General features: G+C 43.8%; 40 protein-coding genes and 4 non-coding genes across 44 annotated transcripts; 19 read left to right on the top strand and 25 right to left on the bottom strand.

Moving 5' to 3' along the window:
• Positions 1-11: 11 nt before the first annotated feature.
• Positions 12-418, bottom strand: BO94DRAFT_548022 (uncharacterized protein; the record flags this gene model as incomplete). The annotated part of the gene is made up of 2 exons (XM_025613370.1): positions 12-292; positions 346-418. 2 exons carry the CDS (start codon positions 416-418, stop codon positions 12-14), a joined length of 354 nt encoding a protein of 117 aa, XP_025465827.1.
• Positions 419-40,808: 40,390 nt separating this feature from the next.
• On the bottom strand, positions 40,809-42,694 carry BO94DRAFT_520591 (FAD-dependent oxidoreductase; the record flags this gene model as incomplete). Its single annotated transcript, XM_025610117.1, has 8 exons — positions 40,809-41,080; positions 41,139-41,267; positions 41,319-41,455; positions 41,569-41,701; positions 41,751-42,020; positions 42,075-42,280; positions 42,331-42,374; positions 42,426-42,694. The coding sequence occupies 8 exons, from the start codon at positions 42,692-42,694 to the stop codon at positions 40,979-40,981; spliced, it is 1,290 nt and encodes a 429-aa protein (XP_025465826.1). The 3' UTR covers positions 40,809-40,978.
• A 2,026-nt stretch (positions 42,695-44,720) lies between these two features.
• On the top strand, positions 44,721-45,932 carry BO94DRAFT_443330 (purine and uridine phosphorylase; the record flags this gene model as incomplete). Its single annotated transcript, XM_025607515.1, has 1 exon — positions 44,721-45,932. A coding segment is annotated over one exon (1,212 nt), but the record flags the coding sequence as incomplete, so codon positions are not given.
• Positions 45,933-46,116: 184 nt separating this feature from the next.
• Positions 46,117-47,409, bottom strand: BO94DRAFT_148759 (Ldh family oxidoreductase). Its single transcript, XM_025605789.1, has one exon. The coding sequence runs from the start codon at positions 47,216-47,218 to the stop codon at positions 46,151-46,153; it is 1,068 nt and encodes a 355-aa protein (XP_025465824.1). The 5' UTR covers positions 47,219-47,409; the 3' UTR covers positions 46,117-46,150.
• A 191-nt stretch (positions 47,410-47,600) lies between these two features.
• Positions 47,601-51,003, bottom strand: BO94DRAFT_520577 (uncharacterized protein; the record flags this gene model as incomplete). Its single annotated transcript, XM_025610116.1, has 8 exons — positions 50,885-51,003; positions 50,603-50,831; positions 50,441-50,542; positions 50,055-50,181; positions 49,925-49,975; positions 48,637-49,773; positions 47,924-48,590; positions 47,601-47,818 (listed from the first exon to the last, which is right to left on the bottom strand). Exons 1-8 carry the CDS (start codon positions 50,901-50,903, stop codon positions 47,601-47,603), a joined length of 2,550 nt encoding a protein of 849 aa, XP_025465823.1. The 5' UTR covers positions 50,904-51,003.
• A 220-nt stretch (positions 51,004-51,223) lies between these two features.
• BO94DRAFT_601843 (SMP-30/gluconolactonase/LRE family protein) lies at positions 51,224-52,235 on the top strand (the record flags this gene model as incomplete). Its single annotated transcript, XM_025616401.1, has 1 exon — positions 51,224-52,235. The coding sequence occupies exon 1, from the start codon at positions 51,297-51,299 to the stop codon at positions 52,233-52,235; it is 939 nt and encodes a 312-aa protein (XP_025465822.1). The 5' UTR covers positions 51,224-51,296.
• Positions 52,236-52,412: 177 nt separating this feature from the next.
• On the bottom strand, positions 52,413-53,954 carry BO94DRAFT_548015 (sugar porter family MFS transporter; the record flags this gene model as incomplete). Its single annotated transcript, XM_025613369.1, has 1 exon — positions 52,413-53,954. One exon carries the CDS (start codon positions 53,952-53,954, stop codon positions 52,413-52,415), a length of 1,542 nt encoding a protein of 513 aa, XP_025465821.1.
• Positions 53,955-54,689: 735 nt separating this feature from the next.
• BO94DRAFT_567349 (SDR family NAD(P)-dependent oxidoreductase) lies at positions 54,690-55,530 on the bottom strand (the record flags this gene model as incomplete). The annotated part of the gene is made up of 1 exon (XM_025614624.1): positions 54,690-55,530. The coding sequence occupies exon 1, from the start codon at positions 55,497-55,499 to the stop codon at positions 54,690-54,692; it is 810 nt and encodes a 269-aa protein (XP_025465820.1). The 5' UTR covers positions 55,500-55,530.
• An 80-nt stretch (positions 55,531-55,610) lies between these two features.
• On the top strand, positions 55,611-57,818 carry BO94DRAFT_558151 (dihydroxy-acid and 6-phosphogluconate dehydratase; the record flags this gene model as incomplete). Its single annotated transcript, XM_025613985.1, has 4 exons — positions 55,611-55,773; positions 55,838-56,269; positions 56,343-56,554; positions 56,619-57,818. 4 exons carry the CDS (start codon positions 55,611-55,613, stop codon positions 57,816-57,818), a joined length of 2,007 nt encoding a protein of 668 aa, XP_025465819.1.
• Positions 57,819-57,851: 33 nt separating this feature from the next.
• Positions 57,852-58,929, bottom strand: BO94DRAFT_469887 (dehydrogenase; the record flags this gene model as incomplete). The annotated part of the gene is made up of 3 exons (XM_025608306.1): positions 57,852-57,975; positions 58,022-58,479; positions 58,531-58,929. The coding sequence occupies 3 exons, from the start codon at positions 58,927-58,929 to the stop codon at positions 57,852-57,854; spliced, it is 981 nt and encodes a 326-aa protein (XP_025465818.1).
• A 1,637-nt stretch (positions 58,930-60,566) lies between these two features.
• Positions 60,567-61,103, top strand: BO94DRAFT_148728 (nuclear transport factor 2 family protein). The gene has a single exon (XM_025605788.1). The coding sequence runs from the start codon at positions 60,607-60,609 to the stop codon at positions 61,078-61,080; it is 474 nt and encodes a 157-aa protein (XP_025465817.1). The 5' UTR covers positions 60,567-60,606; the 3' UTR covers positions 61,081-61,103.
• Positions 61,104-61,209: 106 nt separating this feature from the next.
• BO94DRAFT_601833 (NAD dependent epimerase/dehydratase) lies at positions 61,210-62,823 on the bottom strand (the record flags this gene model as incomplete). Its single annotated transcript, XM_025616400.1, has 5 exons — positions 61,210-61,842; positions 61,920-62,192; positions 62,245-62,392; positions 62,444-62,688; positions 62,737-62,823. The coding sequence occupies 5 exons, from the start codon at positions 62,821-62,823 to the stop codon at positions 61,513-61,515; spliced, it is 1,083 nt and encodes a 360-aa protein (XP_025465816.1). The 3' UTR covers positions 61,210-61,512.
• A 1,671-nt stretch (positions 62,824-64,494) lies between these two features.
• Positions 64,495-65,622, top strand: BO94DRAFT_428685 (branched-chain amino acid aminotransferase II; the record flags this gene model as incomplete). The annotated part of the gene is made up of 1 exon (XM_025607467.1): positions 64,495-65,622. A coding segment is annotated over one exon (1,128 nt), but the record flags the coding sequence as incomplete, so codon positions are not given.
• Positions 65,623-65,780: 158 nt separating this feature from the next.
• On the bottom strand, positions 65,781-68,482 carry BO94DRAFT_536947 (uncharacterized protein). The gene is made up of 11 exons (XM_025612156.1): positions 67,869-68,482; positions 67,752-67,816; positions 67,673-67,696; positions 67,583-67,617; positions 67,474-67,535; positions 67,263-67,427; positions 67,085-67,208; positions 66,834-67,034; positions 66,666-66,784; positions 66,430-66,615; positions 65,781-66,370 (listed from the first exon to the last, which is right to left on the bottom strand). Exons 1-11 carry the CDS (start codon positions 68,392-68,394, stop codon positions 65,979-65,981), a joined length of 1,899 nt encoding a protein of 632 aa, XP_025465814.1. The 5' UTR covers positions 68,395-68,482; the 3' UTR covers positions 65,781-65,978.
• Positions 68,483-70,534: 2,052 nt separating this feature from the next.
• On the top strand, positions 70,535-71,140 carry BO94DRAFT_470252 (GNAT family N-acetyltransferase; the record flags this gene model as incomplete). The annotated part of the gene is made up of 1 exon (XM_025608322.1): positions 70,535-71,140. One exon carries the CDS (start codon positions 70,535-70,537, stop codon positions 71,138-71,140), a length of 606 nt encoding a protein of 201 aa, XP_025465813.1.
• A 792-nt stretch (positions 71,141-71,932) lies between these two features.
• On the top strand, positions 71,933-74,215 carry BO94DRAFT_148628 (fungal specific transcription factor domain-containing protein). The gene has a single exon (XM_025605787.1). The coding sequence runs from the start codon at positions 72,099-72,101 to the stop codon at positions 74,058-74,060; it is 1,962 nt and encodes a 653-aa protein (XP_025465812.1). The 5' UTR covers positions 71,933-72,098; the 3' UTR covers positions 74,061-74,215.
• Positions 74,216-74,254: 39 nt separating this feature from the next.
• On the bottom strand, positions 74,255-75,582 carry BO94DRAFT_567344 (NAD(P)-dependent alcohol dehydrogenase; the record flags this gene model as incomplete). The annotated part of the gene is made up of 3 exons (XM_025614623.1): positions 74,255-75,324; positions 75,375-75,503; positions 75,559-75,582. The coding sequence occupies 3 exons, from the start codon at positions 75,580-75,582 to the stop codon at positions 74,371-74,373; spliced, it is 1,107 nt and encodes a 368-aa protein (XP_025465811.1). The 3' UTR covers positions 74,255-74,370.
• Positions 75,583-76,234: 652 nt separating this feature from the next.
• Positions 76,235-78,513, top strand: BO94DRAFT_148607 (putative transporter). Its single transcript, XM_025605786.1, has 2 exons — positions 76,235-76,663; positions 76,732-78,513. The coding sequence occupies exons 1-2, from the start codon at positions 76,552-76,554 to the stop codon at positions 78,213-78,215; spliced, it is 1,596 nt and encodes a 531-aa protein (XP_025465810.1). The 5' UTR covers positions 76,235-76,551; the 3' UTR covers positions 78,216-78,513.
• A 297-nt stretch (positions 78,514-78,810) lies between these two features.
• On the top strand, positions 78,811-80,889 carry BO94DRAFT_470188 (uncharacterized protein; the record flags this gene model as incomplete). The annotated part of the gene is made up of 2 exons (XM_025608320.1): positions 78,811-79,305; positions 79,366-80,889. 2 exons carry the CDS (start codon positions 78,811-78,813, stop codon positions 80,887-80,889), a joined length of 2,019 nt encoding a protein of 672 aa, XP_025465809.1.
• A 1,495-nt stretch (positions 80,890-82,384) lies between these two features.
• BO94DRAFT_601809 (uncharacterized protein) lies at positions 82,385-84,013 on the bottom strand (the record flags this gene model as incomplete). The annotated part of the gene is made up of 1 exon (XM_025616399.1): positions 82,385-84,013. The coding sequence occupies one exon, from the start codon at positions 84,011-84,013 to the stop codon at positions 82,385-82,387; it is 1,629 nt and encodes a 542-aa protein (XP_025465808.1).
• Positions 84,014-85,622: 1,609 nt separating this feature from the next.
• BO94DRAFT_425393 (uncharacterized protein) lies at positions 85,623-87,089 on the top strand (the record flags this gene model as incomplete). Its single annotated transcript, XM_025607438.1, has 1 exon — positions 85,623-87,089. A coding segment is annotated over one exon (1,467 nt), but the record flags the coding sequence as incomplete, so codon positions are not given.
• A 218-nt stretch (positions 87,090-87,307) lies between these two features.
• On the bottom strand, positions 87,308-89,381 carry BO94DRAFT_148532 (MFS general substrate transporter). Its single transcript, XM_025605785.1, has one exon. The coding sequence runs from the start codon at positions 89,020-89,022 to the stop codon at positions 87,391-87,393; it is 1,632 nt and encodes a 543-aa protein (XP_025465806.1). The 5' UTR covers positions 89,023-89,381; the 3' UTR covers positions 87,308-87,390.
• A 377-nt stretch (positions 89,382-89,758) lies between these two features.
• Positions 89,759-91,947, bottom strand: BO94DRAFT_496126 (fungal specific transcription factor domain-containing protein; the record flags this gene model as incomplete). Its single annotated transcript, XM_025609281.1, has 5 exons — positions 89,759-90,764; positions 90,812-91,285; positions 91,339-91,487; positions 91,540-91,821; positions 91,882-91,947. Coding segments are annotated over 5 exons (1,977 nt in total), but the record flags the coding sequence as incomplete, so codon positions are not given.
• Positions 91,948-92,367: 420 nt separating this feature from the next.
• BO94DRAFT_567338 (GABA permease) lies at positions 92,368-94,160 on the bottom strand (the record flags this gene model as incomplete). The annotated part of the gene is made up of 5 exons (XM_025614622.1): positions 92,368-93,158; positions 93,205-93,665; positions 93,714-93,827; positions 93,877-93,947; positions 93,996-94,160. 5 exons carry the CDS (start codon positions 94,158-94,160, stop codon positions 92,368-92,370), a joined length of 1,602 nt encoding a protein of 533 aa, XP_025465804.1.
• A 954-nt stretch (positions 94,161-95,114) lies between these two features.
• Positions 95,115-96,412, top strand: BO94DRAFT_520536 (uncharacterized protein; the record flags this gene model as incomplete). The annotated part of the gene is made up of 5 exons (XM_025610115.1): positions 95,115-95,322; positions 95,386-95,477; positions 95,530-95,748; positions 95,800-95,942; positions 95,998-96,412. 5 exons carry the CDS (start codon positions 95,115-95,117, stop codon positions 96,410-96,412), a joined length of 1,077 nt encoding a protein of 358 aa, XP_025465803.1.
• Positions 96,413-96,775: 363 nt separating this feature from the next.
• On the top strand, positions 96,776-97,747 carry BO94DRAFT_576657 (uncharacterized protein; the record flags this gene model as incomplete). The annotated part of the gene is made up of 3 exons (XM_025615150.1): positions 96,776-96,875; positions 96,932-97,545; positions 97,736-97,747. The coding sequence occupies 3 exons, from the start codon at positions 96,776-96,778 to the stop codon at positions 97,745-97,747; spliced, it is 726 nt and encodes a 241-aa protein (XP_025465802.1).
• Positions 97,748-98,398: 651 nt separating this feature from the next.
• Positions 98,399-99,073, top strand: BO94DRAFT_576656 (uncharacterized protein; the record flags this gene model as incomplete). The annotated part of the gene is made up of 1 exon (XM_025615149.1): positions 98,399-99,073. The coding sequence occupies one exon, from the start codon at positions 98,399-98,401 to the stop codon at positions 99,071-99,073; it is 675 nt and encodes a 224-aa protein (XP_025465801.1).
• A 484-nt stretch (positions 99,074-99,557) lies between these two features.
• BO94DRAFT_t205 lies at positions 99,558-99,665 on the bottom strand. Its single transcript has one exon. It is a non-coding gene; the product is annotated as a tRNA-Met (tRNA).
• A 552-nt stretch (positions 99,666-100,217) lies between these two features.
• Positions 100,218-101,445, top strand: BO94DRAFT_536941 (YbhB/YbcL family Raf kinase inhibitor-like protein). Its single transcript, XM_025612155.1, has one exon. It carries the CDS (start codon positions 100,584-100,586, stop codon positions 101,202-101,204), a length of 621 nt encoding a protein of 206 aa, XP_025465800.1. The 5' UTR covers positions 100,218-100,583; the 3' UTR covers positions 101,205-101,445.
• Positions 101,446-102,184: 739 nt separating this feature from the next.
• BO94DRAFT_567334 (major facilitator superfamily protein) lies at positions 102,185-103,874 on the top strand (the record flags this gene model as incomplete). The annotated part of the gene is made up of 4 exons (XM_025614621.1): positions 102,185-102,283; positions 102,341-103,122; positions 103,181-103,705; positions 103,766-103,874. 4 exons carry the CDS (start codon positions 102,185-102,187, stop codon positions 103,872-103,874), a joined length of 1,515 nt encoding a protein of 504 aa, XP_025465799.1.
• Positions 103,875-104,690: 816 nt separating this feature from the next.
• BO94DRAFT_587433 (uncharacterized protein) lies at positions 104,691-105,410 on the top strand (the record flags this gene model as incomplete). The annotated part of the gene is made up of 2 exons (XM_025615827.1): positions 104,691-105,105; positions 105,196-105,410. 2 exons carry the CDS (start codon positions 104,691-104,693, stop codon positions 105,408-105,410), a joined length of 630 nt encoding a protein of 209 aa, XP_025465798.1.
• Positions 105,411-106,063: 653 nt separating this feature from the next.
• Positions 106,064-110,119, bottom strand: BO94DRAFT_148466 (uncharacterized protein). The gene is made up of 7 exons (XM_025605784.1): positions 109,040-110,119; positions 108,931-108,993; positions 108,702-108,878; positions 108,630-108,654; positions 107,978-108,580; positions 106,368-107,930; positions 106,064-106,311 (listed from the first exon to the last, which is right to left on the bottom strand). Exons 1-7 carry the CDS (start codon positions 109,968-109,970, stop codon positions 106,263-106,265), a joined length of 3,411 nt encoding a protein of 1,136 aa, XP_025465797.1. The 5' UTR covers positions 109,971-110,119; the 3' UTR covers positions 106,064-106,262.
• A 66-nt stretch (positions 110,120-110,185) lies between these two features.
• Positions 110,186-110,703, bottom strand: BO94DRAFT_536939 (structural toxin protein RtxA). Its single transcript, XM_025612154.1, has 2 exons — positions 110,385-110,703; positions 110,186-110,333 (listed from the first exon to the last, which is right to left on the bottom strand). The coding sequence occupies exons 1-2, from the start codon at positions 110,660-110,662 to the stop codon at positions 110,279-110,281; spliced, it is 333 nt and encodes a 110-aa protein (XP_025465796.1). The 5' UTR covers positions 110,663-110,703; the 3' UTR covers positions 110,186-110,278.
• A 67-nt stretch (positions 110,704-110,770) lies between these two features.
• On the bottom strand, positions 110,771-112,489 carry BO94DRAFT_148420 (alpha/beta hydrolase). Its single transcript, XM_025605783.1, has 2 exons — positions 112,358-112,489; positions 110,771-112,305 (listed from the first exon to the last, which is right to left on the bottom strand). The coding sequence occupies exon 2, from the start codon at positions 112,220-112,222 to the stop codon at positions 110,879-110,881; it is 1,344 nt and encodes a 447-aa protein (XP_025465795.1). The 5' UTR covers positions 112,223-112,305; positions 112,358-112,489; the 3' UTR covers positions 110,771-110,878.
• A 216-nt stretch (positions 112,490-112,705) lies between these two features.
• BO94DRAFT_587429 (pleiotropic drug resistance family ABC transporter) lies at positions 112,706-117,249 on the bottom strand (the record flags this gene model as incomplete). The annotated part of the gene is made up of 2 exons (XM_025615826.1): positions 112,706-116,508; positions 116,562-117,249. The coding sequence occupies 2 exons, from the start codon at positions 117,247-117,249 to the stop codon at positions 112,706-112,708; spliced, it is 4,491 nt and encodes a 1,496-aa protein (XP_025465794.1).
• A 1,202-nt stretch (positions 117,250-118,451) lies between these two features.
• On the top strand, positions 118,452-121,455 carry BO94DRAFT_536936 (uncharacterized protein). The gene is made up of 7 exons (XM_025612153.1): positions 118,452-118,781; positions 118,833-118,957; positions 119,014-119,360; positions 119,408-119,886; positions 119,933-120,108; positions 120,157-120,729; positions 120,776-121,455. Exons 1-7 carry the CDS (start codon positions 118,653-118,655, stop codon positions 120,996-120,998), a joined length of 2,052 nt encoding a protein of 683 aa, XP_025465793.1. The 5' UTR covers positions 118,452-118,652; the 3' UTR covers positions 120,999-121,455.
• A 106-nt stretch (positions 121,456-121,561) lies between these two features.
• Positions 121,562-121,782, bottom strand: BO94DRAFT_148340 (uncharacterized protein). Its single transcript, XM_025605782.1, has one exon. It carries the CDS (start codon positions 121,747-121,749, stop codon positions 121,594-121,596), a length of 156 nt encoding a protein of 51 aa, XP_025465792.1. The 5' UTR covers positions 121,750-121,782; the 3' UTR covers positions 121,562-121,593.
• Positions 121,783-121,894: 112 nt separating this feature from the next.
• BO94DRAFT_t204 lies at positions 121,895-122,006 on the bottom strand. Its single transcript has one exon. It is a non-coding gene; the product is annotated as a tRNA-Leu (tRNA).
• Positions 122,007-123,357: 1,351 nt separating this feature from the next.
• On the top strand, positions 123,358-124,320 carry BO94DRAFT_536935 (uncharacterized protein). The gene is made up of 3 exons (XM_025612152.1): positions 123,358-123,646; positions 123,707-123,781; positions 123,836-124,320. The coding sequence occupies exons 1-3, from the start codon at positions 123,482-123,484 to the stop codon at positions 124,106-124,108; spliced, it is 513 nt and encodes a 170-aa protein (XP_025465791.1). The 5' UTR covers positions 123,358-123,481; the 3' UTR covers positions 124,109-124,320.
• A 64-nt stretch (positions 124,321-124,384) lies between these two features.
• Positions 124,385-124,456, bottom strand: BO94DRAFT_t203. The gene has a single exon. It is a non-coding gene; the product is annotated as a tRNA-Arg (tRNA).
• Positions 124,457-125,383: 927 nt separating this feature from the next.
• On the bottom strand, positions 125,384-126,346 carry BO94DRAFT_567326 (alpha/beta hydrolase; the record flags this gene model as incomplete). The annotated part of the gene is made up of 2 exons (XM_025614620.1): positions 125,384-125,804; positions 125,858-126,346. 2 exons carry the CDS (start codon positions 126,344-126,346, stop codon positions 125,442-125,444), a joined length of 852 nt encoding a protein of 283 aa, XP_025465790.1. The 3' UTR covers positions 125,384-125,441.
• Positions 126,347-126,996: 650 nt separating this feature from the next.
• On the bottom strand, positions 126,997-129,438 carry BO94DRAFT_601757 (uncharacterized protein; the record flags this gene model as incomplete). The annotated part of the gene is made up of 4 exons (XM_025616398.1): positions 126,997-128,049; positions 128,106-128,945; positions 128,997-129,088; positions 129,141-129,438. The coding sequence occupies 4 exons, from the start codon at positions 129,436-129,438 to the stop codon at positions 126,997-126,999; spliced, it is 2,283 nt and encodes a 760-aa protein (XP_025465789.1).
• A 986-nt stretch (positions 129,439-130,424) lies between these two features.
• Positions 130,425-131,620, top strand: BO94DRAFT_601755 (uncharacterized protein; the record flags this gene model as incomplete). Its single annotated transcript, XM_025616397.1, has 3 exons — positions 130,425-130,476; positions 130,576-131,042; positions 131,093-131,620. The coding sequence occupies 3 exons, from the start codon at positions 130,425-130,427 to the stop codon at positions 131,618-131,620; spliced, it is 1,047 nt and encodes a 348-aa protein (XP_025465788.1).
• Positions 131,621-133,811: 2,191 nt separating this feature from the next.
• On the bottom strand, positions 133,812-133,883 carry BO94DRAFT_t202. The gene has a single exon. It is a non-coding gene; the product is annotated as a tRNA-Ala (tRNA).
• Positions 133,884-135,308: the final 1,425 nt, after the last annotated feature.

The following is a 135,308-nucleotide window of genomic DNA, read 5'->3' as shown; positions in this document are numbered from 1 at the left end:
ATCGTGACGCTCTACTTCACATTGATCGATGAAGAAGCACCGACAGCAATATCATAGTTCCTATCACCTCCATCACTAGTAGTTGGAACAGCACCAACAGAACTATCCTGGGCCTGATTAGTCCCATCATTAAGGACCGGAGCAGCACCAATGGAGACGTCTTGACTTCTATCAACCCCGCCGCCGATGGATGCGTCAGCTCCGACAGAACCGAGAGCTCCTGATTGGCGCTTGTTCCATTGGTCGATTTCAACATGATTCGGGATGTCGTCTCCTCGATTGCCAACAGCACCTAGGGACGTATTAGGCAAGGATTATTGAATGTATGGTTAGGGCGAGGCATACCAGAGCCAGTGGGTGCAGCGAGAGACAGTCCTGCCATGAGGCCCAGCAAGAGGAGACCGTTAACCGCCTTCATCGTGATCGTTGGGAGTTTTGATGGGAAGGGATATCGGTGCGGGTGGATAGAAAACAAGAGCTGTTCGAACTTTGCTTCGTCTGTTGGGAATGACGGTTATGTATCCTTGGATAAAAGGCTGAGGCACTCAGTCCGGATTTGTTCCCTATCCTCAAGTTTGTTGTCGGGGTTTCCCTACATTCACTCCGCGATCGGCAACAGTGTGTGGTCATTCCTGAAGGTCAAAGGTTGCACGGAAATTCCAATTGGATAAGTATATTGGATTTCTTTGCATCTATTGCATTTACAGCTGAACCGAATAAATAATCTGCATTGCATATTGAAACGCTATCTACGCTGTTACATGCCCTACACAATTATAATAATTAATACACTGTATTGAGTGACCCACGGAGATTTTTCAGTCATGTAAGATGTGTCACAGAGATGAGTCGATGCACACTCGACTCCACAAGAATGCAGGGCATCGCCATCAGACCACACCGCATCGTGGACCCCGCATCTATTCCTATTGACATCGTCGGCGGAAAGGCAGATGCCCACGACTGATCGCTCTCGCAGCGGGATGATCGACATTCCTTGGCTTCAGCTGCATGCCCACGGATTCATCCAGCGCGGCATGTCTGCTTTAGTGCTTTCATTTTTCGGGATTTCCGAATCAGGAAATGTCATCGGGCTACTCGGCGTCACGGGATGATAATAGAAGGCGGGCTGCACGAAGTAGTGAATTTGATCCATGGATATCGAACTGTCATTATGGATGTGTGTTCCGAAGTTGATCTAGCGGACGATTGCTAGATGTCTGAACGTGGATTTAGACTTGACCTACAGCTGCCGGTGGCGTTCACGAGAAATATATTGTGTCTGTGGGCAGGAGAAGAAGTGTATCTAAATGGCTTCCTAGGTTGCTGTTGATAGGCAAACTTTTTTACATATCAAATATGTTGTCGACAGGTGAAGCCACAAGTCAAGTCAAGTCAAGTCATATTCTATTAGCCTAATGGAGCCCGCTATATGTGATGCTAGCTATATAGATACTTCTTGTTGAAGTAAGAATATGAAGCCAGAATGCCTGTTAAATCCTATAAATCCTAAATCTTACAATGAAATAACATCAAAACTATATATATAAAAAAAGTCAATGAAACAGTAAAATATAATTAAATAAGTACTTTTAATATGTAACTGATAACTAGTTACCTGTAAGTCTATTCTTTCTTTATTCTCTACTTCTTATTTCTAGTTTTAACCTGTATATTCCTATACTAATATACATATATATTCTAATAGTTTAATTAGAGCATATTTAAAGCCTCTACCCAGCATCTTTAATATTTATTTTTAATATCTGTAAACCTGTATATTTATAATACTAGTCAAAATCCTCCAAGAAGTCAGGATCAGAATCTATTTCCATCTAACTAAACTATTTAAGTAAATTTATTTATAGTATAAATTCAGTAACATAGCAGATTATCTACAGATTTAATATTAGTATATTATAATTAATTATTTTATGTTCTAGATCTGTATATATAATAATCTTATTTTATATAATCTTATATAGATATATATACTGGGAATACTATATTAAGATATATATTAAGATCTATAAATCTTCTCTGCAGCCATATTTATTACCATTATTTTAATCTTATGTAAGAAGTATATTAGTTTCATTTATTTAATATATATTTATTAGTATAATTGTATATTTTTTCCCTGTTACTAAATTTATTAAATCTTAAACTTACTATAAACAGTTCTCTTGATAAAGTAAATTATTTATTATTTTAGTCTTATTCTATATTCTATAACCTGTTTTACTTTAGAATCTGCAATCTTATTTTTCTATATTCTAATATAAGTTAAGATTTAGTAAAGTACTATACAGGCTTACAGTACTTTAAATCTTATATAAATAATTAAAAACAGTAACTGTTTGTATTATTATTTAGCTATTAAAAAATATATAGATTAATTAACTATTTTTAATGATTTAAAAAATTATTTTAATCTCTGTTAACTTCTTTATATATATTATAAAATTAACTCTAATATTTAAGAATTTATTATGTCTTATCAGCCTGAAGACTAACTATTAAGATTTTTATTTTTTCTTAAAAGTTACGGCTGTCTGTATAAATAATAATATTAATTAATTTAATATAATAAATCTCTTTATATTTAATTAGTATAGTTTTATAGACTTGAATATCACACTTGATTTACTATTTTTAAAAAGCTAAAATAAATATATTTTTAGACTTCTATATCTCTACCTATTTTAGAATTAAATAAAATACTATATTTTTTTTCTATCTAGAACTTCAAGTAAACTTATATTCTTTAATTTTATAATTATAGACTTTTTATATATTTATAATCTTTTTGGCTAGATAATCTTAAATTCTATATAGATTTTAATAATTATTTTCTTCATAATTTAAAATATAAGTCACTTTATAAACAGTAAATAAAGTTTAATATTAAATATAATTATTATTATACTCTCAAAAATTTTATTGATTAAGATTATTACTTATTTTAGATCTTAATAAACTCTATCTTTATACAGGCCTACTGCACTGTAAAGGTCTTTTTACTAATTGAATTATATTATATCATAATATTAAATAATATCTGCAGAATAATTACTATATAATATATGTTGGAGTGGCTACTAAGGCGATTCAACCGTGTAGAATTAGATGGATGATGATCTAGCTAGGGGCCTCGTAGGCCATCTATATGGACTAACTAGCGGTGTAGGGAGGAGTGTCACGTGACCCTACGTTGCCTACCGGCGTGGGAGCCCATCAGGGATCCCAACAATATATTTTATACATAAATCAGATTAATACTTTTTATATAAAGTCTATAATACTTTGAAGAGTTTTAAGACTCTTGCTTATCTTGCTTATTATCTTAATTTTATAGATATTAGATAAAAAAATCTTATTAAACTAGATTTCTAGATAGCAGACAAATTTAGACAATTTAATTATTATTATCAACTAGTTACTTCTGAGGACGATTAATATTTTTATTAATAATTAGTTATAGTTTTCTTATTTATTAAGTTCTCTTTATATGTCTGCTGGGGCGGGGGTATTTTATTTAAAATATTAATATTTAAAAAAGATATTTAAGAATTTCTAAAATAAAGTTATTTAAATTTATTTAATATAAATTTAGATACATGCCTCTGAGACTATTTATTAACCTTCTTTAATATATTTCTAAATAATATTTTATTTCTGGTATAATTTCATGAGATAATAATAATATATATATTATTAATTTAATTAAAGATCTTTATTAAATTATAACTGTCCTGCTGTTTGTAAATATGTAATAAGAAAGTATTAAAAAGTAGAAAGAAGATTAATATAATAAGTAAGTGTCAAACCCTAGGATCGCTTCTCCCTGTTCCTGTTAGCTTAGCTCCCGTTCCAATGCGTACCTTGTGAACTGAATCAAAGGTAGTCAGGCTGTTGACTATCTAAAGATGACTTGATCTGAACAAGAGAAGAGAAGTAAGGCCAGATAGTGCCGCGCAGCTATCCGTAAGTAAGTGCGGACGAGTGTTGTCGCTAAGCTCTACCAAAACGTAGGTTACTTAAAGATAATTTGAATTGAGCATGAAGAACAGAACTAGCTAAGTACATGAAAGAGTGTCCTTATATCCTATTCTTTGTATACTATTTCGTATACCATTCAGGGTAGATTAAGGGTCGATCTAATCGCGTTTCTGGATTCTGTATACTATATCATATACTCTCGATAGTAGATCTGATGGTAGATGGTCATATAATACAGCATTGCCTCGGGTGTTACCCCAACCGGGATCTTACTTAATAAGAGTTGCTGGTTGCCCGAGTCCTTCCTGGTCGTTTACCCTTCTGCCTGATGAGTCCGCTTCTGCTAGTAACCTGGCTAGCAGGGGTCTGTAACATCACTCCCCCTCCTTCAAGGTTTCTTATCCTCAAGAAACATAAAGATGCGTGTCCCTCCTGTGTCGGTTGAGTTTTCTCAATTTCTCTTTTTCCTATGATGGTCCATCATGTCTCGTCGTTGCGCTAATCGCGATCGCATCCGTCAGTCCAACAAGATTCGTGATAACGGTTTCGTTACTGAAAATTCCTGCGAACATTGTTTCCTGAGAGGCATTCCTTATATCATGGATTTGAAGAGCCGAAATTGTGCTGCCTGCACTTATCATGGCCGAAAATGTGAAAAATGATTTTACAGTGATAGAAAGTAGAATGATTTAAAACATAATTAATCAGATATGCAAAACAAACTTGCTGAGATCCTTACTAAACAGGCCTGTATTGTTACCAAAGTGGCTCGCTTGTTTAAACAACAGTAGTTTCTAAAAGATCATGGCGAGCGGATGTTGGATCACGACTTGACTATGTTGGAGCAGCTGGATGAGGAGGATCCCCCAAGTGCTGAGGATCTCCGAGAGCTAGAGCGTCTGGCTGATGAACATGACACTGCTCAACTTGCTGCTGCGTCAGACACTCCTAGTCTGACTCAGTTGGTTGGTTCTCCTTCTTTCTGGGCAAACTTCGACCTGTCTGTTGGTGGTACTGCTCCACAAGCTGGTAACAGCCTGTCAAATTCTTGATAGGTTTTCACGTGTTTTCTGAGATATCATATTCTACCTATTTTATTAAGTACTTTGATCTGTTACTAATCTTCTTGTGGTCTAGGATCTTTTTAACTTTATATTCTTTCTCTATATTATTATTAATCTCCATGTTTTCTGTAATTCTAGTGTTCTTTGGTGCAGGTTTTAACAATAAGATATAAAATACTGGATAAATTTTGTTCATCGATTTTGGCAATCTTAACTTGTAGTTAACTAGTCTCTTCTTATTTTCAATGATAAATAGTCCTAGCTTATGATAGTTAAGCTTCTAACTTGATCATTTTATCTTAATATTTCTGTAAAGTAAGAACATTTTCTTTCTTCTTTTAAGATCAGGTTCTTTTTTATGTTTGTGATTATAGTACATCTTATTGTATAAGTTCATGAACTTAATATCTTAAGATAACTATAAATACATGTTTTCTATGAATATAATAATATTCTCAGTTATATTAGTAACTTGTTATCTTTTTAATAGCATTTCCAGAAATCTCGGGTGATATCTGTAATTAGTATAGAACAGTGATACTCTAATAATTGAATAATTAATATTATTATATAAGAATTATACCATCAGTAACAGATTTATTTAATCATTCTACTAATAATTTATATAGTGTTTCAGGTATTGTTTTATTATCTAATTAACTCTTTCTATTTATCCATTTGTCTGTGGGTGGTAAGTCATTATTATTTATTCTTTAATTTTTATAAGATCTATAAATAATCTCTAGAACTTTAAGATAAATAACTTGTCTTAATCTGATATGATATACTTTAATATCTTATAGTATATAGCAATGTTTTCTAAAAACAGTTCTACCATCTGTATTACTATTATTATTATCTTGCTTAGTACAAGATGGATGTATTTAGTGAGGTGATTAGTGATGATTATGATAATGTTAAATCCTTCTGATTCTGGTAGTAAACTAATAAAGTTAATTATTATTTATTTTTATAACTGTTATGGCGCCTCCTGTACTTGTATTTATTTGTAGGGTTAATATCTTGTAGGCTTGTTTTTAATATAAGTCTTATATTATCTAACATAATCATATATTTTCTGTCTAAGGTTTGGAATGTAATAATTCCTTATGATTAATTCAGTTATTTTTTCTACTTCTAAGTGACTTTTAAGTGGTCTATTATAGTATCTAGCCATAATCTTTATCCTTATCGCGGTTAATATAAAGATTAACCCGTAAAAGTATGTTAGTCTATTTTTATTAATAATAATCTTATCTAGTAAGCCCTTGCTTATTTTTTAAAGTATTTTATCATTTTTTATATCTTTAATTAATCACTTAATTAAGTCGCTACTTATTTTTAACATTGTTGCTAGGTTGGCCTTATTATAGCTAATCAACCTATCCATATTTTGCTTCAGAATAGCTGGTTTGATAGCCTTTTCTTCTAGTTTATAGTCTAGTCTGTGGCTCAGCATATCTACATATTTATTCTCTACTTTCTTACAGTATATGATTCTAAAGTCATATTATAACAGAATCTTAGCTTATCATGCCTGTCTTCTAGTCAACTCTTTGATTATTGTGAAGTAAGTCAAGTTCTTATGGTCTATCTTTATAATAATAGTATGCTTTGCTTCTTTAAGATAGACTCTTTACTGCTTGAATATTATTACTATAGCTAGCAATTTCTTGTTATGAATGTTGTAGTTGAGTTCTACTTAAACCAACTTTCTTGAGTAAAATGTAATTAGTCTCAGCTTTCTGTCTTCTCTGGGTTGTATTATACGCATATTAACAGTATAATCTGATATGTTGGTTTCAATGGTTATTTCTTTCTCTAGATTGTGCTGTATTAGTATTAATAATATGATAAGTTGCTGCTTGATATTTTTAAACGTGCTCTGCTATGGTTTTTTCTACTGGTACTTCTTTAACTTCTTTATAAGCTTGAAGAATGGTATTATATAGATAGTATATCTGTCTATAAATTATTGATAATAATTAATTAATCTAATAAACTACTGTAGTTCTTTCAGATTTCTAGATTAAGACTAGTCCTGTATAGCTTGTATCTTAGCTTACTCAGTATAGATTTTCTTTATAAATAGCCAGTATCCCAGGAACTCTGTCTTCTGTATATAGAATTCACACTTCTTTAACTTATATTATAACTAATATAAATATAATTTGTATAGAACTAGTCTTATATATTTTACATATTCTTTCTTAGTCTTCAAGAAGATTAATATATTATTTAAATAAATAATCATAAATTTATCAAGATATTTTCTAAGAATCTTATTAATATATTACTAAAATGATGCTGATGCGTTAGTAAGTCTAAATAACATAATTAAATACTTAAAGTATCTGTACTTTATTCTAAATATAGTCTTCTATTCTTCACCTTCCGTGATGTATATATGATAATATATATCTATAATATCAAGTTTAATAAACTACTTTATTCCTTATATTTTGTCTTGGATTTCTGAAATCAAAGATAACAGGTATTAATTCTTAATCAGGATAGTATTTAATGATTGATAATCTATATATAACTGTAAACTACTGTCCTTTTTCAGTATAAATAAGACTTTATATTCTGCTGGTGACTTCAAAGGCCTGATATTATCTTTAATTAGCTGGTTATTAATATATTCTTATAGTGTCTGTGATTTCTTTTTAAATATTAAGTAAATCTTTCTATATATTAGTAACTTTCCTTCTTCTATAAGAATAGTATAATCATACTTTCTATACTAAGATAATTCAGATTACTTTAACTGTTTAAACAAGTTCTCAAATCTTTCATACTGTGATGGAATCTGTATATTACTCTTAACCACAGCTAGAAGTTCCCATAAATCTTCTAGTCTCTAGACAGTCATCTCAACCTCTGTATTAGAGCTGTTAATGCTATACTTGTAGTATTCTTCTATTATTATCAGTATCTATCCTGATAATTTTATAAGCTAATCTTTCTATAATAGCTTGATTACTGCTATTACTTGTATAACTATACTTAAGATATTATTTTCCTTTAAGTTATCTCTGATATCTAGCATATTAAGCTTTTATAGCGATCTTAACCTTTCTTTACTAAATTACTTAGTCCTTGTTTCAGCTCCATGCTGAGTAGCAGGCCATACAGATCTAGACTCCATATCTAGTCCTTGCTGGTATTATCTTGGATAATCATAATTTATAAATTAGAGATTCTTAGTCTTTTAATCAATCTGCAGATTATGATTCCTGAGTCATGGAATCTCTAACACAATATCATACTATTTTAAAAATATCATGTTAAAGTCTATATACTCATAATAGTTCTTTATAATTATAGATATAGTTCCTAACTTAACTATTAATATAAGAGTTTCCAAATTCTCTCTGTTCAGTCCTGTAATCAATTTAGATTTTTCTTTCTATTATCTAAGTATCCCAAGCTGTTGCATGAATCATGGGTTTATAAAGTTTCCAGTCATTCCAGAGTCTACCAGTACTTGGACTGATTAATCTAATATAACTACTTAAATCTTCAGATATGGCTCTGACTCTGTGGTTATTAATTACTATTCTAGCTAATTAGGTTTTAACTGCTGTAGATATCTTCTTAGAAATCTTGAGCCTTTTATTTTTACCGCGTAGTATATTATATACTAATTATTAAAACATGTTAATTAATATATTAATTTATAGTAAGAATATTTCTAGTACCCTTTACACACGCAACTAAAAATATTATATAGATAATAGCTTGCCTTAGTCCTAACTATTTTTAGTATCTTAAGTCAGTAGTTAATAATATATTTCTAATTATGATATATTAAGCATATGTTCATATAATATATAAGTTAAGAAAGTTTATCATATTTTTAATAATCTTTACTTTCTTTGAAATGAATGTATAGACATGGTTTATTATATTAAGACTCTGTTTCAGTAATATTTATTTTTTAACTAATCTCTAATAATTAATAATAATAATCCGTGTTATCTCGTCCATATGTTAAACAAACTTTCAGGTAATAAGGGCATCTTTATAAATATTATTTCCAAGTCTTATTTTATGATTTCTAATATTTTAAATCTTAATATAAACAATACTGTATAATTATCTTGAGCTCTGGATAGAATCATGTTAGATTCTTTAAGATCTTCTTCAAGATACAGTCTAATTAATAAATAATATTCTCTTAATTATTTTTCTGATTCTCTTTATTCTCATCTTACTATAATAAACAGAGTTTATTAATTTTTAATAGAGGTTTTTCAGGAGTATCAAATATCTTGCTGAGTCTTTTCTTACTAGATTTAAAATCTTTAAACAATGTACTGTACTCTTTATTTAATGGTTTATCTTTATCTTAAACTATACTGGGATAGTCATTTCTTGAAACTGGCTTATAACTATTATTATTGACTTCTGTAGTCCAAGTTAATAATATAGATAATCATTAATTCTTTTATTAACTAGATAATACTGTTGACTTATCTGGAATGATCTGTTATCTTAACTAATTATAATATATCCTGTTCTCTAACAGCTAATTATACTGAATAATATATAATTTCTTATTATCTAGTATCCGCGTTGCAGATTCCATCTAAACCTTGTGCTAAATAGTAGTAATATTATAGGCTTCTCTGCCTTGATCTTGATATATAGTCCTTAATTACTTTTGAGGCTGTTGCTATTTCTGACTGCAGTTTTTTAACTAGTGACCTGCTTTGCCGCAGCTAAAGCATAAGCAGTCTTGTTTATACTGTTTAAGTTCCTTCTTAAATACTTAAGTCTTTTGAGTCTGATACTGTACAGCATCTAGCTCCATGAGCTTTGATCTGTAAGGATCTTCATATCTCAAGCTTCTAGATTATACTGATCTTTCATTATTAGCTCAGTAATCTGGCTAGTTATTATATTAAGATATAGATCTGCTGGTCCACCAACCTTCTTATTATTTTATATTAAAATCATACAGCTTGTTATCAATCTTTACTATTACTTTAATCATCTTAACCAAGATATCCGGTCATTCTTGCTAAATAATCTTTTCTTAGATCTCTATCTTGAATTCTTCTTTAAATTATAAGATATAAGTATTATTATTCTAGTCTAGATAACTAATAACTTGCTGAAACTCCAAAGCATATATAAATATTAATCCTGTCTATTTAAATCATTATAACTTTTATTTAATATTTTATGCCGTATTAATATCTCTAAATATCTGTTTAAAATACTGTTTAAATCTGGTATAACTAGCAAAAAATCATTTTATATCATTATTCTGATTACTTACTAACTTTTCTTATTATTTATAAATATATAGTTCAAACTAATTGAATATTACTCCGGTAAGATAAGTAAATATGAAAAAAATCTTGTTCTCTTTATTTTTAAGCTTTTTCTTATTTATGTTGAGATACAAGTCTAACTGGGTCAAGAAAGCCCTGAGCTTCGCTCGTTTGCTGTTAAATAGCTCGGGTAGTCAGACCTTAACAGATTTAACTAACAAGCAACCTTCAAGTAACTGATTCTTTTATTCTAAGGCTGTGATGTTTTTTTATAGCTGACCAACTATGTCCATCAGTTTCTTAATCATTAGGCCCTGCTGCTAAGGCGCTTGTGATGTATTTAATATAGTCAACATAATGACTAGTTATTACTAGATAATACTTGTACTAACTGGTACTCAATGTATCAAATCCTAGGATCGCTTCTCCCTGTTCCTGTTAGCTTAGCTCCCGTTCTAATACGTACCTTGTGAACTGAATCAAAGATAATCAGGCTGTTAACTATCTAAAGATGACTTGATCTGAATAAGAGAAGAGAAGTAAGGCCAGATAGTGCCGCGCAGCTATCCATAAGTAAGTACGGACGAGTGTTGTCACTAAGCTCTACCAAAACGTAGGTTACTTAAAGATAATTTGAATTGAGCACGAAGAACAGAACTAGCTAAATACATAAAAGAATGTCCTTATATCCTATCTTTCATATACCATTTCGTATATCATTCAGGGTAGATCGAGGGTCGATCTAATTGCGTTCCTGGATTCCGTATACCATATCGTATATCCTCAATGGTAGATCTGATGGTAGATGGTCACGTGACACAGCGTTGCCTCGGGTGTTACCCCAACCGGGATCTTACTCAATAAGAGTTGCTGGCTGCCCGAGTCCTTCCTGGTCGTTTACCCTTCTGCCTGACGAGTCCGCTTCTGCTAGTAACCTGGCTAGCAGGGGTCTGTAACAGTAAGCTTTATAAAATACTGTTTAATATTAGAATAAAGAGACTTATATAATTCTATATCTAAATTTAAAAATTTCTTCCAGTTAAAAAGACTGTAATCCAAAAAGTAAAATAGTCTAAACAAGATTTCTTAATATTATAAATAAACCAGATATAAAATATATTATTATAAGTACTTCTTATATTTAGTAATATTATATTAACCATTATATCTCTTCTCTATTTTTAATGAATATAATTAAAGATTATCTGAATTATATAATTTACTAAGATCCTTTTCTAACTATCTAAATATAAATAAGATAGAAATTAAAACTTCTTCATTGTCTATATTAATTAGCTAGCTATAATAGACTCTAACAGCTTTCTGAAGATATTAAGCAGAATAATTAATCTAAAAATCTTTAATAAATAATAATTTCTAGAATCTTTCTTATAAAGAATCACTGTAATTAATCTTTAAAAATATTTACTTGCTGGCCGGGGCGCACTAAATCCTGTTTAATATAATATTAAATCTAGAGACTTTATTAGCTAGACCTTAATGAATAATTTTATAGATTTTTCAGATTGTGATCTTGAGAAAGAAAATCAGATTAAGATAATAAGTTTTATTATTAATATTAAAAAGATCAGCTGGGAATAGTTCCAGGAAAAATATAAATTAAAATATCTTAATTTTCTTTTTTATAATCTTTATTAAATCCTTATAACTATATAAGATTAAGATAATCTTGTTGCTTCTACTCTAATTTCTTATCTAATCAACCAGCTTTTAAAGATTTTATTTTTTTATTATATACTAGATAGTATCCTAATAAGTCTTATAAATAATCTTTTCATAGATCTTTTTCTTATAGTTCTTTATTTTAGTATAATCTTTGAAATTAATTTATATTTTTTATATTTTTTATATTTGTTAAGCACGCCGGAATATCTTAATTATCTTTTAATATTTTAAAATAAAGTATAGATTAGTTTATATACTTAACTTAGCTTATAAGATTAAATTAGTAATAGTCTGTTATACAGTCTTAATAAAATCATTTATAATATTTTTCATAATTTTAGGTATTATTTTACTAAGACCTTTTTATAGGTTTTATTCTAGATTTACAGATATGAATACTTATAACTTTTTAGTATCTATAGTTTTCTAATTTCTTCTAAAGGTCAGGATTAATAATAATAATTAAAAGATAATTAGAATTTATATAAATTCCAGAAAGAACTTTATATATAATTATTCTACTTATTAATTCTCGAATATTAAAAATTAAATTAATAATATTCTTTAAATTTATCTATACTTATATGTTCTCACTCTTCTCAAGTTACAGATCTATATTTATATTATTAATAACTTTTAATATTTAAATTTCTTTTAATAACTTAATTTCTTTAGTATAAAAATATTTTTTACTTTATTATATAAAGCTGGAGCCTTTCAGAATAACTCTAAACAAGAATAATATTAATTAAATAACTTTCTAATTAATAATAATTTAATAACTTATTTAATTACTTTTTTTACTACTTTGTAAGCGCTCCGGATATATTTACTTAATATTAATATTAGATAATAATTACTATTTATTATTTTATTATATATTTACTTCTTATTAGCTCCGGCTCTAATACTTAATAATTAATTATTAATATATTACTTAGTAATAAGATTAATATTGTAATAAATAAGTTAGAAATTTCAGTTTGTTTAACTTACTCTGACTATTCTGCTTACTAAACTCTCTTAGTATTGGTATTATAATAATCTTTCTAATATTTAACTTAGATCTTACTAGATAAAAGATTAATAATTTTAGATATAACTATATTATTTAATATTATAATATTAACTTTAATAATTTTTTTATACACTGCATGCGCGCAGACATATCTAATTAAGCTTTTTTAAATATAAAATAAAATTTTATAATTATTAAATAATTAATTTATTTTTAAAAGAATATATTCTATATTATCTGTAAGGATACATATCCCTACAATACTCATGATAGAGCCATATCGCGAGAGATACCCATACCAATATCAGCCCTGTCACAAGTCTTAATTAATAAGATATATAAATCACATGTTTTACAGTTTACTTACAGATATAAATATCTGTAAAGAATAAAAGCTAGATACCTAGTAATAATATCTCAAAACAATATATTTATATATTTAGTATATTATAATATAGATATCTTCTTTATATTATCTTAACTTTTTATTTTTTATAATCTTGTTACTCAAATCCTGTAAGATAATCTATTAACTTATATTTATATAAAATACCAGAAATCAGACTCGCGAGAAATCTGAAAATCTTACTAATATTTCTTATAAAGTCTTTATTAAAGAGACTGTTAAAGAGACTAAAAAAGTATAAATCCTATTAAATAATTTTTATAAATAGTTTACTATACTTAAACAGATTACAAATCTCAAGTTAAGACTAAAAATCATTATAAAGATATAAAAGACCTGTAATCGTCTAAATAACCCTAAAAGGCTTTCTGTAAATTTTAAATAAATTAATATTTATATATAATTTCTATAAAACAGTAAATAATACAGTATTTATAATTATATAATCTTTTAATTATTTATTATTTAATAAAAATTTACCGCGGAAATAGATAAGTAAAATAAAGATTAGTAAATTTAAGTTACAGTTATGTATTTAAACTATACACTCAGAAATCTGTAGAAAAGAAAGACTGTAATAAAATATCATAAGTATAACTAGACAAATCTTTATAAATTTCTGAAAATATAATTAGAAAATCTAGATAATTAAAGATAAGAAATCTGATTACAGATTTTAAAAGTAATCTTTTATAAAGAAGAAAAAACACTTTATATATTTATAATAATAAAAAAAATAAAGATAGAATTTGTTAGAGGTACATAGGGAGACGTGGAACAATGCGAGAATATAAGACTTAGCCTTAGGGATCAGGCTAAGTCTTATATTACAAGTCTATAAAATATAAACAATATATATGTATACAGATATAGAACTAATTATAAGCCTTCCAGAGTTCCCAGTAACCAGTATAATAGATATTTTATTAAACCACCTAACTATACAGATTACTTAATTAAATAATTTATCTTCTTAAGTGTTTTATAACTCTAGCGTGCCGGAAGGGTATACTATCTATTATAAGATTATTCAAGATATTTAACTTTCTCTTCCTTCTTATACAGATATTTGTCAAACCCTAGGATCGCTTCCCTGTTCCTGTTAGCTTAGCTTCACTGGTATACGTACCTTCGAACTGGGTCGAGATAGTGTCAGACTGATGACTATCTAAGGGCAACTGGTCTTGAACAAAGGAAGAGAAGTAAGGCCAGATAGTGCCATACAGCTATCCATAATTTATAGATATTTTAAATATTTGATTATATTATTTAGGCTTATTAATATACCAGTATTATTTCAGTAATATATTAACAAGGTTCTAGAAGAATATCTTGATAGATTTATAATTATTTATTTAAATAATATATTAATCTTTTCAAAAACTGAGAAAGAATATATTAAATATATAAGACTAGTTCTGTATAAACTATATTTATATTAGTTATAATATAAGCTGAAGAAGTATAAATTTTATATATAAAAGACAGAGTTCCTGAGATACTGGATATTTATAGAGAAAGTCTATACTGAGTAAGCTAAAGTATAAGCTATATAAGACTAGCCTTAATCTAAGAGTCTGAAAGAATTACAGCAGTTTATTAGATTAGTTAATTATTATTAATGATTTATAGACGGATATATTATCTATATAATATCATTTTTCAAGCTTATAAAGAAGTTAAAAAAGTATAAGTAAGAAAAGCCACAGTAAAGCGCGTTTAAAGATATTAAGTAATAATTTATTATATTATTAATACTTATACAGCATGACCTAGAGAAAGAAATTACTATAGAAATTAATATATTAAACTATACTGTTAATATATGTATAACATAATCCAGAGAAGATGGAAAGCTGAGACTGACTGTATTTTATTTAAGAAAGTTAGTTTAAGTAGAACTCAATTATAACATCCATAATAAAGAATTACTAGCTATAATAATAATATTTAAGTAATAGAGAGTCTATCTTAAAAAAGTAAAATATACTATTATTATGAAGATAGACCATAAAAACTTAACTTATTTTATAATAATTAAAGAATTGACCAGAAGGCAGGTAAGATAGACTAAGATTCTGTTATAATATAACTTCAGGATTATATATTATAAAGAAATAGAAAATAAATATATAGATATACTGAGTTACAGGCTAGATTATGAATTAAGTAAGAAAGTTATTAAACCAGCTATCTTAAAATAAAATATAGATAGATTAATCAGCTATAACAAAGCCAATCTAGCAGTAATATTAGAAATAGGCAGTAACTTAACCAGATAATTAGCTGAAGCTATCAAGAATAATAAGATATTTTGAGAAATAAGTAAAGATAAACTAATATACTTTTACAGACTAATCTTTATACTAACTACTATAAGAATAGAGATTATGGCTAGACACTATGATAAACTATTTAAGGGTTACTTAAAAATTAAAAAGACTATAAAACTAATTATAAGAAATTACTATATTCTAAATCTCAGATAAAAAGTATATGATTATATTAAATAATATAAGACTTATATCAGAGATAAATCTATAAGATATTAATTCTATAGATAAATATAAATACAGAAGGCGCTATAATAACTATAAAAATAGATAGTAATTAACTTTATTAATCTATTACCAGAATCAGAAGGATTTAATGCTATCACGGTCATTACTGATTACTTTATTAAATATATTTATCTTATATTAAATAAGATAAAAATAACAGTAATATAGATAGCAGAACTGTTTCTTAAAAATATTATTACTAATTATAGAATATTAAAGTATATTATATTAGATAAAGATAAGCTGTTTATCTTAAAGTTCTAGAGATTACTTGCAGATCTTATAAGAATTAAAGAATAAATAATAATAGCTTATTATCTATAAATAAATAGATAAATGGAAAGAGTTAATTAAATAATTAAGTAATATTTGAGATACTATATAAACTATTAATAAAATGATTAAATAAATCTATTATTAATAGTATAGTTCTCATATAATAACACCAGTTATTTAATTATTAGTCTTACTATTCTATACTAATCATAATTATTATTTAAGATTTCTGGAAATGCTATTACAGAAGTAACTAGTTATTAATATAGTTAAGAATATTATTATATTTATAAAAAATATATATATCTAGTTATCTTAAGATATTAAGTTTATGAACTTGCATAGCAAGATATACTATAATTATAGATATAAAAAGAAACCTAATCTAAAAAGAGAGGAGAAAGTGTTTTTACTTTACAGAAATATTAAGATAAAATAGCTAAGTCAGAAGCTTGACTATTACAAGCTAGGATTATTTATCATTGAAACAAGAAGAGACCGGTTAACTACAAGTTAAGATTATTAAAATTAATGAGTAACGTTTATCCAGTATTTTATATCTTATTATTAAAACCTGTATTAAAGAATACTAGAATTACAGAGAATATAGAGATTAATAATAATATAAAATAAAAATATAAAGTTAAAAAGATTCTAGATTATAGAAAGATTAGCGGTAAATTATAATACTTAGTAAAATAAGAAGAATATAATATCTCAAAGAACATATAGAAATTTATTAAGAATTTAATAAGCTATTATTAACTTATAGAGTAATATTATTAATAAACAGGTTAAAGTTTGTCCAGAAGGAAGAAGAACCAACTAACTAAGTTAGGCTAGAATTATCTAATACAGTGGTAAGTTGAGTAATATTATACTTATCAGTTAGATACTCCAGCTTCTGGAGATTTTCAGTACTTGAAGAATCCTCTTTATCTAACTGCTCCAATATATTCAAGTTATGATCTAATATCTGTTTATCATGATCTGTTAGGAACTGTTATTGCTTAAATAAATAAGCCATCTTAGCAGCAATACAGACCTATTTAATAAGAACTTTAATAAGTTTATTTTATATATTTAATTAATTTTATTTTAACTTATTTCACTCTCTATTACTGTAAAATTACTTTTTATATTTTTAACTGCGGTGAGTGCAGGCAGTATAATTTCAACTCTTTAAATCTGTTACGGACCCCTGCTAGCTAAAGGGACTAGTGAGGCGGTTACGTCAGGCAGAAGGGCTGTACTCGGAAAGATGCAACTCTTATCAGGAGAGACCCGAACTGAGCCGCTACGTGTCACGAGTCACGTGACTGCGGGTATACGAGAGGGTATATGATCAGGTATATGGTATATGCCAATGATATACGGGACGGTATATAGAATGGTATACAAGGGACGGATATATAAGGACGCTCTTTCATGTACTTAGTTAGTTCTGTTCTTCATGCTCAATCAATATTATCTTTAAGTAACCTATGTTTTGGTAGAGTTTAGTAACAATACTCGTCCGTACTTACTTACAGATAGCTGCACAGCACTATCTAGCCTTACTTCTCTTCTTCTGTTCAGATCAAGTCATCTTTAGATAGTTAACAACCTGACTACCTTTAATTCAGTTTACAAGGTATATATTGGAACGGGAGCTAAGCTAACAGAAATAGGGAGAAGCAATCCTAGGATTTAATACATTGAGCACTAGTCAGTACGAGTATTACCCAGTAATAATTAATCATTATGTTAACTATATCGAACACATCGCGAGCGCCTCAGCAGCAGGGCCTGACAACCAAGAAACTGATGAACATGATTGGTCAGTTACAAGAAAGCATCACGGCCTTAGAACAAAAGAACCAGTTACTTGAAAATTACTTGTCAGTCAAATCTGTCAAGATCTGACTATCTGAGCCATTCAACAGCAAACAAGCAAAGCTCAGGGCTTTCTTGACCCAGTTAGACTTGTATCTCAACATAAACAAAGAAAAGCTCAAGAATAAAGAGAATAAGATCTTTTTTATATCTACTTACCTTACCGGAGTAATATTTAATTAGTTTAAACTATATATCCGCGAGTAATAAGAGAAGTTAATAAATAATTAGAATAATAATATAAAACAACTTTTTACTAATTACACCAGATTCAAGCAGTATCTTAAATAGATATTTAGAGATATTAATACAGTATAAAACACTAAATAAAAGTTATAATAACTTAAGTAAACAGGATCAGTATCCGCGTATGTTTCAGAGTTTTAATAAGTCATTAATCATCTAGACTGGGATGATAACACTTACATCTCATAATTTAAAAAAGAATTCAAGATAGAGATCCAAGAAAAGATCATTTAGCAAGAATAACCGGACACCTTGGCTAAGATGATTAAAATAGTAGTAAAGATTGATAACAAGCTATATGACTTTAACATGAAATAATAAAAGGATCAGTGGACCAGCGGGTCTACATCTTAACATAATAATTAACCAGATTACTGAGTTAATAATAAAAGATCAGTACAACCTAGAAGCTTGAGATACGAAGATCCCTACAGGCTGAAGCCCATGGAGCTGGATACAGCATAACATCAGACTCAAGAGACTTGAGTATCTAAGAAGAAACTCAAACAGTATAAACAAGACTGCTTGTGCTTTAGCTGCGGCAAAGTAGATCACTAGTTAAAAAACTGTAGTCAGAAACAGTAACAGCCTCAGAAGTAATTGAGAACTATATATCAAGATCAAGACAGAGAAGTTTATAATATTATCATTATTTAGTACAAGATTTAAACAGATTCCGCAACGCAGATACCAGATAATAAGAAGTTATATACTATTTAGCATGGTTAGCTATTAGAGAACAAGATATATTATAATTAGTTAAGATAATAAACCACCCCGGATGAGTCAACAGTACTATCTAGTTAATAAAAAGATTAATAATTATCTGTATTATTAGCTTGGACTATAAAAGTTAATAATAATAGTTATAAGCCAGTTTCAAGGAACAACTATCCTAGTATAGTTTAGAATAAAGATAAACTGTTAGACAAAGAGTACAGTATACTGCTTGAAGATCTTGAACCTAGTAAGAAAAGACTCAGCAAGATACCTGATATCCCTAAAAAACTCTTATTAAAAATTAGTAAACTCTGTCCATCACAGTAAGATAAGGATAAGAAGAACTAGAAGAATGATTAAGAGAACATTACTTATTAATTAGACTATATCTTGAAAAAGATCTTAGAGAATCCAGCATAATTCTGCCTAAAGCTTAAGATAATCATGCAGTATTGCCCATATTAAGACTTGAAATATTAAAAATCATAAAATAAGACTTAAAAATAATATTTACAGAAATATCTTTATTACCTGGAAGTTTATTTAACATGTAGATGAGATAATACAGATTATTATTATTAATTATTAAAGATTAACTAAAAGATAAATATTGTTGGAACAGAGTCTTGATATAACAAACCATATTTATATATTTATTTTAAAAAAAGTAAAGATTATTAAAAATATAATAAACTTTCTTAACTTGTATACTATACAAACACATGCTTAATATACTATAATTAGAAGTATATTATTAATTACTGATCTAAAGTATTGGAAATAATTAGGATTAAGATAAGTCACTGTCCATGCAATATCTTTAGATGCGTGTACAAAGAATACTAGAAATATCTTTATTATAGATTAATATATTGACTAATATGTTTTAATAATTAGTATATAATATACTATACAGTAAAGATAAAAGACTTGAGATTTTTAAGAAGATATCCATAATAGTTAGAACCTAACTAGCCAGAATAGTAGTTAGCAGTTACAGAGTCAGGGCCATATCTAAAGATCTAAGCAGTTATATTAGATTAATTAGCCCAAGTATTGGTAGATTCTGGAGTAACTAGGAACTTCATGTACCCAGGATTTATACAACAGCTTGAGATACTCAGATAATAAAAAGCAGAACCTAAACTAATTACAGGACTAAATAGAGAGAATTTGGGAACTCTTGTATTAACAGTTAAGTCAGGAACTATATTTATGATTATAAAAGGTTACTATAAGTACATAGACTTTGACGTGATATTTTTAGAATGGTATAATATTATATTAGAGATTTTATGATTCAGGAATCATAATCTATAGATTAATTGGAAGATTGAGAGTTTCTAATTCATGAACTGTGATTGTCTAAGATAATACTAGTAAGGACCAGATATGAGGTTTGGATCTGTACAGCCCACTACTTAGCATGGAGCTGAAGTAAGGACTAAACAATCTAATAAGAAGAGGTTAAGATTACTATAAAAGTCTAACATGCTAGATATCAAAAATAACTTAAAGAAAAATAATATCTTAAGTATAGTTATACAAGTAATAGCAGTAACTAAGCCATTATAGAAAGATTGGCTTATAGAATTATCAGAATAGATATTAATAATAATTAAAAAATACCACGAGTATAGTATTGACAGCTTTAATATAGAGATTAAGAAGACTATCTAGAGACTAGAAGATTTATAGGAACTTCTAGCTGTGGTTAAGAATAACACGCAGATTCCACTATAGTATAAGAGATTTAAGAACTTGTTTAAGCAGTTAGAGCAATCTGAATTATCTCAGTATAGAAAGTATGACCATACTATTTTTATAAAAAAAGAAAAGTTACTAATATATAGAAAGATTTACCCGATATCTAAAAAGAAATTATAAACATTATGAGAATATATTAATAACCAACTAGTTAAAAACAATATCAGGTCTTTAAAGTCACTAGTAGAATATAGAGTTCTATTTATACTAAAAAAGGATAGCAATTTATGATTATATATGGATTATCAATTATTGAATATTATTATAATCAAGAATTAATATTTATTATCTTTAATTTCAGAAATCCAAGATAAGATATAAGAAATAAAGTAGTTTACTAAACTTAATATTACAGATATATATTATTATATACGCATTACGGAAGGTAAAGAATAGAAAACCATGTTTAGAATAAAGTATAGATATTTTAAATACTTGATTATATTATTTAGGCTTATTAACACATCAGCATTATTTTAGCAATATATTAATAAAGTTCTTAGAGAATATCTTAACAGGTTTATGATTACTTATCTAGACAATATATTGATCTTCTTAAAGATTAAGAAAAAACATATAAAGTATATAAGATTAGTTTTATATAAATTATATCTATATCAGTTATGATATAAGTTAAAGAAGTATAAATTCCATATACAGAAAATAAAGTTTTTAGAATATTGGATATCTACAGAGAAAATCTATACTGAGCAAGCTAAAGTATAAGTTATACAGGATTAGCCTTAATCTAAGAATCTAAAAGAATTACAGCAGTTTATCAGATTAATTAATTATTATTAATAATTTATAAATGGATACGCTATTTACATAACACCACTTTTCAAGCTTATAAAGAAGTTAAAGAAGTATTAGTAGAAAGAACCATAACAGAGTATGTTTAAAGATATTAAGCAGTGATTTACTATATTACTAGTACTTGTACAGTATAATCTAGAAAAAGAAATAATCATTAAAACTAATATATTAGACTATACTGTTAATATGCGTATGACGCAACCCGGAGAAGATAGAAAGCTAAGACTGATTATATTTTACTTAAGAAAGTTAGTTCAAGTAGAACTCAACTATAACATTCACGACAAGGAATTGCTAGCTATAATAATAGCATTCAAGTAATAGAGGGTCTATCTTAAAAAAACAAAGCACACTATCATTATAAAGACAGACTATAAGAACTTAACTTACTTCACAACAACCAAAGAATTGACCAGAAGGCAGGCATGATGGGCTAAGATTCTATCACAATATAACTTCAGAATCATACACTGTAAGAAAGTAGAGAATAAACACGCAGATATGCTGAACCGCAGGCCAGACTATGAATTAAATAGAAAAACTATTAAACCAGCCATCCTGAAGTAAAACATGGATGGGTTGATCAGCTATAACAAGGCCAACCTAGTAATAATATTGGAAATAGGTAGCAACTTAACTAAGCGATTGGCTGAAGGCATGAAAAATGATAAAATACTCTAAGAAATAAGCAAGGACTCACTAGATAAGATTATTATTAATAGAAATAGACTAGCATACTTTCACGGATTAATCTTTATATTAATTATAATAAGAATAGAGATTATAGCTAGATACTATGACAGACCGCTTAAGGATTACTTAGAAGTAGAAAAGATAACTGAACTAATCATAAGGAATTACTATATTCCGAACCTCAGATAAAAAATACATGATTATATTAAATAATATAAGACTTGTATCAGAGATAAGTCTATAAGATATTAATCTTATAGATAAATATAAGTACAAGAGGCGCCACAACAGTTATAAAAATAGATAATAATTGATTTTATTAGTCTACTACCAGAATTAGAAAGATTTAATATTATCATAATCATTACTGATCGCCTTACTAAATATATCTATCTTATATTAAGTAAGATAATAATAATAGTAATACAGATAGCAGAACTGTTTTTAGAAAACATTATTATATATTATAAGATATTAAAGTATATCATATCAGATTAAGACAAGTTATTTATCTTAAAGTTCTGGAGATTACTCGCAGATCTTATAAGAATAAAAGAATAAATAATAATAGCTTACCACCTGCAGATAAATAGATAAATAAAAAGAATTAATTAAATAATTAAACAATATCTGAAGCACTACGTGAACTACTAGTAAAATAATTAAATAAATCTATTACTGATAATATAATTCTCATATAACAATGTTAGTTATTTAATTATTAGAGTCTTACTGTTCTATACTAATTACAGATATCATCTAAGATTTCTAGAAATATTATTAGAGAGATAATATATTGCTGATATAGCTAAGAATATTGTTATATTTACAGGAAACATGTATCTACAGTTATCCTGAAATATCAAGTTTATAAACTTGTATAGCAAGATATATTATAATCACAAACACAGGAGGGAACCTGATCTTAAAAGAAGAAAAAAGATATTCCTACTCTGCAGAAATATTAAGACAAAATAATCAAGTCAGAAGCTTGATCATTATAAACTAGGACTATTTATCATCAAAGATAAGAAGAGACTGGTTAACTACAAGTTAAGGTTGCTAAAATCAATGAGCAAAATTCATCCAGTATTTTATATCTCATTGTTAGAACCCACACCAAAGAACGCTAGAATTACAGAAAATATAGAGATTAATGATAACATAAAAGAAGAATATAAAGTTAAAAAGATCCTGGACTACAAGAAGATTAGCAGCAGATTATAATATCTAGTAAAATAAGTAGAATATAATATCTTAGAAAACACATGGGAACTTATCAAGAATTTGACAGGCTGCCACCAGCTTGTGAAGCAGTATCACTGACAGACAGGTCAAAGTTCGCCCAGAAAGAAGAAGAACCAACTAACTGAGTCAGACTAAGAGTGTCTAACGCAGCAGTAAGTTGAGCAGTGTCGTGTTCATCAGCCAGACACTCTAGCTCTCAGAGGTCCTCAGTGCTTGAAGGATCCTTATCATCCAGTTAATCCAACACATTCAAGTCATGATCTAACATCCGATCATTATAATCTTTTAGAAACTGTTGATGTTTTTGTAAGCAGATAATCTTCACCATTACTTGATTCATCTTTTCAAAATACTGCAAAAATTGTTGTTAAGCCACTGCAAGATCGGCCGCAACCTTTTACTCATTTCGCTTAAGCTTATCCCATTCTTAATTACTATAGAACTATTTCTTGTACTTGCGACCGCGCAGAGCACAAGCCGAATACTTCTTATTTCAAGTAGACAAACTCATAATGCAGACCTTACCCCGAGAAAAGCAGAAGGCACAAGGAGTGTCAACGGGACGATCGGAATTTTCGATCTTATCAGCCAAACATTTATTGTCAGCGTACTTATCGCGTTTAGGCATGATGACTCATCTTAGAAAGAAAAGAGAACTGAAAAACCCAGCCAGACGCGCACATGGGGACACTTACTTTTATATTCTTGAGAACAAGAACCTTGAAGAAAGGGAGGTGGTGTTACGGACTCCTGCTAGCTAAAGAGACTAATAAGATAGTTATATTAGGCAGAAGGACTGTACTCAGAAAGATGTAACTCTTATCAGGAGAGACCTGAACTGAGCTGCTACATGTTATGAGTCACGTGACTGCGGGTATACGAGAGGGTATATGATCAGGTATATGGTATATGTCAATGGTATACAGGACAGTATATAAAATGGTATATAAGGGACGGATATATAAGGACGCTCTTTTATGTACTTAGTTAGTTCTGTTCTTCGTGCTCAATCAACATTGTCTTTAAGTAATCTATGTTTTGATAGAGCTTAGTGATAACACTCGTCCGCACTTACTTACGGATAGCTGCACGGCACTATCTGGCCTTACTTCTCTTCTTCTGTTCAGATCAAGTCACCTTTAGATAGTCAACAACCTGACTACCTTTGATTCAGTTCACAAGGTACGTATTGGAACGGGAGCTAAGCTAACAGGAACAGGGAGAAGCGATCCTAGGGTTTGACAAAATCTATAATAAAAGAAATATCTTTTAAAAAATAATGTTTATAGAATTCTTAATGATGAAACTACTCTTATAAATCTTATTAGATTAGTAAATACGCTCCTTCATCCGATCACAATTAATAAAATGATAAGATATATTGGCTTATTATAGAAAAAAGAAGACTGAGAAGACTTAACTGATATATAGAAAGAACACACATTTTTATATCTCTTAAGAACAAGAAACCTTGAAGGAGGAGGAGTGATGTTACAGACCCCTACTAGCTAGATTACTAGTGGAGCAGACTGGTTAAGCAGAAAAGTGATAACAAGACAGGACTCGGACAACCAGCAACTCTTATTAAGTAGAATCTTAGTCTGAGTAATATCCGGAGCAACGCTGTGTTACGTAATTATTTACCATCAGATCTACTATCAAGAATATATGGAAGATATACTGGGATCTAAAAACATGATTAGATTAACCCTTGATCTATCCTGAATAGTATATAATATAGTATACAAAGAATAGGATATAAGGACACTCTTTCATGTACTTAGCTAGTTCTGTTCTTCGTGCTTAATCTAATTATCTTTAAGTAATCATATATTTTAGTAAAGCTTAATAATAATATTTATCTATACTTACTTACGGATAGCTGCGCAGCACTATCTAGCCTTACTTCTCTTTTCTTGTTCAGGACCAGTTGCCCTTAGATAATCATCAGTCTGACTTGCCTTGATTCAGTTCGAAGATATGTTTAGAAACGGAAGCTACGCTAACAGGAACAGGGAGAAGCGATCCTAGGGTTTGACACAGGGGTCCGTAACAATATTTCACTCTAAAATAGTAAGATATAGATTGTAGTAATATTCATATAATCTGTATAATCTCAGCACTTTTTAATTAAAAAGTCTTATTAAATATAATTGTATATTAATACCGTTTACTTCCGCTGTATTCACTATTAATTTTATTAAATTATTCTATTTATATAATCTTATTCTTACTATTTTTAAAAAATGCACTTTATCTGAGTAATATATAATAATATAAGCTCTACTTCTCTGACTCGCTATAATAATATTATAAATAATAAATAAATAAAAAATCAAATAAAAAATTATTTTTACTTATAAATAACTTTATTTTATGGTAAGTATAAAAGCTCTCATTCCCTCATTATTTATATAATTCTTCTTTTACTTTTTCCTTATTAGATACCTTATCTTGTAAACTTTAATATATATATTCATCATCTCATATTACTAATAGTAGTTTTCTTTCTAATTATACTGTTTATTTCTTATTTATATACCTTATTATTATTATTTAGTAGCCTAATATTAGTATTACACAGTCTCTATATTATATATTACACATTAAGTACCTTGATAATCAGACAGCCAGTTATTTATATTAATAACCTTAGTAATTATATTAAATGTCTTATTTATCAGGTTTTTACTTTTCTTTCCCTTTTTTAATAACGCGTGGATGCGTTAGAATATATTTTTTATACTACCCGTATCTACCACACAGCTTATTATATTTCTATTACTATTACTATTCCTCCCGCTATTCAGATAATTATTATTAATTAAATATCTTAAATATATACTGTCCGCGCACCTGAGGCCAATAATTCTTATAATATTAATAATATATACTGAAAAGACAGTCTCTAATATTACTAGTATATTTTATATCTCAGCAAGATCTATAATAAGTAATTTACTTATTACCACTACTCTAATTACTGTAAGTATATATACTATTTAAAAATATATTATTCTTATAAGTTAATAAATTATGTTCTATCTAAACTTCCGCGCAGTTATTAATAAAAATAATAAATCTTTATTAAATACCTTGTACTTGCGGACGCAGCTATAGAAATATATTATTATTATTAAATAGGATCTGGCAGTGTATTACACCAAAATAAGCTTATAACAGTAATTACTATTTCCAGAATACAATCTATCACTAATAAAAAACTAACTATAAAGATAATACACGTAAGAATAATACTGTTACTATTATTATTACTCTTACTAATATTTTCTCTAACACTTCCAAGGCTGTCCCTTCTCTTTTTTTATATGCTTTAATATAACTATCACTTTTCTTTTCATAAATTTAAATATTATATTTAGAGATAGGGTTACTAACTGCCGCAGTCATTCTTAAAGACTTCTTTATATTATTTTATTAGTTAAGGGAAGTCTTCCAGGGCATTTTTCTTTTCTAATTAATAAATAATAATATATCTCTATCCACACAGTTTTTATACCAAGATTCACAATTATAGTTCTTTTTAAGTTTTATTTAAACCTCCTTTACTTATAAAATTACTTATAAAATTATGTATCAGTTTAATTTACACTATTTTTTTAATTATTCTATTATACTTAAAAAGCTTCTGTATTCTTAACATGTATGAATAACTTCTAAATATCATTATTCAAAAAGTACTTAAGCTATTTAACTAGATATTTAATTTATATATTCTCAATGTTTCTTTATATAATAATTTTATTAACCTACCACTCCTATTCTCCGTTAATTAAAATTAATAATAAACAATATTAAACCCCCAGTCTAGTCTTATAGAATCCTAGCAGTAAAACATGAAATACTAGATATAGATTCTTATATTTTAATGATAGTTATAATTTGTATAATTGCAAGTCTTAAGTATTAATAATTATAAAAAAACTAAGTTAATAATAATCTACTTTTAGATTAAACTTAATTATTATAATATTCTTTACATGTACCATGACTTCTTAGCTAATTCAAGAAATCTATTCTATATAATATTTATTGTATTAAGTAATTATAATATACTTTACCTTTTCTAAAAAGACTTTAGAACAGTTCTCTTATTTCAGTAATCTATTCCGCTTACTTCTTTACTATGCGAATCTTTTAATCTAATTTCTTGATATTTATATCCACGTGCAGTTAAAACAGAAATTCTATGAAAGTCTTATACAGAATTATTTTTATTATACTATGTTTTATACATTATATAATATTTAGACTATAGATAACTATCTAGCCCAATTTTCTTACAGAAAGTTAATATAAACTTATAAACGATATTCTAATATTTAACTTTACTATTATATCTGTCTATCAGTTTATAATAATATACTATAAATATCTTTCTGCATATTTTTATATAATAATACAGAATAATCCAGTATTTACTTATAAAAACAGTCTCTTTATCTATTACTAATCTACACGTGTTTTCAATATACAGTATAATATATTTATAAATTAAATTTACAAGCTTTAATATATTAATATTTTTTATAAAGCAGATAGAATATATACTTTATAAATATATCTACTATTATTAAGATTATATTATATACAGTTCCCCTCTATTAACTAAGTAGCAGATCTATAATAAAGTCTATAATAAGCACTTCATCCAGTATATTTAATATAAATAATAATTCTAATTTACTTTATAACATATATCAGTAAATCTGGATTTTTTAATATAAATTACAGATTTTTATATACTCTTTTATTTCAGTGCGCATATTATACTATTAATACTTATACTAAATATTCTCCAATACACACTATCCTTAATAGTAATTACTTTCTAGTACGTTATAATTTATCTACTGAATTTCTTATTTTATTACTATACTTTCTAATACAACCATATGTTTGTTTTATTTAAGAAAATCTTTTTTATCTAATTTCTAAATTAGATTACTTAACCCCTATTTTATTTTACAAATCTTAACTTTTTAATTTTATAACTATATATCTGCGTCCTATACTTTTTAATCAAGTTTATTATTAATTTTAATAAATTAAAAGAAATTATTTTAAATCTAATTACTATATATATATATAAATATATAATACTAGAAAATTTAGAATTCTTATATTATTAATAATACTTTTCTTATCTGTAGATATATATTAATATTTATAAGACTTTTTCTTTATAGGCTTACTCTCATACTCTTATACTTCTATTTTTATATATATCATTATCTTAATTATATTCAGTTAAAGTTTACTTAATATTTTAGACTAGTCTTCTACACAGATAAACCCTCAACTTAGCTTTACTTATAATATAGATTATAATAAGCTTTCTTCTAGCTCTTTCTGCAAAGAGAAGTAGTTAGAGTATTAACTAAATATATTAATTAAATTCTTTAATCTAGACTGATACTTAATAGTAAAATCAAACACTGCAAGTATTTCAGTTTATTTAATTTATAGATTAAAGCTATCTACAAGTACTTAAATATATAATATATTTTATATATTATTACTTTATAAATATTATAAAATAAAGAAAGTAAACTTGTAAGAGTATTTTTATTTATAAAAAGAATTCTGTAAATATTATTTAAAAATATTATTAATCTTATAAAGAAAAAACTAGACTATAAAGATTCTGATTAAATAGAAAGGATATTTTAATAAAGAAGATATCTAAAGAATTATTATAAATTTATATTATTTATATCTTTATAAAAGATTTATAACTGAAGAATGGTTTATTACAGGAATAAAGAAAAATAAAATAAAATAATTACTATAATAATAAAAATAAGGATTACTTTTTACTAACTATTTATTAACATATAAAGTACAGTCTTATTTACAAAATTAGAAGTATATTAATTAATTATTAAGATTATAAAGAGTAATCTCTATAATTAAATTAGAAATAATTATTATATTTTTAACTATAGCTACTAGAAATATATATTATAAATATTAATAAAGTTAATAAAGTATAGTATATACTGCACACTGAATTATATAAAGATTAATATTTCATTTAAATTATAAAAATAGTCTTATAGAGCTGGGCACGAGTCTTTAACTATAAAAAAATGTAATATCTAATAAAAATAATAATTTAATTATAGATACTGTTATCCAGTGATACTTCTAATTTAATAATAATTACTATTGTGTTTAGAATAAGATCCTGAATAATATAATCAACATATTTATAAAATATTTATTAAATTAAATATTTATAAGCAGATTTATAAATTAATACTAAGATGAGATTATAATCTTAATTAGTTATAGTAAAAAGAAATTTTATAAGCTTCTAAGTATATTCTTAGAAAAACAGAATAATTTATAAATAAATAATTTCCAGAAAATTAGAATAGTTAAAATATTTAATAAAATATAACTAATATAATTATATATAAAAATAAGAAAGATGTTACAGACCCCTGCTAGCCAGGTTACTAGCAGAAGCGGACTCGTCAGGCAGAAAGGTAACGACCAGGAAGGACTCGGGCAGCCAGCAACTCTTATTGAGTAAGATCCCGGTTGGGGTAACACCCGAGGCAACGCTGTGTCACGTGACTATCTATCATCAGATCTACCATTAAGGATATACGATATGGTATACAGAACCCAGAAACATGATTGGATTGACCCTCAGTCTACTCTGAATAGTATATGAAATAGTATACAAAGAATAGAATATAAAGACACTCTTTCATGTACTTAGCTAGTTCTGTTCTTCATGCTCAATCCAATTGTCTTTAAGTAACCATATATTTTAGTAAAGCTTAGTAACAACACTCATCCGCACTTACTTACGGATAGCTACGCGGCACTATCTGGCCTTACTTCTCTTTTCTTGTTTAGATTAAGTCATCTTTAGATAGTCAATAACCTGACTACCTTTGATTCAGTTCACAAGGTACGTATTGGAACGGGAGCTAAGCTAACAGGAACAGGAAGAAGCGATCCTAGGATTTAATACATTGAGCATCGGTCAGTACAAGTGTTACCCAGTGATAACTAGTCATTATATTAACTACATCGAATACATCACGTGCGCCTTAGCAGCAGGGCCTGATAACCAAGGAACTGATGGACATGGTTAGTCAGCTATAAGAAAGCGTCACTGCCTTAAAACAAAAGAACCAGTTACTTGAAGGTTGTTTATTAGTTAAATCTGTTAAGATCTAATCACCCGAGCTATTTGACGGCAAATAAGCGAAGCTCAGGGCTTTCTTGACCCAGTTAGACTTATATCTTAACATGAATAAGGAAAAGCTCAAGAATGAGAAGAATAAGATCTTTTTTATATTTACTTATCTTACTGGAGTAGTATTTAATTAGTTTAAACCATATATCTATAAATAATAAGAAAAGTTAGTAAATAATCAGAATAATGATATAAAACAACTTTTTACTAATTATACTAGATTTAAACAGTATCTTGAATAAATGTTCAGAGACATTAATATAGTATAGAATATTAAGTAAAAGTTATAATAACTTAAATAGACAGAATCAGTATCTGTATATGCTTCGGAGTTTCAGCAAGTCATTAATTATCTAGATTAGAATGATAATACCTATATTTTATGATTTAAAGAAGGACTTAAGATAGAGATCTAAGAAAAGATCATTTAGTAAGAATAATTAGACACATTGGTCAAGATAATTAAAGCAGTAGTAAAGATTAATAATAAGCTGTATAACTTCAATATAAAATAATAAGAAGATCAGTGGACTAGCAGATCTATATCTTAATATAATAACCAGCCAGATTATCAAGCTAATAACAGAAGGTCGGCATAACCTAGAAGCTTGGGATATGAAGATTCCTATGGACCAAAACCAATGAAGCTGGATGCAGTATAATATTAGACTTAACAGACTCAAGTGTCTAAGAAGGAACTTAAACAGCATAAACAAGACTGCTTGTGCTTTAGCTGCAGCAAAGCAGGTCACTAATTAAAGAACTGTAGTCAGAAACAGTAACAGCTTTAAAAGTAATTAAGGACTACATACCAGAATCAAGGCAGAGGAGTCTATAATATCACTGCTATTTAGTATAAAGTTTAGATGGAATCTGTAATACAGATACCAGATAATAAGAAATTATATATTATTCAGTATGGTTAACTATCAGAGAACAGGATGTATTATGATTGGTTAAGATAATAAGTTATCCTGGATGAGTCAATAGTACTATCCAGTCAATAAGAAGATTGATGATTGTTTATACTATTAGTTTAGACTATAGAAATCAATAATAACAGTTATAAGCCAGTTTTAAGGAACGACTATCCCAGTATAGTTTAGAATAAAGATAAACTATTGGATAAAGAGTACAGTATATTACTTAAAGATCTTGAACCCAGTAAGAAAAGACTCAGCAAGATATCTAATATCCCTAAAAAATCTTTATTAAAAATTAATAAACTCTATCCATTGCAGCGAGATAAGGATAAGAAAAACTAGAAAAATGATTAAGAAGACATTACTTACTGGTTAAACTATATCTTGAAAAAGATCTTAAAGAATCCAGCATGATTCTGCCTAGAGCTTAAAATAATCATGCAGCATTGTCTATATTAAGATTTAAAATATTAGAAATCATAGAATAAGACTTAGAAGTAATATCTATAAAGATATTCTTATTATCCAGAAGTTTGTTTAATATATAGATAAGATAACACGGACTATTATTACCAGCTATCAGAGATTAATTAAAAGATAAACATTACTAAAACAGAGTCTTGATATGATAAACCATATCTATATATTTATTTTAAAGAAAGCAAAGATTATTAGAAATATGATAAACTCCTTTAGCTTGTATACTACACGAACACATGCTTAATATATCATGATTAAAAGTATATTATTAACTACTAATCTAAAATATCGGAAGTAGTTAGGACTAAGGTAAGTCACTATCTATATAATATCTTTAATTATATATATAAAGAATACCAGAGACATTCTTATCACAGATCAATATATTAACTGGCATGTTTTAATGATCAGTGTATAATATACTACATAGTAAAGATAAAAGATTCAAGATTTTTAAGAAGACACTTACAGCAGTTAGAACCTAACTGACCAGAACAGTAATTAGTAGTTATAGAATCAGGACCACACCTGAAGATCTAAGCAGTTATATTAGATTAACTAGTCTAAATACTGATAAACTTTAAAATAATCAGGAACTTTATACACCCGTAATTCATGTAACAGCTTGGAATACTTAGATAATAAAAGATAAAACCTGAACTAATTATAAAACTGAATAGAGAGAATTTAGAAACTCTTATATTAATAATTAAATCAGAAACTATACTTATAACTATAAAGAATTATTATAAGTATATAAACTTCAACATAATATCTTTGAAACAGTATGATATTATATTAAAGATTTTATAACTTAGGAATCATAATTCATAGATTGATTGAAAGACTGAGAATCTTTAATTCATAAATTGTGATTGCTTAAGACGACACCAGTAAGGACTAGATATAGGATCTGGATCTATACAGCCTGCTACTTAGCAAGGAGCTGAAGCAAGAACTAAGTAACTTAATAAGAGAAGATTAAGATTATTATAAAAGCTTAACGCGCCAGGTATCAGAGATAACTTAAAGGAAAATAATATCTTAAGTATAGTTATACAAGTAATAATAGTAACTAAGTTATTATAGAAAGATTAGTTTATAGAATTATCAAGATAAGTACTAACAATAATAGAAGAGTATTATAAATATAATATTAACAGTTCTAATATAAAGATTAAGATAACTGTCCAGAGATTAAAAGATTTATAGAAACTTCTAACTATGGTTAAGAATAATGCACAGATTCCATCATAATATAAAAGATTTAAAGACTTATTTAAGTAATTAAAGTAATCTGAATTATCTTAGTATAAAAAGCATGACCATACTATTTTTATAAAGAAAGAAAAGTTATTAATATATAGAAAGATTTATCTAATATCTAAAAAAAAATTGTAGATATTATAAGAATATATTGATAACCAGCTAGCTAAAGATAATATCAGGTCTTTGAAGTCACCAGTAAAATATAGAGTCTTATTTATATTAAAAAAGAATAATAGTTTATAATTATATATGGATTATTAATTACTGAATACTATTATAATCAAGGATTAACACCTGTTATCTTTAATTTCAGAAATCTAAGATAAGATACAAGAAATAAAGTGATTTACTAAACTTAATATTATAGATATATATTATCATATATACATCATAAAAGATAAAGAATGAAAAACCATGTTTAGAATAAAGTATAGATATTTTAAGTACTTGATTATATTATTTAAACTTACTAATATATCAGCATCATTTCAGTAATATATTAATAAAGTTCTTAAAGAATATCTTGATAGATTTATAATTACTTATCTAGATAATATATTAATCTTTTTAAAGACTGAGGAAGAATATATAAGATATATAAAATTAATTTTATATAAATTATACTTATATTAGTTATAATATAAGCTAAAGAAGTGTGAATTTCATGTACAGAAAACAGAGTTTCTAAGATACTGGATATTTATAAAAAGAATCTATACTGAGCAAGCTAAAGTATAAGCCATACAGGATTAGTCTTAATCTAGGAATCTGAAAGAACTACAGCAGTTTATCAGATTAATTAATTATTATTGATAATTTATAGATGGATATACCATCTATATAATATCATTCTTCAAGCTTATAAAGAAGTTGAAAAAGTACTAGTAGAAAGAATTATAGCAGAGTGTGTTTGAGAATATTAAGTAATAACTTATTATATTACTGGTGCTAGTATAACATGATCCAGAAAAAGAAACAACCATTGAAATCAACATATTAAACTACATCATTGGCATGTGTATGACGCAACCTGGAGAAGATAGAAAACTGAAACTGATTATATTTTACTCAAGAAAGTTGGTTCAAGCAGAACTCAACTATGATATTCATAATAAGAAATTGCTAGCTATAATAGTAATATTTAAGTAGTAGAGGGTCTATCTTAAAGAAGCGAAACACACCGTTATTATAAAGACAGATCATAAGAACTTGACTTACTTTATAATAATTAAAGAGTTGACCAGAAGATAGGCATAATAGGCTAAGATTCTGTCATAATATGACTTCAGAATTATATACTGTAAGAGAGTAGAGAATAGATATGTAAATATGCTGAGCTGCAGGCCAGACTATAAATTAAATAAAAAGACTATTAAACCAGCCATTCTGAAGCGGAATATAGATAGGTTGATCAGTTATAATAAGACCAATCTAGCAGCAATATTGAAAATAAGTAGTAATCTAATTAAGTGATTGGCTGAAGGTATAAAAAATAATAAAATATTTTAAGAAATAAGTAAGAACTTACTAAATAAGATTATCATTAACAAAAATGGACTAGCCTATTTTTATGGGTTAATCTTTATATTAATTATAATAAGAATAGAGATTGTGGCTAGGCACTATAACAGATTACTTAAGGATTACTTAAAAGTAGAAAAGACAACTGAACTAATTATAAGAAATTACTATATTCTGAACCTTAGATAAAAAATACATGATTATATTAAATAATATAAGACTTATATTAAGAATAAGTCTGCAAGATACTAACCCTACAGATAAATATAAGTATAAAAGACATCATAATGGTTATAAAAATAGATAATAATTAATTTTATCAGTCTACTATCAGAATTAGAAAGATTTAATACTATTACAGTTATTACTAATCACCTTATTAAATATATCTATCTTGTATTAAGTAAGATAATAATAACAGTAATACAGATAGTAAAACTATTTCTAGAAAATATTATTATATATTATAGAATATTAAAGTATATTATATTAAATTAAGATAAGTTATTTATCTTAAAGTTCTGGAGATCACTCGCAGATCTTATAAAAATAAAAAAATAAATAATAATAGCTTACCACTTGTAAATAAATAAATAAATAGAAAAAGTTAACCAGATAATTAAATAATATCTGAAATACTATATAAACTACTAGCAGGATGATTAGGCGAATCTATTATTAATAATATAATTCTTATATAATAATACCAGTTACTTAATCATTAGAATCTTATTATTTTACACTAATTATAGATATCACCCGAGGTTTCTAAAAACATTATTAGAAAAGTAATAAGTTACTAATATAACTGAGAATATTATTATATTTATAGAAAACATATATCTACAGTTATCCTAAGATATTGAGTTTATGAATTTATACAGTAAAATATACTATAATCATAAACACAGAAGAGAACCTGATTTTAAAAGAGGAAAAAAGATATTCTTACTTTACAGAAATATTAAAATAAAATAATTAAGTCAGAAGCTTGATCATCACAAGCTAGGACCATTTGTTATTAAAGATAAGAAAGAACTAGTTAACTACAAGTTAAGATTGCTAAAATCAATAAACAGAATTCACTCAGTATTTTATATCTCATTATTAAAACCTGTATTAAAGAACACTAGAATCACAGAGAATATGGAGATTGATAATAATACAGAGAAAGAATATAAAGTTAAAAAGATCCTGGATCACAAGAAGATTAGTAGCAGGCCAAAATATCTAATAAAATAGAAAGAATATGATATCTCAGAAAACACGTGGGAATCTATCAAGAATTTGACAGGCTGTTATCAGCTTGTGGAGCAGTACCATCAACAGACAGGTCAAAGTTCGCCCAGAATGAAGGGGAACCAACCAACTGAGTCAGACTAGGAGTGTCTGATGCAGCGGCAAGTTGAGCGGCGTCGTGTTTGTCAGCCAGACGCTCTAGCTCCCGGAGATCCTCAGCGCTTAGAGGATCCTCCTCATCCAGCCGCCCCAACACAGTCAAGTCGTGATCCAACATCCGCTCGCCATGATCTTTTGAGAACTGCTGTTGCTTGAACAAGCGAGCCACTTTGGCAGCAATATGGGCCTGTTCAGCAAGGGCCTTAACAAGTTTGTTTTATATATCTGATTAATTATATTTTAATTTATTCCACTCCTTATCACTGTAAAATTGTTTTTCATATTTTCAATCATAATAAATACAGGCAGCACAATTTCAGCTTTTTAAATCCATAATATAAGAAATATCTCTCAGAAAACAATGTTTACAAAAACTTTTAGTGATAAAACTATTATCACAAATCTTATTAAACTAATAAATGTATTTCTTTATCCGATTACGATTAGCACAATGATACGACATGATAAATTATCATAAGAAAAAAAGAAATTAAGAAAACTCAACCGACACAGAAGAAACATGTATCTTTATATTTCTTGAGGATAAGAAACCTTGAAGGAGGGAGAGTGATGTTACAGACCCCTACTAGCCAGATTACTAGCAGAAGCAGACTCATCAGGCAGAAAGGTAACGACCAGGAAGAACTCAGGCAGCCAGTAACTCTTATTAAGTAAGATCCCGGTTGGGATAATACCTGAGGCAACACTGTGTTACATGACCATCTACTATCAGATCTATCATTGAGGGTATACGACATGGTATACGGAACCCAGGAACATGATTAGATTGACCCTCGGTCTACCCTGAATGGTATACGAAATGATATATGAAGGATAGGATATAAGGATACTCTTTCATATACTTAGCTAGTTCTGTTCTTCGTGCTCAATCTAATTATCTTTAAGTAACCATACGTTTTGATAAAGCTTAGCAACAACACTTGTCCGCACTTACTTACGGATAGCTGCGCGGCACTATCTGGCCTTACTTCTCTTCTCTTGTTCAGATCAAGTCACCTTTAGATAGTCAACAACCTGACTACCTTTGATTCAGTTCACAAGGTACGTATTGGAACGGGAGCTAAGCTAACAGGAACAGGGAGAAGCGATCCTAGGGTTTGACAAAAGATATAAGAAGAAAAAATTATAAGAATTGAAATAATACTGAAAGTATTTATAAAAAGAATTATAGATTATAAGTTACAGATATTAATATATAAGACTAACTTAATAGTAATTTATAAAAAGAAAAAAGTAAGTAAATAATAATATAAAAAATTATTCTTAATATTATATAAAAAATAATTAAAAATAATACAAAAAAAATATACTACAAGTAGAACAGCTTATAAATAATAATTAAATAATAATACTTATTATAAATTAATTACTATTAAAAATAGAAAAGAAAACTGTATATACAAATTCATAGAAAAAAGGTTAGAAATAAAAAAGAAAAATGTAGTAGAGTTAAGAAAGTTATAAAAAAAAGAAGAGAAGATATTTTAAATAAATCAAAATTAACATAAAACACTGGTAAAGCCCTGAACCCTGAGCCCTAATTTATATTTAAAAAATATAGAGAATCTATAAAAAAATACAGGATCCTGTAAAAGTAAGAATAGTAATAGATATAGATTAATCGTGAGAACATAAGATAAAAAAAGCTAATATATAATACAAATATTAGAATTAAAGAGAATCTAGGCTTGCAGAAAGTTGGTTAAGAAATATAAAAAAAATTAGTTAGATACTTGTAAATAGAAAAAGAAAGATTAATTTTTTTTACAGTAGATACAAGTAGAGATTTTAATAATATTTATTGAATATATAAAAATGTATATGTATAGTAGTTTATATAAAGATATTATTATAAAGAAAGATTAGTTATTACAGATTATCTATTACTCGTGGCCTTGGAAGTCAAGATCTTATAAAAAAGAGATAATTATAAAAATATATATTCTTATAATACTTGCAATAAAGTTATATTATAAAAGATATTTATATTAATATCAGCCTTGTCATAAATCTTAATTAGTAGAATATAGAAGTTATATATTCTATAATCTACTTGCGGATATAAGTATCTGTGAGAAGTAGAAACTAGATAACTAATAACAATATCTTAAGAAAATACATCTGTACATTTGGTATATCACAATACAGACATATTCTTCACACTACCTCAACCTTTCATCCCTTATATTATCTTAGTCTTTACTTTTCTGAAGACCTTCTCTTTATTCTTTATTTAGATTCTTATTTTTATTTTCTAGTCTTTTTACTCTCTAGCTACTTTTCTAATCTTAATTTTTTTTTTATTATTTTAATCTCTAACTTAACTTTTCTAATAATAATATTCTTTTTTATAGTTATGTAAAGAACCTTTCTAGGGGAAAAAGTCAGAACAATACCATAAGGCCATCATTACCCGCAGATACTTCTGTGGACCCCTAGAGTCCCCTATATACTCAGGTACACCCTGGGAGGAGGTGGGCAACAACCCTTGTAAGGACTCACTTCCTTACAATTACCTCTACTGCCTCTATATCAAGCTATTTTAATATTATTTTTTAGATTGTAATTACTTTTTCTTTTTTCTTAAAATATTTTTAAACTTTCTTTTAAACTATCTTCCAAGTTGTAAGCTTCTTCTCTCTTATTTCTAATCTTGTTACTCCAGTATTCTCTACTATTAAAATATTATTAATATCCATTTATTTAGACTTTTCAACTCTTTATATTTTCTAAATACTTTAATAGACTTGTTTTATTATTTTAGTAAAAATAAGGGATAATTCAGTATTAAAATTACTTTAACTTTACCAGATAAACAGTATAATAAATATATCTTTAAGACTGTTATTTCTAGAGATATATTTCTATATTTAATTATTTATAAATATTATTTCTGTAATTAATAAAATTATTATCTTAAAATAAGATCAGATAGAATAGTATTAATTATAAAACTATTTTATAACTAGTCTTACTAGTATTTTTTTAAATCTTCTTCTTATATTTCAGATAATATTTATTTTAGATATAATGAATACTTTTATAGTTAGTATACTTTAATGCTTTTTATTATCTAGTTACTCTGCTTAAATATTTACAAGTCAAATAATTTTTTATATGATAAATATAAATAATTTGATTTTAGTAAATACTTTTTATGTAATTGAATTATTAATATATATAATATTAATAAATTTATATGATTTAATTATATTTCTTTATTACCAGATACTCTGAGTCCTATAGAATCTTAAAATTAATTATTATATTAATTATTATTCAAATATTAACTTTATCATTAATAAGAATAATTCCTTAGAGACTGTAAGATAGAGTAATAAGTTACTTTATATAAATAATTATAATATCTTTTTAATAAAAGATATTATCAATAAGCAGTACTGTTTTAATCTCTCTTAACTTATTAAAATTAACTAACTTAATCTGGACTCTGTATACTATTATTTTGTTATAAAAGAATATAAATAATTGCAGTCTTTTAAAATTATTAAATTTAGAGAGAATAATTTTATATAATCTAAGTCTTTATAATAAATTAAAGATTAAGTCTTAAGTTATCTGATCTAAGTTATTATATTATAATAAATTTATTATAATTAAGAAACCAGATTCTTAAATATAATTAAAGATTATATATACTTCTTTTACTCTTTTTAAAAGGTTTCTACTTATTAGTTAACGGAAATAAAAAGTTCTATTCTTATTTATCTTTATTATCATTTGTAAGTACTTAGCAAGCTCAGAAAAGATTATTCTAGATAATCTTAATTATATTAATATAATAAATAGACCTTTTGAATAATATTAACTTAACTATAAATATTATCATATATATTAAATATTAAGGATTTATTTATAATCTCTAAAATATAAAGTTATTATTTTATATTAAGCTATATTATTTTAAGCTTCTAATAAGTCTATTTTTAATTTTATTATTATAATTTTTTAAAAAAGTTTTTTAGAAGATTTATAAGAAATCTTTAAATAATTTTTATATAATTAATTACTTTTTTAAGATTCTGATTCTGTCTTTCTTAATATATCTTAATAAGATACTGATATTATATTATAAATTTATAATATATTCCTATAGATATACAGAATCTTTTTCTGAGATAGTTAAATAAGCTATCTCCCAGTATTAGACAGTATTGTTATAATATAATAATAAACTTAGTATTATAAGATAGCTGCTATTATAAGAAGAAACTTATATTAATTTCAGATGCCTAGGGTGTTGCATTGTGGCATGATTTCAAAAATTTGATTCTTGCGCGAGTTGTGTTTTTCAGGTGAAGCCACAGGTGGCGTGTTCATGCATGATACAACTATATCCTGCACCATGTCGGGTTCCTGCATCCCCACATGCACCGTTGCAGATCTGTGATAGAAAGATCGATGCAACTAGCTTGCCACGTATCCCCGTGTCGGGTGTCTATCTAAAGGCGAGAGTTCAAACCCTCGCCATGCCCAGCGGCCAGCTCGACCTCCGCTCGACGAGCATCCTCAGCCTCTTGTGTCTTTCGCCACGCTTCTTCAACCTAAAGGATCATTAGTACCGTCACAGAAAAATAGGGATGGAAGGATGCGAAGACATACATTGTAGCTATACAACCAACCATGACTATCGTCCCACTTGTTTGCCACGATAATAGAAACTGCTTCATCAAAGCTATCCGTTTCCTTGACTGACACGTCCGATTTGGCATACCCGTCTAGTATCTCGTACTAGAGCGTTATCAGCATATGCACAGCTCGAGAGGGGTTGAGATAACGCACCATCGCCGCATAATGCGGAGCCCGAACTCGATCAAAGAGCTCCAGCCCATCGCTGATAGGAAGTCCGCGGTCGTGAGCCCATTTCACTGCGCGGGTGAGGACGTAAACGTCTTCCAGTGCGAAGCCTGCGCCGGCGCCTAAAGGGTGTTAGTCATGAAGTTTGGGTACAGGAGGGAGAGTATACCGAAGGCCCCCGACAAAGCTACATGCAGTTAGCATCATTAATTTAGAACAGGTAGGAGAAACAGACGATGCGACGCGTCCCCGATCAATGCGATCGAGCCGTGAGAGATCACCTTCGACAGTCGGGGTCCGGAGAAGAGGGCAAATTTCTTGACTACTTTTATGTTGTCGAGGACACTTTGCAGCATTGGGGAGAAGTCCTATCCAGATTGTTAATAGGACGGTACATCCTGTGGGGTGTGTAGCAACCTTGTATCGCCAGCTAAACTCCGCCACACTCGCATCCTGCCCCCAACTGACTGGAGCTGTGTCTGCGGTCTGAGGTACTCGAGCTGCAATTTCGTAGACGTTGTTGTTAAGATTGCAGGTGTATAGCCGATCAGCTGGTCCATGCCAAAAGGTTACCGAGTCCGGGATTCCAGGGATGCTGAGAATGTCGCGAGCGTCTGCTAGAGCGCGGTATGCTGTTGTGCCGATGTATTTCAAGCGATGGTCAGGGTAGACAAATTGTCGGACCACCTGGGAAAAGATGTCAGTAATAGCAGAGACTGGATGGAGAGGTATGTTACTGACTGATCGGACACCATCTGCCCCAACGAGAAGATCCACTTCGTCTGTATGTCCGTCTTCGAAGCGGAGGAAGAATGCAGCAGAGGGAAGTTGGGTGACCTCTACAAGTTGACTGGACAGTCGCAGTTTGGACTGGTCGACACCCTTGAGGAGGGCTTTTTGGAGCACGGAGCGCAGTGCGCGAGCATGGAGATAACGTGGAGGCGTGCCTTGATTGGATATTCAGCAATGTGCCAGAGATAAATGCTGAAATACTAACCTTCTTGCCCTTTTGATAACAATAACTCTCCCGTCCGTCCGTTTCTATGGATCCTGAGAATCAAAGCGGCATGATATAGTTTGGTATGCACCCACCGATGCTGAACCGCATGTCCATCGGCCGTGCGAAACAAGTTCTTAGGATCGATGTTGTCATACACCCCAAAAGCATCGAGCATGCGCCATGTATTTTGTTGAATGCTGATTCCCGCGCCAACTTCACGCAGCTCCCGAGCCTGTTCGTAGACACGTACGTCTACAAAGGGCAACTTGGCAAATTCGATGGCTGCACCAAGGCCTGCTGGACCAGCTCCAATGACAGCTACCCGTAGCTTGGTTGATGTGTCTGATTCCGTGGTTGACATTTTCTGGTCGATTGTAGGGTGGGATCGGGATGTTGATTGCGGAAGATATTAAACTGCGCTCACTCTGACGGATAACGCGGTTCTTAAATGATTGATTGAACTGCGACATGGGGTTAGTTCCGGGTTCTAGACAACACGATAAGCTTGCTAAGGTGAGGAGAAACATGATGTTGACCTATTATCGATCGTGCAATGGGATGGCGTGATTGGCGCTGGAAGTTGCGTGGAGCGGCTTCTGTACATGAGGGCGGGGCTTGTACCTGATCCCGACTGTTGAACCACTTTTAATCTGTAAATAGACACTTGTAGCAAACGAAGTCTCCTTTGTGACGCTCGGATAAACGAAGTTGGTCTGTAATTTATTGCGTCGCTATTCTCACAGTACGGAGGTACTAACCCTAGTCCACATCATACACGCAGTTGACACATTGGTTGACAATCGGGTGACATAAAACCATCATCTCCCTCCTCCTGACTGAGGAGGCCTTTGATGAGGAACGAATAAATCATTGATCCTTTCTGGCTCGAATTGGTAACTGCCAAAAGTTTCTGCTAAGTCTGTGTCATTGTAGTTCCTTGTCAGTGGGTCGTGCAAGTCTTTTCATGTAGAAAGATGATTGTTGTCACTTTCTGGATCCTAGATCGATGTCAGTAAGAATATCTACGAGTCAAATATATGCCAATGTCCTATTGATGGAGATACCAGGGGAATGATGATATCCCGACATCAAACGCCTGACTTTCGATTTGTTTGGGGGGCTAGAATGCCCGATTTCTTTTAGTGAATCAATTAAGGCTTGCTTCCTGAAAGAAGTAACTACTCACGAGTCTGTACCACAGCGATCCAGCCATCAAATTAGTATTGAATATACCAGTGGCTGAGGCATCTCCCTGAAGGGCACGTGATGACAGCTTTCGTAATACAGGCGCTACTCCAGAAGGCCGGCGACACCCTTCATTCCGATTCGCCCACTCCTCGATATCAACAACAAAGCGCTGCGCAGTATCTCTCATCGCTCAAAATGCTGTGAAGAACCCGGCGTTCTGTTTTACGTGGATCAGTTCCAATTTGTCTCCGAAATCTCGCCTCAAGGCCCTCGATCAATGCGTCGAAAGGGCGTCCGTTGCTGACGAATTTTCACGAGCCGGCTTTGATGAAAGACCACGGCCGGAGATAGGATAGGTATTTTTGTGCCGGTCATCTCCGCACCTGTTGGATCGGATGCTGATGATGGTGTAGTTGTGGGGGTGGGCAATTCCCTTGACGCGCCAAAGCTTGGGTGGGGCGCCGCTCCTCCAGGGTGACCCGAGGCAGCCACGGCTTTATGTGTGGAAGCGTCACAAAACCAGGGGATAGGCTGGAGGACCAACACGTCACTCAGAACCAAAGGATTCAGCATCTCATGTGCCGAAGTTTCTGACTTTCTTCTCGCCAATCTCTGGGTAAGTGGGGCTGTTGTTTTGATACAGAGTCTCGCATCCATAGGAACCCTTCGGGAAGAGCTCAGCAGTTTGACACCGCCTGCCAAAATGAGAAGCCAGGTGATTGGTCCGATAAGGGCATCGTGTCTTATCGCTGGGCCGGCCAAGCTCCTGCACGTGATTCATAGGGGACTATAGAAACGCCTCCGTTCGAGTTATCGACCTTCACAGGCTGCGATTATAGCCAAAGGTTCGGCTCATCGTATACTCCAGGAATCCTGAATTGCCATGAGATAAACACTAGGGCATACATAATATGTTCATCCCAGCCCCTCACTGCTGGCACGGCGGCAATGTTAGCATCGAACGATGGTTGGGTGGCCCGGTGCAGCTGCATTAGCGGCTGCAATGGCGTATCGCCCGCCTGTGTGTGGCTCGCCAGCCTCAGACACAAGGCTCCTTGGACTCTGATAAAACCCCGCTCATTGCACCTCCGGCAGCAATGGGCCCTTCAACCATGCCATGGTGAAAACAGCCATCCTGATCAACGGCTAACAACAAGTATCAACGTCCCATGTTCATCACCCCACAACCCTCCAACTCCATGACACGTACCCCTTCTCTCAACATCCATGACTTTACAGTCGGCTGGATATGCGGACTCCTGGTGGAATACACCGCCGCCCTAAGCATCCTAGATGAGATCTACCACACCGTCACCGGCATCCTACCAGCCAAGAATGACCACAACATCTACACCCTCGGCCGCATCGGCAACCATAACGTCGTGGTCGTCTCTCTGCCCACAGACTCCCCAGGCATAGTATCCGCATCCATTGTCGAGGCAAATATCCGGACCACTTTCCCCTCGATCCAGTTCTCTCTCATGGTCGGAATCGCCGGTGCCTCGCCCCAGCCAAAGAATGATGTGCGCCTCGGGGACGTGGTAATCGGGACAAAAGTCGTACCCTATCTATTCGGCAAAACTACCCCCCACGGTTTCGAATACACGGGATATGTTCCTCGTCCACCGGACATTCTCCTCCGTCGTGTCAATCATATGATGTACCGCTGTATGGTTAATCTGGATATTGCACTACTCATCGAGGAAAAGACCCGACACCTGCCCAATCCATTAAGACGCATGTTTCTACGCCCGGAAATGGCAGATCGACTATACATCTCCGACTACGTTCACGAGGAAGAATGCAATTGCCAGATTTCTTCATCGCCGAGTCCATCACATCTCATATCCCGCGACCCTCGTCCACCAGGCCCTCAACTTGTAGTCCATTCCGGGACCATTGCCTCCGGGGACCAGGTGATGAAGGACGCGCGGACCCGCGACGAGTTAGCGAAACGTTTCAACATATTGTGCTTCGACATGGAGTCCGCGGGGTTAACGCGAGGTGCATTGACGATTCGTGGGATCGACAACTACGCCGACTCTCATAAGAATGATAAGTGGCATGGGTATGCGGCCATGGCTGCTGCGGTGTTCGCAGCGGAGTTTCTTAAGATGGTTCCGGTTGGCGATGTACCTGTGCCTAATGGACCTCCTAACATGACGAATGAGATGAGGGTGTTGATAGATGAGGTTAGGCGGATCAAGGATGGTGCTGCAAATGAGCGGACAGCGATATTGGCCATGAATGCGAAGTTGGGAATATTGGAGCAACGACTGGGGCGGTTGGATCAATTGGAGGAGACGATCAGGAACGTCGAGAGCAAGGTCGATCTTGCTATGGAGCGGCTTTGGAGTTGTGAGGATATTCATAATCGAGTTTGGGCTTCCCCTGGAAGCGAAGGTGGTGTTGTTCAATCGAGTCGCAAGAGATGCCCTAAAGACGTGCACACCAACAGCTGCAGGTGTCAGCTCAAGCCAGCCAAACCATCTCTACCACCAAAGCCTGCCGAATTACGATCCAGGGCTATTACAACGGACAATGAAACCACACTATATTGAGCCCAAAGTCACCCATAAATACATTCAATTCACATAATCCATCTAATCCAATCACCAACCAAACACACCTACTCAACCCTCAACTTCTCCGCCCCAACCATCTCCGCCTCCGCATTCAACGCCCCAATCTCCGCCACCGTAAACGGAATGCCCTCGACCTCCCTCGTCTTCCTGGTTATCTGCTCAATCTCCCCGGGATAATAAATCCTCTCAACCCCACCCATCTTGTCACTCCCCACAACCTTCTGATATAAATAATCCATCCTCTCCTTAAACTCCTCCAACCCCATGAACAAATCCGGCTTAATGGCCACCAAGAAATGGCCCACATCCGCCTCCTTACTAGGATCATACGGGCCCGTGACCCCCCCCGCAAACGCACTTCCCGACAACACCCCCGAGAACACATCCATCATAATCGCCAACGCCGACCCCTTCGGCCCACCCATCGGAAGCATCACCCCCTCGAGCGCCTTCGCCGGATCATCCGTGATGTTTCCCTCCCCGTCCAGCGCCCAGTCCGTGGGGATTTTCTCCCCCCGACGGAGAGCCTTGTAGATCTTTCCCCTCGCGGCAATAGAGGGCGCCATGTCCAGGATAAACGGAGGCGTAGACCCCGCCGGAGCGCCGCAGGCGATCGGAGACACACCCATTAGTTTACTCTTTCCGCCCCAGACAGGGAGCGCAGGCGAGGAGTTGGTGAAGACGAGGGACATCATCCCCGCGTCGAGAGCTTGTTGGACCAGCCAAGCGGACATGCCGAAGTGGTTGGAGTGTTTGATGGAGACGAGGCCGATGCCGTATTCGAAGGCCATGTCAATGGCGCGCGCCATGCCCATGTGGGCGGAGACGAAGCCGAAAGCGTTGTGGCCGTCGATGAGGGCCACCACGGGGGTTTTTTGGATCAGGGTGGGGGTGGCGGTTGGGGAGAGGACATTTTGGCGGATGCGTTTCATGTAGCTGGGGATGCGGTTGCTGCCGTGGGTGTCGACGCCGCGGAGGTCGGCTTGGACCAGGCAGGAGGAGATGATTGTGGCGTGTTCGGGGGAGACGCCGTTTTTGGTGAGGATGGAGTGGATGAATGTTGTGAGGGAGGTGGGCGGGATGTGTCGGATTGAGTGGGAGGGGTCGGTCATTTTGGTGGTGTGGTGTGGTGTGGTGTATTGGGATGGAGTGAGGGTTTGTTTGTGTTTTGTTGGAGATGATGGGTTGTTTGGATGTGTTGTTGAGAGGAAGAGTTATGAGTACAGATGTAGGTGCTTTTATGACGTGGATCGGATTGAGATGGATGCTTCGGAGATTGGCGGGGGGCCAGAACTGGCCCCACACGGAGACCATCCGTTAAGCTGGCGGGGGAGCTCCGATTGGCTGCACACACACTCGGGAATGGTGGATGATGACGGCCGTGTTTGCCCGGTGAAGAGTTGGGGAAGTATCTCTCATGATTTCGTTGCTCTGAGAGGAGGATGCGTATTTGCAACAGGGCCATGGATTCTTCTCGTGTTCCTTCGCCATTCGTCACTGTGGGGAGTTGTTGAAAATTTCCCACATCAGCCCGTCAATGTCGGACATTCCGCTCCAGCTCTGGAAATCTCCTTGCAACAAATCATCGAATAGATTGAACTGATAGGAATCGACATTCTGAAGATTTTCTTCGGAAGCGACCAACGTCATGGGAATTTCATTTGAGCCTTCGTTTCCCTCAGAAATAGCGTGGCTCTGGCCAGGATGATGGTCTTGGGGTTGGCGGGTTTGCGTGCTTGATGCATCCGGCATAGCACCGGATCGCAAGTGCATCTCCGCTTCAGTATCCCGTGATGAGATACCCGGTGCAGGTTGACTCAGGAGCCGTTGGATCGTCACACTGGACAATTCGTCAATGCAATCACGCGCTCGAGTAGCCTCGGTCCAGTGTTCTCCGATGCTACTGAGTATATTCTGTGCCACCGTGAGATTCGACACTAGCTCATCCACTCGGACCTTGGCAGTGGTTCGAGGCAGTTTCCAGATACAGTAGAGCAGCACCAATGCACCGAGGAATACTGAATGCACAAGTAATCGGCTGTAAAGTAAACTGCCGACTTTGTAGAGCTCGCCAAATCCTTGGAGGAGATCAACGGCCTGGTGAAAGCAAAGGTCCAGTATTTCATCTGCTGGACTTGGAATTGCCGGGCTGGGTCGTAGTAGCAATATCATTGTTTCGTGGTACTTTATCTTACAGACCTTGGACATTGTGTCTTCCGTATTGCCCGTCGGTTGTGGGATTTCAGATAGCCAGTCGTGGAGATAGTTCACAATATCCTGCTGCCATGCAAATATGTCCCTCACTGGGGGGTAAGCGTATGCAGGTACGTCACGTTGAATGCTGTGCATGACGTATTTGATCTCTGAGTTGACCTTGGCCAACTTGAACAGATGGATCGCGTTCGCCATGTGGGATCTTGATTCAGGTGCATGCTGGCTAATATCTGGGTTGACCAAATTATAATCCGGTATATCAAGGGGGAACTGTAACATTGTCAGTATATGTAGTACACCATGGCGGGTTTATTACCCTCATCTCACACGCTTCATCTCTGATCCCGATCGGCCGGCCCATCATCGTGCATATAGCCCGGTCAAACGTATACACTACCCAGAAAACTCGCGTCCTCATCTCCTGTTCAAAGACAGATATCCGGAGCGATGAGGATGCTCGGACATCACGCTGCAGGCCAAGATCAATCACACTAGCAAGGCATTGGTAGTTCAGATTCCAAATGTTGACGTCAGATGAAGGGTTATGCAAAGCATATACCATAAGAAGCAATACGCATTGCAATGCCGTCATTGAGCCATCTGTGCACACATGCTCCACATACTTCATTGCAGATGCATAGTAACCTTCCACGGGAAGATGCACCTTGCATTCGCGTGAAAGAGCCAAAGCAGCAATCGAAAGAACCATATACACCTGGAAGAGATCCAAGGGGTTCGCTTCCTGAGATGCATACACTCTGTCAATAACAGACATATGAGTTGGCTCATGCAGGAACGGGTACGTAAGATGCACTGTTCGAAAGTACTTTGTTGAAAGCTCTATGGCACTTTCCTTCCGCGCAGGCAGCAGAGTGAGGCTATTCAGCAGCTCGGCCGAAAGGTGGGCAGAATCCGCTGTAGCTCTTTTTGCTCCTCTCGATTTACGGCGGCGCCCGGCACTTGAGAATATGCGGTTCGCGAAGAAATACCCGCTGGACGGTCCGATATATCGAGGACCCCCTCCAGAAGACAACGACACAAGGCCGATCTCATGTGCTTGCTGGTGTTGGTTGCTAGCTGCACGTGCCTGATCCAGACCTTGATGTTCAGGTAATGCATTTGGCGCGTTTTCCACAATGCCAGACTGTCTCTGCTCATCGAACCTTGGCTCCCCAGGAATTATTTGCTGTGAGTCAGCGGCGGTGAGGTCACCGAGATGATACTGTGTAGATGTATCCATAATGTCGTTTTGTACTGTCTCCTCGGATGGATCTATTTGTCCTTCGCGGCCAAGGTCGATATGGGCGCAATTTTCCTTTACTATAGACTCTAGCCATCGGATCCGGTTCTCCATGTTAGAGATATACCTCCGAGGAACTTCCTGTCTTCCATCGTTGACACAATGAGCCCCTGCTTTGAGGCAAGAGCTGCATGACGGTTCGTTTCCATCGCACTACATGCATGAGCTCAGAATCAGATCAAGCGCAAGGTCTGGACCACTTACGCGAATCTTCCTTCGTTGGCATCGCCTGCAGGCAGCCCGATTCCGATTTCTGCGTGGTGAATCCATCTTAATCCAACGAGTACGCTAAGCCTGAATCCACTTGCGATAACGGGTGCTGTATGACGATCTTGTGTGGTGATTGCCACGTGATCTTTTTATTGGTGGCTTCGCATTCAGACAGATGCATGAGATGCATGAAGGCGATGAATAAGCTATTTCATCCCCGTAACATCGACCAGTAAGATCATCGGTGCTGATTGGCGAGATTGCTTCGGCGTTCGTTGTGTGGGGAAGGGGTTGGAAGAAGGAGAAAAGATGGAGGCGGGGATCTCCGCTCGTACGGACACACCCCGTGATCTCGGTCATGTGATACTATGCCTGATACGTGAGGCACTAACAATACACTGCCTCTCATCGACTTCATCTTGTCATACGCTGTGTTTTTATTAAATTAACCAAATCTTATTTACTGAGTAGAAGTATTCGATCGCAGTAGATATTTCTTACAGCGGGATGGTGCTACCCAGCCCCAATCATTACAATGCTCACACTTGCGGCCAAAATATATACATTCACTCCAACCCCCTCCATTACCCCCTTCAGTCCCCACAATCACCCCAACACAGGAAATTCACACATATACTCATCCTCCTCATCAACCTCAAAATCAAAGCGTACCAAATCCTCCTTATAAGGGAACATATACGTCGAAGTCACACTATCACCACACCAACTTAGCATTCCCCGAACCATGGAATCCAATGAGATGCCAACTTACTGATGATGTTCCTGACTAGCCTGATACTCAGTCAACGCAGCAATGTTCTCATGATAGCTGACCAATGCTATTTGGAACCCCTTGCTGCGGTCAATGGGATCGGTGACACTGGGACCTCCGACAAGCAGACGCCCGGATTTCACACATGGTAGGGCCTTGAGCTTTTTGAGTTCGGTGACGAAGCGTTGTTTGTGCTCTTCTGTTACTTCGGGGCGGAATTTGAAGAGAACTGTACGGGTTAATTGAGTGTGATAGGATGTGTTGTGGTGGGAGGAGACTGACCGATGTGGACTAGAGTCATTTTGGGTAGGAGGGTTTGGTGTGTTGGATTAGAGAGGCGATGCGAACCAAATAGTAAAGGAATAAGCGTGAAAGACAATAATTGGCGAGAATATAGTGAGATTGGGAGGAATATATTCAGCCTATTAAGCGTGATGTTGATGCGAACAAGGGCTGCGGCCGACCCGCGGCTAATCGGCAAGCGGGTGGCATCCGCAGCCCTCGGGACCATCCCGCGCAATGCCGATTGGCCCAAATGTAGAGTCAACCGGACCAGATCCATGGATGACGCCATGTTGTTCTATCATGTTTCTCGTATAGGTCTGATGTATCTAGCTGAGAGTCCAGTTCACCACCGACGATAACAGAACAATCGAGCAAGACACTCAGCTAGCAAACCCACCACAGTACCACAATGACCACCACACCAACCACCCTCCAAGCCGAACCCTGGACCTCTCTCCCCTCCCAATACCGCAATCCAAGCACATCATCCGAACACTCTCAGAACCAAAAACGGGGAAAACCCCTCGACTCCTTCCTCGAAGGTCCCATATATGTCGCAGACCTCGCCCTCCTCTTCGTAACCGACATTCCCTACGGACGCATCTTCTCCATCGACTCACACGGAACCTGGTCCCTGGTGATCCAATACGACGGCGAACCCAACGGCCTAGTATGGAACCACATCACACGTAAGATCCTCATCGCCGATTTTAAACAAGGCATTATGGAGCTTGATCCCATTACCAAGGAGATTACGGTGCTTGTGTCGCGCTATCACGGGGAACGGTTCAAAGGCCCCAATGACCTGATTATCTGTTCAGATGGAAGTGTATTCTTCACTGATCAGGGCATGACGGGGTTGCAGGATCCGACGGGACGCGTGTTCAAGTTATATCCCGAGGGACGATTGGAGTTGATTGTGGGGAATGGACCGTCGCCGAACGGGTTGGTTTTGACCCGGGATGAGTCTGCGTTGTTTGTGGCGATGACGAGAGATAATGCGATTTGGTATGTGCCGTTTATGAAGGATGGGTCGGTGCAGAGGATTGGAAGGTTCTCGAGTTATTATGGGATTGGAGGGCCAGATGGGATGGCGATGGATTCGGAGGGGAATGTTTTTGTGGCGCATTCGACGCTCGGGGTGGTGTTTGTTCATAGGAGTAATGGGGAGTTGTTTCTGAAGATTAGGAGTCCGGTGGGGGTGAGTACGACGAATTTGACGTGGGGTGGGGAGGATTTGAAGGTGCTTTATATTGTGGAAAGTGAGAGTGGGACGGTTTTGAGGGTGGATTGGCATTGTTCGGGGTGGTTGGTGAAGGAGAGGAGTATTGAGGGGACTGCTGCTTGATTACTAAGGATTGTTGTGAGCTAGATAGAGAGAAGATTGGAGTTGAAGGTAACTATCATCCCATCTTCTAAGGTTTTGATAGACAAAAGCTTGCATGGTATGCTAGATAGTAACGACTTGAATAGGAAACCACATTTGCATCGGTAACCCAAAAGAAACACAGATGGAGTCCAGTTACTAAGCCCACTCGCGGTGTTCCTGGTTACCATCCTTTTCATGGTGTTCAACAAACGTAGGTATAACATCACCCCGAGGAAGACCCTTGGCCATTGGCACGATCGCCAATACTGTAGGTGCTTCCCTGAAAACTTGGTCGATTCCCTCAAGACTGCGGCCCATTGTTTCAGGAAAAAGAAAATGGACAACCAGGGGAACACATGCGGAAATGGATGCAAACACAATATAAAACTTCCACCCGATGGTGGAAAGGGCCAACGGGGTGATCATAGTGACCACGAAATTCCACAGCCAGTGGTTTGCAGTAGAGACGGACGACATGGCCGCCCGAAGATGAGAAGGAGCAATCTCGGTACAATAGAGAAAATTACCTCCCAAGAAGCCAATTGGGTAGCAGAGGTTGAAAATGAATATAAAAGTTGCCGCGACGATTGATGCAGGCTTGTTGGTTGTAGGGAAGCTGGTGGCCACGGCCATGACAACCATACAGATGGTCATTCCGGTGCCACTGATGGTGAACAGCACTCGACGGCCCAATCGGTCAATGGCAGCAAAGGCAATGAATGAACATGCGAGCTTCCATGTTAAGGAGGCAGCTGCTAAAATTTGAGGTAGATCCCCTGACAGGCCTAAGTTCTGTTCAAAGATTTGCGTGGTGTAGATCGAGATGAGATTACCTCCGCAGGTTTGCTGGAAGAACTGAAGGAGCATGCAGAGAGTGAAGCGCCACCAGAGACGTGAAGGATCATTTTTCAAGCTGGGCAGAGTCCGTCCAGAAGTGTTTCGTGTTCCCTCAAGCGACCGTCCGATTTCCTCAATCTCCCTGAGAACAAGTGGATCATCGCAAGCCAGTCCGTTCAGAGTGGCCAAGGCTTGCGCAGCGTCGTGATTACGACGACGGAGAACCAACCAGCGGGGGGACTCGGGGAAGGTCATGACAGATGCTACAATCACCAAGGAGAAGATCGTCGGCAGGGCCAGAGGCAGTCGCCACTGGAGAGGACCGTAAGGCGCTTTGCTACAGCCAAAGTTGATCCAACTCGTCAAGGCAAATCCCACGCAGATGAAGATGCCGGACGTGATAACCTGTCTGCCACGATTGCCGGCATGGGACGACTCAGACTGCCAAACGGGGCTCATCACACTCAACTGACCGACTCCCAGTCCGAGGATGACCCTTCCTACGACAAATTGGGCGAGTGCAAATGCGGAGGCCTGAAGGACCTGGCCAACGAGGGCAAGGGATGCAGCAAGGAGGATCGTTCTTCGACGTCCCCAGCTGTCGCCCAAGTAAGAACATGACAAGGATCCAAGCAAAGCCCCGAGCTGGAAGCAAGCATTGATTGCTCCTTTTCTGGTGGAGTTTGTTTCTTCCTGAGAGCCGGTAGTGAAGACGGTGTCGATTGCTGGGAAGCGTCGTGCGACAACGGATAGGTTGAGAAGGGCAGAGAGACCCGCCTGGTTGTACCCGTAAAGTATAAAGGCAGGGGCGGTAATAAGAAGGACTTGCAGGAGATGGAGTCTTGCTGGACTGGTTGGCATGGTGGTCTGCGTATTTCTTAGCTGGATGGACCGTTCCTAAGAATTGTTTGACACGGACTGGACGGCCTCCTATTTATACAAGGGCCACACCGTTGTGGCACAACCTGTTTGACCTGAATCGTAATAAGGAGACGGAATAGCCCCGTGAGCTTGTGTATTTGTGGGGAAACTGGGGTATTCAACCGGGGTTCCAGCCCGATAGGCTGGCAGATGCCCTAGCATCCGCCATGTCCCCTCCTTTGCCTGACCTTGTGCCACGATTCATGTGCATAAATGAGCACAGCAACTTGTACAAAAAGTCTACATTGCTTGCTCTGCGTTATAACGACATCAATAGCCAGTGTCTGGTTCTTGTCGCTCATGTACAAAGGGCGTCTAAGCAGGGTTGGGTTGACTGGTTCAAACAGCAGTGCATTACCCCGTATCTTGGCGCAGTTCGGTGAACGTCATGGATTGAACACAATAAGTACCGGCATATCACAGTCCTCCTACTCTAGCTAGCCAAATTAGGCAATGGACATACATCCAGGCCATGTAGCATAATTATTATACTGCCCGAATCATATAGCAGTGAACTACTTATATAATAGCTCACACACAGACAGTGAAAACAATTCAATGTATGTCTACAGCCACTGTTCACTAGGAGGAATCATAGATATAGTGTTCCATAAACGATGCAAGCTCCAACAGGAAGGCAGGATCATGATTGAATACAATAGAAGAATCCATTCATCATACCCTCCCCGTCGACGACGTAATCCCGCCATCCACCACAAGCATCTGTCCAGTGATATACCGCGCTTCATCTGATGCCAGAAACAGTGTAGCATTGGCCACATCCCAAGCATCCCCCATCCGTCCCATCGGCACCTGGTCATCCCGCATCTTCATATACGCTTCCTCATCACCACCTGGGGCATACCGCTTCGCAAGCTCTCGCGTATACGGCGTAAAGATCAATCCCGGGACCACTGTATTCAACCGCACTCCCTTCCCCGCATATATCACCGCAGTCGACTTGGTGAACTGCATGATCGCAGCTTTAGTAGTAGAGTATGCCACTTGGGGCTTCCCAATATAGCGCAACCCCGCAATACTCGACACGTTAATCACCGTGCCCCCTGTCTCCTGCTTCTCCATGATCGGAAGCACAAAGTGACTCGACAGATAGACGCTTTTGAGGTTCAGATCGACTTGTTGGTCCCAGGTCTCCTCGCTCATCTGGGCAGGACAACCAGGCTCGGATTTGCCGACGTTGTTGATCAAAATGTCAATGCGCCCGTGGTGTTGCATGCAGCTATCAACCAAGGCCTTGACGGACGCCGAATCAGTGACATCGGTTTGTTGAACATGGCATACACCACCCTCGGCTTCGATTCGGGATTTCGTTCTCTCCGCGCTGGATAATGAGCGATTGCCACCGAAGATGATTGCGCCTTGCTGCGCAAGCTTCATGGCGATGGCGGCGCCGATACCCCAGCCTTCGTCGGTGGTTTGGCCGAGGCCGGTGATTAGGGCTATTTTGCCGTCGAGTCGGAGCATTTTGCTTGCCGCAATGAGGAATGTGTTAGAATGTAACTGAATAGTTATTGTAAAATGTCAAAGCTCAAATGTATATTAGCTGAGCGTCTAAGAAGTCCCCAATTTCCCCTCATGACTAAACACGGATCACCTCCGTCAGGCCATCGGCCCCGCCGGCACGCTTCCGTCAATCCACATACCCGAGCGGACCACTCCCGAGCCATCCATTACTATGACCACGCTCCATGCTCCATCAATCTATCCATCTATCTATACATTCACCTTTATCACAAATGTACCCAATCCCCAACTAACCAACTCCCCTCCACCAAATTCCCAATCTACCCCAACTCAATCAGCCACCCAAAATGCCCCCTCCCACATCCCCTCCCACCCCCAACCCAACGACTACGACCTCACCACCCCCATCCCCAGCACCACCGGCCTGCGCCAAACCCTCCCCTCCTACGGCGACGCCCACTTCTCCCTCTTTCTCCGCAAAGTCTTCATCAAAGCTCTCGGCTACACCGAAGATGCTCTCTCACGACCAATCATCGGGATCATCAACACCAACTCCGGGTTCAACCCGTGCCACGGCAACGCGCCCCAACTCATCGAGGCCGCGAAACGAGGCATCCATCTCAACGGGGGCATTGCGATTGATTTCCCCACGATCAGTATTCATGAGGGGTTCTCGCATCCGACGAGCATGTTTTTGCGCAATTTGATGAGTATGGATACCGAGGAGATGATTAAAGCGCAGCCTGTCGATGCGTGTGTTATGATTGGGGGTATGTGTTCTTCCTTCTTTTTATCCTCTGGGGGAATGTAAGGGGGGTGGATGGCTAACTGTGTGATGTGTAGGATGTGATAAGACTGTTCCTGCGCAAATCATGGGCGGGATTTCGGCAAATAAGCCTGTTTTGCCATTACTCACGGGACCGATGATGCCTGGGAGTCATCGGGGGAAGAGGGTTGGTGCGTGTACGGATTGTCGGAATAATTGGGCCTCGTTTCGTGCGGGCACGATTGATCTCGAGGAGATTATGGCGGTTAATGAGGAGTTGGCGCCTACGGTTAGTTTTCTTCTTGTTGTGGTTGATGGGTGGGTGGTGGTGGATGGGGCTAATGGGGTTATAGATTGGTACCTGTGGTGTGATGGGCACGGCTAGCACAATGGCCTGCATTACTGCTGCCCTAGGATTGATTCCATTGCAGGGTGCATCCGCGCCTGCTGTTTCGGCAACGAGACTGCGCATTGCAGAGCAAACCGGGGCGAACGCCGTCGCGGCTGCGAAGGCGCAGCGGACACCGCAGACCCTGCTATCTGTGCAATCGTTCTATAATGCTGCGATTGTGCTGCAGGCGATTGGGGGGTCTACGAACGCGATGGTTCATCTGATGGCCATGGTGAATAGACATCCGGATATTAAGGGGGAGTTTTCGCTCGAAACGCTAGATAAGATTGGGAGGACCACCCCCCTGCTAGTGGATCTTAAGCCCAGTGGGGATAACTACATGACTGATTTCCATAACGCGGGAGGAATGATCTGTCTACTGCATCGGTTGCGTCCGCTGCTGCATCTGTCCGCGCGCACTATCACAGGCGAAACAATGGGTGAGGTACTTGATCGTACGCCCTTCCGGGACTTTGAGTACTCGCGCAGTATCATCCGGCCGTTAGAGGATCCGCTGTACGCTTGTTCGTCGTTGGCGGTGGTGCGTGGGAATATTGCCCCGAATGGAGCGGTGATTAAGGCGTCTGCATCCAAGGATAAGCGGCTTTTGAAACATGAGGGACGAGCGGTGGTGTTTGAGAACTCGCAGGACTTGACGAAGAGGATTGATGATCCGGAATTGGAGGTTGATGCGAATTCGGTGCTGGTGTTGAAGGGAATTGGGCCGATTGGCAACCCCGGTATGCCGGAGGCGGGCATGATTCCTATCCCGAGGAAGTTGGCCGCGCAGGGAGTCACGGATATGCTGAGAGTGTCGGATGGGAGAATGTCTGGGACGGCGGGGGGAACTATTGTTTTGCATGTTTCTCCAGAGGCGGCGGTGCCGGGGTCAGCGTTTGGGGTGGTGGAGACGGGGGATCTCATTCGTTTTGATGCTGAGGAGCGGAGGTTGGAGCTGGTGGTTGAGGAGGGGGTGATGGAGACGAGGATTGAGAGGCGGAGAGCGGAGATTATGGGCTCAGCTGGAGGGGAGAAGGCTTCTGTTTGGACGCAGAGACAAACTCGTCGGGGGTATAGGGGTTTGTATGAGAGGACGGTTAATCAGGCACATCAGGGTGCGGATTTCGACTTCTTGACGGCAAGTGGTCCGATGTCAGATTGATTAGTGTGAATGAATATGTTACAGTAGCTATAATTATCCTCTCAACGTGTGTAGCAAGTTTACCCCCGGCAGGCCCTCTTGCAGAATACTTAGGGTTTCGTTCCATATCTTGGTTTGAGCCTGATCGCCCTCAACAGACAGGACAAACGGTGACGGTCTGCCTAGTCAGCTCTGCCATATACCCTGATGGGAAAATTACTTACTGCTTAACCATCTGCTCACTCAGGTACACTCCCTGGTCATCAGGGTGTCTTACAGCCGCATCAACCAAGCAGTGCTCACCTTGAGCAGGAGTCCAGGCGAACACATTGTTGAAGATGTTGATGCCGGGAGTCGTATCAGAACGGTGCAATGAGCTCGCACAAAGACCCGGGTTCACTCCATTGATGATCACATCCGGACCAGCTTTGGAACTCAGTTCCCGCAGCCAGAGGACATTCAGAAGCTTGCTGGTGTTGTAGCGGTCCATCCCTTGACCAAATGAGTCGGGTTCGTCCATGCGGGCCAGTGTATTCGGGGCAGTCCTCTCCTTGAATTCCGTCCAGAAGTGAACCTCTGATGTGACAATAGTCAATCTAGATGGAGTACCCGTTGTCTTGGCTGTTCGCTGGAGAGGCTCGAGAAGCAGGAGGGACAGAAGTGCCGTTCCCAAGTGATTCACCTTTGGGATTTCTTATTAGTCCGCCCGACTCTAAGTAGAGGAATGTCAAACCTGAACGTTCATCTCATGACCGCTGTCAGACTTGGTAAATTCGAGCAATTTCACTCCAGCGCAGAGAATGACAATATCCAGACGGTCAAGGGACTTCGCTCGTTCTCCAAACTCTCTCATACTGTCAAATGATTCTTGGTCCAGCTGCCACACCTGCACATCACATGATGGACTCTCACGGAGAATCTCCTGCCGTGCAGCCTCACCTTTTGATGGCGTGCGCACGGCAAGGATCACCCGCGACAGTCCGCGCGAGGCCAGCTGCTTGGCGGATTCGAGTCCCAATCCAACATTGCCCCCGGTCACGATAGCAGTCTTGCCGTGGAGGTTAATTTCTGGGGATAGCGGCTTCGGAGTGAAGCTTAACTGCCGGTACATGAACCCGATGAGGCCGCCCATGGTGAGATACGTTTTGACTTGGGGTTGCTGAAGGCGCTGCGTTGAGATTAAATACTTAGGAATGTGGTCGGAGATTATTTCTTCTAAAATCCGAATCTATTATCGGAACACGTTTCACAGCCTACTGGAAAGATCTGACTGGCTAGAAAGGCTTTAGTGCTTATCTGATCAGTTCTCGGCGGCCTCGGCACCAGGCAGCAATTAAACTGCCCGATTGTAACCACCGAGATTCTGTGGTAAGGAATACGAGGTATGAAAGATCAGCAGCCTATACCATAGCTCACATGGAGCATATCTGATCAGTAAGTAGCTGCCAAGAATTGATTGTGGCAGGGGCTAATGAGTGCTGTTGATGAAAATAGAAAACAACTGGGCTATGTCTCAATAATTAGAAGTTCTAACGGAGATGATTATCGGCAGGCCAAAACGATGTTGAGATTGAATAACGATCCACAGGCTTGGTGGTCTATGTTTAAATCAGCACATCCCATCTCCTAAATTGAGTCCCTATGACTTATCTTGACTCCGTCGATTCCATGTCTGCTCCATTACTAGAAATCACACAGGTAGTGGTCTACCTAGACATCCTTTCACGCTTGTGATCACCATTTTTCTTTCCATAAACATTTTATGCCTGCCAACGCGCACACGCGATTGAAGGTCATCTTCCCCAAACACCTCGTAGGCCAATTTAGCACCAAGAGAAGATGTATTGTGATCAAATTGAGTCTGAGGATCGGACAACGGTGCTTCGGTGAGCTTTCAAGAGACCGAAAGAATATCTACCAAATGGGAGACATCCACCCCATGTCAAGGTTTCCAGGCCCATTTCACTATGCCAGGTGGAATCCTGCGTTCTGATTGGCTGTAACCGCTAGGTTTCTCATTGGATCATGAGAAAGAAGAATCTTGGCACAAGCCGAGTACTGCCAGTACTCACCGCTTAATAGAGAGCAGTAGGTCGGGGCACTATGATGTAGATTTTGTAGCCTGAATTTCATGAAAAATATATGCATCTGATGTGATATTTGATATAGGTTTCTATAATGGCTCCGACCAGAATTATCAACAGTATGGCCTAGTCGTGTTGATATACCGACCCAATTCAGCGATCGGTTCGTTCTCCAGTTGACAAATCCCGCCAGTTTGCAGACGTTCACATTAGCAACAGACAGCGGTGAAAAACGAACCTCGAGACAGTCCATGTTCAGACTAACGGTGAAATGAACACCTGAAATGGACACCATCTCTCACTCCTTCTGCCCTGCGGAACAACCCGCCTTGGCCACGCCAGGATCGGGGAAATAAACAGAGAATGTGGGTCTCGTTAGTAGCCAAGTTCAAACAAGCATGCCCAATAATTTCGTATCAGCATGACATTCAACATGGCGTGAGTGAGATGTATTGACTGAGGGGCTGGTGATTGGTAGGGCTGCGTCACTGTGGATTCGGGCCGCATAGGGCTGCGGACATAATCCCGGAGTTAGGGCCATGGCCGAGGCTTGATGGCTTCATGGTGAATTTCGACTCGGTCTCCGATGTAACGACCAGATAGCAATTCCATTGTTGCTCTCTGGACAGTTCCAATGAACAGATATAAGGACGCATCAATGCCATCGTTCAGCGGCAACCATCAACTTCAATCTACTTCTCAACTACCCTACCACCACCACCAAAATGTCCATCCCAATCACCCTCCAAGCTCCCTCCACCGACTCCCGCGAAGCCATCGTCGATGCTCTCTACCGCACCGTTCTATCCTTCGACACCGGCGATGTAGCCCTCTTCAACTCCGCCTTCTTTCCCGACGCCACCTTCACTTTTGGCGACAACGTCATGGAAGGACGCCAGTCTATCCACGATAATTCGTTTGCGAACATCGCAAAGCTCGACACCACTCACTTCATCAACAATGTCCGAGTCAGTCTGGTCGAGGGAGCTTCAAACAAGGCCACTATTACGGCCTCTGCCCTTGCTCAGCATTATCGCGCCGGAGAGGGAAACAAGCCCGGTGCGACGAGATTGATGAGTGGGGCTTTGTATTTTTTGGATGTCGAGAAGCATGAGGGTGATGGATTATGGAAGGTTAGGAAATGGGTTATGAAGCTTGTTTGGACGGAGGGAGATTGGGGGGTTATGAAGGGGGAGTAAACGACTTCTTTCTGATATATTGGGGGCTTGGGAGGAGGGGCTGGCTATGGGCTCATGCAGTGTTGGATATGACATGCTAGTTTGTGCTTTCTGTAATGAGACAAGCTGGAATCAACTCTGGTCACATCACTCAGTACGATTTCATAAACAATTTGGCTTGGGACGTGACAGAAGTATACGTGGGAATTTTCAACTCCAAGTACGCAAGAATTGATCATATAGCCCTCGACGTGAATAGCCTTTTGCTCAAGTTACGGAGACTCGGCATTGAACGTCATACTAACCTATGCTCTCACCACAAAGACATTTTATTGTCGGAATGACTGCTTCACAGCCTCCCACTCCAGACGAGCGAATCGCAACGCACGACGTGGGTTTCTCAACAGATCCCTGCCTCAGACACACAGCATCCACAGCAAAACTAGCTGACCCTCAGATAACACCGAGTTCAAACATCGACTTGACCGCATCAACAATACTGGTTTTCACATTAATATAATCCCACCGTCCTTCCTTTGTCCCTTTGGCCAGAATATCCAAACTAACGCGCATATCCCACCCCGTCGGCCGAACCCCCGTAGGCAAGGTCTGGTCAGGGTTTCCTTTTGGCACTCTGTCCCTGAGCTGAGGGAAATTCTCACGGATAGTGTTGGCCACCATCTGTGGAGTAATGAGCCCTGCGATGAGCAGGATACGCTGATTCGATGCTGCTGGGTTGCTTAGCGCATCGACATGACTGCGCGCTACGTCGCGGATGTCTACCTGATACCGATATCAGTTCACTGACTTCGAAGTGACGTGTATCTAACTGATCGAGTCAGAAGAGGGGGAAGACACACAGAATGATAATATGGGAACTTGACCCCTTCTATCTGCTTGTGGGTTCCATCAATAAAGCTACTCACAGCAAATTGATTCGTCGAGTTGATGGAACCCGGGCCGTTTATAGGGTGGATCATTGGACCGGTGATGATATCTGGATTGATGACAGTTAGGTCAAAGGAAGGCTTGTTCTGCTTCATATATTCCCAAGCCAATGATTCCGCTCGGATCTTGGAAACATTGTAGCCTAGAACGGGGTCATGTCGCTCGATTGCTTGCTCGGCGGTGACCTGTCGTATTATTAGACATGAACAATATAGATTTTAAAACATAATCCTTTACCGGATTCCAATCTTTCTCTGTATATGGCTTGCCCTCTTTCGTCAAATCTTCAAATGAATTCATCACGGCAACCGCACTACTGAGGATGATAAATCGCTTGATAGTAGGCCCACCGTATTCATGCGTAGCTTTGAGAATTTCAGTAGTTCTGGCTACGTTAGCTTGTTTTCTATTCTAAAATCTACTCAACTTAGCCTACCCCATCTCAGCCGGTTCGATTACCTCCTTCTGGATATCCGAGGCTTCGAAGTTCGCCGGCGAGGCGGCATGGATGACATAGTTGAAGGGCTTTTTCGCGTGTCGGAAAAGATCATCGAAGGGTTCCTCGGAGGTGAAGTCCGCCACAACAGCAAATTCGACCTTGTCTTTCCAGGATGGGTGCGTTTTGATGATGTCGTCGGCTTTGGATTGAGATCGCACTGTCGCGGTAACAGCATACCCTCGCTAAATGTGTTAGTCAAGGCCAAAATACTTACATTTATCAATTCTTACCTCGATCAAGATGAATAGAATATGGGAAGCTACGAATCCATTTGCGCCTGTCAGGAGGACATGCATTCCTGCGCCAGACTTTGACATGTTCGCGTTGGTAGCAAATCAAACAGTAAAGATAGACTATACCCTTTGACTGCACTAGGCGTTTCTCTCTTCCTTGTATAAGAGCCAACATGCTCTATTCATTTGTGCACGTGTGCCGTAGCGAACTTGCCTTCCTCACTCTTGACGTCAGGCGCATGTAACTCGTTCCCACGTGGATGTTTTTTACCAAGGCAGTTGCCGCGGTTTAGGTTTCTTGCCGGCTGACATTTCTTGGGACAGGCCCCAGGAGAGACCCCAAGAAACGAGTTTATTCTTTTCTGTTGATGACAAATCCGGTATTTGATATGGAGATAGACAGCCAAGCACTTGTTTTCAATGCTGTCGATCACAACTGGCCACTTAACATGAAACTTTACTCAGTACGGGAATCTGTCTCCTAAAACTGTCTGACGTCACCATTTCAAAGCTCGAAGTCCAGTTAGGTTTGTGCCAGATACCGGTGGCCTTGGATGTGACTACACTTCATACTCTACTTCGATTAACTTTGCGGGCGACCAAATGCCAAACCTTACTGAATCCTTTCCATAATGCTGAGCTGATTACGCTTACTGATGTTATTCTTACACTTCTTCGCTTTAACTGAAATCCCGGTTCGAGACACAGGTCTTCGCATTGCCCAATGCAACCCTTTTGCCATGCCCTGGACGGGTGACCAGTAGCCAATTCATCACAGACTTCTGACTATCTGCAGACAGGAACCAAGTGTGACAAAATGGCGACGGAAAAAAAAGTGCCGATAAAATAAGGTAAATGTGGGCCGCATGCGTTCCGAGGTTTGCCAACCATGGCTCTACACGATGTCAACAGTGATGGTCTACGATGATTGCACTGTCCTCGACCAATTTCGCTACGTGAATGATTATTTGATGATCGGGGTGATGGAAGGGGAGGCGATGAGTGATGCCGGGTCGTTTTACTTTATTTGAAGAGATAGATTAAGCTTTTTATTGTCCTTATTTCTGGCTATGCTAGATACCTTACCACTTATGTTTCTGTGCAAGAGGCGTGACCTAGGCTAAGATAATCGACATGTGTTTTTACCAGCACAAGTTGTCCAAGTTTCCATTTGATATCAATTGCCTTGGTCCGGGTCAATACTGCTCGCATGCACCCTCCACGAGACCAGTAACTTGATCAATATGTATGATCAATGAAATCAAACCCTGTTTACAGATATTCCCCTGCATGTCCGCGCATTATGCTTGGAATAAATGGCCGGAACCATGGTGTGTATCAATCTTCCTGTCCTTTGGGGGGTGACGAGAGCGAATTTGATTCACTATCCCCAACTTCACGTTTCCATTGATTATCTCGATTAACATATCTTTTCCTTTCTAACTTAACACAAGAGATGTCTATTCTTCGTCCTATCGTCTGAATTTTTTTACACACCGAAATGTAATCAATCCTTATCAACCCGTCTTCTACAAAGTACGCCCTACGCCCTACGCCCTACATCTTGGCAGCAGCCTTCTATTCCTACCAGAGCCCTAAACCAGGAGATCCTATATAATAAGCATCCCACCTCATATTCTTGCCTATCATTCCCCCTAGGATACGCCAAGCTCCTGGCCCCTACGATATCCAACCCAGCCATCAAACCCATCCATCCCATTCTTCACCTTTCACATTTATTCCCATCCCAAAATGCTCCCTCCCACCCCCCAACCCCTCAACGCCTCCCACCTCGAAATCCACCTAACCACGACCCCCCCCCCCGCCCCCGGCTCCCCAACCGCCACCAGCTGTAACGACCACATGATCATCGCCGACTGGACCTCCTCAACCGGCTGGTCCACCCCTCAACTCCTCCCCTACGGTCCCATAGAAATGCTCCCCTCCGCCAGCGTCCTCCACTACTCAACCTCCTGTTTCGAAGGCCTAAAGCTCTACTGCGGCCACGACGGCACCCTCCGCCTCTTCCGCCCCTCCGCAAACTGCACCCGCCTCCTACGCTCCGCCCAACGCATCTCCCTCCCAGACTTCGACCCCGAGGAAGTCCGTAAACTCATCCACAGCCTTTGTGCGATTGACGGCCCGCGCTGGCTCCCCGACTCCCACCCGGGGAGATTCCTCTACCTCCGTCCGACTATCATCGGGACGGACTCGAGTCTGGGATTCAGAGTGCCGCAGGCAGCAAGGCTGATGATTATTATGTGTTGTTGGCCGACGATCCAAGCTGCGGGTGATGAGGGGATGAGAGTTGTGGTTAGTGATAAGGGGAGTGTGAGGGCTTGGCCTGGGGGGACGGGGGATGCGAAGTTCGGGGCGAATTATGGGCCGACGTTGTTGGCGCATGGATGGGCGACGGGGATGGGGTTTGATCAGGTGCTTTGGGTGTTTGGGGAGGATGATAGGGTTACGGAGTCGGGGTCGTCGAATTTTTTTGTGGTTTGGGAGGTGGATGGTGGGGGGGTGGAGGTTGTGACGTGTCCGGTTGAGGGGGGGTTGGTGTTGCCTGGGATTACGAGGGGGAGTGTGTTGGAGTTGTTGAGGGGGAGGTTGGGGGAGGGGTTGAGTGAGGGGTTGAGTGAGGGATTGAGTGAGGGCGTGAGGCCGGTTAGGGTTGTGGAGAGGGAGTATACGATGGGGGAGGTACGGGATAAGGCGAGGAGTGGTCGGTTGTTGGGTGCTTTTGTGGTTGGGACGGCGTATTTTGTTACTCCGGTCAAGTTTGTTGATTATCGGGGGGAGGGGCTTGAGGTTCCGGTGGGGAGGGCTCCGTATGTTGAGTTGTTGCAGGAGTGGTTGGCGGATGTTATGTTTGGGAGGGTGGAGAGTGAGTGGGTTGAGGTGGTGGAGGAGAGGGTTTGAGATGGTTGAACTGTTGGCGTTACCTTTTGTAGATTGTAGATGAGTTAGTTTGGATGGGCTGTTAGATATTGATTTACATATTGATTGTTCAAAGAATGTGGATTTCAGCGAATACCAATCTCGGAAACAGGCAGTGTAGGGCATAGGGCGTGCGTAGATATCAAAATTTAGACTCATCCAATCTATACACAGCATCGGTCTCACCAAGTGTCATTAATGAGCGGCGAACTACAATATACTACTATTACTACTACTCTCACTGCTTATATACTTCACCCCTCAAACCCTAACTTCATCGCCAACTCTATATCACGAGCACACTAACCAGCCGGGTTGGTGCAAGTAAACGGAGTCAGTGGTGTTTCGGCAAAAGACTGTTTCATGGAGACGATGGACGCCCACAGACCCATTCCGGCCGTTCCCAGTGCTGCCAAAGAATACAACACATCGAAGGTGTTCATGGCAAACTTCTTCTTGTAGCCACGGATCCAGCGCTTGATACCAGAGTCGACTCGCTTGGTCTCGCCTGTGATGGGATTGAATTCCTCCCCCGGGAGCATGGCGTCTTTCTGGACGTTGTATCCGACGAGCAGCATGGGTGGGAAGGTGTAGGAGAATTGTAGGATGCAGAGTGCGCCCACAAAGGAAGTCAGGTTACTGATTTGAGGAATGGCTCCAGCGATGATCCAGGCCAGGGCCCAGTAGATCGGCACTGCGGGTGTGCAATGTTAGTGGTCTGGATTTGGATTTGGAATAATGGGGGACACTAACCCAGTGCGATCCAGATGAATTTTCCTGTCCGGTGGTCTAGTGGTGGCATGTGGAACACATCACGTAGGACGGAGGAGTAAAAGACCTTGATACCGATGTTGCCGTAGAGAAGAGCCGCAATGACGGAGGTGATAAAGGAGAGCGCGTTGCCCAGGGTTTGATAGCTGTAGGCGGAATCGGGGATGCCTGCGGGGCCATGGTCAGTCGGGTAGCCTAGAAAGAGGAAGACCACTAACCTTGATAAGCGGGGTTGTAGGTGAACTGTCCCTGTGCATTGTACACAACCATGCCTTCCACCAGGTAACAGACATAGATGAAGACTTCGGCACAGATGAAGCCCTTCCAGAAGTCGAATCTAAGTAGATAGTCAGTTATCGGCAGCTTGCAAAGGTAGAGTTTCGTACGGTCGTCTCATCTCCGCCATCAATTCATTAAAGAGAGTGGCACCACCATAGGCGAAGACACAGTTCATCACCGCTGTCATCCGATCGTACAACGAAGCGGATTCGGGCCAATTTGCGCTGGTCTTGACTGGGCCCTTTGGCGTTTGGTACGAAGTCCATGCAGCTGCGTAATTGGGAGGGTACTCGTAGACAACGGCCATACTGGTAACAGTCAGCATTGTCTTCAGCCAAGAGTTAGCTGTGGGTCGTACGTCATGATAATAACGATAACATTAAGCCAGATTGCCAGGTTGGACAACCAGGACAGGCGCTGCAGGGTCCGGATCTGGCCAAGCACGAAACCAATGAGGGTGAAGATGACTTCGGCGACAACGACTGCAGTTGCTCGGTCAGACATAATCCTCCTGTAATAAACGCAGATCCACTCACAGCAAAGATAGCCGTTACCACTCGCACCCTGGGCCATCTGGGCCAGACTTTGGCCACTACTCTCGATCAACAAGGACACATTGAGGAAGAACTGGAAGCTCTGCAGGACGTTGACAAGAATGCGTGCCCAAGTTCCATAGACTCGGAAGGCCAGGTCTCCGTAGTCTGGATGCGTCAGTCACATGTGTTGATAGTTCTCAAGGCCACTCACTGCGCATGGGATACCGTGTGGAGTCGAGACCCACGAACATCTTCCACAGTTGCATTCCAGAGCTACATAGAAGTTAGTTATGTCAGACCCATATAGCATTCAAACCTACTAGTATGCCATGATTCCAAAAACAGTATACAGTGCCTGTCCGAGTTCAACTTGTCAGAACGCAACGTGAACTGGGTAGTGATGAACCTACAAATCCCGGCCCGTAACCCATTTGCTGTATATACGTTAGTATGGTAGCTGACATTGTTATGTTCATTGTGACCACTCACACTAATAGCCCAGGGTACATTAGTCGGTCCCAGAATATCGGTCGTGATCAGATAGAAAATGGAGCCTTCCAACATCTTAGTTAGCCGATAACAGAAGCAGTGACGGGGAATACTCACCCCATGTTGCTGTACGAGCGGCCCGTTGTGCCTGTTCCCATTCCGTCTCGCTAATGCCATATTTGTCCACTTTACCCTCCGTTGCCTCGTACGCTGGAGGTGATTGCTTCTCTGATCCGGCCTTCTCGGAAGTCTGTTCGTCTTGGGGGGCTGGCTGCTTCTCCGAAACATCCTTCTCGGACGTCTTCTCAGTTTCGAGAACCGGCTGTGGTGGTTCGGGCTTTATTTTGCGACCGATGAGGACATTACCCAATTGCTGCAAGCCTTTGTCATCGGTGCGGATATGCTTCTCGACGTTGCGGGAGCGTTCGGCCCAAAAGAGGTAGTTCTCAAAGGTGATCTTGCTGTCCAGGTAGATCGAGTCCTTTCCGTGCATGACGGGGGCAGGGATGGTATGAAGGGCGTGGCCAGATGGTCTCTCAATGGTGACGTGATGCTCATCTTCGGTGCCGATGATATCCGCCTCGTCCCCCAAGCGGGGATCGGCCACCCCGCCCAGATTGGCGGCAGAGATAACGCCTGCCATGGCCCAAAAGGATGATCAGCGTTGTTGGGGCTCAATATACAATTGTAATGACGATCAAGTAGGAGGAGAGATCAGAAAGAAGGAGCGCTACGCAGGAACGGGAGGGGGCTCGGAGGTCGCACAGGGGCGGGTCAAAATATATGCAACCTCTCACCGGAAGGTCAGTGCGTGCGTCGCACCACCAGAAGATTGGTGGTCAGCTGGTGATTGGCAGCACTGACGGTGGCCGGAGGGGAGTCGGAGTTCCTGGGGCCCCCTTGCCACTGCCGGGGCCAATCTGCGGGTGCAGCATTATCAGGGCTCCCTGTCCTGGCAGCCACCGAATCACCCGCGAGCCAACGGGACAACACCACTTAATATCAGGCACGGCTCGATAGGCATCTATCGTCGATTATTGGCGACCCACCCGAGATAAATCACAAGTGCGCAAGAACGCATATGCTTCCAATAGATATCTACAGGTAACCGATGCCCTCAGGCAACCCATCCGGATCCTGCGGTTATCCACCAGCAGGATTCTAACATCCAACTGCGTCCGTGAGCCTCCCTTGTTTCCCTTTGGGTGGACTCCTCACCTCGCTGCACCGTCCTCTGGAAGTTTGAAAGGGTTTCCAACAGTGTCTTTGATGAAGAGTGTCCCCAAAGCTTGCGCGTCTGGGCAAAAGCTTGCGTGGCTCGGCAGGCGAGAAAGAAGACCCATATCTTCGAAGAAGCTTCCTTGGGCGGCCATAGCGCCGTGGCACGAGACCTTCGCGCAAGATAGCTGCAATTACCACTGCAACCCCCGTCGGTGGGCCGCGGGAGACATCATCGATACCAGCGATCTAACCCGGAGTGGCTTAGCGGCCGCGGACTCCATTTCAGCAGCCCTGCTATCAACCCTTCTGATTGGTGAATGACTTGCATGATGTCTGCTAGCCGGGCAACCAGCTCACGACCGGTCAAATCAGGAGGATCCTCAAGGATTTGACTGTGTTTCTCCCTCCTCATCACGTGCAGTGGCGTGAAGGTGAGGCATCCCACGCCCGGAAACAGCCGGAAGTTGCAAGACAGACTGTCATCATTATTATCTCAACCACAAGATGATGGTTCTTGATACGTCTCCACAATATTAAGATACTAACATTGTCGACAAAGGGTCACATAACCTCACAATTCTCACAACAGCATCATTAATCATTACATATCGACTAAGACGATACGTCATAAAAACAATCTCCGCCCTACCCCGCAGGTAAACGACGCTAGCCGCCGTGCACTGGGGGCATCCCTCTCTGGGAAACACCGCATGTGACAGTTCTACATAGTAGTAATTATCCTTGCAGTGCCTGGGCGGCGCTGGGGTTTATGGTCCCAACAACTCATGGGTTGCTGGATTGAGTCAGACCAATCTGGTGATTCTCGTAATGAGACCACAGACCGATAAGGGCAGAGTTCTCGTTCATTTGACCAAAGACACGGACTGATATCTCTGTTCAGACTAGGTCCTTCCAGGTACAACACGTGGTAGCAGGAACCATGAACGCCACTATCTCACCATCCACCTATCAATGCTCAACGGAAGTAAACCGGTTGAGAACTTGGTGGCCTGAAGTCAGGTATAATCCCTCCCACATACAACATCATTGTATGGGTTGCAGTCTTTCGGAGTATTCCAGTCCCATTCATCTCATGGAGGAGCTTTCCGAATGTCTTCTCATGCGTGGTACTGTCGATCCGTAAGTGGTTGGTTTGTACTAATATTGAGAGCGTCTGTCATCTCTATAAATCAGTGTCTGAGATTTCTATCCTACGCCATTTATTGACGTATTGCAGATCTAAAGTACAGGAGTGGCCGTGAGTCAATTGTTACTTGGCAAATGGCCTAGCTATCGGTTTCTAGCTAACCATTTCGGGTTGGTAAGGAGTGCACGAGCAATTCCGAGTTAAATAACTTCGTACTAATTAACTGATGTCGCACGGAGCTTATATAATTGCCTCCGATAGCATAAAAACCGCGATACATGTCGACCTTCTGACATTGCAGTTAGTAGATTATTTTTCATGTCCTCGCGCAAGCTCTAAGTACTCGAAGGCAGCCAATACTACAACACATCTCTTCTCGCGATTTTGGCTTTATCTCGCCCGGATATACACAACAATGGCGCATGAGTCACACTTGTACGATGTAGTTGGTCATCTCGGGGATCCGCAGCACTTTCGACTCATATCCAAATCCATCCCCGAACTGACGCTTCGCATTCCACGTACTGTCGATATTCCCGCCGTGATGGACATTTTGATGAACAAAGCAAATTCCGAGTTCGACAAGTCTATCTCCGAGGCTACGGCCGAGGAACTTCAAGCCATCGCCCAGCGGTGGACCACGGTCGTCGATCCCCTGACGCACATCAACTTTCTGGTGTGGAAGAACGAACAGCCCCTGGGAATTGCAGGCCTAGGCTGGATCGGTCCCGTCGCTGACCATGATGACGGCTCATCTAATCCGGCCGAAAGAGCTGGTGCGGCTGGAGTGATACTGCAACCGTTTGCCAGAGGCAATGGGTATGCCTATGAGGCGCTGCGACTCGTTTTTGAGTACGGACTGCATGAGCTGGGCCTGGTGGAGATCCGCGTGGGTAGCCACTCCGGCAATCTGCCTATGCGGGGCTTGATGGAGAAACGGTTTGGGCTGCAGCCGGAAAGGAAGGCAGAGAGCTCCGGGGTGGACAAATTTGGAAATGATCTCTTGTGGGTGGTGAAATGAAAACCAATCACTGGATGACCAGGGTGGCATTCATCCGGAAGGAAAATGGCGACGGAGTAAAGCGGATTTTGCTTGGGATATCCGCGGTCCTGAAATATATTCTGTGTACAACTCCGGAAACTGTATATAATGACAATCCTCCGTCAGCAATCCGCCATCCTGCTGTATACAATTATCTTATTCAAGACCAGAGCAATGCCTCATTTCCGAGGCCAGATATTGAGATGATTCAACCCTTGCTTCAAGTTGAACTACATTGGTGCGCCATGATGTGGTGAGAGCTGGTGGTGGTCGCGGCTGGTCTGTGCGCCTACCCCGCGGGCAGAAGGTGGAAGGCGGTGCGAGATGGCCGGCCCGGGGATTTTCCATTTTCCCCGATCCCGGTCGGATCTCCCTCTCCATCCGTGTTGACTCCATCTTTTTTCTCTCTTCTTTCTTCACAAGTCATCCACTTCGCGATCAGACCATCATGGAAACTGATCTGGCAGATATCCGTGGAACTGACTCTTTCTTATCACCCCCGCCTAGTCGGAGACGAATCTCCCGTGTAGTGCTGCCTACTCGCGTCAGTAGTGCTTGCGAACGGTGCCGGCTCCACAAATCTCGGGTAGGTAGGAACGCGCTGTCCCGCATTCCACCCATGCATTGCTCTTTGACTGACCAGCTGTGTCAACTCCGTACACCAGTGTGATCCCTATTGGCCGTGCTCCTTGTGTGTCCGGGCCAATGTTGACTGTCGCCAACGCCCCGTTGCTCAGCCACGGCGAAGAACCCTCCGACAGTAAGCTCATACAGCCCTCAGACTGGGATCATGCCTCCAACTCAAGGCCCTCGGTGATCGGGACCTGACCCCTCGAATCGTTGTGTTAGACAGGAAGGTTCCAACAAAAGCCGAAGGATTTCTCGCACTCGACCCGACTCCCCGTTTATCTCCGCAGTGAGACAAGATGAAGATGGCATGGGTGATCATACCCCAGGGGGAACAGGAACAACCACCACACGGATAAGGGCTGAGGAGGCTAATACCTCAGGCGATGACCGCACAACACAGCCGCCCATTGAACCGGGCGAGGCAGAATCGGCCATGGGTATTGCTCGAAAGATCTGTGAGCTCGGCAGTCAGCATCTCGATGAACAAACCACCTCTGCCATTCCGGGTTACTCTGCCACTAACAGCGCGCCACTGGTACAAGAGTCTGTTGCGGATCATCGACGACCAATCTCATCTATCTTCGGTCAGCCGTTCCCTTCCATAGACCTCGTATATACCCTCTTGGATGAATACTTTGATGCCGTTCATTGGTTTTCGCTGGTGGTCCATGAACCCAAGTTTCGCAGGAGACTCCATTCTATCGCCGATGGGTGTGCTCATCCCGCCCAACGCCCATTTCTTCTTTTATTAGCTGTTATGCTCGGGATGGCGGCGTGGTACCGATCGCGACGCAGCGGTCCGGATGCCGCCCAGGACTGGGGCCAATGGAGTTCTAATCTGCTCAAGCTAGCCGAGTCCAATTTGATGGATATGATGGACCAGCCGTCTGTGCTCGCCGCTCAGACTTGCATCCTCATAGGATCACACAACCTTTATCATGGTCGTCCCAATCTTTCATTCACCCTCCTCGGAGCTACCATCAAGATGGCGCATGCGATCGGCCTGCACCGGGAGCCCCCACAAGGAGACGTGGACGAGATCGAAGAACGAAAACGAGTGTGGTGGACAATTTATACGTGGGATAGATTTGCTTCCATCACCTATGGAACGCCGTTGGGTATTAACGACAAGGATTGTAACCTGAGCATGCCGGCGGATGTCTTCGAGGATCCATCATTTGGGGCGCCACGACCCGATCACAGGGAGCCAATCTGTTATTCTCCATATCAACGGGAACTGAATCGACTCTATCTGATTGCTTCACCTGCGCTGGAAACAATTTTTGGTTCTCGAACCTCACAAACATCCCAGGAGTTGGTCGGTGATACCTTCGTAACCTTAGTCAAGCAGGCGACGGAAAATCTACAAGTCTGGAGGCGGAGTCTACCTACCCACTTGGTTCTTGATCTCCGGTACGATTTTCAGATGGATGGCCGGCAGAGCTCAAAAGCGCACGCCCTACAGGCTTTGGCCCTGCAGTTGACATACGACAACATCTTGATAGTCCTTCACCGTCCTCTGATCGCGCGGCAGGTCGACCACCTCTCCACCAACAAACTCTCGCCGGGAGGAAGCGAGGTTGATCCTACAGCTTTTCTATCACCCCCCTTATCCTCAGAGACCCCATCTCGCTCACCCTTTGAAGCTACTCTGGTCAAGGCACAGACCGCCAGCTCCGAATTCTGGATGAAGGCCGCCGTCCGGACGTCGAGGGTGACGGAACAACCGGTACTCGCCCAGCTCGCTACCGACAGCCACCTGGTTGCCTTTTTAGCGATTAGCCTCTTCAATGCTGCCATCGTGTTGGCTGTGATGGCACTGTCAGACCCTTTGTCCGACACAGCGCAAGAAGTCAAGCGGACTATGACTCGCATCCTACGACTGCAGGACCTTTTGGGCAAGCGGTCGGCACTGTCGAAACAGAGTACCCATGTCCTGAAAAAGGTCATCACGATGCTCCTTCGTCGAGAGTCCGCGGCCATGCTAGCTCCCTTGACAGGCACTGCTGCATTTATAGATTATGATTCGAACAAGCAGGCGCCTCCTGAAACCTACCCCATGTCCGTTGAAGACACGCTTCGGTTACCACTGGACGCACCTTTAGACTTGTCGGAGCCGGTGAGTGACAGTCAGGGGGGCTCGGATGTCATTCGGACTCATCGGCTGAACGATAGCCTCACTTCCGTTCAATATTGTAAGCACCTTTTCCCCGGTGGTCTAGCAGGACAACTAATAGCTACCGACTCAAGTAATGGTTCCTGGCAATGATTGTACTCTCCACGTTCCAGTTCTCGGGGACAGTCAACGAGACCATATGCCTGTGTATTCAGGCATCCCGCCCACGGACCAATGGCAACCCGCTGTTCAAAATCCTTGGCAGAGTAGCTCACCATCTGCTACGCAAGAGAGCCATTACGGTAATGTAGAAAATGGGCTCTACTGGCTATGGGATACCACGTGGAATGGGCTCTAGATGTCACTGATGTGGCTGGTAATTAAGATATCTATGTTTCTAAGAATCCTGGGTGTGGTGACACAAGCTCGATGGCCGCGTCGAGCAGTGATGGGATACTCCCTATCATACAGTGGCCTTTGCTGTCTCCGCCTCCACCTCTGGCCCGTAAATGACGCTCTTGATCCCGACTCTGTTGGCCACATTCTGAAACGCCTCCTCGACCTGCGAGAAAGAATATTCGTTCGTGACCAAGCCGTCAAGGTTGACTCGATTAGCCGCTAGCAGTCCGACGGCTAATTGGAAGTCTCCCGGACCGTATCGGAAGCTTCCCTTCAGAATGGCCTCTTTATCACAGATCTGACCGATCGGGACGGACACGTTGGGGCGGCCCAAGCCCACTTGGACGAAGGTGCCGCCTGGTGTGATGGCGTGGATGCCACAATTTTGACAGGGCTCCGCGCCCGTGGCATCTAAGACCACATCGGCGCCATCCTGCAGCCCTGCGGCGGAGAGCAGATCCTTGGCATTTTCTTCCGGTGCTGCCGATGTCATCTGGTAGGTGTGCGTGGCCCCGTATTTGCTGGCCACACTGAGGCGACTGGGGACGATATCAACCGCAATGACACTGGCCGCACCAAAGGCACGCGCCACCGCGCAGCAGAGTAGACCGACCGGGCCGGCCCCAAAGACAACCACGGAGCGATTTTGCATGTCACCTCCAAGCCGGCAGGCATGCACGGCCACGCCCAGGGGCTCCACCAGTGCTCCGTCGCGGAGGGAGATGTGAGAGGGTAGCTTAAAGCAGCACTGGACAGGTACACGGTAGTATGTGCAGAGTGTTCCATCATATGGCGGGGTTGCTGCAAAGTGCATATCGCGACACAGGTTGTAACGACCGGCGCGACATGGCTCACAGGTGTTGCATGCTATGCCGGGCTCAAGGGCGACGCGGTCCCCAGCTGCAAGCCCCTTGACGCCGCTTCCACAGGCGACGACAATTCCCGCGGATTCGTGACCCAGAATGATGGGTTTCTCTACGACGTACCGCCCGATCCGTCCATGTTGCCAGTAATGTACCTTGAAGGAGGGTTAGGTCTGACGGCATGTAAGCGATTACTGACACTTACATCGGAGCCACACAGGCCAGTTGCGACCACCTTTACAATCACGTCTTGGTCGGACTGAATGGTGGGTGCTTCGCGAGTTTCATAGTAGAAGGAGCCGCCGGGCTTGAGCACGGCGGCCTGGTTGATGTTCTGAGGATTGCACGATCAGTGACCTTTCTGCCAACATCCGGAGTAAACGGCGTACCTCTGGTATGTCTGTGGTACTCATGGTTATTAACTTGGAGTGCAGTTAATTGGTTGGGAAAGACGCCAGTTATATAACGTTCTTTATGGTCTGACTTGATGGGATGGCCGAGTGGGCGCACTCGGCTCGGTTCCGGCGGAGACCCTGCCATAACGTCACTCCCTGCTCGGCCCGACCACCACCCCGACCTCGCGCTTTTTCTCAATCCTGGTAGCCAGCCCAGTCCGACCACCAATGCATGCCAGTGTTCTTGCTCGGTGGTCCACTTCTTCCTTTGGACGTCACTTTTGTATCCGGTTGTCCCTCGGAAACTCCAGCATGAACATGTGGAATCAAGGTTGCAATAATTGCTCAACATCCCACAACATCATGGCATGGAACATCATACAGCCCAAGTGAACCACCGTGAGACATACTAGTAATAATGCCTCAGACGGTCCACCAAGAGCCTGTCTTCTCCGGTCGGCCATGAGCGATGCCGGCCTGGTGATTGGTGGGATCGTCCGCGTGGTGGGTCCGGAACCGACCACGTCGCTTGGCTGCTTTGCTTCCGCCGGAACCGAACTGGTAGAGTGAGAATGACCCGGCCTCAATGCGCCAAGGCTCAGGAACGTCCAATGTTCGTGGGTGATTCCCGGAGGTGTGGAGTTTGGGTCTAAAATATCGGAGGGATAGAGGACGCCAGAAACCTCCGCATGAGAAACGGGGCACTGGGGATAACAATGCCGGGGTATTCTCCAGACCCCGCTCATTCGCGGAGTTCAGCACACATCTCATGGACCAATCGTCCGGGGCTGCCCAGGCAAAATGGCAAATCTGGTTTTGTCGGGGTCCGTCAAATTTACCCGGCAGACTTCAAGATGGCTGCCCTATATATGGCTCCCAAGTCCATCGCCGTCTTTTCCTGGCTGGCTCAATATTCACTACTGTGGGCATCTGGACTGTCCCTGATACTGGCTCCTCTTACTCTGTTTCTGGCTACAATCCTGAACCATGGCTTACGGCAAGCCCTACTTTGGCTTAAAGGGAGGGTGGCTGACCTTCTGGGTTACGGTTGCGTGTGCAACTGACATGATGCTGTTTGGATATGACCAGGGTGTCTTCGGTAGGTCCTCTTCAATCAGAATACCATGGGTGGCACAAGGAACTAATCAGCCGTGCTCATCGGGCTAGCCGGGGTAATCGTCACGAGCGACTTTCTAAACGTTCTCAATCTCCATGGCAAAACAACGCTCGTCGGAACGATCACGGCCATCTATGATGCAGGTTGTCTGATTGGTGCCATGGCCGCTATCTACTTTGGAGACATACTAGGGCGAAAGAAGACCATCCTGTGCGGGACCACTATCATGACTGTCGGCGCCATTCTCCAGGCCTCAGCCTACAGTGTTCCTCAGATGTTTGTGGGGCGGATTATTGCTGGGCTCGGCAATGGGATGAACACCGCCACCGCTCCTGTGTGGCAGGGAGAGACATCACAAATCAAGTGGAGAGGAAAGTTGGTGATCATCGAACTGGTCCTCAACGTTGGGGGCTACTCGCTCGCCAACTGGATGACTTTCGCCTTTTCTTTTGTCCCGGGACCAGCTGCCTGGCGCTTTCCCCTCGCTTTCCAGATCGTCTTTATTCTCATTCTATTTGCCACCGTTCCCTGGTTGCCAGAATCACCACGGTGGCTCATCTGCCGTGACCAGCCAGAAGAGGCCCAGCAGATCATTGCGGACCTCGAAGGCAAGGACCTCAACGACTCGCATGTCATCGCAGCCTACACCGAAATTATGGCGACCATCCAGTATGAGCGAGAGCACAGTGTCTCGTGGGGCCAGTTGCTCCGAGGCAAAACCGGGGGTGAGGAAGGCACGGGCAGCATTCGCCGTCTTCTTCTGGGGGCTGGTGCCCAGGCGATGCAGCAGCTGGCAGGAATCAACGTTACATCATACTATCTTCCCACGGTTCTAATGGAATCGGTCGGGTTGTCAGAACGACTGGCTCGGCTGCTTGCTGCGTGCAACTCGGTGTCTTATCTTGTGGCCAGTAGTGTGACGATTCCCACCATTGAGCGCTGGGGTCGACGTCGAATCCTGATGGGGTGTGCCTTAGGACAAGGCGTCTGCTATCTGCTGATAACCGTTTTCTTACGGTTCAGCGAACAGGGTGGACATACCAACCAATATGTCTATGGTTCCGCCGCCGTCGCTTTCTTCTTTGTGTACTATGTCTTCTTTGGCGTGAGCTTTCAGGGCATTGGGTGGCTGCTTCCGGTTGAGCTAAACTCGTTGAGCTTGCGGACCAAGGGCGTAGCGTTGGGCACGGCCACCAATTGGGCGATGAATTTCATGGTGGTAGAGATCACCCCAGTCGGGATTCAGAATCTTGGGTGGAAGTTCTACATCATCTGGACTGTCTTTAACTTTGCCTTTGTGCCCACGGTTTACTTCTTCTACCCCGAGACAGCGAATCGCTCTCTGGAGGATATTGATCGCTTCTTCCACGAGCACTACAATGTGTTTGTGAATGGGATCGCGGAGGCCACCAGCATCGAGCGTCCGATGCGCTACATTGAGATGGAGAACGAGCTGGTCAAACGGAGCGCCATCATTGCGGATGCCAAGGGGGCAGGCCATGATGGAGACGCCGAGCACAAGGAGACTGTCTAGTGACAGGCCTCTGCGTCTCGCATGGAACCTTTGTCAGCACGTCGAGCGGCTAGTATCCTGATTAAAACGGTAGTCTTCATGCTGCTTGACTCCTCGAACACTATACGGAGTATTGTACTGGAGAAACATGGGGAACCCAAATAAGCCTATGCTGCTCCAGACATCTTCCAGATATCGAATACACCAATGGCGCTACAACAACCTGAAAGATCCTTTGTATGACATAATCATCGGAAGTCGCCATACTCCCATCAGATAGAACAGGCGAGTAATCGGACATTACCAGTTGATATCGGAGAGTCGCGATCTACATCATATTAGACCGGACCATCCCACGTGGTGGCCCATTTAATCCCTCGATCTCGGCTCTTCCTGTCCTTATCCATCCACCTTTCAAGTCTTCCTCATATCTTCGAGTCACCGCTTCGGACAGGCATTTATTCTTTCATCGGCAGTGCCATCATCTGCATCTGGGCTTTTGATTTTCACGAGGTTTACACCTTCGTCCACTGTGCTTATTCCATCCCAACATCCAGTACCCGTCATAGACAGAAACGTGCGAGATAGCATCGTGGCTGAAACGCGAGAGGGCGTCATGACTGAAAAGCAAGATATCTCCAAGCTTGTCAAAACATTCCACAGCGATCTGAAGCAGAAATACGATCGGCAGGGCACCAAAGTCGAAAAGATCTGGCGTACATTTGGGAAGGCGAAACGGGAGAAAATACTCAGGGCCGGCGCTGTCAGTGGTCGCGTGCTCGAATGTCCGACCGACAGAGGCCTGGGCGAACTGTATAAGCTCATCCCGGAGTGGAATCTCTTCGACATCACCGAGCCCGGCTCAGACTATTTGCTGGATCATCTCCACTATCGTGCTACCACGTCTCTCACTGACCAGTATGACCAGGGAATCGACAGAGCACCAGGAGATGCAGACTTCATTGAGACGAGTATGCGTGTCCACAACCTCCGTTGCAAACCGACTCTCCAGCACAGTGTCACCCTATTTGCATCCGAGGATGACTATGGGAAATCTTACTCGGTCAGCAACTGTGCGGAGTATGAAGAAGTCATGACAGACATGTCGGCAGTGGGGAAGGCGGACTTTTGCGTTCCCCAGGGGACTGGCCAACTGATTTTGATCAGACAGCTATGTTTTCTGCGAGCCCTTAACATCATTGTGGACGATATTCTCGACGAAGGCTCGACCGTCGACCGGAAGGTGCAATCAGAGAACACGGTCCTGCACGCCTTGTCCTCGCTTACACTGGAGCTTAAGCCCGAGAAGCTCTCCCTTCAAGAGCTGACGGCTCGTGCGGCGGACCGGAAGTCTGCTCTAGAAGATTACCACCACCTCTGTTGCAGCGAGCCCGAGTTCCTCGCTCACGTGGTGAATGTCTGGTACTCCAGTCGACCGGAGCTTGTGCACGATGAAAAGGGTCGGATCATTCCTCCGGATGCAGGTAAATACATCGGGATGGCAATGTTTCAGGCCATGCACAGTTATTTGGTGGGAATTACCATTTGGGATTTTATCTGTAGGCTCCTGAGGGCTCTCATTGACAAGCCGGAAGAACCAGCGTACAGAAGCCTTGTGCTTCAGGAACTGGCCAACGTGGTCTCACTTGAGTACAAGCGGGTCCAATCGCAATTGAAACGCTACTTTCAAGCTTTCTCCGGTTGGGGGTATTTCAAACGCATCTCCGGTGTGTACGATGATGGCGTCCCGCGGGTGTCTCCCAAGACCAAACCAGACCTCTTGTCCAGCCTGGAGCCACACCTCCATTATATGCATCGGCTGTGCCACCCGGAGACCAACCCTTCCAAAGCAGTCGACTGGATCAAGAAAATGGATGATCTCCACCGCACCGACCGGACGGAGAGAGCCAAAATGACCAAGCAGGAGTTTGATGCATTCGGGGATCTGGCCATCACCACCAGCTTCGTTCAAACTCTCTCTGCGTCTCTCCCAATACCCAGCGCCCGCCAAAAGAACGCCCCGACCTATACAGGAAAATTAAAGGACTCGTTCACGACAATCGATCTTCTCAAGAAGGATCTCGACATATCTAGCTATGTAGTCCCGATCGAAAGCCTCCTCGAGTCCGAAAAGTCCCAAGCTGCCTTGAACGCCTTGAACCGATCCTTCTTTGGAGAAGAATCCTCTTCGGATATCAGCCTGCTCTACCTACCGCTCGCCAGATGCGCCATTTTCAAGCTCCAAAATCAGTATAGAAAGCAACAGCCGGGGCCTGATTCCGACCCGCTCTTAAGAACTCCAAAGTGTCTGGGCCCAATTACTCCGATGTCAGCCTGGCGAGAGAAAGTCCCAATACTTACCGCCGACGACACGATCCCCGAAGTGCCCGAAGATATCTTCAAGGTCAAACTCAGCACGTACAACGTTTTTTGGACGCTGCTTTCCAAGGCAGGCGCCCGGGGTTCGATCACTTGGGCGGCGTTTGAAGCTGCCATGGTCGATATGGGGTTCTCTGTTGTTCCGGGATTCGGCTCTGTGTATACCTTTGTGCCGCTGAAGGGATGTTCTCAGAAACGGGTTATTACCCTGCATCGGCCCCATACGCAGAAGATTGAAGGGCACTGTCTGTTAATCATTGCACGCCGCTTGGGGTGGAGGTATGGGTGGGTTGAGGCGTCGTTTGAGGTGGCTTAGCTTGGGGACGTGTGGGATTCTGTTGTCAATATGTCCAAGGTGTCCAGCCTTGGTTTTGACCAATACCTAAAAAGTATGACGAAGAAGATAATGTTTCTTAATATCTAAGGTCCATAGTTGAAACCTTGCATCAAATCCGCATCATCCTCCCACCCCCAAACCGGCGTATAATCGTCCAACTCCCCCTCCTCGTCCGCCCGCGCGTTGTACAATAAATAAGAACCATTCCTCACCCCCCTCTCCATCCCCAACTTCTCATACCCTCTTAGTACCTTCTCCCGTGGAGTCTTTGTTCTCTTCCTCTTCGTCCCCGCCCCCTCCTCCCTCCAGTCATCAAGACAACAATGCAACATCTTCTGAACATAGATGACCACGTCCGCATCCTCCTCCATCGCCCGCCCAAATATCCTCTCCAGAGACGGTCCCCACAAATGTATCAGATCCTCGGGGATATGGTTCTTCCACATGATTTGTGCCTTGTCGTCGAGGGTGGTGAGGAGGTCGAAGAGGAGGGATAGGCGGAGGTAGCTTCCTTCTCCTTTTTCTTTTTCTTCCTTTTCGTCTGTGTTTCCACTCTTGTCCTCCAGAGGCTAGTCAATACACTACCTCCTATCTTCCCCTTTATGAAAATCAATAGAATGAAAAAGAGCACCATACCATCCCTAGACCCTCCAATCCACCCCTTCAACCCCGAAATATCCCGCACAGACCCAGGAATCCTAACCCGTTGAAAACCACTCCCTCCCTGCCCGGAAACTATCATCACGAATGCCACATTCTTACATGGAGGTTGGTGCGTGAGCATTCTGCGCCAGGAGGCTTCGGGACGGAGAAAGGCTGCGCGTTTGGGTTTCTGGTGAATGAGGGTTAGGTTGCTTAGTGGGGTTGTGGTTTTGGTGGTGGTGGTGATGGTGATGCAGGGAAAGAAGGACGGGAAGTGGGATTTGAGGAGTTGGTTGTAGGTTATGGGTATTGGGGCATTAGTGGTGGTTTTGGTGATGTAGGGCCGGAAGAAGAGGGCTTCTTGGAGAGATGGGTTGGTTTGGATGAGAGTGGACCAGGTCCGGTTGACGCGTTGGGAGAGGAGGAGGGTTTGGTGGTCCAGGTGGGTTAGGATGAGGGTTAGGAGTTCGGGGGTGGTGAGGGGGTTGGGGGTTGGGGAGGGCATTTTGGAGATTAATTGGAGAGGGGGGGGATGGAGGATGGAGGAGATGGAGGGATGATGGTGGTTATTTTTAGGAAGCCGCTACAGCCACACCGTGCCACACTATTGGGTCACGTGTGGTCTAGGCCGAGAAACCCTTGCTAGTATCTTTATTAAGTAGGATTCTTACTGCTTTAATAGGTCTGTATGGGGTTATATAAGCTGTATATGCGTGTGTAGAGTCTTAGGCAATAATAAATCTTAAAACAGCGAGAATTCCGCATGTTTATAAAACTAGATTTCACGTATAAAGCAGTGGAAAGATATTTCACCAGCAAGACATTCCATCACCTATCTAAACCATACTTCCTTAGGCTCCTTGACGATCCCAAGACGCTCCAAAGTCTTCACATCGGTAGTGTAAGGCCGCTCATACTCGGGCTCAAAAAGGTCTCGTTCGACTCCTACCCCGTTCTTCGGTATCGTCATGAGCCTGCGGAATGGATCTACCCCATCTTTATAAAGGAACTCATTTACTTCCTCATCGATCCAGATAGATCGAGCAGGCCACTCCGATGTTTTTCCTTCGAGAGCTAGGACCAGCTTAGGCCTCGTGGTGACCGCTCGCGCCCTCCAGCCTACCTCATCACGTATACGTCGGAGCAAGTTCGGCCAACTGCCACCCTCGTCAAGAAAGTATAAGAATTTGAGCTCCACCGAACGGATTGTCTCCGGGAGCTTTTTCAAAAAGGAGATCACATCGTCTGTAGTGACGACGAAGTTCGAGATCCCAAAGTGTCGTAGCTTGGGCCATTGTTGAACTGGAAAGATCGCATTTAGCGACATACCACGTCTCATCGATCTAAAGTTCTTCTGCCCACGCTTCATATCTATGTAGCAGGCGCTTAGATGTATGTGTTCCAAGTCCGTTGCTTGAGCCAAAGCGTAACGAAGGTTTCCATTATGGAAGGATGGCCAGTCCGACATTGACTGGACGACAATATCAGCCTCGTCCATTTTGGCGGCTGCGAGGGCGAGATCTAGTCGAGAGAAGCCCGGTCGTTTCAAAATAGAGACTAGATCTCCGTACTCCTCCCAGGGAACCTTAAACATGTTGCAATCCAAGCCCCGTTCCAGCTCATGGTCTGTAATCACTAATTCAGTTACGTGATGCTCTTTCACCTGAGCCAGCAGATTCATCACAGCCTGACAACCGCGCCACTGCTTTTCCTTACCCATTGATGCTCGGTTTCGATCACGCCAGTCCCTGCGCCTTGGCCATCCGCGTGGAATTGGGTAGTTGAAGCCCTCCGAAAACGAACGAATCATGGGGGTCTCATACAGGGGGTTGAATAACCAGCCGTGGGCGGCTGGCGTGATGGTGATTCTTTTCAAAGAGGGGAATTGCTCCAATCCATAGCGGAGAGCATCCATATCTGCGTTAGTCGTGAAGACTCGCCTTTGTTCATCAAACAGTCTCCTATACTTTGTCCAGTGTACCTGTAAGGGTTTTAGTGAAGCAACCACTTGAAGAGCCCGCGCGATATGGTCCGGTCGATCAACATCAAGTCCCTTGCGATCGTGCAACATCTCCAAATTCTCTCGACAGGCTTTAGCAAACCATAGAGGACATAAGTCTGGATTTCGAGCATCATCCCGATCAAATTCAAACTCCCAGCCCAAGTCCTCGTTGTCCCTCTCCTCTTCGGATAAATACCCCATTCTCAGGAGCGCATCGTCCCAGATAATCTCCTCAACACCATGGCGATGAATTTCATGGTCAGCGATGTTGCGAAAGATCTCAATGTTGCGCGGGCTAGCGGAGAGGAAGACTCGTTTGAGTCGTGGGAGCACGTTGCTTAAACCCCTGCACGACAGGCGTAGAGATTTGATGTCCCGGTTCGGCAGGTGCGATGTGATCAAGTCAAGGAGTTCGTTCGGCAGGCTGCAGATTGAGGTATACTCGGATTTTAGGTCCATGATGTCGTCGTTGTTGTCTTGGTATATTGAGATTTCGGGTCTCTGCTTCACCGGAAGATCTTGTGATCTGAGTGATGTGTGTGGTGAATGGAAACGCACCCGGCTTAAGCATCTTATATAACCTGAGCCATCCATCCTTACTCATCATCTGTAGCCTGGTGCCTTTATGCAAGAGGCCGGGATCTTCCACGATATCGGCATCCTTTATGGCAGACTCGTGTGGCATATCGGTACCTTCCACTAAGTTGTATCAGGAAAAAAATGTTGGCTCACCTTGGTACATCTGTAGCCAAAAGAAATCTATCTTTTTCGTCTACTTCGTAGTAGATTGGACAACATAGTGGATCATTCGGTAATAAAGAGTGCGGACAAAGCCTAAAAAAAAACTGGATTTACTCGGAGAACTCCAATTCTTTTCAGCAGACTTGCCGACGATTTGCATGCTAAGATCAATGTTCACAAGGGAACTGCATATTTTGTTATCTCGACTCACTAATCGAAAAATGGCTTGTTGCGGAACCTTCCATAGCAGCCATCGGGCACCTCTAATGTTCTATTATCCGACCCTCGGTACTTTCTTTGTTGTTTCGCTTTTACCCCTGCTTCCAACAATTTGATTACTCATTTCGGGTTTGTGATTGGGTGGCTTAAGTCTAGACACGCCGAATGTAAGGTAACAGTGTAGGATTCTTTCAACTTATTGACGGGATATCCCGAGCCTTGATTTTAGATATCGCGATAGGGCAACTGATGCTATCACAATGAATACGTGGTAGGAAGAATAACAAAGGGATGAAGAATTTAAGCTTCTGTTGGCGGAAAATGCATGGGTTCCCGACCCAAAATTCCCTTTCGCATTCCAGGGAAAGAAAAAGAAAGGTGAGTGGTGATGTCCTCCATATGGCGGACAATATATTCCATCGCCCCTGCCTTCCGGGGACCTGCTCAAGTGTACATTTCTCATAGAAAGGTCAGAAGATGGGTGACGTACATTTTTGGGATCTCTCTGTTTGATCATGTGAAATATCGTGAGATGGTATATCTTCTAGCACAAATTCAGTTTGGGCATAGCGAAGTAATAGTATCGATCATAAACACCCTAATACAACAATGATAGCATAATAACAAAGTATCTGTGAACAACAGAATTTCGAGGATATTCAAATGTGATATCAAATGGCACTGACGAAACTCAACAATACTGATGCTAATGAAGGACGCAACTGGCTTGACTCCTCATATATTGATGAACACGCAACCCAGACTACCAGTCCACATGGCAAGTTTCTTCTATGTGGATATGAACAAACAGGATGAACAAAGAGGATCTGACGTGTGTGTGGGCCCACTAATACAGGCCTGAGAGTTTCCGAGAGGAGACCTTGTCCTGTGTTACTCCTCCTCTGTCTTAATCCTCACTTCCTTTTTCTCTGTGACACTTGTCATCTTCAGTGACACTACGCATCTTTCTCTCTGTTAGTCCCTCTCATTCTTCTTTCGGACAATTCTCCTTCTCGCCCGCCCATATTTCATATCATCCTTCTCAACCAAGGCCGACAGTTCACGTCAAAGCAACATGGACGCCCCAGTGTTAGACACCGCTAGGCTGACGCTTTCCTGCCTCCCTAGCGAGCTCCTTCTCATAGTCGCGTCTTACCTACCGAACCGGGACATCAAGAACCTGCGATTAACGGCGAGATTCTTGCATGATACAGTGCGTCTACGTCTGGACCGCGTGTTTTTGTCTGCCAACCCGCTCAACATCAGCGTCTTTCGCGCCATTGCCGACGATGAAAGGTTTCGCCAAGGTGTCGTTGAAATCATCTGGGACGACGCCGTTTTGGTGGAAACCCGAAGCGAAGCAGACTTCAGCCTTTGGGGACTTTGGTCACCATTATCCCCGCGGATGTTTGAGGATCATCCGGAGGAACAATGCCCAGTGTGGTTTGCTAAAGCCTGCCGGTCCAATCTAAAACGATTGTTTCACCATAAGCACAATGATGTGGACGGTCCGGATCATATGGCACGGGCCCTGCAGGTAGTAGCGGCACAAAGGGCTCTGATATATTTCTGGGAATACTATCAAAGGCTGTTGATTGGCCAAAAATGGGTCATTGAGACTGCTGCTGATACGGATGCCCTCATCTACGGAATCAATCAATTTCCCGCCCTTAAACGAGTGACAGTTACCCCAGCTGCTCATGGGTGGCTATTCGCTCCTCTTTATGAAACTCCCATGATTCTCTCCTTTCCGTATGGGTTCAACTATCCCATCCCACGCGGATGGCCTACAACAAACGAGGGACTATCATTGAATGTCCCTTCCTGGGCAAGCCTAAGCAACCATAGAAAAGATCAATGGCGCGGGTTCCGCATCACTACACGTGTACTTGCACAGCAGAGAGAGAACCACGTCACAGAGTTTATTCTCCACACTAATCAGCTTTACACCGGCCTAAATTGCAGAATTTTTGAAGAATCCTGCGAGGAATACGATAATTTAATCTGTCTCCTTCGCCAACCGGGGTTCTCGCGACTTGATCTAGCTCTCATCACTGATCAGCAGGAAGATTTGGACTGGTATTCCTTCTACAATGGCCGGCTTCGTTATGCACTGGCTCAAGCGACACAGATGAGACACATCAGTCTAACAGGCAATATGAAAAATCATGTCGTTTATGCGAATGATTCATATAATGAGGATGATAACGACACCACGTCCCACCTGATTCCAATTCGCACCATTTTCCCAATCGAAAAATGGACCAATCTGCAGCACTTCGAGCTATCATCCTTCGTCATTACAAAGGACGATATGGTCTCTTTCTTGGCTGCACTGCCAAAAACGATCTGCTCAATTAAACTGAGGCGTTTAAACTTTTTCAAGAAATCCGACCACTGGCCCGGCCTGCTGATAGATATCAGAGACAAGCTGCACTGGAGAGAGAGAGACATAAAATCAAGGCCTAAGCTTACAATCATCATTGATAAGGTCTTGGCTACCCCCCCTTGGTGGGCAATCTGGATTGAGGATGAAGTGAGCAAGTTTCTGTATGAGAATGGACCAAATCCATTCTGTGATGACTACATGTTTTAATTGAATGTCCTGGTAGGTAATGCGGCTATTTTCTTTCTGTATGGCGAGAAGGTCGCATTTAGTAGTACTAGAACAGCAACGTGAGTCAGAAAATCAGAAGAATGTCTTGTATTGAATCCGGGAACATTCTGATAGAATTTTCCAACTAGACCAAAAGAGATACCTCTTGGGTTAGTGGAACAATTCCAAGGTAAATAGTTTCCAACACATTCTCTCCTGGACTGAAATTACATCAATGCCCTACCAACTATTCTATCGACTATCCCTCCACATCCATCCCTCAGGCCCCTACACAGATAACCTCTCTCTCCTCGTCCTCAAATAATCTCTCCCTCTTCATCCCCAACGAACTAACCACCCCCACCGCCCCCGCCACCAACGGAATAATAAACGCCCTGGCCATCGCATCCGTGATTGATCGGATTGCTTTCTCCCTCAACTCTCCGCTCAAGCTCTGGAACAATGTACTCTGTGCCCCCGCCACTGCGTTATGGATCTCGATTTCGCTGAACCCCTGCCCCTTCAAGACAGAATTCAAATTCTGAACTGCAGTCGACTGAAACACCTGACTCGCAATCACCAGGCATATTACCGTGGAGCCGATCTGCGCGACATTTTGTAGATTGATCGCGCTGAAAACATCACCGGCTGGGACTTTGAGACTGGCGACGGCGTAGCCGAGCTGCATGGTGATTCCTGTTCCAACAGCCATTAGGATAGTGAAGCCGTAAATTTGTCCCGCTGGGGTTGTGGGAGATAAATAGCTGACGAAAAGAGCGCTTGATAGGGTGAGGAGGACGCCGGAGATGAGACATAGCGGCATGTAGTATTTTATCTTTGGGAGAAGGAAGCCGATAGCTAGGTTTGTTGTAATGGTCACGAGGAGGTACGGGAGGAGACGCACGGCGGCCATCAGGGAGGTATCGTTGCGGGTGAATTGGAAGTATATCGGTATGTAGAACGCTGTGAAGAACATGGCCGTGTTGGCGCAGGTGGTGGTGATGTAGAGGAGGATTTGGGTACGGGAGCGAAGGAGATGACCCGGGAAGGAGCGGGTGGAGGCTGTGGTGAAGATGCAGAAGTACTGTTGGAGGGCATAGAGTATAAATAGCACTGCAAAAATGATGATCAGGGCGATTGTGGCGCCGGAGTCCCAGGTCCAGATGCCTCCGGCTGAGATGAAGACTAGGGTGAAGGTTACCCACATGCCTGCGCTGAGGATAAAGCCGATGTAGTCAAGATGGAGAAGGCAATTTCGGAGCGATTGGCCGGCACCGGGATGGATGGCTGGTAGATAGAAGAGATATACTGGGGCAGTGATGGCTCCAATCACCAGGTTCAGGTAGAAGCCCCAGCGCCAGGTGGCGGAGGAGTCGGAGAAACCGCCCCCTACGACAGGACCGAGAATGGCCCCCACGCCCCAGACAAAACCAGTGCCGGTGAGATAGGTGCCGCGTTCATGACGGGTCGTCATGGCGGAGAAGTGGTTGAGGCCTCCCAGGTAGATACCTGTTCCTCCGGCACCTGCAATGACACGGCCGACAATCAGGGTGCTCATGGTCGGGGCGGCGCCACAAAGGGTGGATCCGGCCTGGAAGAGTACGATTCCGGCGATGTAGAGCCATTTCATGTTCATGGTGGTGTACAGGAAGCCGTATGGGAGGATCACTGCCACGGAACCGAGAGGGAAACCCGCCCCGATCCAGGCCATCTGCGACACATCCGAGAAAGTCCCGATTACCGCGCCTTGCACGTCTGCAGCGATGGTCGTGTCGAGGCCGTATATCAGGGCGGAGAGATATAGAGCTGCGCAGATAAGAAACCAGCGAAATCCGGTGATCGTGCGGACATCATCGGTAGTGTTGGCACCATGGTGGGTTTTCTCGCTGTGTGGATGGAGTGGGCTGTCCATGATGAGAGTGTTGGGCGTCGCGGTTCAAAGCTGGTTTCTGAACTCCTGACTTTGTTTAATCCAAAGCATTGTAGGAAGAATGGCCCGTATTAAATATCTGCTGGACTGCGGATATAACAATTCCAGGGCAGGTTTACCCATGTCCTCTGCTTATATCCGTTAGGGCCGTGGAGCAAAACCAAGAATCTCATGCACGAAGCCGACAAGGACAAAGTTGCCTGTAATCACAGTCAGGCCAACAAAATGTGGTAGTCCAAGTTAGCGGGATTAGGAGTTTAACAGACAATCGCCGTGTGGGTGGACCCGGTCAACATATAAGGGACGATCGCTCGTCCGAAATTCGTCGGCCGAACATGGGATGATCCACTCACACCCGACGAGGCAAACCAGACCAAGGGCACCAGGACCCGTAGATAATTTGAGCAGAGAAAGCCGATTGGTCGCTGGCTTCAGTGATTTACTTGAAGATTTTCCCCAACTCTGTTGTACAGTTTGATGCAGATCATGATTCACAGAGTAGGGCCTCGGATGCGGCTATCGGCCAAGTCGAGGTTACCGTGCCCTTCATATTGGCTCTTTCACCTTCCAAATTCTCAGTAAGATAGATCTTGGGTGTTGTAGACGCAATTATGACGAGTTGAATTATCGTCGATTGATATACTCAAATATATAGTGGCTGGCGTGTGTATTGGGCAGTCTTCCTCTGCATGGTCGATGTCTATGACCTCCCACCCGTATTCCAAGGGAGATACGAGTCCAACAAAAGAGGCTGTAGCTCAGGGAATGAATCCTCACCTGTCGTCGGAAGCAAGTCCGTCATCAAGCTCGTATTCCAGTCCTCGGAAATCCAGGGCTGCGAGCCATCATTCATACCTAGCAGATTGGAGAACGTGTCTGGAGATGAGCTGTTACGGGTCGATTCCGCAGGTGTCGCTGGTTCAGACAACACCCTACTCCTAGTCGCTTTGATGACGAGTTGCGACACGGCCCGCACCCCAGAGGCAGCCATATCACTGACTTCTGCGAGGATTTGAAGCCGGCTGAGAGCCTCCTCGGCCGCATGCATCGCCTTTCCCCAAGTGGGTCTGTCAACCTTCAAGCCCAGGATATCTGTGTCTTCCCCTTGATCTGTGTTGAAGTCTGTCTCGGAGCATAGAATCAAGAGCAGAACGGCGGCCTCGAACGTGTTGAAGATGATGGCGCCAAACCGCGTATGCGCCCCACCAAACAAGGCATGTAGAGTCGAGACCGCTTCCAGCTCCTTCATGGCAGCCAGGGCCAGCCGGCTTTTCTGTGATTGGAGCAGGACCTTCTTGTAGGCGGGCAGACTGGCGACCTGACTTGGTTTGAGCAGCAGCAACGGTCGAAAGTTCCAGCAGACCGAGTCGAATATGGCAATATGGAGCAGTTGCCTCTGCATGGGCAATTTTGGAAGTCGATCATCCCACCTTTTATCTGGCCGCAGAGCAAGTGCGGATGGGAGGGTTCGAATATATTCGGCGCAGAACCTCTCGTATCGGTTTTCGCCCTGGGTGGGATCGTACACTTCACTTCGCCTCCTCCCGACATTTCTCCAGAACCTGCCCAGCTGCACTTGCATGAGACGTTCGGTAAAGGCCTCGGGCGCATTGATGTCGATGTGCAAGCTACCTATATCGGGAGTAAGATGCAACTGGGGCAACACATCTGCTACCAGACTGTCGGGGAGGAATGGAACCCGATCAAGTTGTCGGGCGAGATGACTGTTCAATATCAGTCAGTGCTATTCTGTTCACTATGGGGACCTCACCTATCAAGAACATAAAGACTGCAGAATGTCCTCCGTTGCAGCTCTTTCTCTAACCTCTGATTGCCCTCGTCCACAGGCACAAGAGTATCGGTGTGGATTCCAGCCTTCTGAGCTGCTCGGGAGGCCGAGGCGATGCCCTCCCAGAATTGATCGGTTCGCCCTTGGCACGAGGAGGTTAGTGCATCGAACAAAAGGTGCTGGACACGAACGAGAGAGCCCTTCCAGTCAAGTGAAACACAAGCTTTAGCCAGGTTGTCGCTGATAGTGTTACAGGCGTCGTGAATCTCCGAGAGGGATTTTCCGCACAGCTGATCGATTGGATGGGATGGCGATGGAAGAAATTGAACGGCATACACGCAGATCCGGAGAATAAGGGCTGCGAACTCTGCAGCATCCACTGAGAACGATCGGTCCTTGGCCCACCATTTCTGATATTGCGCCACAAAGCTGGGGGCGTGGACGACCTGTTTCATCCTAATTCGGTCCGTCTTAGACCTTAGTGTTGCTGTGCGCAGGATGTAACGTACCAATTCAATTCATCAACAAAGTATTGCACCAGAAGGTCCAGAATCTGGCGCGAAGGCATCCGCTCAAGATTTTGCGTGATAGTCTCCCGGGAAGATGCTGCTATCACCTCTTGCGGCCTGATCATATCGCGTTCGCTGTCCAGCTCCAACTGAGAAATCGAATTAGGGCCAAGACCAGCTTGAGACATCTCGTACACTCACATTCTTGAGCAAAGCCATCGTATTGGACGCACTATCCTCGAAATACCCAAACGACTTGGCCAAGCCCGAGTGAGGGCTATCCGAGCGACTCCCCTCCGACGGAGAGATCATAGGGAGCCCGTCAGGCTGGCTGCCATCCTGCGCATTCTCGAGTGATCGGCTCCTGGGAGCATTTCCTCCTAGTGACCCACGCAAGGGGGGTTCGGCCGGGGAGAGCCGATAAACACACTCCTCGGGTCGGCGCCGTCGGGTGCAGTGGTTGCAGGGATACTGGCGGTTACACTGATCCTCACTTGATGATTAGTACCAGCTCCTGTTCCGAGGATGAATGGCCTTACGCACTTTCTGTTTCCGGGTGTAGCATGGCAGGCAGGTGGTGACCCGACGCTTTCGGCCGACGGGGTGCATGACGGAGAGTTGGAGACGGAGAGAGAAAGTGGGCGAGACAGAAAGAGTGACAGATTGATGGGGCGGTGCTTGGACCAGGCGCACGGACCATGGGCTATGCTGACAGCCTGACAGCCAGACAGCCACCCTCAGCCACTCACAAGTCAGTGTGGCTGTCGATCAGTGTTGGATACATGAGCCAATGAGGACAAGACAACGAATCCCAATTGTGGAGATGGAAAGTTTTTCAAACACAAACTTATGTCTAGAATTTGGGATTCTTGGACTGCACCTGGAGTCGAGGGATACTTCAAAAACATAGGGAGTATGGGGTATAATTTATACTATATCCGAGGACATCTTTCAACATGAGTCCATTCCCAGCAGAATTAGTTGATTGGAGCCATTTATAGCTCATTACACACCTATTCACAGGTGCACTTACAAATCTCCACACCGCTTCACCTCCGTCACCGGTCCATCATACTGATGTCTTCCCTGGACCACATACATCACCAAACTCAGCAAAAACACGGCCATGAAGATCACCACGCTCCAGTTGAACGTATCCGCCGTGACCGGGGTGGACTCGGGCCAGAAAGACCAGAACAGCGCAAACAGAACATAAAGCCAGCCGATGATATTCACCGCCAGTCCATACCTTCCTAATCCCCAGCGAGCCGGTGGCAGGGTGTGTGGGTGCCAGATCTTGCGCCAAATCAGACAACTCATCGAAATCGAGTACGAGAACATCAGCGCCGCCACGTTGAGGGATACGATGGCATTAAAGGCGGTCTCGGAGCCAATGTTGATCAGCGACAATAGCGCACTGATGATGCAGCTCAAGATGATGGAGTTAACAGGAAGCTTGCGCTTCTCATCGACCTTGGCGATCCAGCTCGAAAACGGTAGTCCGCGGTCTCGGGCAAAGGAGAAGGTCTGTCGTGCTGTGGAAGCGTTGAAAAGAATGTTACTAAGGATGACGGGGATCAGAATGATGGCAGTCAGGCCGTTGACGCCGGCCGTGTTGGTGGCTTGTTTGAAGACGTAGATAAACGGGAAGCCAGTGTCGTCGCTCAACGAGTCCGCCACGGACGGCGTCGCGAAGAGCATCGTGATTAGTACGACCAATCCCAGGATGGCGTTGGCGAAGTAGGACCAGGTGATGGCAATAGGCACATATCGGCCGGCGTCCTTGATTTCCTCTGACATGTGGGCGGTCGCATCCGAGCCTGGCATCATGAGCTGCGTTCTTGTCATTGGGTTGAGGGTACGTACTGAGACAGCCGTAGATGGCTGCAAGCTGGCCCACCATCACAGTCAGGCCCATGGATGACCATCCTCCAAAGTTCTCGAACTTGGTAAACACCGCTTCGGCGGATTGCAGCGGTGCCAACACCCAGAGAGTGACCACCACGACCACCCAGCAGAACACATGCGTGGCGAGCAGCAGATTCTGCATGCGGGCCATCAGGTTCGAGCCAAAGATGTTGAAGTACAATGCAATTAGAATCATGGCAAAGACGAACAACGTTCCCTGCCAGCCCGTGGGGTTATAGCTAGGGTCTCGGACACTGATCAGGCCTTGGATGACAGTTCCTGTCAAGAAGGAACCAGATGCGGTGCCGGCCTGCCATGCTAGCACGGACATCCAGCCGGTCACGTAGCTCAGGAATTTCTGGTACCGTGGAGATGCGAATTCCGAGACCCAGTGATACTGGCCTCCGGATGTGGGAGCCCTAGTTAGTTAGTATATTAGTAGCTGGATGAACGTTGGGGGTGCTTACATGGAGGCCATTTCAGCCAAGGAGACAATGATGAATCCAAATCCGATCGAGCTCCAGACGTAGGTCCAGAGCATCCCCGCCAGTCCGCCGTCTTGCAGACCTTCATAGTCTGACCTATTTCTGGTGAGTATGATGAATGGAAACATCGGATATGGTAACTTACAGCATGATATACTCCCAGGTCGCCTGAAGGACAGCAGAGAAACTGAGAGCCGCCAAAGGACGGATATTTCGCTGCGATCACTGTTCAGCCGAGACATTGTATGGCATCGAGATGCTCACCTTGAACTGCTGGGCCTTTCCCATGCGGTCCATATCCGTTACATCGTTTCGTGTGCCATTAACCCCGTCTCCCTCTTGGCTGGATCCATCGATCTCCATGGCCTGCAAGCCAGTCATCACCTGATCTTTTACAGCATCCTGCTGCGTGCCCTGTGTGGAAGACATTTCGTGCGTCTAGACCAAACTACCGACAGCAAAAGCAAAGAGAGGTGATGCCGAGACAAGCAGAAGAGAGATGAAAGAAAAAAAGACAGGGAACAAGGGAGAAAAAAAAGAGGTTGCCAACCAAACCCCTCGCGCTTATCGCGATCCTGGTCATAGTGTTATTAGCTCCACCTTGGCGAAGCCCTAAGCAGAGGCGGGCTTCCGTCCGGCTCTCCACCAAGCGTCTGGCATGGCCGATGGCAAGACAAAAGTACGCTGCAATTTCTGATCTCTGTCAGGGTGACGTTTTAATTTCCACGGTCGCACTGAAGGCGCCGATGCCGCCCTCTCGTCCGCATAATTCCCCGACGTGTTCACCCCATGAGAGCTGCGTCTTGGACGTAAATTGACTTCACTCACACTCGAATTAGAGTGCTTAACACCCCGACTCACATCCGCCGACCGGTGGTCTGTGCCCGATTCTCCCAGGCCCAGTCTCAGTCCCAAGCTCGCTGGCCGGGTGGCTGTCGGACCACCTCGCTTCATCCTCCTCCGATGGAAACGGCCGTATCCACCTTCAGTGAATCAGGGGCTGGCGGGAGCTGAAACTAAGTATGCAAGGCAACGGTCCAGGCAAGTCCTTTAGACGCCATCGGCGATGGCCAAGGAGCCGTTGCGCGACGAACCGAGCCTAGTTTCCTTAGCACCAGCCGAGTGGATCCGTTTCAATTTCAAGCTTATCTTCGGAATTGCTGTCCCCCGGGGACCTCGGGTTCCCGTCCAGACAGAGCACTCTCGAACACTGTGGAAAGCCGTCCCTGCAGCCCAAGACATGGGACATCCAGGGGCCCAACCAGTAACTAATCAGCCTCATCATTTCTCCAGCCGGTCACGGGGAGATATATCCCTCCGAGGCCCTCGGTGTCAAACATTGGTCCAAATTGCGAATTCCCAGCTTCCAGCTAGACTGCGTTCATGACATACACCAGCTTGCCTGCGGGCGTCTCGCCCCCGTTGGCCGAGGACAATGAGCGTAATCATGCCGGGCTCGTGATCATATTTGCTAGTGTCTGCCTGTTTCTTATTCTCTCCTCGCTGGGCATGCGCATTTATTCTACTTCGAAACGCTCGGCCATTTTGAGCGACGATTACCTTTTGACTGTCGCGGTCGTACGGTCCATCCGTTTTCTTTGTCAAATGGAACATGTTCTCTGATGCATAGCTGAAAGATAGGGAGTTGCTGTAGCGCAAACCAGCGTCGTGCTTTATCAGGCGCATTTGGGCTGGGGTAAGAGTCATGATCTTCTCGATGCCCCTAGGATAGCGACTATGGAAAAGGTGATCCCTGGTTCTTTGCATTCAAGATTGATGTCTCGCTAACCTTTAAGAGACCGCCTATGCGTCTGACCTACTTTACATTACCATCCTCGGGTTCTCAAAATGCTGCACCAGTCTCTTCTACGAACACCTCTCGACCTTCACGTCCCGTTGGACCACAAGGAGCCTGCTTGTTCTCTCAGTTGTCTGGACCTTCATCTCGATCCTCCTGGTCGCCATTCGGTGCAGCCACAATCCATGGGAAGATATCAACCACGTCTGCGGGTCGCTGGTATGCGCACCTTCATGAGAATATCTTTTCTGTTCCTAACTACCTATCAAGCTATCACATTGGACAGCGATCACCATCCTTGATATCATCGTCGAAGTCCTATTGCTGGTATACCCCGTGAAGCTGATCTATCGCGTTCACCTCCGCCGCTCCCGCAAGTTGGCCGTCCTATCCATTCTAGGGTGCCGTGGAATGTAAGGTCTCTCCATCGATACATGCACTCAGCTAATCAATTCATATCCACTGCAGCTTAATTCCCCTCGCCGTACTCCACTATGTCTCAATTCGCAAACAAATCTCTTCCGATGATCCCACACTGATCGGCGCCTACGCCACCGTCATCGAAGAATTACACCTCTCCATCAGCATACTCTTATTGACCCTTTCCTCGGTCAAGCTGTTCCTCGCCACATACGAAGATGACGACGGACTGGCATATACGAACGATGCATCGCGGGGAAGAAGCCAACCACGATCTCGGTCACGGAAGACGCTGACCTTTTCCCGGGCGACGACCGCTCGTCCGTGGGATAACATGGAGGAGCCGATCCTGTATGATCCCAATCGGATGATAATAAAAGATGTGCAGATCGAGGTGACGAGCGAGGTGATGGAGATGCAGGATCGAATTCATTCAAGGATTATTCCCCAGGGCGATGCCTGATGGGCACCGTTTGTTTTCTATATACCTGTTCCTTGTTCGATATACGAAAATAGATTTTAATTGATAGACGATGTGCTAATATTTACCCAATATATGCCCCGACAGCAGCCTGAACCTAGGCAACAGCGTTTCCACCCCGCCCATACCTCCCTCTGACAAAGAGCCTGCGAACCCATCATCCACAATGTACCGCAAGAGATTACATAAGACGGAAACATCCCCATGCCTCCATCCCCAAACTCTCCGTCTCAACACGGAGACTTTTCCTGCCCTAACAATATCACCATCCGCTATAAAACAGCACACATCCACAAGCCCCAGTCCTCATCCATCCCTCATCCAATCCATCCAATCCACCAAAACATGCCCCCAAAACCCACCATCGCCTTCTTCGGCGCCACCGGCGGCTCCGTCCTCTCCTGCCTAATCCCAGCCCTCAAAGCAGGCCATAAATGCAACGCCCGTTCGTCTCCCCTCCCCTCCCCCATTCCCCCAAACCCTCCCCTAACAAAACCCCAGTCGTCCGCACCCCCACCAAACTCCTCACCCTCCTCACCAAACACAACATCTCTTCCTCCCTCATAGAACAAAACCTAACCATAATCCCCGGCCCCGCGACCTCCCTCCCCGCCGTCACCCAAACCCTCCTCCTCATCAACCCCAACTCTACCCCGGAATCTATCCCCGTGGACCTAATAATAACCGGCATCGGCGGAACCCTAATCTTCAACCTCCCGAATCCATTCCCCACGCTGGACAACCCCACCGTCTGCACCGACACAATGAGAACGATTCTCACTGCCGCGAGAACACTCCCCCGGAAGCCTAAATTGGTGGTTGTTACGGGTACGGGTATACATTATACGAAACGTGATGTGCCGGTGCTTATGATCCCGCTTTATCATTGGTTGCTGGGCGTGCCGCATGCGGATAAGAGGGTAATGGAGGATTTGGTGGTGGGGGAGATGGAGAGGGATGTGGATGGGGAGGATGGGAAGGGGAAAGGGATTAGTGGGTTTTTGTTTGTGAGGGCGAGTTTGTTGGTTGATGGGGGTTTCGAGGGGAGGATGGGAATGGGGATGGGGATGGGTTGGAGGGGTAAGGGTGGGAGGGACGGAGGAGCCGGCGGTGGGGTATGTGATTCGGAGGGGGGTGGTGGGGAGGTGGGTTTTTGAGAATGTGGTTAGGGGGTTTGGGGGGAGGGGGAGGGATTTTGGGGACGAAGTGTGATTATTACGGAGTGAATGGGGATGATTTAGGGATTGGAGGTTTCTTTGTTTGATTATGTGCATAAGTAATGTAATGGTTCTGTGTCTTTGTTAGGGTTGCGGCTAGGTTAGGTGCTCACGGAAGATGCCGATATCTTCTGCGTAGCGGTTAGTGTGAGATGACTGGTGTATTAAATTTGTGAGTTCCAACTGATTGGTTGCGTGTTCGTTAAATCCCGTACATCTCATCCTGTTCATCTGAAATTCGCTCCATACCTTGCCTATTATGGTCATGAACGGGTTAAATGTCCTCGGAGAGATGAATAAGTCTCGCATTTCCTCCAAGCTGGTAAAGTATGAGTCCAGAGCATGTAATACATGAGGAGACAGATATAACCTCACTAGATAATCACCTTTATATGCCCGTTTGGTGGTTGGCACATTTCACTAATCCTCTGCAGAAACCCATCAGAGGCATGACTACTGCCTCGAATGGAGTTCTCAATCTGATCATAAGCTCTCTAGTTCAATCAATGTGCCAGAATCATAACTCGTCTCGCTCGGAAGAGGCCCCTCGTCTGCTTGTGGCAACCATCCAAGTGTATGCGTGACCATCATAGAGCTAATTCCTGCCAAACTATACATAGCAGATAAAAGCCGTCTTTATTACCATAATATTTCCGTGGTCTCTCAAGCCAGAAACTACATAATCTCCACCCTCTCCATCCATCCAACCCATGACCTCTCCTCACCGCCTAAACTCACCTACCCCACCACAATGGAATGCCCCGAACATTTCTACTACACATCCCCCGGATTCCCAACCGCAGTAATCCACGAGCGATTACAATTCCGCATCGGCCAAGAGCCTGAATTCATCTCAACCCTAGCTCTCCTCTTCGACCTTCTCAGCATCCCATACGTCCTCGTCGGAGCAGCCAGCAAGAAAATATTCGGTGATGCCCGCATCATACAAAGTTTCCAGTTTCTCATCGAGGATGACTCTATGGATGACGCCCTTCACATCCTACGCACAGCAGGGTTCCCCCAAAGAGCCAAATCAGAAGCGGATGTCGATTATGAGATGCCAACTCATTGTCCTCACGCATTGGAGCCTGGCGAGTTCTTCTACGTGCCTGTGTCAGGGCCCGTTGCAGACGGTGCATACGGCACTCATCGACATATCTGCCTGTATACAAGAAGAGAGTATGTGCCGGCTCTCCCGCCTATCGATATTAGGGAGCTGGATAGCCGTTACTATGTGTTTTCTGATGATGAGTTTCAGCTTCCGAGGGCGTATTTTAGGCATTCGACTGCTTGTATTGAAGATTCTCGGATATGTACCTGCCCGGGCCCGTTCCCGTTATGGGAGGGTGGGCGGTACCCTAAGTCCCTTCATCCGGTCAAGATAATGAGGCCGGATGTGTGGGAGGTGTTGAGGCAGAGAAGATAGATTGTGTGGGTTTGGGGATTTGGTTTTCATGTTCCTGGATTCTCGTTCGATATTTTTAAAGGAATGCATTATAGCAGCACTGGCTAGACTTCATTATACAAGTGTTTATTATAATTCCCACACTCTGCTTACCATTTCAGACAAGCCCTAATTCTTCCGAAGTTTCCATATGATACCTTATATCTATTTATCATACCTCTATATAGAACAGACTGAATAAATACCGGTTAAGGCGGAAGAAGACATGGCTATAAGAGACCCCAGTGTGGATCTAGCCTGAACAGTGTGGCTGTAGCGCTACCGTTTGGTTTGATTTGCTACATAAAAAAAGACTCAGATCCATCTAAGCGAAATACCACAGGAAGGTAGCCTAGACATGTCCAACAACCAATGAGAAAAAGGATAAATCTCCACAGACCAAAGGTAACCGGAGGGGAAGGATAAAAAAGAAAACGGCACTCTTAGGGTAGGGAGGAAAAAGAAATGTCCCGAGGGAGGTTCGAACTCCCGGCCTTGGGATCGCATGGAAGTTGTTCTTCCACGTCATACTTTAGTATGAGACCCACGTGATAACCAACTACACCATCGAGACGAGTTATTGATGGCTGCTCTCGAAATGGCAATATTAACATGTCTATATGGGTGAGACGGAACCAAGCAACTCGTGGTCAGTCATTGTTGCGTTTACTACACTTATTGGAAGCGAGGGTATGTCGGGTGTAGTGAAAGTAATTCTTTCTATTACGGGAGAATTCCAATCAGCTTATTTCTTCTTCCGGTCGTTGAAGAAAACTGCTGTGTGAATTAAGCTTGATTAAGCTTTGATGTGTCGTTGCGGGTCAAAGCAGGGATATATTTCTCGGGGACGGAGTTCGGGAGAGGGGCATCGTTGACACCAGTATGGAGTATTGGGCGACTTGCTCAAAAATCGGCGACGGAAACTCAAATCCGATAAATCAGTAAGAATCAACACATGGCACGATGATCATCGCCGCGGATGGTGAAAGAGCAAGCAATCATGAGAACCATGACGCGACCGTGCCATCTCACATGACTTCAGCCAGCAAGACCAGTCCGCTGGCTGCAGCGTGTCTATTTATGACCTGTTCGACTAAAAGCAAAGGATCATCCTACACCTCGTATTCATCGTACAGCTGTCATCGCTTTATCTGCATGATGTCTGATTGGCGCAACTCATTGGCTGATTGACCGGACTCACCGGAGGGTCTGCAGCCATCAGATAACCCGCACAACTGGACACAACCCTGGACAAGATACCCATAACTCTACGGAATAATGCCGACCGGGATCGTCGGGGGAATCTAATACCAAAGTCAGTCAAGTGTCAGTGAAATGCTGATCCTCAGCACGGACCAACTCCGATCGGACCCTCCGATTGTTTGCCCAATTCAGCAACCCCGCCGAATAGGGGCCACCCACTATCACTCCTGGACTGATATTTATATTCTTCGCTAACCAGCAAACCCAAACCCAAATTCATCAACCCACCATGGAGAAACTCCCCCCTCGTGTTGAGGCCTTTCTTGGCCGTCTGCTCCGCAACAAACGAGGCCGCGACGCCAAGCTCCTCACCCGCGTCAGCCCCGTCATCCAAGCCATCCAACCTACCATCGCGGTGACTTCGCCCGTGGGCCCATCACCCGCGCCTCTCCCCCAAGAATATACACCCCTGGGTGAAAACCGCTTTCCGCCTCTGTCTTGGACCATACCCGGCGATATCACCCCCGACCAGATCAATAGCTACGTGTTGATCGTGGAGGATCCGGATGCGCCGCTCCCGAGTCCTATCGTGCACGGATTGTATTACGGAATCCCCAAAGACAAGACCGCTGTGTCTTCGGATGATGTTGTTCTAGCAGATGCTGCCAAACGTACTCTGCAGGGTGGCTTCCAGTATGGCGTGAACTGGCACCAGAACGTGTGGAGTGGTCCGCGGCCGGTTTTGGCCCACGGTCCGCATCGGTATTTCTTTCAGCTACTGGCGTTGGGACAGCCGCTGGCAGGAGTGGCAGAGAAGCCTCTGGGAAAGGGCGAGTTGTTGGAGGCGTTGGGGAAGAGTAATGTGTTGGCGTGGGGGGAGTGGGTGGGGACGTTTGTGCGTGACCCTTGAGTGTACACCTTTTGGAAAGGAGGTTGAGATGGGTTGATGAGTTATGCTGGGTTGTGAAGTTGTGCGAGAGATGTTTTCAATGCGGCTGTTGCTGTTGCTGTTGCTTAATCTTAATTTTAATTAACCTTCTGTCGGCCAGGTCAGGTGATCCGTCATGCCCTCCTACATCCCCCTTACGCTTGATCCCTCGCTCCATTATAGGTAATTGCATCGCGTCCGGAATAGTCGCATTTGATTAGGATGTTTCAATCTATTTGTCTGCCCTCGGAGCTAACAGCCATCCATCCTTTCCAATGAGGCAAATGCTTGATTGCGGCATGCGCCACTTAGAAACTAGCGGAATCGTGCAGATCGGACAGTTGCCTGCTGTCCACCCAAACCATGTCTATTAATGACTGTCCGGCTACCTGCAGCAACAATTTACCTACGGGAAATAATCAACAGGATGATCCTAGGCAGCCGTTGGCGCGATCATGGCAAATAATTCCTCTGAGCTACCCCGAGTGGCAGGCTGTTATTCTGAGTTTATTCATCGCCCCGAGTCTTCGGTTTAGGGCCCCACAGAGTCGAAGCTAAAGGCGACTAGCTATACGGCGTACCCGCACAAACCTTCAACAGTGATGCTGAATACGCTTTCTGCCCCATCAAGTGGCTTGGGATCCATCATGTCCCATGGCACCGATAGTCCATGGGGCAATAATCACCGTGGCGCACGTCTGCATCTGTTTGACTGCAACCTATGCCCTTGCAAGTGCCGAGTGGATTCGCTTGGGAACGTACATACTGATTCCAACACCTTCTGCTTCGTACATACCGGACATAAACCCCGGTTCACGGAGTATGTTTGTAGCAGGTGACCAATCCGTATTCGGCATGCCTGATGCTACTGGGCGATTATCCACGGTATTTGACACTGCCTCCCCCTCGTGTAGTGTGTACTCCTCCCCCGTCAAACCATCTCTCCCATCAGACCCGTCACCATGATCCTAGAAGACGAAAAGCACGATCTCACCAGCAGCACTGATGGGTCCGAGAAAAGTCCCGTCTCTGGAAGCACCGAGCCAGACGCCGTGATTGTCGTAAGTGTCCCCATTCACACTGCACAAGCATATTCTTACCCAAATACCTCCGCCCAGGACTGGAACGGCCCCAACGACCCTGAGTATCCACGAAACTGGTCCAACGGACGAAAATGGCTGAACGTGCTTCTGATCTCCCTCCAAGGGACGCTCTCGCCTATTGCATCAACCATCCTCACACTCGGCGTCTTCGATATCGCAGTCGATTTCCACCTCACAAGTCCATACACCCCGGTCCTACCCATCGCCTTCTATCTCCTCGGTCTAGCACTAGGTCCCCTAGGCGTGGCACCATGTTCCGAGATCTTCGGCCGTCGACCCGTCTACACCATCTGCTTCGCCATCTTCACCCTCCTGAATGTCGGATGCGCACTGGTCCATCACATGGCGGGTCTGGTCGTCTTGCGGTTCCTAGCCGGGGTGGCTGGTTCCGCTGGGCCCAGTCTAGGCGGGAGCAGCATCGGGGATCTGTTCTCGCACGAGGAACGAGGAAAAGCCCAAGCTGTCTACGGACTGGGCCCAATCTGCGGTCCGGTTTTGGGAGGTGTCATTGGGGGATTCATCGCCTACGGCACAAATGGTTGGCGGTGGATGATGTGGGTGGTCACTATTGCCGCGGGCATAGTGACCTGTCTTGCGGCTCTTTTCCAGAAAGAAACCTACGAGCCGGTTCTCTTGAAGCATCGGAAACGAGTCCTCGAGAAGGAAAACCCGGGAGTGACGTACTGGGTAGAGGGTGAGTCGGCAGCTCCGCAAGTTTTCCGACAATCCATCCTGCGTCCTCTACGACTACTTTTCTTCTCACCGATATGCACGTTCATGAGTCTGTATCTAGCGCTGTATGCCCCTCCCCAGAACCATCAGCCAAGCTATTAGGATCCATACTGATAAAGACAGAGTCTTCGGCCTCCTCTACCTCCACATGGTAACCATCACCCTCCTCTTCTCCTCCCACTCCGAATACAACCTCTACAGCTACCACTGGACGCACGGAACCACCGGTCTTGGCTTCCTCGGCGCCGGCCTCGGCGCCTTCGCCGGCGTCGCCTTCTGCATGAAATACTCCAACCCATCGTACCGGTACTTCGCTGCCCGCTACGAGCAAAAGACCGGGACTGCTACGCGGATGCCCGAATTCCGACTCCCGTTCATGCAAGTCGGGATGTTGATTGTTCCTATCGGACTGGTGATCTTCGGGTGGACGGCCGAGTACCACGTCCATTGGATCGTGACACTAATCGGGGCTGCTATTTTGGGCCTGGGCATGGTGACGGCGTATATCTGCGTGCAGTCGTATTTGGTCGATGCTTTTGAGGAGTACGCGGCTAGTGCATTGGCCGCGGCGGTTGTGGCGCGGTTTATTATCGCGGCGGTGTTTTCGGTGGTTGGGTTTCAGCTGTATAGGAGGTTGGGGTATGGATGGTATGTATCCACCTGTGGTTCTTTGGTGATGGTGGTGTTGTGCTAACTGGGTTATTATAGGGGATCGACGCTATTAGCGCTGATTTGTTTGGCGGCGGTTCCGATTCCTTTTCTTTTGGGTCGATATGGGCCGAGATTGCGTCGGATCGGGACTGGGGAGATGGTTTGATGGGATATTTGTTTGCAGCTAGGTTGGAATAGGGAGTAGGTAGGGGATCGGCATAGCCTCTGTTGGCTGGACCGCGGGTAGAACAGAATGGAAGATCCTTTATTGACATCCAGTCCACATACTATGTAGGAACTGTTCTCCATACTTCGTACTCTGCAGATCTGTGGTTAAGCAGGTCCACTCTAGGGTCTAGATCGGACGAGCTAAAAGCCAATTGGGTCTGGACTAGTGCCGCTAGCGCAATAGTTCATCGATTGGAGTTCCGAACGATTGGCTGCCTGCACTGGATATCATGCAGGCGATCATCAGTAAGGCACAGACCCTCGTACTATTCATATGCACTATCCATTCCAGATGCCGGACTAGTACTAGAATCGGGATGAGCTATCCGCCAATAGGAATCGAGGTAGAATCCCAGAAAATATAAACTATTCCGGACTATCGACTCGCGATATAATACTCCGAAAACTAATCAAACAATTACCCTTGCTGGGTCCACTCTATGCAAGATGCATCGACGAGGATGATCACACACATCAGCCACAGAGTTATTAATATTAACTAGGCGATCATGTAGTCCGTGCATTAGTTTAGTTGCCTAGTTGCGACTGGATGGCTGATGGAACAGATATACTCTGGACTGGTCAGATTGATAATTCCCCTGTCGATACCATGCCCTCAGGTAGGAAGAAGTATATGTAGACCCCTGCCTGCATCCAATCCATCCAATCTCTCCTTCAGGTCCCTACCCAGTCACTCCTTCACCAATTCCATCCCATCCAGTCACTCTTTTAACCAACCAATCAACCAACCACAATGAATCTCCTCTCCCTCCTCTCCTTCCTCTCCCTCTTCCTCATCCTCCCCTTCACCCTCGCCCACAATCCCCATCCCCACCCCCGTTCCACCCCCCAAACCCTAACTCCAGCCCCCGAAAAACAATGCCCCTACCCCTCCACCACCCAAATAACCACAATCTGGAACAAGCTCATCACCGGCAACTCCCTGGGATTCATCTCGCACTTCCGGCCCCTCCTCAGCTGGACAATAATGGGCACGCACCCGTTGGCAGGCCACTACGACAAACTCTCCCTGTTCATCGTGAACGGCCAACTCCGTCTGTACAATTCCCTCGGGACAAAACCGATCTACACGCTCGTCAATGTCGTCGGGGGATGTGAAAATGAGTGGTCGGTGCAGGAGATGCGGATGCAGGCTACGGCTAAGAATGGTATTTGCATACCCATACCCACTTTATATATTCCAGGAAGATAGGAGTTGGGGGTGGGATTTGGCTAACAGGGGTACTGGTGGGGTGTAGGTCGCATCCTCGACGAAATCAACATCTGGGCCACGAGATGGGATACAGAAGGAAAGGTGGTACAGGTGCGGTCGTATGTGGATGGGTGGGTCACTGCTATGATTATTCATGAGAATGAGGACTGGTCGGATTCGAATTGGTTGGTTAATCGGACGGAGTATATGCCTGGTCCTAATGGGGTGGATTTGGGGTTGGTGGGGGAGGAGTTTGGGTAGGTTTTTCTTCTCTCTCCCTCTCTCTCTCTCTCTTTTTTTTTTTTTTTTTTTTTTTTTTTTTTTTTTTTTTCTCGCTTTCGAGACTTGGGTATTTGGTTGGTTGGTTGGTTGGAGGCTGGGTTGTGAATTGGGCTGGGGTGGCGGTTAGGGTTATGATTTTGCTAATGTGTGATTTGGTTGGTTTAGGCAGAGTGTGGCGGATGAGATTGCGGGGGATTTGAAGGGGTAATTACTCTGTCGGTAGGGGGGACCGGGGTGTATGATATTTTTATTTATTTATGGGTGATAAAACATAATAGATCGTTTGACTGGTCTGATTATAAACCGAGGTCATTATCATACAACAGGCTGTACTTGGCAGACAAAAGCCCGGTGAAAATACAATAATCCCTCTGGGTCGCCAGCGTGAATGCATCTGCACCATTCGCATCCTGCAGTGTTGGATCGGCGCCATATCTCAGCAAGGTCCTGACAATTGTATAGTGACCATTATCAACTGCCAGTAACAGCGCTGTTCGATTGGCAGAATCCATCGCATTCACCAAAGCACCTCTTTCGAGCAAATTCTTGACCTCATCGTGATCATCTTTCTCCGCCGCCAGCATTAATAGTGTACGGCCTTGGTGGTCTCGCTGATCAATCAGAGCGCCTTTTCCCACGCTCAATTGTCTCATTTGTTCCTTAGTAAGACTAGAATCTCTAGTGATCAACTGGTCCACAATTGCTCCATGCTGGATCAAGAGTTTCACTGTGCTTTCCTTTTGGCTGGCCGCAGCAATTTGAAGAGGCGTGTAGTTGTTGTATGGAAAATTGACCCTTGCTCCGTGCGAGACGAGAAGAGTGACAACAGCATCATGCCCAAATCGAGCAGCCCGAGCAAGAGGCGTCCAGTTTGCCGGGTCTTGCAAATTGACATCAGCACCGTAGTTGATGAGTTGCTGCACCAGGGTCACATACCCCTTCCCGGCAGCCCACGTAAGAACAGTGCCAGATCCATGGCCAGTATCCAACTCGTATTCCGCATTGGGGTCGAGCCCCTTGCCAATTAAAAATATCGCGAATTCAGGATCGTCCATTTCGACCGCAGAGAGCAACATATCCTCAAGTTTACAGGATGCTCGTTTCAAGTCCATGTTCAGGAACAGGTTGAAAACCATCCAATGTCGATTTCTGAGAGCATACAGACGTGCGGTACCACCCTCTCTGTCGGTGGCGTCTTCGTCGGCTCCCCGCTGCATGAGTAGTTCCACGGTGGATATGTGGCCAGCGGCGGCAGCCACCATGAGACTCGTCTGGGACTTGGAGTTCTGCACCTCCAGAAATGCGCCATGCTGGATGAGAAGTTTGACGATATCGGTATGTCCTTTGCTTGAGGATAACAAGAGCAGCTCATCGATATAGCTGGGATCCATAAGAGCACGGAGCGTTGGGCGCAGGAGGAGGTTCACCGTATGAAAACGACCCTTTTCGACAGCGTACTGCAATGGTGTAAAGCCTTGTAAGTCAGGCCTTGTGACATCGCAGTAGTGCAGTAGACATGGGATCATATCATCATAGCCCTGTTTGCAGACATAATGCAAGGCTGGAAGCAACTCTCCAGCAAGTGGCAGATCGCAGATCATGTTGGCGTCATTTGAAGACAGCAGGGAAAGGTGCATAAGTGGTATATGATGTTCCCTAACTGCCCATCCGAACATGGCTCGCAAGTACGACTCCTGTGAGCTACCGTCAGTTTTCCACGGATGGATCCTCCAGGTCTCATTCAATGTCATCGCTAGTCGCGCAAAGTCCCCCCAGAGTGGCTCATCCAGTTCAAGATGCCTGGTATGGGTCGTCCAATGTCTGCGTGCATAGCCCAGAAATCGATAGCGCGCCGCAGACGGCATAGAAGCTGTTCGGATTGAACGCAGTGGCAGTGAAATACATTGTTTGCGCTTTAGCCTCGATGGTAAAAACCTTTCGATTACTCGGAAGCCCGGAACATCTTTTGGGACCAGATCTGGACTCCGCAGGCTCCATGTTGGATGCTCATCTGGGGTTCGATCGAGTTGGAGGTGGAAATCTGCAAAAGAAAGGTATGTGATGCAAAGGCGCCCACAGATTTGATTGCCCAGTTGAATAGACTTTGGAAAAATGGATAAACTTCCCCTGTCGTCGAGATATTGGCAGACTGACGGATGTGCAAACCGCGCGCAGCCGTCAAGGGAGTCCAAGACCACCAGGTTGGCGCACCAGCCCAGAAGAAAGTCCCCACGCGGAATTTTGGTCGAGTCCCACACTGTGTCGTGGATGTCAAAGGCCACTGCCTCCCGGAGCTCTTCACAATGAAGCGGTCGCGCGCTATAGCGAACCCAGACAAGTGTTCGGAGCGCACGGAAGTCCTGGTAGTTGATCCTCTGGGCACACCTATTGTAGGTTTCCTCGAGATCTTTGGGCAATGATGCCAGGGCGGAGCAAATCTCGCTTTCTGTGGCGCATGTATACCAAATGATCTCCACCTGTAGATACACCCATAGGAACCTGAATCGTTAGTTGGGATGCATACAATGGAAAGGTATATTTCTTACATTTCGGAAGACTCCCTGAGCAGGATACCTTTCATTCTATCGATCAGCTCCTCACTGTTGGTGAGTTGTTTGACCATCATTCTGTCGGCAATGCTTTCTTTGATATAGATCTCGATATCATGCGTCACATTGCCGGTGGTGGAAATTTGATGAATGTTGGGCAGATAAGTCGCAACATTTGTGCCCCCCACAAAATATTCTCTGCTCACTATGAGTAGTCGCGGACCCGTGGCTTCACCGTGACAGGCCTCGAAAAGTGACCGAAAGTAGATAAGCAGCCATCTCGCATCTTTCTGCTTGAGCGCATCAAGTCCATCTACCACGTAGATGGCATTTGATACATCTGTGTAGAGACTGGCAAATACATGTTCCAAATCCTCCAGGTCAGGTGCCTCCCGTTTGACGTTGAAATATTTTTGGAGCAGCTTCTGGCTGCCATTGGAAATTCCTTGGTGCCTATCCATAAAGAACTCAGTGAGTTGCCGTATGAAGCTGGAAAGCAACAGAGCTGGTTCGGAGGCATATTGTTCGTCGCAGTAGAAGAAAACAGTCGGAATGCCGAGTGGTGACAGCTTCAGGCGCGCTTCCTCAATGACAGTGGCTCTATTGGCCATCAGTACACGCCTCAGGACATAAACGACGAGCTACGTACGCAATGATAGATTTCCCCGAACCGACTGTGAAAGTCAGCTACGGATTTCATGAAAGGTAATATGGGCGTTACTTTTACCCGAGCACCACAGAAAGGGATATTCTCTATCGGAGAACCAGGCCTGAAACTTAGAATGGTTCAAAAACCACTGCGTGGTGCCCACGAGTCTCTTTCGTGAGATCCTTTGATGGATTCTCTCATGATCGTAGGGTGTTATACGCTCTAAGAAAACCTCATCAAAGGCTGGCTCTAAGCGAGATGTATCAGTCTTGGCTCAAATTATGTATGCCTGGATTCCTACTAGTAGTGCTGACCCACCCGGTAGAGTGCGGGTCCTTGGATGGAAAATAGTGTTCTACATGCCCTGTTATAGTGAGCCCAGTGTTCTTTCTCAATGATTTAACACTCACAATCCAAATATGAGATGGCTGCCGGTGCCTGGGTGACCGAATGCCTCGGAATAACTTCCAGAAGCTCCTTCGCGTAGACAGCCGCCGTCAACGAGGCATAACCCTGCCAGTCCTTATTCTTTTGCGAATCGGCATAGTCGCAAATACCCCGGACGACAAGGCAAGGGAAATTATCCATCAGCCCGGCGGCCTCCATTTCGAAGCACAGAATGCCGAATCGGTGGGCGATCTCATCCCGGAGCTTCTCGTCTTTAACGACCTTATTGCCAGATGCAATTAAGCCATAGTGGATTTTGCAGCCCGTGGAAAACTCCTCTGTAACCCCATCCTCGGATGGTATCGGACGTCCGAACGTCGGCACCATGCCGGGATGTGCAGCCAAAACCTCGGCGGCTATCTCGGACACCCGATTGGGCCTCTGCAAATGCGCTGCCTGAAGTCGGGCGATTGCTGTCAGTAGGACGGTCGGCGGCTTGTTCAGCATGCCGGTGTGCTCCCATTCACCCCCAGCGACTGCCTTGCCGTAGTCGTATTGAATCACTCCGCCATACTCGCGTGAAGGCTTGCTGACGACCACATCGCCGAGCTGGACCCCGGCGTGACGCACCCCTCCGCCCACACCGACCATCAGTCCAAATCGAAGAGATGGGAAACTGGTGCGAACTTCGGTCGCCAGAGTGGCTGCAGAGGTGGTTCCATATACCCCTGCTGGGAGACAGGCGATCACGATGCGATGACCGTGGATGCTGCCGAAGATGTAGGTGTTGTGGTCGTGAGGCTTGGCGGGTAGATTGGGCAGGCGCTCGTCCAGCAGCGCCTCGGCGGCTGCCATCTCGACGGGCAGAGCACATATCCACGCGACGGTGAAGTCCTCATGGTGGAGAGAGGGAACTGGGGGGCCATTTGGTAATACCCCAAGCACATTGTCCATCTCGTCTGGTTATCGGGGGGTGAAAGAGCAAGAGGCTGGGTGGAGACTGATGGGATGCCAGCACGAGGCTGAGCCAGCCGGGATCAGCCGTCCAGGCGGCTATTTTCGGGTGATCGACTAGGTAGCTACTATCTATCCGTAATGTTGCTGTTGATAAAATCCACGTGAGTGACAGTCAAATGAACCATGAGCAAAGGACTATCATGAAATTTCATTCATGAGCTAATACCTATTTAAGAGAAAAGCCAGTAACATAAATATCACCTCCCTTCGACTTCCCCAGCACCTAACACAATCCCCCAGCAACCTCAAAACTCCTCCATCCGAAACACACTATACGACGGCTGCTCATACGGATGAGCCCTAACCCATCACATTAGATTCAAATCCCACAGCACACAGACAAGTACACACCTCTTCAACGCCTCCACAGCCTGCCGCGCAACCTCCTCCCCCACACAGATCGTCTCTACTCGAATCTCTGGAGTCTCCTCGAGGGCGCCCAAGGTGCCAATGTGGGGATTCGCGGCGTCTCCCGGCCGGAACTGGCCCGTGCCGGCGGTGGTCCAGCAGCACTCGGTGTATTTCCCGCCCGGGTAGCGACCGGCCCCGGCGGCGAAGATGGCGGCTTTGGAGGCGGCGAGGCCGGAAGGGGGGACGGAGAAGATGAGGCGGAATTGAGATGGGGCCATATTTCTTGAGATGGGGGTTGAAGGTGGGTTGTTGTGGATGGATGGATGGAGGGAGGAAAAGAGAGTTTTGGGGATGATCGGGTTGGCTTGGAGAACCCCTCACGCTTGCCGGATGGGGTATGGCGTGGTGGTTGATGACTCGGAAGATGCGTAAAGAGTCTGGACATTATTTGAGTCTAACACGATAGATGATGTACATGTATTCATCACAAACTATTACCATTTCGGACGCACCTTGCCTTCTGATGCAGTCCCAGAGAGCGTACACTGACATATAAAATCCACCATCGTCTTTTTCCCATCCGCTTTAACTGGTGCCTCCGTATGCAAAGCCCCAGCGACATGTTTCCGTGTAACACTCAACCCAAGGCGTCTACCCACCTGTTCCAAATCATCCGCTGCATGCGGCGGAATCACCTCATCGTTTTCTGCTGACAAGATAAGGATTGGTGGCAGAGATGCTCGACTGGGAAGCATCACAGATCCGTCATCATTACCAAGGCCGCTGCTACCGACCTCACCCTCATCCCTCCACCTCGCCATCCGCTCCATAGCAAGGATACTATCCCAGTGACTCCGCAAGAAAGGCCAGAGATATCGATACGGGAGCCACTTCTGCGGATACAAACTGATCAACATATCCTTGACGCTGGAGGAGGGTGCCTCGAGGATCACCCCGGCAATCGATGCCGCAGGCCCATTGTCATGAGGACGAGCCAGATATGTAGCCAGACCAGTGGTCGCAATTGCCGACCCCAGACTATGGCCCCAAAGGATAACCTGGAGATCGGTGTCCGGTGCCCCGTAGCTCTCAGCAACCCAGTCGAGAAAAGCTTGGGTATCGAGCTCGATGCCACGCTGTGTGGGGCGACCAGATGACGTCCAGAACCCGCGGTAGGATAAAGCTACCATAATATAGGCGATCTCTTCAGGAGATGATGCCGGTGCTGCGTGGATTGCCCGGAGGATTTGAGACAAAAGTGGCAAACGCATGGGGGTTGAGCCACCGTTACCCTGAAAATAGCATATTATCACTAGCTTTCTCCTACTCTGGTTTCCCGACTGTTCATCGCCTCTACTGACGAGTAGGCCATGCTTCTTTGGGGGAACGTGACCCTCGCAAACAGCCAATTTGGTACCATCGCGGCTCCGAATCTGGTGTTCCTCCCAGCGCACTGGCCTACATTCCCCCTCGTAATCCGCGATCTTTTCAGACCGGGCAAAGGGCGGTAGCCAGGTGAGATAGAGGAGCTTCTCCTGCATGACCACAATCCAGAAGCATTTCCAGGCCCACAAAGAGAGAAGGAGCCCGGTGAAGATGAGGGGAGGCATCATGACAGGGGGAATGGCATCGGTAAAGAGGGTGCATGATTGCTGGCGGATACTCCGACGCAGTGTCTGTTTCAGCTGAGAGTGGGGAGCTGGTCGGATCCTCCACGCTCGGTGGCTGGTGTGAATGTTATGAGATTGGAGTAATATCGGGGCTGATTTGATATGGGGCCATCTGGTAAGGTTGACCGGCACGCGCTGAGCACACTTCTGGATCCATCTTGGTGGCATCAAGGTTGATTTAGGGGAAACAACATGGATGGAGGAAGTCCGTGGCGGCGGCGGGAGTCGATGGAAGATCCGGTTACATTATGCTGTGCATTGATGAGTCAGCATATGCATTGGTGATCATCAATGGCGACCTACCTTTGTCTTATCTGGTGAATGGTCAGATTATTGCATATAAGAGCCCGAAATATGTATTGATAAGGTGGCAATCTATCTCTAATAAACTATCTATTCTAGAAGAACAGCAAGGTGAATGAAAAAAGTATATCAGCGAATCGAAATCAAATCAACGGCAGCCAGTGTACAGTTCCCAATATGATACGGTGAAAGGAAACCGGAAAGGAATGACAAGAAGGAAATCCAGGAATGAATCCCGCAATCATATAATGGAAGGGCTTGATTGTAATTGCCAAAGCCGATGTAATTGATGGGTGGGCATTGAAACTAATTATATGCTTCGCACGCACACCCGCTTGCCGGAACAACTTAGGTAGTCCCCGACACCTTCTTGCCCTTGGGCACTCGGGCCAACCAGTAGATACCCACGGCAGCCACAATGTTGAAGAAGATATACACCCACATCAGGCCGAAGTTGCGCCAGGCATCTGAGAAACTACTCGATACCGAGGCAAGGAAGGTATCTGTGCTGCTCATGGTGCAGAAGTCACAGTTGGAGGTGGCCGATGGGTTCTTCAAATAGCCACCATTTAAGCTGATGTAGGATGCCATGTAGTCCTGACAGGTCTCGTTGCTCGGTGGGTCGAATGTCAGATACTCAACCGCTTCGCAGGTGACCGTGGTTCCTGAAAGTCCTGTTGAGAGCATGGCCGACACCAGATACGTGAACGGGGATACCCGGTACATGAAGATCCAAAACCCGGGCATGGCCTCCGGGGTCGCTAGGACACCACAAAAGATCAAGCAGAGGGAGAATAACAACGTAGCGATATTACCACCCGTCTCGGCCAGTTCAATACCGGCAATGACCATGTGGGCAAACGTCGATGTAAAGAGCAAGAAAACCCAGATGAGCAAGAACATGAGACCGCCACGTTCATTCACGGCATCGGTGGGTTTGGCATTGTTGTATAAGCCAATCGGATAGTACCAACAGAGGAACATGAACACGGCCATGAGCGTGTTCCACGGCAATTCCACCAGGATGTTGGCTGTCATGAAGGCCTGCCAGGAGTACGTCTTTGATGGACGTTCACGGACCTCGTAGAGAGATCTTTGAGTGACAAAGTGGGGCATAATCTGTTGACACAAGTTGCCGAAAATGGTCATTAACATGAACACACTGAACATCTGGTTTTGCATGCCCTGGATGGAATTGCTGGCGTGGAAGAACGAAAACCCAATGTACAAGGCAGTCAGGACGGAGAGGGCGGTCTTGGACCAGATGTAGCTTGGAGTGCGGTAATATTGGGCAAACACACGGAGTGAGCATTCCCATAGCTGGAGACCAAATGATGCAGCATACTCCTTGAGGGCTTCGGGGTCAGAGTTGTCTTGGGGCTTGGTGGACAGAGTCGATTTCAAATCCGCGAGATGCTCCTTAACCTGTGTGTGCTCCGGACTCTCCCGCCATACCTTTGGCCAATCTATATCGGTGTGGGAACCGGGTGCCGCTCCGATGACGTCAAGCATCCACTCGGCAGGGTTCTCTCCCTGGGACAAGGGGTGGGCGCCGTTACGTTCGAAGTAATTTGACAGTGTGGTGGAATTCTCGCCGATTTCGCCAAAGTAGATGGTCTTTCCTCCTCGGGCCAGGAAGAGAAGACGGTCGAAGCGCTGAAACAACATGGCCGAAGGCTGATGGATGGTGCAGAGAATGGCTTGTCCGTGCTGGGTCAATGTATCGATCAGATCCAGAATGGACCACGAAGTCTGACTGTCCAGACCAGAGGTCGGTTCATCCAAGAATAGCAACAACTGCGGCTTAGCAGCAAGCTCAACGCCGATCGTCAGTCGCTTGCGTTGCTCAACGTTCAGACCCTCACCAGGCACACCGACAATGGCATCGGCATAGGCCTCCATACCCAAAAGTCTAATAACTTCTTCAACGTAGTCCAGTTTCTCTTCTCGGCTAACGTGCGCCGGCTGACGTAGTAACGCACTGAACCGGAGGGCTTCACGAACGGTCGAAGTAGATAAGTGCAGATCCTGCTGTTGTACGTAGCCTGTCTTACGCTGGAACGACTGGTCTCGGGGGCGTCCATCGACAAGCATGTCTCCCGTAACGACACCCATGGTAACACGCGTGGCTAAGACATCAAGCAAGGTAGTTTTACCGGCTCCAGAGACACCCATCAGTGCGGTGCATGTGCCGGGCTTTACCCACCCGTCCACGTGGTCCAAGATCCGTCGAGGCTCCCCTTTGATCTTAATGTCATAACAGACGTCTTGCCAGTGGAAGATAGCCGTTTGCCTCTGAATACGAACTTCCGATTGATCAGGCGCCTCGGTCTTGACCGCACCGCCAGGAACAGTTGAAGATTCCAAATCTGTTTCTCCCTGGGGAAGCTTCGGCTGGTGGCCACGTCGAAACAGAAGGACCTCACCCTTGGACTTTTGCTCGGAGATATATTCGGTGCCAGCAAGATAGGTGCCACAGAAAAAAATCATAAACGCGATCAAGATTCCCATGTTTCTCCACTCGTGCCCTTTAGTATATTGATAACTCTCCTTGAGATAGGTGGTCCCGTCCACGATGGTCGATCCCGACTGGGCGCCGACCGTGGAGCAAATCCGATGGTCCATCGATATCGAGTCGTACTGATCTCCGGAGGGAATAATCGCCGAGCAGGGGAAGTGACGTCCGGAGAACTCATTAACCATGAAACTTTCAAAGGCGTAGGCGATAGGATTTATATAATTCATCCAGCGGGACCAGCCAAGCATATTCCGAGTCGGAATCACAAAACCGGTGTAAATCACCATTCCAAGAATGAGGATGGCTGCCGGTACCAGGGCTTGCGAAAGGGAGCGGGACGTCGACGCAATAGTTCTGAAAATCATGGACATGGTGTATGTGGTGACCACGGAAAAAATCCAGAATGTAAACCAGGCGCCCGCATCACGGCGGAGATTCGTCATAAAGTACAGCGGGATATTGAATGTGATCGAGTTTATCAGCTTGTATGGTGTATCGCAAAGCATGGATGCCATGGCCTCTGCAAATGGATGATAAAAGGCATATCTTGACTGCTTTTCCACAATTGGACGTTGGGCATAAAGTGTCAGGATTTCGAGAGCACTGGAGAAAGCGTTGAGAAGGACAGCGTAGAACAACAAAGCTCCGCGGGAGTAGAAGCTAGCGGTGGTATCCGGAAGGTTGAAGAAGACGGAGGCCACGATCAAGGCGATAATAAAGTTTCCGATCAATGCACTGGCAGTTAGACTGAAATCTCCACGCAGACGCTGGAATCCACGGACAGTGCACAGGGAAATTTGTTCCCACACGGAGATCGTGTAGGGAGATTTGAGACGCTGGTTTTTCGCCTGCATGGCTTTGCGGGCGTCCAGGAAGGCATTGTATGAAGAGCCGTGGATCGGATACTGTTGTTCAAACTCTTCGATCTTCCTGATAAGGGCGGCTCTCGCACTGCTTTGCTTCCATGCCGCCGCAAACTCATCCGGCGTCCGAGGGACGCGATTCTCAAACCCAGGGCGAACCTGGCGCTCCGCTGGGCTGGTTAGCGAGGTCAAGAAATCGGCTGTTGTTTGGCGCTCGGGACACTCAAATCCCATATCCACAAAGAACTGTCTGGCCTCGTTCGTTCGGCCGAAGTAAATCTGACGCCCTTCATAAAGCACGGTCACCTTGTCGAACACTTCGTATGCGCTTTGAGACGCCTGGTAGATGGCAACGCAAGCAGTAGTGCCAGCATACTTGCTCATCAGAGACAAATTCTTGCAGAATTCCAGGGCATTAGCACTATCGAGACCTCTAGTGCTATTGTCCCAGCACTGCAATGGTGCCTGACTCAAGGTGGCCTCTGCGATACTGACACGCTTTCTCTCACCACCACTGACTCCGCGAACAAAGTCGTTTCCAACCCGGGTATTGATCGTATGGGAAAGCCCCAGCATGGCCATGACCACGTCTCTCATATGCTCCGCATACTGCTTCCGACTGACTCCTTCCAAGCGATTCCTAGGGGCCCTTGCGAGAGCTGCAAACGTCAAAGTATCACCGACGGAGAGTTGGGGGAAGTGGACATCAGTCTCGGCGTTATAAATGGCTTCGCCTCGGAAGGCCTTTTGCATCTCCTTTGCGGGTATACCTAGTTGACGATGAGCGTTAGCCACATTGCAGACTGGGAGTGATATCACATACCCTGGTAGTTCAAGATGGAGTCCTCTGACATTTCGATACCGTTCATCTCGCCGGCGATTGTCTTGAGGAAGGTGGAACAGCCACTACCTGGTCTTCCCAGCACGACGACCATCTCACCACTTTTGACTAGACCGTCAAACTCGCGAAGGATCTGAATCTTTTGCATCTTCATACCGACCAGTCTCCGACATAAGGTTCCTAGTTCAAGAAGTGAGTTCAGCACGTCCTTCTGGTAGTCGGTCGGCGATCCGAATCCATGGACATTCAAATTCCGGAATGCAACACCTGCTGTACGGTCGGGGTATCGTTCGGGATCACGGGAGCGAATGGCGAGGAGCATCTTGATCCAGTCCCTGGGCTTGAAGTTGGGACTGTGGGGGTTGAGGGCCGATTCTGGGTCGTCCACCGCAAAGGGGTTCTTCAGGGCGCCTTTCGTGGAGAAACGAGTAGATTGGCGCGTTAGCTGTCGAGCAAGGTCGCCCACCCGAGCGTCCACCCTCTCCTCCTTCTCTTGCAAGGTCTCATCATCTTCGCTTCTCTCCTGCTCCGACTTCTCGGTGTATGCGCTCCCAGGGGGTCCGTGAACTGCATTGTCCAAGTCTGGACTACCTTGGAGTTGTGGCAGGTTGTGGCTGACCACTGCCTGGGCCCGAGATGAGTTCGGGTTGGTCGTGGCGACGAACGACATGTTGAATCAATTAAGTTCACTCTGCCTCGTCATTCAGAAGCAAGCACCGACCCTTGAGCCGTGTGGTGCTCTAGTGAGAAGAATGAGTTTTCGAGATCCAGCCAGTCCACAGAAGGGGGTAAGATATATTGAATTTTAGCCCGACAAAAAGTGGCTAGAGGGCAGTAGATCGGGCAGGTTATATAACTATAACCTCCTGGACTGGGAGTAAGACGGCCCACCAAGATTGAATTTAATCAGCGTAGTCTTCGGTAAACGAACGTTCCAGAGGACCCGCTCCGGAACTTGGGAGGTCCATTTTGGCCATGACAGACAGATAATTGGGGCGGCCAGGCATCATGATCTGCCTAGCGTGCACAGGGAACCTCCGGGGACCCGAACGAGATTGCGTAAACGACCCCTATCGCATCCGTCCGCTAGAGGGAACGGTTTCCGCCCGAGCTGTCGAAGCCTAACCCAGATTATTAATTGGATTTCTTGGTATTGAGCTCGTGGTGAGACTCCGGATCCCGAACCAACCAGCGTCCTGGAGACCCAGAATCGGACGGGAGGTCCCTGACCCTCGAAGACGCCTTATGGCGAATCCATGGATGGCTGATCCACGTGAGTCGGCGTCCCGATGTATCTGCTCTCATTGTTATCGAGGACGTTGCTGTCTGCAGTCATGTGGCTGAAGAGGTAATGCGGTGTGCTTCTGCAGCGATCTGCTGTCTGATGAAGTGTTCATTGTGATAGATCTCGACCAATCCCTGGAAAAGTACGGGGTAGTACGAAGTCGATAGAACGGCCGCTACTCCGTGGCGTGGGAGAGAGAGTGGAAGAGATGAGGAGAGGATCGGCGCGAGAGGCGCGATGGCGGTTAGTAACAATACCTTGTTAATACGGCCCGCCGTGACAGCTTCCTTCGAACTTCCGGCTTCCGAGCCGCCAAGAGCTCTACAACGGGTTTAGCGAATTGAGATATAACAACGCCATTGGCCACAGCCAGCCAGCAGGCCCCGTGACTGTTAAGTAGGCAAAATTATCGGCGGCCGCCAAACAGGCCATGACGGCTCGTGGGCATCCAGCGTCCGCCACTCTCTCGCCGCACCGCCAACACGATGGGACGGGGTCACTGCTCTCGGGTCGAGGCCATCCCGGGAAGACCGTTTCGTCTCAGGTGGATTGGAAGGTGCCCCTGGACCCAGCAATTTTCTTCGGAAGGATAATTGATCCTTACAAGGTGGAGGCGAAATGACCATCTCCTAGGCCTAGACTGGGGGATCCCAGCTTAATCAACACTCAAGAGAGACGATCGCCCTGGGCTTGATGGAAACCTAGGTCAAATCCTGGGGGGCTCTCGTGGACCCTTATACCCCTGCTCCACCGTTCCTCCTGGTCCTTTATCATGCCCAGCTCAGACAATGAATGGGCCATCCAACATCAGCAAGGATGCGGGGTCTTTCCCTCAAAGAAGCCCCGTGTCCACCCCGCGCGAACCTCTCAATCCTGAGCCAAGCAAAGAGAACACAGACAAGAGTACCCGGAGAAAGGTGCGACTCTCGACCACAAGCAATGTCACCACGCTGACTGCCTCCAACCAGGCTTGCGATACATGCCAGCGCAGGAAAATCAAATGCGATCTGTCCACCAAGGCCAGGTGTTCGCAGTGCGAGAAATTGGGCATCTCCTGCACTCGAAACAAGCGACATAAAGCACAACTGAGAAGGTCTGCCTCGGTCCGATCTTGACTTACCGGGGGGGACACTGATTGACTCGATAAAGACAGGCGATGATCAATCACCTGGAAGGAAATCTCGAGCGCATGGAATCCCGCTTGCAGGGTCTCGGCTTCACTGTGGGTGATAATGATCTCCCAAGTAGCTCGCCCCCCTCGGAGATACTAGACGACATTCCGACGTTCCCATGGCCAACCCAGATAGCGGAAGCTACAAACGACACGGATTTGGAGCATATCTATACAAGCCCGCAGCCTGAGGCTACTATTCCCGCCGCAGAGGAATCTCCGATTCCAAGCATCCCCCAGCTGTTTAAGCACTTAGATTACCCACCAGCGATATCTTCATGCTTTAACGTTCCAAGATACTTGGGTGGCATACTGAATCCGGGATGTGAGTTACAGTACTACTTATCAGACTTCTAAGCTAAGATAATTCAGCTTTCTCATTGATCTCTCCGGAGGGTTTGGAGTGGATAGCCCAAAAGACAGGCGACGAACCTCTGGATCACCTTACACAATTGGTCTCGACGGAGGAGCACGATGGCTTTGTCGCCGACTATCCGCTTCACTGTGTGTCTTCGCGGAGGGTCTTCTGTCCGCTACCACCCCAGGAGGACATCGTACACCTCCTCCATCACTATATGGAGTACTTCAACGCCATGTTCCCCGTGTTCAGACAGTCGGATATCTTATTTCTCTTTCCCGGAGAGCACGTCGACATCCGTTCTCAAAGCCCGGGCCAGTGGGCTTGTATTAACGCGGTCCTCGCAGTGTCCTACATGCTTCCTCAAAATGGGGCGTCTCCCCAAATCGGCCATCAGAAAAGTTGGTTATTCTTGAAAAATGCTTTGGAAGCTGTTGGGGAGCTGTATCTGGGTCCACCAGATATCCAAGGTCTTCAAGCTCTTCTGGTGATGGTAGGATCCTTCTCGACCCTCCACGGGATATTACTAAAACGAACAGGCTATCCTTTTTCTAGCAGCGTCCGCTGCTCGCCCATGCAACTTTTTAATTTCCGTCGCTATACATATTAGCGATCAGCTAGGCCTAGGGAGGGCAGAGGACGTTTCGACGTTTTCCGTTGAAGAGACACAGCATCGGCAGACGATCTTTTGGTTTGCTTATTGCCTCGATAGAGAGTGCGTCTTTTTCACTGTTAGAATCCGAACATTAGCTAACATAACAAGAATCTCGTTTCGTTTTGGCGAACCTCCAGTGCAAAACGACGATGCAATCAGTGCAGCTCTCCCTACGGAAGCTCCGACTTGTGACATCTATTCCATGCCAACAAGCGACCAGCCAGGGAGTTTCAGCGCCTTCCGGTCGGTCTGCGAACTCGCCCGGATCCGAGGCGAGGTCTACCAACATCTCTATTCCGCTTCGGCCGCGAACAGACCGTTCCATCAGATACTCGCGTCGGTCGGGCAGCTTGATGAGAAACTCCAAACGTGGAAAAACAGCATCCCGTCCGAATATCAGCCGGATTCCCAAGCGGTCACACCGTTCCGACAATCACCGGTCTCTTTGAGCCTCCTTCACATCCATTACACGTACTACAACTGCATGATTGCCATCCATTCTCTCATCGCCGCTCGGGGTATCAATTCAGCTCAGGATTTAACGGACAACCCTGCTTTCTCCATCCAGCCCGGCTCTTTTGCAAACCCTAGGGTATTACTGTCGGCATCCTTGACGTCTAAAGCCGCCCGTGCTTCGATCAACTTGATGAAATATCTCCCACAGGATGACATCACCCTCGGGTAAGTCAACTTGCCCTCTGGCGCTCACTACGCTAACAACTCTCAGCATCACGATGTATTATCCCACGGTCGCATTGAAAACACTCGCCTCGAGCATCGTTCGCAACCCCCGTGACACATCCCAGATCTATAATATGAGGATTCTGGATCAGGCAGAAGCTTTTCTATCATCGACCACTCTGAGTGCTACTAGTGAAGGAATGCGACGTCTGGGAAAGCATTGTGCCGAGTATCGCTCGGTTGCTGAGCGGGCCATGAAGGAATCTTAACACATTTTCCACGGAGTTTTCGAGTGCCAACTCTGAACACGACTAAGCCATATGCGCTTATCCATATCTATACCCAATTCTCTATCAATATACTTCTTCACACCCTAGAGGTGCGATCAATATGCCTTTTTTTTTTTTTCTGTCTTCCTGTGATCGCCTCAATTCACAGTTAGCGCGTCTTTCGCGGCCACTGTAGACGACTACACACACTTTCTTGTTTGACGTTGGGACATCATCTACCTTCTACGCCCAGAAGCCACTTGGAATATCTCTCTTTTGGTCTACGGGCTAGTAATCTTTCACATTGAATGGCAGAGTTCATAGCAGTAGACTAAAATGATATATCGCACCTATCTGGAGAACAGACGGAGAGATATCTCCCAACATTGAATGGCGGGACTACCTAGCAGTCAATGGAGACTAACAATAGAAAATAAGATCGAAGAAACGAATGAGAAAAAATGAATATGTAAGAGTTTTTGCTTGTCTTGTGGGTCATTGTAGTTTTCGCAGTGGTAAAGTCTGTCTATTAGAAGTAGGGCCTGCCGAGGGTTGCATGCAGCGTTTGTGCAGGTCCCCATACAAATCTTCCTTTTTACGCTACAGACATGTTGGGGCCTACCGGATCCAAAAGGTAAAAAAAGAAAGAAAGAAAGAAAGAAGGCAAGAAAGAGAAAGCTTGCGCTATAAATGGCATACTCGGTGAAAAATGGGTTTGTAGAAAGTGAGAAAATAGACAAAGTTCCAACATGAGAGTGGAATGTGGAATGAGGTTAGAAAGGTAACATGGGAACAACGGAAGAAAAGAAACCACAAAAAAAAAGTACATAATTCCGAATTGAGCAGGATGATTGCATGATAAGATAGGCGCGAGCAAGCACAAAGAAAAAAAGGTATGACAAGAGTGGGATTCGAACCCACGCCATCAAACGATGATCAGGAAGCTGTGAAGCTGAATATTAAGGTGGGCCTTAACCTGACGCCTTAGACCAACTCGGCCATCTTGCCTTGAGATATTTGATAGTGGAAAATAAGTGCTCTATGAGGGTAGACAATGCATAGTCCGGGATCTGCAATTGCAATTCAGTAGATGCACCCTGGCCTTCACCTAGTGTTATTGCTTTCTATTTTTTGAAACCCCAGACAACTTCCTATGCTGTATGTCGCGTTATCCATAATATATAGCAGGATTACTTGTCAAACAAGGACATGCGAGATGTGTTGTCCTGAGGCAGCAACGATCCATGAGATATAATTACTATGCTGCCTGAAAATAGCCAGGTTGACTATTCCTTTCTACTCATCCTTTCATACTAGGTATCTCAATGCTCCAACTTTAGTAATCGTTCAGCTATTATCACATTCGAGTAGCTCACTATTTCCCCGGTGGAAACCCACCATGTTCTACGACAGATTCCGACGACCCGGTCGGTAGGGACCTTTCAGCAGAACCATGCGAGGAACCTTATAGGCCAGTCATCCCGGCTGTGGCAAGTCCGATCTTGTGGAGAAACTCAGAGCTGAAGTCGAACCAGTGATACAAATGCCTCCACGGAAATGGTTTTGACGGAGAACGCCCGCTAGTCATCACCAGACACTTCATGCCAGAGGACGAAGTTCCCAAGCATAGCATGCTGGCCGAAATCGGAAAGTCGATTGAGATCTTTGCCAGAAACCTCAGACACCCGGAGAAAGATCCCGAACCAGCGACATTGGAGGATATCGAAAGGGAGAGTATGAGCTTTACTGTTCTTTATGGTGGTTTGTCTTTTCGTCTCCATGTGCAATCGATGTGGTCAGGAATATCACCGCTTCAGTTCTAGTAATTCTCATTTACTTTCCCAAAACATTCGAATATCCCTTCCTAGCATATATCTCACGTAGATGTATCAAGTAAATGTCGCAACTAGTATCCTCTACAGACAGCTTAGCAACATTAACCCTCGAGCATATCAGCAGAAAAACCCCCATCCCATCTACACACTTAACCCCGATATTATCTTAGCCATTAATTCCGATTAAACCCGGAAATAAGTCAGTGATTCAATCTACACCTTTACATCTTCCTATAACCGTTAAACCCCGATTCATCCGAACCAAATCTACATCGAAACGATTACCCGATTAGGAAATGCTTTCGATTTCCCACTCTGGGGATAAATGTGGGTCGAGATGCATCAGCGCTAGCGAGTAGAACGATCTGTCAGGCGGCCATACCATCCACCTTACGATATTCCTATCTAGCCATTGGATACTTTCCTGATCCTTCGATCGGTGATCCGGAACTCCGGCCCCGATCATTGACCTGACCTCCCTGGTATATCATCTTCGTCACATTCAACCACCACGGTGTTAGGAGATAACATCTCCGGTTAAACTCCGTCAACTTCATCAAGTGCCCATATTTATATACCCTTCACGATGAAACTCCTCCATTCAAGCAATAGACACACATCAACACACACCATAATTCCCAAATGACAATGACCAACCCAACCTCCCCCCCAGGCCGCCTCCTACGCCTAACCATCCAAATCTACCGCAACCAAGCGAGCACCAACTCCGAAGAACGGGAGAAGTTCGCCCGCGAATATCTCTCCAAAGTTGCTGTTGTAGTCGCCAAGCATGGAATCGAGAAATATCAACAAGTATACTTCACTTCACTCCACTTAACCATATACCTTAACTGACTGAATTATTTGTATTAGGTCTACACCCCACCCGCATTCCGCGAAGCGTTAGAAGAATCAAGTCGCCGTAACAAACGCGGCTGGGTTATTGATGTTCGTCCTACCCCATCTCATCTCCCCCCGAAGAAAAGCTAAACGTAAGAATAGGACCACGATCTCACCGTCGAATTCTATTTCCGGAACTTCCTCGCCATGAACAATGTTCGCAATGATCCTGAGTTCGCTGCATTGCAGGCTAGTGAGGGGCCGTATGTTAATCTTATCCATACGGTTGCTACCCTGGGTTGGGTGGAGCAGTATGTGGATGGTGGGAAGGTGGTGAATATTGGACCTGATGGGAGGTCGATGTATCCTTCTTGGGCGGAGTTGGGGGATGTGCAGTCGATGTTTCCTCCGAAGGTGGCGGAGGGGGAGGCTTAGCTGGATGCTATCCATGGGCTTTTGGAAATGGAGAGATACTATCTGTTTGCTTGAACGGAAGTTGAAGGGGCGTGTCTGTGTGTTGTTGCGTTGCGTAGATGAATGGAGGGGATACAGAAATCGTCGGATTTACCTGCTCCTACGAGGTACAGCTAGAAGCCCATTCATACGGACTAGAGCTTCTTAGGGCATGTAATGAATTTGTTTTTGACTGGGTGTTATAGTTGAGTGGAAAAAGCGGGTTTCTGAAGGGGGAAAAAAAAAAGACAAAAATAATGACCTACGCAGGATTCGAACCTGCAATCTCTTGATCCGTAGTCAAGCGCCTTACCATTGGGCCAGCAGGCCAACTTGTTGAGAAAGCTATTAATTACTAATTATATAAGCCAAAAATAAAGTAATTCCGACAAGTAAGGTCCGATTTCTTGGAGGCATGCAATTTTGGGTATATCAGCCTGCTTTGGGTTGGGAAGATAATTGAGGTTTTTGAGCATACTTTGAAGTATGGAATTACTGGGTTGAATTCTTACGACACCACTATCCTTTGAGTGGTGTGCTGCTTTTTGTTTTCTGGTGGCGAGGAAGATATATATTTGCCCTTATCCGTTGTGTATTGATTGGCATCAGACACAACCATTTGTCAGATAGTGTTATCCCCCAATTTACTCACCATTCAGATGTCAAAAAGGATACAAAATACCCCGTCTCTCAATAAAAATCATTCCATGTCATTGAGATGACATCGTGGCGTGACTATGGCTCATGCCGTGCCTTCGGATTGATCCGGACCGGCTATATCCAAGGATGGAGTCAGCGCGAACTCGGCTTGATACAATGCGCAATTCAACTGTATTTCAAAAAACCACTATAATTCACAGCCCCCAAAAGTATCGATTAGACCAGTGTATACTTTTAATCAAATGTAATTTTGTACCTTACTGTCAAATCCTATCCGCGCGGCCCAGACAGAAGGGGCTCGCACTAGCGCTCGGGCTGTGGAGCCATCATGAGATGCGGAGCATTATGGAGGTATTGATTGGTTGGCTCGCAAGAGATGACGCCAAGAACTGCGACAAGTGGGGATTTCGATTAAGGTTGTCGGGGATTTAGGAGGCGTGGTTGGGGGCTGAGAGATCACTGCAAGGATATGTGCAGGGGACAAAAGACAACCCTCTTCATATGAAAGAGACATTATTGCGCTCTTTAGATATAAAAACATGATAGAAAGGTAATTGATATGATTCAAACCGCAACACAAACTATCCATCCAAGTGACAAAAAATAATAAAAAACCAATTGGTATCAAAACAAACACTCATCCGCCACAACCAATCTATCCAACAACCTCTTCACCCCAAATCTTACCCACAAAATTCTCAATTCTCCCAACCACCCCACCCGTCCAACTAAGATGAGGCGAATGTCCCGACGGCGCACGATAAACAGTAAACTCAGCCCCCCTCTGACTCTGCAACGCAATCATCCCCTCCTGGTATTCCTTCGCCAAAGTCAAATCATTCTCCAACACTAGATAAGCACACGGAAGCACCGAGTAGGCATCATTCGTCAGCTTATCCGTCATAATAGGGGCCGCCGTCAGCCCCGCAGCCCATCGTTCCGCATCCTCAGGGTCAATGTCACTGAATATATACCGAGGTGCGTCGACGGTAGTGCCTAGGCCTGCTGGACCGTGTTTCTGATCCCTCTTAATGAGAATCCCCTATCATGTGAAAGAATCTTTCGACTTACGTGAAATCGAATAAACGGGGGTATGTAAAACGTCCCATCCTTCGGCTGGAAAAAGCTAGTCACGGACTCCCCAACAGGGACAACAAATGCCCCCATGTAAAATAATCCGATTATCCCGCCTGATTTGCCCTCCGCTTGGCGGGATTTAGCCTGCAGTGCGGGCACGGCGGCTTGGGTGGCGACCCAGCCTCCGGAGGAATGTGCGACTAGGAGGACGAGCTTGCCGTCTTGGTTGATTAGTTTGTCGAGAAGCTGGATGACGACGTCCACGTCTTCTGTGTCACTGGGATAGCCGCCTGCGGGCGGTTCACGGTCAAAGTCGGGATGGTTCACATCGCCGACATTGAGTCTGGTGAGATCGCAGGTTGGGCGTTGGGGACAGTGGGCTTTGATGTCGTGGGATTGTAGGGCTTGGATGAGGGGCTCATAGGGGGCGGGGGTTAGGTAGGAGCCGTGGCAGATGACGACGGATAGGTTCTTTGTAGGCATGATGATATGGGATTGGGATTATTGAGACAGAGGAGAGTTGTGTGATTGATTTGGTGCTGGGAGAGAGGGGGGAGAGGATTTATAAGTTTGAAGGGACAAGGCTGAGAGGATTGTATGTTCAGGTAGTTCTGGGGCTAAGGATCGTTAATTAGATTCGTGACCCACCTGGGGAGTATCTCGTACCTAAGCCGGTGATAGTGTCAGGACGTAAGCAGAAGTACCGCCCCTTTCGACCAGGCGCTACGTTTCTCGTAGGATGATACTGCCTGCTGGCATATGGGTAATCGGGCTCCACTGCCACCTCGGCCCTTAAATGTGGATATTGCCAATGCTACAAATATCTATGGACTCATTTGTATTACCAGAAGCTTTCGACTAATTATAGTCAGGATTGTAGCAAATGCCATTGTTGTTAAACGATATGATAATCTTCTGGGCAAGAGGCTGTCTGCAATCCATCGCCATGTCCGTGAAAGTCATTGATCAATAATAGGATCTTGATGGATCATGGTACACGGAGATTTGTTGCAAAGCGTTCTTATACTCCTAGGCCATAGAATTAGGAGTAGAGTACACGATGAATACGACAATTCAAACTATCAATTCCTTCTGTAAACGAACTTGTATCATACACAATGCTGCATAAACAACTAAAAATCATTGGCATCAATCTCCTGCGATGCTGCCACCGTCACGCTGACCTCCTCCTTAATAATGGCTTGAGATTCAACCTTCAGCTCCTTTGTTCCCTCCTCAATGGCCAGCTTGGCAGTATGGCTGATGGCGACACTGCTCTCCTGTACCCTCTGTTCAATCAGCCGGGCCGTCTGTTGCGCCATTTGAGCCCGCGCCGACAGTCCGCTAATAATCTTCTCCTGCTCATCGGAGACCACCTGGGCGATACCTTTAGTGCTTCTGGCTGTGTACCGGCTTAGCTCCGACTCCATCTGGCTCGTAGCATGCTGATCGGCCGCTCCACTGGACAGCTTCAGGCACAACTCTACTCCTTCCTGAATATAGTCTCTGTGCACCCGGGTATACATGCCGGAGATGTCCATCAGGAGAGAGAAGTAGCCCTTGATCTGCAGGGTGTAGAGGTAGATGCTCTGCTTGGTGACATTTCCCAGAGCAATCTTGCCGTTCAAGCGCATTCCTGCCTTGGTCATGGCCTGGCTGAACCGGTCAGCACAGGGCATGATCAATTGGTCGATGAGATTGGACAGCATCAGGAAGAAGCGCTCCAACCGACTGATCTGCACGCTCAAATCGGCAAGCACCGAGATGCAGTCGCGTAGAACCCCCTTGATCTGGTCGAGGGTCTTGCCGTCCTCTTGCAGACGCCGCAGCCGCAGCTCGATTTTGGTCATTGCCGTCGCTGTCTTGGCTTGTCTGTCCAGCGTCGCCTGGTAGTTCTTCTGCGCCAGCTCGAGGGCGCTGGATGCCATCTCCACCCCTTGCATGGCTCCCTGCACCTGGGCCGCCTGCACCGAGTAGTCGTCTGCTGAAGCAGACGTGTCGACTTGGGTAAAGACGTTGGGCCCTTGCCGACCAGATCCCAGGGCGCTGGCGTACGCAGCCATCTCGAGGACGACCTGCTGACTCTTCTGCACCTTTTTCCGCCACTGGATCGGAATTTCGTCGGCGAGTGGGGTGGTGCTGAGCTGGTTTTCTTTGCTCAGGTGCGTGCTGATCTCTTGTGCCACCTGTAGCTGTCATCAGCACTCTGCTCTCAAATAGGTTCACCCATCGAAAAACTTACATTGATGACGGTGTCGAGCGCTGTGATGAGCTGCTGGTTAGGAGAGGTACCAGTTTTGTCAATGTTAGCACGCTGGCCCTTGAAATTCCCAAGGACGTATGCGATCCCTGCGCCATTCTGCTCCTCGCCGTTTGCCCCATCCTTGAACTTGGGCCAATCGACCGAGCCGGACTCTCCTCCGAGGTATTGGTAAAAGTGCGTGATGGGATCCTGGAGTCCGACAGCAGCCATATATGCAGGGTCTGGGTTCTGGACTGGCTTGAGGGATGCTTGCGGCTGGTGTTGCTGTTGCTGTTGCTGTTGCTGTTGGACCTGCGCACTCGCAGCCTGGGTACTGGCAGCTGCTACAGCACCAGATGCGATGGCACCTCCAGGATTCACGCTAGCAATGAGGGCTGGCACGGCAACGGCGACGGCCTGCCCCAGAACTTTCATGCAGCCGTTGACAGCCGTCTGCGCCATCGTCTCCCATGGCCCCGGCACTTTGTCGATGGCCTTGTCCAGCCGTTGTTCGGCTTTGGTGACCTGAGCCTTGATGTAATCCACCTGCTTCTGGGCCATCTCAGCGGCTTCGGCGCTGTGGATCTTCTCGGCCTCGGCGATGATCTGGTCGGTCGAGACCTTGTGCCGCTCCTGGGAGGTTGTTCCCACCTGTTGCTCGGTACAGGCGTGCAGCTCTCCAACCATTCGAGCCCACTTCTGAAAGGCATCGCGGATCTCACTTGCCAGCCTTCCACATGTTTTGGCGTCATTGGAAAAGTCTTTCAGGGCGTCATTGAAGTCTTGCAGAGCGGCTGCGTCCCGATCGCAAGGACCGAGAAGAGTAAATATGTCTCGGATCTGCGGATGTCAGCGTTTTATCATACATAACGGGGATGGAATGGAACCAACTCTTTCATCGCAGATCTGGCGACTGCGGATTTGGATAGCATCCATATTGTTACCAGCGATGTAAAAGGCCTCCCTGCCTCCATTGTTGCACACTACAATCGACTCAGTACCTTAGCCACGGATGTGATTCAATGCTTCACTCACCATCAACCAAGCAGGCTCTCAAAGTCGGGTTCATTCGGTTTGTCAGATGCTTGAACCCGCCGGTTGGCACCGCATCTGCCAGGGAAATCCTGTCTGCGATGGGATTGGACGCGGCAATCCAACAGCTGCCCATGAGGGAAAGAGCGGTTGGAGCAGCAGCCAGCAACTCACCCCAGTTACACTGGAAGAGGGCCGAGGCTTTGACACCTTCGACAAACTGGATGGATTCTTTCCCTCCATATTCTTGGAGTTCATCCTTCCGCACCCTGTCAATATCTCCGAGAACTTGGGCTGCCATGATTGAATATTTCGCTGAAAATAAAGAGATTGATGCTTTGAATGGGACAACAGCCGTAACTACTCGACTTTTATATTCTTCTTCAAAGGGCTACGTAGAGTAGGAGGCGTACCTGGCGCGACACCTCCACTACGATGACATAACTACTCAAATAGGTACTCATGATCTAGATATTGGCTAGTGGCTAGCTGAATATGGCGGTGTGAACAATGAAGAGAGACATGGCGTATTTTGATATCCACTATTTTTGCATCGCCGCATCCACACGCCACTCGATACCCCACTTAATACATCGAGTCGGCCATCTTACTTGTCGGGTTAAACAGCCGGAGAGCGGCATTTACTAGATCTCAGTTACCTTGCCGTTTAGGGTAAATGTTGAAGTTTTAGATATTTGTTCAGTTCAGTGAGAGATATCGATGATCGGTTATTTCTGATGGCTAGGATAATATCTTCGGTCATTTAAGTAGTCATGTCAACTCGACTAGGAAGCAAGTAATTATAAAATACATGCGTTCAGAATCATAAACCATCCCAACCACTTTGATCAAGCGTGAATGACCTGATATTTCAGAGGCAATCAATAAGATTACGCTGGGATCTACCCATTCATAGACTTCCCCAGCGGGGAGATATCTCTTTTGGTCTAGTAGTTGAGAGTTTCTGTCAGATTATCCACCCATGCTCCACCATACAGAACAGGTGGATACCACTACTTTAGTAGCGATGATAGGGCTACGAGATGTTAGTGCCCGGCATTTCCTTCCGACTAATCAGTGGTATCCAAAAACCCGCCATCTCAATAGCCTGCCCCGCTTCAATGGGTCCGACTTCAGCTGAAGAACTCCCTCCACTTGTCATTCAGCGGGGATCCACTCGATCATCGGACGGGGCTATTTATTTGAATAGTATACGTAGTCACTTTATGTTCTATCCCATTCTTGAGCTTGCCTTCTTACGTGGTATTCCCCGCCCACACAGCTGAAATGGGCCAAAACGTAAGCACATGGAATAATGAGGACCCCGATGTTGGACAAGGTCAGTGTACGCCGTCACAGACCATGGGAAGAAATCGCTGCTAAAAGACAGGTCACGCTCCATCAGGAAAACTAAGAGCGCTCTTTAACGACCTAGCAGGTCGTACTCATTGCTTGGAGATAGAACAGGACCGCAAGAATGAAGTCATTCCTATATTGATCCAGAGGAGCAATAGATGGACTGAGAAGGATGCGGTCAGGGCATATCGCTCACTGAAATGTGCAGTTGAGTCGTTACTCCAATTAGAGAGCGGAAATTCTCGACTCTCACGCAATCATCCTGATATCGTGGATATGTTGAGCGACTCGGTCAGCAAGTTTGAGATGTTTTGTCAATGCTGTCGGGAAACCACGGCAGACATAGGACGTGAAATGGGCGATGTGATAGCATTGATGGATGGCACGACGACATTCATGCGCGAGCTGAAGGACACAATGAACGAGATCAATTCTTTCGTTCCGAGAATGTGGGGGATTATCAATCCGCGAGAAAAGTACTGGCGGGAGTGTAGAGCAGCCGAGCCAGCTCTGCGACGGGCTGTTAGTGATGCAGAAGAGGAAAAGAATGTGAGTTTTTCCTCCGATGGTCTACGGCATCAGAAACTAAAACATCTCAGAACAACTCGTTTTTGATATGGCTGAATCCACCTCATCGAGATATTCTAGAGGGCAAGATCCGCGCCGCAAACAGCCGACTGGCCGACAATCTCCGGCGGCAATCAGAAGCAAGATCCAAATACGAGTCATCCTATCGGTACGCGATGGTGGCGAGAAACACAAGCGCAGCACTTGCTTCGCTCCATGACAAGCTGGCGCCAATCGCCACCTTCTACCGCGATCAATACCACCGGCTGCTATCCGTCCAGTCTGAATTGAACGAGCAGTGGCAGGCCTCGCAGGTGCTGCGGAATTTGCTGTGGGATCCAGACCTTAGTGTTTCCCGAGATAGATCACTCCAGGTAATAAATCGGTTTATCGATGCCCACAAAGACATGAGCTTGGATCAGAATGATACGATGAGGGCAATCGAGTACACAGTGATTGGTTTGGAGTCTATTCTCGCTCCACGGAGGAGCATTGGCTATGACTGTTCATTTAATGATTGCGTTGCGGAACATGAACCGGACTTGATCTGGACTATCTAGGTTGAATCTTCAATACTTCCTGAATGTACCACTCCTGATGAGGATTCCGACCTGACCGATGCCAGCCATTAACAGCTGTTCTGCGCTCATGTTATCCTTCGCTCTTCCTCTCAGTAGAATGAATGGCGTACTTACCCATTGCCACTTCCCCCTTCATACAAATCCACGTACGTATAACTAGCTTCATTCTGCAACCTATAAACCCCAGATCAGCAAACACATCAAAAAACCCCTCAGACCAACCAACGACATACATAACAACTGTCGAGCTTCCGCGCTTCTCAGCAATCAAATACCACCTGGAATTACTGCTATGGCCTTTATTATCCCAGCCAACGACGGGTGTTCCATCCATCGAGTCCCCATTCTTCAAATCGAGGTATGCTACATACATCCACAAGTCAACAAATCTGCCATTCCCAAACCCTACCATGATATAATACACTCACTTCCCGAACTGACATTCTCCAATGTCCACGACGACCAAACAGACTCGTAATTAACCTTACGGAGCTTCCATTGCTGAGCGACGGTTCCGTTGAACTCCCATCCTTGAACGGGGGTTCCGTTTGCCCGGTTTTCTACCGCCACTTATGAACATATTGTTTCCAAGGAGCATTGTATCGTATTGTATGGTATAACTCACGCCAGTATAAATCAAGGACAGTCCGACTACCTACATTTCGTAGATAGACTGTTTTCCCATGCCATTCATCGGACAGGAAATGATCTTGACGGTTATCGCACATGGCCGTTTGGATTTCGGGCGTAAAAAGGAGTGACTCATAGGAGTGGGAGGGATTTGCTTTGTATAACCAGACATATCTAGATTAGTGCTGGTGGATATGCTATGCATTGATGCCCAAAACGAGAGTGGCGTTGACCATCTGAATAGATGCTAGTGAGAATCGCCGACTGTGGTCATTGACATTCAGCTCGCCATGACATGTGGATCCCTGTTCAGATCCACAAACTATCAATATCTGTTCTTCCCATGCCCCACGAGACTAAATAAGCACTAAATAGTAAATACACGAGATCTAGTGTGACGCTAGATCTACGCAGAATAGTGGGGCTGTTTTACTCGGTCACTGACAGCCACCATCTACCCACAGACAACTAGATGCAGATATCTATCTGTCCGCGCATTTCTAGCATGCATCAGAGTGTTCACAGAAAAATCAAATTCAGCGGGAAAACAAATAGAAAGAAGAAAACAGACTAAAGTCAGTAAGTAGTCCGCTTACCAAAATCGTCCAGAGAACCCAAACCTAATATTGTACCTATAGTAGAAGGGTAGTATATACCCAGATGTCCACACCAACACAGACCCAGCCCCCAAAGCCATGGGGAACGATGAAAGCTACAATCTCTTCAACACGTCTCACAGTGTACACATAGCGGTATTTCCCTACTCCACATCATCTATATGGTAGACCATAGATCAAGTACTATAAATTTAGCCCTGGATCTAAGCCCCAAAACTTGCGATTTAGGGTTATTAAGGGGAAGAAATAGGGTTATTATTTTGTTTCCACGGGGACGTTGCCCGAAAAGGCAGGAGATCATTCGGGAGCATCCGAGACATCCGAACGAGAACCGAACCAGTGGGGATGGCAGAGTTTGGTTACTGGTACTGACACGGGAGCTTTATGAGTGGACTCCGAACTATTCCCGTGGGCTAACATCGCACTACTATATTTTTTTGCCTCCCGCTGCTGAAGGCTGCAGACCATGACTGTAAAAGAAGACAACAGTACCTGTGAGTCTGTGACAGATTCGCCACAGGTGGGATGCCAGATCCCACTAAGGATCTTTTCGCACTCTGCCAAGTGCCAAATGACTAGTTTGTAGATACTAGATGTTAGTGTCAGCCACGCAAGATGTAGCTTGACACTAAATATCGGAGATTTATGCCAGATTCCGATAGGATTTCTCAGTTGCATAAAATAGAAAGTAGAATTGAGTATTGTTTGTTTTTGATTTAACACGTTCATTTCTTTGGTTTGGGTTGTGGGCATATGGATTGTAGGTATGAGGCACGGATCAAGCAATGACCACTCGAGGTCACTCCATAGTGTTTATACAGTGAACATGAACATATCCTCAGCTTTAGATTGAAGTAGTAGCTATAGTTAACGTGCATTAAAAGAAAAGGCAGAGCCGGTCTGTAAAAAGAAAAAGAAAAAAATGGAGCTGCGGGGAATCGAACCCCGGACCTCTCCCATGCTAAGGGAATATTATACCACTAAACCACAGCCCCATTTGTTGATTTTGCTTCGACCTTTTACATTTCAAGAGTGGAAGGAGAGGGAAGTTGAGAGTGATCACGCCAAGCTTCTCCTCAGACTGTCTGTCATTCATTCTCAACCATCAAGATCTTCAACGGGACTGAATGCCCATCTACAGGCAGGCCTTAGAAGCAAGTACCAAATCATCAAATCTATCTAAAATGGTTGCGCAAGTTCCGCAGTCCCCTTCTAAATCCCCCACGAGCCTTGGCTGTCGGTTGATCCGTTGATTCATCCGTCCAGTGCATGTCATTGGTATAATTTGTGGCTGTCTGAGTGGGATCAGCTTCGATGTCACTAGCCCCCTCATTGTATTCACCACTATCGCTTGGACCATCCTGGGAATCACTCGCATGAGAAGGTGCTGATTCAATCTCCTGATTGACCACGACCAGAAGCGGATCCGGAGTCATGTCTCCAGCTGGGATAGGACAGTCCTCTTCTAAACAAACAGGCTGCTCTCCAATTCCAGTCTGCGTATCAAGGTCAGCTTCATTATGAGAATTTGGTTGAGAAGCTTGGAGCCTTTGTAGCAGAAGGGTCCTGATCTCTTTCTCGGCTTTAGCTTCAGCTTCAGCATCGTCATTGCCGTCGCTGCCACTATCACTCCCCTCATCACCGTTCTCTTCCTCGTTCTCTCCATCACTGTTCACGGATTTATCATTGCTATTGGCGTCGCCATCATCGCCGTCATTGCCTTCATCTTCATCGTTGTCACCGTCATCATCGTCAGCTTCATCCTCATCATGATGCCAGAAATCCCAATCTCCGTCTTTTTGCGCTCTCTCGCTATCCTTAATTTCTGCATCCAAAGCCATGATAGCGGAAGCATAAAGTCTACTGCTTGCGTGAATGCTGACCCCGTGGTCCAACAGCACTTCAACAGCGGCCTGCTCACGAAGATGTACGGCACGATGTAACGCTTCAACCAGCGTCTCCTCTGACATTTCATATGCCAACCACTTTTCCACATAGTCCTCCATTCCATTTGAAGCTGCAGCGATGAAGGAATTCCCATAATAGCCGCCTGGTAGAAAGGGATCGGCTTCTCTCTTAAGAAGCACATCCACTGCATCATAGTCGTTCATCAGACATGCAGCCTGCAAGGCAGTCCCATACTTGCCACTGACGAGGTTTGGATCAGCCCCTTTCTCCAGCAGATGGGATACTACATCAGCGGAAGAGATAGCTGCAGCCAGATGCACGGGTGTCCCCCGTTCATCCACGGCATTGATGTCCGCATTGTGCTCCAAGAGAAGATCAATCAGCTGTATAGGGTCATTGGTATAGATTGCCGCATGCAAGGCAGTACCATATAGACCCCCGTTCTTATTCGGATCGGCTTGATGGTTTAACAGCAGCTGGACAAGGTCCAGATTGCCCACTGCGGTGGCCGC

The sequence above is a fragment of the Aspergillus sclerotioniger genome (genome assembly GCF_003184525.1).
Source record: "Aspergillus sclerotioniger CBS 115572 chromosome Unknown BO94scaffold_20, whole genome shotgun sequence".
Classification (NCBI taxonomy): domain Eukaryota; kingdom Fungi; phylum Ascomycota; class Eurotiomycetes; order Eurotiales; family Aspergillaceae; genus Aspergillus; species Aspergillus sclerotioniger.
This window is presented reverse-complemented; position numbering and strand designations above follow the sequence as displayed.

Coding starts and splice junctions, on each gene's coding strand:
- BO94DRAFT_148340 (XM_025605782.1), bottom strand. CDS start 121,749: ATGTTGGAACTTTGTCTATTTTCTCACTTTCTACAAACCCATTTTTCA.
- BO94DRAFT_148607 (XM_025605786.1), top strand. CDS start 76,552: ATGGCTTACGGCAAGCCCTACTTTGGCTTAAAGGGAGGGTGGCTGACC. Junction 76,664..76,731: donor ATATGACCAGGGTGTCTTCG/GTAGGTCCTCTT, acceptor TCATCGGGCTAG/CCGGGGTAATCGTCACGAGC.
- BO94DRAFT_148759 (XM_025605789.1), bottom strand. CDS start 47,218: ATGACCGACCCCTCCCACTCAATCCGACACATCCCGCCCACCTCCCTC.
- BO94DRAFT_148728 (XM_025605788.1), top strand. CDS start 60,607: ATGTCCATCCCAATCACCCTCCAAGCTCCCTCCACCGACTCCCGCGAA.
- BO94DRAFT_148628 (XM_025605787.1), top strand. CDS start 72,099: ATGGGTGATCATACCCCAGGGGGAACAGGAACAACCACCACACGGATA.
- BO94DRAFT_536935 (XM_025612152.1), top strand. CDS start 123,482: ATGACCAACCCAACCTCCCCCCCAGGCCGCCTCCTACGCCTAACCATC. Junction 123,647..123,706: donor GAATCGAGAAATATCAACAA/GTATACTTCACT, acceptor TATTTGTATTAG/GTCTACACCCCACCCGCATT. Junction 123,782..123,835: donor AACGCGGCTGGGTTATTGAT/GTTCGTCCTACC, acceptor ACGTAAGAATAG/GACCACGATCTCACCGTCGA.
- BO94DRAFT_536941 (XM_025612155.1), top strand. CDS start 100,584: ATGGAGAAACTCCCCCCTCGTGTTGAGGCCTTTCTTGGCCGTCTGCTC.
- BO94DRAFT_536936 (XM_025612153.1), top strand. CDS start 118,653: ATGAATGGGCCATCCAACATCAGCAAGGATGCGGGGTCTTTCCCTCAA. Junction 118,958..119,013: donor CATAAAGCACAACTGAGAAG/GTCTGCCTCGGT, acceptor GACTCGATAAAG/ACAGGCGATGATCAATCACC. Junction 119,887..119,932: donor TTCAAGCTCTTCTGGTGATG/GTAGGATCCTTC, acceptor TAAAACGAACAG/GCTATCCTTTTTCTAGCAGC.
- BO94DRAFT_148532 (XM_025605785.1), bottom strand. CDS start 89,022: ATGGACAGCCCACTCCATCCACACAGCGAGAAAACCCACCATGGTGCC.
- BO94DRAFT_536939 (XM_025612154.1), bottom strand. CDS start 110,662: ATGGCCCCATCTCAATTCCGCCTCATCTTCTCCGTCCCCCCTTCCGGC. Junction 110,334..110,384: donor GCTGTGGAGGCGTTGAAGAG/GTGTGTACTTGT, acceptor GTGATGGGTTAG/GGCTCATCCGTATGAGCAGC.
- BO94DRAFT_148466 (XM_025605784.1), bottom strand. CDS start 109,970: ATGGACAATGTGCTTGGGGTATTACCAAATGGCCCCCCAGTTCCCTCT. Junction 108,994..109,039: donor AGCCATCTCATATTTGGATT/GTGAGTGTTAAA, acceptor TCACTATAACAG/GGCATGTAGAACACTATTTT. Junction 106,312..106,367: donor ACGTGGGCTGCCGGGAAGGG/GTATGTGACCCT, acceptor TCAATTTGCAAG/ACCCGGCAAACTGGACGCCT.
- BO94DRAFT_536947 (XM_025612156.1), bottom strand. CDS start 68,394: ATGGCAGGCGTTATCTCTGCCGCCAATCTGGGCGGGGTGGCCGATCCC. Junction 66,616..66,665: donor CTACAACCCCGCTTATCAAG/GTTAGTGGTCTT, acceptor ATGGCCCCGCAG/GCATCCCCGATTCCGCCTAC. Junction 66,371..66,429: donor ATTCATCTGGATCGCACTGG/GTTAGTGTCCCC, acceptor GCACACCCGCAG/TGCCGATCTACTGGGCCCTG.
- BO94DRAFT_148420 (XM_025605783.1), bottom strand. CDS start 112,222: ATGCCACCAAGATGGATCCAGAAGTGTGCTCAGCGCGTGCCGGTCAAC.